General features: G+C 44.9%; 4 protein-coding genes and 1 long non-coding RNA gene across 7 annotated transcripts; 3 read left to right on the top strand and 2 right to left on the bottom strand.

Moving 5' to 3' along the window:
- Positions 1-10867: 10867 nt before the first annotated feature.
- On the bottom strand, positions 10868-13839 carry LOC137504842 (DNA-directed RNA polymerase II subunit RPB1-like). The gene is made up of 2 exons (XM_068233434.1): positions 13772-13839; positions 10868-11681 (listed from the first exon to the last, which is right to left on the bottom strand). The coding sequence occupies exons 1-2, from the start codon at positions 13837-13839 to the stop codon at positions 10868-10870; spliced, it is 882 nt and encodes a 293-aa protein (XP_068089535.1).
- A 3537-nt stretch (positions 13840-17376) lies between these two features.
- LOC137570920 (uncharacterized) lies at positions 17377-38866 on the bottom strand. Its single transcript, XR_011031236.1, has 3 exons — positions 38789-38866; positions 34188-34227; positions 17377-17519 (listed from the first exon to the last, which is right to left on the bottom strand). It is a non-coding gene; the product is annotated as an uncharacterized lncRNA (long non-coding RNA).
- Positions 38867-82721: 43855 nt separating this feature from the next.
- On the top strand, positions 82722-124792 carry BTBD3 (BTB domain containing 3). 3 transcript variants are annotated; one of them, XM_068232484.1, is made up of 5 exons: positions 82722-82777; positions 96465-96726; positions 96898-96988; positions 97940-98058; positions 123528-124792. In XM_068232484.1, exons 2-5 carry the CDS (start codon positions 96581-96583, stop codon positions 124558-124560), a joined length of 1389 nt encoding a protein of 462 aa, XP_068088585.1. In that variant the 5' UTR covers positions 82722-82777; positions 96465-96580; the 3' UTR covers positions 124561-124792. The 3 variants fall into 3 exon arrangements, with proteins under 3 accessions (XP_068088585.1, XP_068088584.1, XP_068088583.1); XM_068232483.1 differs by lacking the exon at positions 82722-82777 and adding an exon at positions 96042-96296; XM_068232482.1 differs by lacking the exon at positions 82722-82777 and having other exon boundaries at positions 96315-96726.
- On the top strand, positions 112062-113922 carry LOC137571073 (uncharacterized). The gene is made up of 2 exons (XM_068279759.1): positions 112062-112677; positions 112771-113922. Exons 1-2 carry the CDS (start codon positions 112615-112617, stop codon positions 113920-113922), a joined length of 1215 nt encoding a protein of 404 aa, XP_068135860.1. The 5' UTR covers positions 112062-112614.
- Positions 113861-117485, top strand: LOC137504282 (uncharacterized). The gene is made up of 2 exons (XM_068232480.1): positions 113861-114742; positions 115097-117485. Exons 1-2 carry the CDS (start codon positions 114478-114480, stop codon positions 117145-117147), a joined length of 2316 nt encoding a protein of 771 aa, XP_068088581.1. The 5' UTR covers positions 113861-114477; the 3' UTR covers positions 117148-117485.
- Positions 124793-144179: the final 19387 nt, after the last annotated feature.

Here is a 144179-nt window from a genome sequence, read left to right as displayed (position 1 = left end):
GCTGGACACCCTGGCATTACCCGAACCCAAGAATTGTTGTGTAGATCTGTCTGGTGGCCATCTCTACAACAAGATTGCAAGGAATTTGTTAAGACCTGTACCGTCTGTGCCAGGAGCAAACCCTCCCGACTGGCTCCAGTTGGAACTTTGCAGTCTCTGCCCTCCCCTCAGGAGCCATGGACACATATTTCCATGGACTTCGTGGGAGAACTTCCAGATTCCAATGGAAAGACTGTCATATGGGTGGTCACAGACAGATTCAGTAAGATGGCCCACTTTGTGCCTTTGAGTGGTTTCCCTACTGCTCAAAAACTAGCAGATCTTTTCATTCAAAATATCTTTAAATTACACAGCATTCCAGAGAATGTTGTCTCAGACAGAGGGGTCCAGTTTGTCTCTAGGTTCTGGCGGGCCTTCTGTAAGGGGATGGGTATGTCGTTGTCCTTTTCATCAGGTTACCATCCACAGACCAACGGCCAGACAGAGAGGACCAATCAATCATTGGAACAGTTCCTGAGATGTTATGTGGCGGACGCCCAACACCAGTGGGCGGAGTTTCTACCATTTGCTGAGTTCGCACATAACAATCTCAGGAATGAGTCCTCTGGTTATGCGCCTTTTCAAATTGTCAATGGGAAATCTCCCAAATTTTCTCCTTTGCCAGTGTCGACCTCTCCATTCCCTGTCCTGGAGGAGTGGCAGGAATCTTTCAAGAGGATTTGGGCTAATGTCGGAGAAAATTTAAAAAAGGCTTTCATCATACAGAAGAGGCAGGCAGATAAGAGACGGTCTGCGGAGTGGGAGTTTAAACCAGGAGACAAGGTTTGGGTATCAACTCGTCATATAGCTCTGAGGCAGCCATCCGCGAAACTGGGGCCCAGGTATATTGGACCATATCCAATTTCCGAAAGGGTTAATCGTGTTACTTACAGAGTCAGGTTACCGCATTCTCTAAAGGTGGGGAAAGCCTTTCATGTGTCACTCCTGAAACCAGCTGTTCAGGTGGACTCCCTCCCGCCTCACCCTGTCATGGTTGATGGTGAGCCTGAATGGGAGGTTGAGGAGATCTTGGACTCCAGACGTGTTCAGGGTTCAGTGCAGTATTTGGTGCATTGGAGAGGGTACGGTCTAGAGGAAAGATCCTGGGTCAAAGCAGGTGATTTACATGCTGATAAACTTAGGAGACGGTTCCATGAGCTCCATCCTGACAGGCCAGGTGGGACGTGTCCGGAGTCCACGCCTAGAGGGAGGGGTACTGTAATGAAAAATCTGCAACGCCGGATGGATTGCGGAAATATGGTCGCATCCAGTCCGGCAAGCGGACCTTCCAACGCGGGATGCGGAAATTCGTCCGCATCCACTGCGCACACCCGTCCGAGCACTCTGCTCCAAACTCACCAACATGCTGTTCACCAGGGTTCTGCCATCTTGCCTCTAGGGGGTGCGGCCGCACGCCAGACACGCCTTTATACTCTTAGAAAGCGTGTCAGCTGACCTGGAGGTCAGCTGACATTTTAGCCTGCTCTGATTGGTTGCTGCCTGGGGTGGAGACTTCTCTCCCAGGCAGTATATAAGGAAGTGCTTTTCAGTCACACTTCGTCTGTGTTTGCGATACCCTGTGTCAGCACTCAGACCTTAGACTAGATCCCAGGTGTTGAAACCAAGGACTTCACACCTAGACTAGGAGATTATTATTGTTATTGATTCTCTGTGTATGATTCTGTGCCTGTCTTGACTTCTCTTCTGCTTCCTGATTCTGTACTCTGCCAGCCCGTACCGTTAACGACTATTGGCTTGGTTCCTGACTATTCTCTCGTCTCACGTCTCTGTACTGTTGCCGCCTGTACTATTGCTGAACCTCTTTCTGTCTGACCTTGCTCCCTTCAGTGGAACGTCTCCCACTGTTGGGTTATTATCTGAGGCTTGCCTCCCTGAGACGCCGGCCCTAGCAGACCGTTACTGCCAGAGGCCGAGATTCCTCCACTGCCACTTTGGGGGATCTCACACACGGGGTTCCCATTCAGAGGTAACCACACCTCTGAGGAATTGGTGGTGGATATTTCCACAACTTTGTGAATATTTACTGCTTTGTTTATTTCCATGTTGATCGTGTGTCCACTGCTTTACATCTACCCGCATTATTAGCAATTCCGCAGATTGCTATATAATCGGGTCTATCCTTGTATTATTGGCGATACTGCGGATCCCCAATAATCAAGGTTCGGGGTGTGACACTGGTCTGAGTAGATCATTTCAGGCACTTACCGTGTTAGTGAGCCTTCCGCTGATTTACCATCAGGAAGATACTGACTATTTCACTCTAACATATCTGCATTAGTGGTGATTCTGTATATCAGATACTTGTGCCTCTTGCTGACACCAATCGTTACACAGCACTGGACTGTTGCTCAGTGGTCCAAAGTACTTTTTGCGGATGAAAGCAACTTTTACATGTCATTCGGAAATCAAGGTGCCAGAGTCTGGAGGAAGACTGGGGAGAGGGAAATGCCAAAATGCCTGAAGTCCAGTGTCAAGTACCCACAGCCAGTGATGGTCTGGTGTGCCATGTCAGCTGCTGGTGTTGGTCCACTGTGTTTTATCAAGGGCAGGGTAAATGCAGCTAGCTATCAGGAGATTTTGGAGCACTTCATGCTTCCATCTGCTGAAAAGCTTTATGGAGATGAAGATTTCATTTTTCAGCACGACCTGGCACCTGCTCACAGTGCCAAAACCACTGGTTAATGGTTTACTGACCATGGTATTACTGTGCTCAATTGGCCTGCCAACTCTCCTGACCTGAACCCCATAGAGAATCTGTGGGATATTGTGAAGAGAAAGTTGAGAGACACAAGACCCAACACTCTGGATGAGCTTAAGGCCGCTATCGAAGCATCCTGGGCCTCCATAACACCTGAGCAGTGCCACAGGCTGATTGCCTCCATGCCACGCCGCATTGAAGCAGTAATTTCTGAAAAAGGATTCCCGACCAAGTATTGAGGGCATAACTGAACATAATTATTTGAAGGTTGACTTTTTTTGTTTTAAAAACACTTTTCTCTTATTGGTCAGATGAAATATGCTAATGTTTTGAGATAGGAAATTTGGGTTTTCATGAGCTGTAAGCCAAAATCATCAATATTAAAACAATAAAAGGTTTGAACTACTTCAGTTGTGTGTATTTGAATCTAAAATATATGAAAGTCTAATGTTTATCAGTACATTACAGAAAATAATGAACTTTATCACAATATGCTAATTTTTGGAGAAGATCCTGTATTTTGATTTGATGCCGTGGGGCAAATATCTCATCATTTGTGTTTTCAGTTTGCTTTGTAAAATATTTTGTAAATCAGTTTCACTCAGGACATAGTGGAGATCCAGGAACTAGTAAAAAAAAATTCTAACTTTAATAGGGTAAGCTTTCTTTTTTACCTCACTGTGAGTTATGTCTAAAGGTGCCCATTAACTGTGCAATTTTTAGAGAACAAAGATTTTCGTAGTGCTTGAAAACAGAGAAGCAGACTGGCCCAGTTGATCCTGAAGGATCTTTACCAGCGGTGTAACAATAGGTGATGCAGAGGTAGCGCCCACGCCAGGGCCCTTGGACCAGAGGGGCCCTCCCTCAACTGCTTTATAAGCTCTTTATTGGTGCTTTGCTGATTATGATCACTTCTATATGTGCTTTGATTATTATTATTATTTATTGTATTTATAAAGCGCCAACATATTACGCAGCGCTGGACACAGAGCCGGATTAAGGCCAAATGGGGCCCTAAGCAAAGTGACAGATTTAGGCCCCCCCCTCCCTCAACCCCCTCCCCCCCCCCCCCCCCCCCCACACACACACACATAATGTCAAAATAGACAATTACCTCACCTCTAAAATGCATGCATCATCCCCTGAGATATAAAATGCAACAAATTCCCCACATTTAAATGCATCTATCAACTAACAATTAATTGCGGCAATTATCTCACCCTAGCCGCCAGCTCCTCAACCACATCAATACTGCCCTGGCTGTGCCTCTCTGGGATCTTAGGAGGTATTTAGCTGCAGCTGGGGAGGAGGAAGGATAGGTAGGTAGGGTAAGTAGTTGTGGAAAACGCTCCAAAAATCGCTAGGCATGATTAGAAAATTGCTAGGCACATGCCTAGGAACATCACATCAAAATGCGCTGAGCGTTTGCGATTACGCTACCGCTTTTTGGTGTGCACTGGCTCTAAGTCTGTGAAGCACCAATATGCTATATACACAATATATATATATATATATATATATATATATATATATATATATATATATATATATATATCCTACCTAATAAAACCTAAGTGTCCAGTGGTTTGCAGCGTCCCTGGTAATTTGTTGTTACTGCGCATGTGCGCAGTAACGTAGAGCTGGAGGAATCAGGGAGGGAGGTTGGTGGGCGGGCAGTTGGGTGCTCAGCGGGTGCGTGCGACGGGTGCACGGCGGGCATGCGCGCACCCTGAGTGACTGGCGGCGGCGTTAAAAAACGACCTAGAGCCCGTTTTTAAATGGGCTTGGGTCTACTAGTGTATATATATATATATATATATATATATATATATATATATATATATATATATATATATATATATATATAATATGTATATGTATATGCATATATCCACATCAATCATGTATATATATATGCATATCTACTGTATATATATATATATATATATATATATATATGCATATCTACTGTATATATATATATATATATATATATATATATATATATATATATATATGATGATATATATATTCCACATCAGTAATGATCAAATAACAACTGCTGCCTATCTTCTCTCTCCTGGACCTAAACACACACACACACTGACCTGCGCCATGTGCGCTCTCACTGAGCGGCTGTCAGACTCTGATTGCCGACTGAGTGAGCGAGGAGGGAGGGCGAGGGCCAATGACGTCAGCAGCAGCTGGCGTGATGACGAGCGCGGGGGGCGCACGCTGATTGGCTGAGGGCTGGACTGGAGTGTAGAGCGTCCGTTTGCCATGGCAACGGCGACGCTCAACCAGCCAGCCTCCATGTTTTTTCTTTTTCGGTAACAGCGGCGGGCAGCGCAGAGCGGGCATGGCAGGGCAGGAAAATAAGATTATTATGCACATTGCTGGTGATCATGGGGCCACTTAGCTACACACAGTGGCAGACGGATTACATGCTTGGGGGCTCAGAGGGGGCCCTTTAGACCCCGAATGGGGCCCCAATCAGGTGCTTGATGTGCCTGGTTGATGGTCTGGCCCGGGCTGGACAATAAATATATACAATGATACAAGGATGACAGACATAACAAGGTTATACAACATAGAACAAAGTTAAACATGCAAATTGTTCAAAATACATGATCATGCGATATGGGCTGGTTAGGTAGGCCCAGTAGTACAAGTACAGGCTGTCATAGGACAGGAGCACATGATCCTGTAGATTACACTAGGGAGTGGAGGACCCTGCCAGAGGCTTACAATCTAAAGGGTGGGGTGGAAACACTAGGTGGGGCTGTTAAATATTCCTTAGAGAGTTATTGTGTGGTAGGAGGTGGGTAGGCCATCATAAAGAGGTGTATTTTGAGGGCTTGCTTGAATGTGTTGAAAGAGGGAGCAAGTCTGATGGGTGGTGGATGGGCATTCCAGAGGGTGGGGACAGCTCTTGAGAAATCCTGCAGGCGGGCATGGGAGTGTGAAATGCGTGGGGTGGTGAGGTGAAGGTCGTTGGAGGAACGGAGGGGGCGACCTGGTGTATACCTGTGAACAAGCTCCGAGATGTAGGTGGGGCAGGTTTTGTGCACAGATTTATACGCCAGGCATAGAATCTTGAAACTTATCCTGAAACGGATAGGGAGCCAGTGCAGGGCTTCACAAAGGGGAGATGTGGATGTGGAGCGGTGCAAAGAATGGATGAGTCTTGCAGCCGCGTTCATCACTGATTGATTAGTTATAGCCATTAATAGACTGTTCTGCTCCCCAGTCTACACCTCTCTGACACTGCAGCTGTCCTTGGCAGGTTTTGGTGCCCCAAACATATCAATTGTTATGTATAAAATGCTTGAGGGGGCCCAATGTAAAACACGCACTGGGGCAAAGAGCTCCCAAGCTACGCTTCTGATCTTTACAGACAGCCTTATACCTTAGGCTGCAGCTACTTTCCAGGGTTTTTTCGGATTATCCTGTCATTTATTTCTGTCATCCTCTGATGAAGTGGTGTATACTGTGAAACGCAGATCGGTCGCATGCTGTGTTTTTTTTTTTGTTTTGTTTTTTTTCTCGCTATTTATTATACTATAAGGATTTGTTAAAACATATCAAAGCGCTATAGCTGAGGTATATACAGTTCAAATGATCCACAGAGTGCGCTATCACCAGGTTTGGCAAACCCTCTAACAGTCAGTATATTATTGTTAAGCACACATCCATATATTTCAAAAGTTCATATGTTCACATATCATCTTACTTTCAGTGGCTTTAAATTGGGATCCTCCACCATAGACACCTGATAGCATACAGACTCAGCAGATGTATTGGCCACTGCTAGACTGGCCAACCTTGCACAAATCCAGGAAGCCTAGGAGCCTCAGGATCCTGGTGCCTTCACAGATGAAAGCCACTGGACTGCTTTTTTCCCACAGAATCTTGCATTTTACCTCAAAAAAGATTCTCTCATAGCGTGATAGCGTATTTACATAAAAAAATCACACTCACGTGTTCCAGTAGTTTTTAAGCGCGCAGAGTATTTCCACAGGCTCTCCTCCGTTGCCAAGTTGGGCAGTGTTTATGTGTCGGCCTCCTGCATTCCGCCTGCCGCTCTGCCTCAACCCGCACCGCCACTCTCCAGGTCCACCATGTACTTCCTGGTATGTCCAAGTCTCCGCCCAATCGATTTCGTCACTCCCTTTTAAGGTAAAATGCAAGACTCTGTGAGGAAAAAAGCAGTCCAGTGGCTTTCATATGTGAAGGCACCAGGATCCTGAGGCTCCTAGGCTTCCTGGATTTGTGCAAGGTTGGCCAGTCTAGCAGTGGCCAATACATCTGGTGAGTCTGTATGCTATCGTGTGTCTATGGTGGAGGATCACAATTTAAAGCCACTAAAAGTAAGATGATATGTGAACATATGAACTTTTGAAATATATAGATGTGCGCTTAACTACAGTGACCAGATTTTTCTGGGTCCAACCTGGGATGGGGGGGGGATTGGAAAAATGGTCGTGGCCGTGACATTGTATGGGTGGAGCGTAACCGTAACCCCAAAGCAGTAAATATAGCCAACTATGACCATTAAATAATAAATGCAGCAACAGTTACCCCAGAGACCAGAAAATAAACACAATGTGGGGAACATTTCAGCAGAAATCAAACGCAATTTGGGCCACATTTCAGCAGATTCGACACTGCGGCCAGTTCATGCAATCGTACGGTGGCCAGAGTCCCGAGGCCGGGACGTCCCGTGGCTAAAAGCAGGACGTTTCCCGGGACCTCATGCAGCCTGGAACAGGGGACCCCGAATCCGGGACCTGTCCCGGGTAAAGCGGGACGTATGGTCACCGTAGCTTAACAATAATATACTGACTATAACGATTTGTGGTTTTCCAATACAGCCTGTACTATCACAAACTTTATGTATGGAATAAACCACCTGATTGTGTGTATCCTGGTATACAGCAACTGGGGTAAGCAAGGCTTATTCTGCTCCATAGGGGTACAGAACTGGCTACTGCAGTTACAACCAGCATAATACTAAAGGGATTATGGACCTGATTCACGTAGTGCTGGTAAAATTGTCATGTGCAATATCGCACAACAATATTACCAGTACTAATACCAGCAGAGTACTGAGGATTGTGCAATTAGCGTGACGCCGTGCTCATGGGAAATATAAGAGTTGCTATGGTAACGCATGTTATGCAAGTAACATAACATGCCTTACCATAGCAACGCTCATATTACCCATGTATCGCGAGTTGCGCTAATTGTACGACGCACAGTGTTTTGCTGTGCGCTGCCTGTACATGGCAGTTTTACGGATGTGACATAAGCCAAGGCCTATGCATCTGCTGAGAAGGGATGTTCATTTGGATTCTGCAGAGTAAAAATTTCCGCATTTGCCAATTCCCGATCAGAATTCGGAAATAGGAAAACGGAAATGAGAATTCTGCCGAAGTCTGATTTACCACAACTCAATTATTTTAGCACAGTCACAGAGCTCTGGAGCATTGGACCAATCAGAGAAAGCAGAATTTTTCTGCAAAAATTGGATTACCATGATAATTTTAGACCGATCACAAGATTCCATTTTTCCGCAAAAATGTTTTGCCACTTTTTTGCATTCTCTAATGCAAAAAAATATATAAATAAAATACTCTTCACAAATCGGGGAAATGGAAAACCAGAAAAACGGATATTTGAAAAACTGAAAATCAGCAAAACTGAAATTGGACAACAAAACAGAAATCGAAAATTTCCAGACTCAGAAAAGGGGCATTTCTGACCATCCCTACTACTGAGTACATCCTGTATCGTTTATGTGATGACATTAGTGATCAGATGTCTGAAGCCTCCTAATTTGTCTCTTCTGGACATAGTTTTAGTAGGAAATATGGTGTAATACAATCAAATATTGAGGTATGATGTGATGATATTTATGGTGTTGTTTAAATGATGTACAATTACCTAATGTTTATTCTTTGAGCACCTTTTCTGTGGGTCGCACACCCACACACGCATTTTTCTTTTCTAGATAATGGCTGTACCATAAAGACACATTCATTTCAGAAGATTAGCGCCACCACACTAATCCAACATTTCCTAGACAGCATAATTGACTTCAGACCACCGTGTGGGAAAACTAGTGACAGCAGTATTTTAACTTAATGGCGTGTTTCTAGATAGTGGAGGCATGTATGTGAAACCTACGCACAAATGAGAATATTCAAGGATGTCCTGATGAGAACTGGAACCAAAATGGAAACTGTAAAGAAAAAGTGTAAAACATAAAGCTTTTGAGGGTCACTAAAGGTGGCCACACATCAGGCAACCTGGCAGCTGATCAACCATCCAATTTGATTATTATAATCGAATCAGATGAAAATTGGTGCCACCAAGTGCCAGATCGACGATGCGACCAATTTCAGGCTGAAACTAGCTGCACTAATCGGTCGGACATGCTGCACTGCAAGATGTCGGGCCATCATGGTCGGTCGGGTGCGTGGTGATAACGGTGGGCAATATCGTGACGAGCGACAAATGTAACAAAATCCTCAATGCTGTCCCCCCAATGCTCAGTGTTCTCCCCGGGGCCCAGTGCACTATACATTACCTGTTCACGGCCGCTGCTGGCTACGAGCTGGCTCTGGGCACTGTCCTCCATTTATACACGTGTCCCTACGTGATTGCATGCGCACACTTGGGCGCGTTAGTGATGTCACACATGCGCCTGCGTTACTTCAGCAACCACATGGGGTTCGTCTATGGATGAAGGACAGATCCAGGAGCCAGCGGCGGCCTGTTAATGTATTGTGCACTGGGCACTGAAGGGGCACACAGAGCATTGAGGGGACAGCATCAGGCCGGCGAGCTGGGGGATGCGGCGTCACAAGGCCGATTCTGGTTCGATCTCAACATGAAATTGATCGGGAATTGGCCTGTGGTGTATGGGCAGGCAACACATCTCTCTCCGATCAGGGAGAGATCGGTCTCTTGGTCAATCTACCCATACATCGTCTGATGTATGGGCAGGTTTCCTAATACATAGGCACACGGTAAACGGTGCATTTAAAACGAGAAAAACAAAAAACAAAACTGAAGATAAAAATGTACATTTGCAGATCACTAGTGGCTGAGTCTTGGACATCCAGCATTCTGGAGGTTCTTCAACTCAACCCCCCCAACCCCTCTTTTGGCAGTTGGCCTGGTCAAGCAGAACCCTATTCACTCTGTTTTTATTACGGATGTATACACAAAGAAGCAGAGGCGTGCACCAATGTCCCATAAGTAAATCTTGCCTTTTAATCCTCCAGATCGATTCCATACAATGGGGTAAACATCAGTGTATACTTGAATATATGTCATACATACTGATTGTGGTGGCGGTGATCCGGTGGGTGCTCAGGGTGTGAAAGGGTCGGCGACGGCCGTTTCGCGTCCACCAGGACGCTTGGTCACGCTGCGTTTCAATGTGGAACGCAGCGTGACCAAGCGTCCTGGTGGACGCGAAACGGCCGTCGCCGACCCTTTCACACCCTGAGCACCCACCGGATCACCGCCACCACAATCAGTATGTATGACATATATTCAAGTATACACTGATGTTTACCCCATTGTATGGAATCGATCTGGAGGATTAAAAGGCAAGATTTACTTATGGGACATTGGTGCACGCCTCTGCTTCTTTGTGTATACTTCTGCTGTTTCCTTCCTTCCATGAAATTTGTCGGAGCACATGTCCCAGCATCCTTCCGATCTCATTACAGGGTTAGTGGAGGCGAAGAGTACCTTACAGCTTCAATTGGTTTCTCCCACGTATTATTTGTATCATTATAGGGAGTGCCACACTACTATCTGCTTCTTGAACTAGAATTTATTACGGATGTATTCACACTGTGTACAGAGTCTGGAGGTCATGCAGGCCGAATGTATACAGCCGAGAAATCTGCTGTATACAATGGCAGAGAAGGGTGGAGGAGATGGACGGAGAACTCTGAACAACGCGCTGGATTGGTAAGAGCATACAGTTAGATGGGAGTGTAGTCAGTCCAGATGGGAGTGTAGTCAGTGTAGATGTGAGAGTAGCTAGGAGTGTAGTCAGTGTAGCAGTGAGTTTAGCTGGGAGTGTAGTCAGTGTAGCAGTGAGTGTAGTGAGTAGCTGGGAGTGCAGTCAGTGTGGATGGCAGTGTCGTCAGTGTAGAGGGCAGTGTCATCAGTGTAGATGGCAGTGTAGTCAGTGTAGATGGCAGTGTAGTAAGTGTAACTGGCAGTGTGGTCAGTGTAGCTGGGAGTGTAGTCAGTGTAACTGGCAGTGTAGTCAGTGTAGCTGTGAGAGTAGTCGGGATTGTATTCAGTGTAGATGGAAGTGTAGATGGAAGTGTTGTCAATGTAGCTGTGAGAGTAGCTGGGATTATAGTCAGTGTAGCTGTGAGAGTAGCTGGGAGGGTAGTCAGTGTAGATGGCAGTGTAGTCAGTGTAGCTGGGAGTGTAGTCAGTGTAGATGGAAGTGTAGTCAGTGTAGCTGGGAGTGTAGTCAGTGTAGCTGGCAGTGTAGTTAGTGTAGCTGTGAGAGTAGCCGGGAGTGTAGTCAGTGTAGATGGCAGTGTAGTCAGTGTAGATGGAAGTGTAGCCAGTGTAGATGGAAGTGTAGTCAGTGTAGCTGGCAGTGTAGTCAGTGTAGCTGTGAGAGTACCCGGGAGTGCAGTCACTGTGGATGGCAGTGTAGTCAATGTAGCTGGGAGTGTAGTCAGTGTAGATGGCAGTATAGTCAGGGTAGATGGAAGTGTAGTCAGTGTAGATGGAAGTGTAATCAGTGTAGCTGGGAGTGTAGTCAGTGTAGATGGCAGTATAGCCAGTGTAGATGGAAGTGTAGTCAGTGTAGATGGAAGTGTAGTCAGTGTAGCTGGCAGTGTAGTCAGTGTAGCTGGCAGTGTAGTCAGTGTAGCTGTAAGAGTAGCCGGGAGTGTAGTCAGTGTAGATAGCAGTGTAGTCAGTGTAGATAGAAGTGTAGTCAGTGTAGATGGAAGTGTAGTCAGTGTAGCTGGCAGTGTAGTCAGTGTAGCTGTGAGAGTAGCCGGGAGTGCAGTCACTGTGGATGGCAGTCTAGTCAGTGTAACTGGGAGTGTAGTCAGTGTAGATGGCAGTAAAGTCAGTGTAGATGGAAGTGTAGTCAGTGTAGCTGTGCGAGTAGCTGGGAGGGCAGTCAGTGTAGCTGGTAGTATAGTCAGTGTAGATGGAAGTGTAGTCAATGTAGTCAAGTAGTCAGTGTAGCTGGCAGTGTAGCTAGGATAAAGACAGTTTGGGGGAGTCCACAATAAGCTCCTGCACTATAGAAGCACCAAGTTTAGTACCTTAGTTCCTTTTTTTCCTGATTTTTGCCCTCTAAACCTAGGTGTGTCTTATATGCTGGAGCATCTTATATATGCCAAAAAATATGTTATATAAAATTAATCTGAATTAAAGGTGGCCATACACTCGTTAGATTAGCAGTAGATAGATCATCAGATAGATTTCTGATCTATCTGATGTGTTTAGGAACATTTTTTACTAGGCACAGATTTCCAATAGATTTCAGTTTAAAATCTATTGAAAATTGATCTGATGGCATTTTTTTGCCATCAGATTTCCATTAGGGCCAATGCAAAATGATAAACAATCTCAACAGATTGACCTAGATTTTCCAGCCTGCCAGATTGATGGAAATCGATCGAAATCAGCCAATTGGTCAATCGATCTGCAATCGATCATCGATCGATCGGCCAAAAATCGGGTTAGTGTATGGGCCCCTTTAGACTTCCTTGTGCCTGATTGGATAGTTCAAGTGAACAAAGTGATATCCCACTGCTCTCCTCAGTTTTATCATCTCAGCCATCACTTAGCTCTCCAGCTCTCCTCCAGCCCACTCCATTATTTTCCTATCACCTGCCTCTTTGCCAACTCTGATCCTGGGAAAAGATTGCCGTTCCTTTCCTCCTCTGAACACCTTAATGCTCTCAGCGCAGTCCTGCGGCTTCTTTTCCGACGCTCATTCTCTGTGTTTTAGTGTCTTGCATGTTGTCTTGAAGAAATTGTGATGATTGTGTTCCAAACCCTGAAGACATCATGCTGTTATCAGTGGGGACCAGCCGCTCACAAGGGCTTAATCAATTCCTTATCCAATATCACATGTTTTGCAGCGTTTGTGTACGTTGTGTGGAAGCAGATATGAACAATAATACATGAATCCTAGATAGACCTCCACCTTCATGGAAGAATGCTTTATAGAAATAAGATATTTCTTGGGAAAGCCATCAAGCTGCCTCCGGCTCAGATGCATACAATGCTTCTCTGCTGCTTGAGTTGTACAGAGTTTTACTATCGCGAAATTCTTAAAATTTAAAAGACACGTAAACACATACAATTAAGAAGTACATTTCTTCCAGAGTAAAATGAGCCATACATTATGTTTCTCTTATGCTGCTGTCACTTACAGTAGGTAGGAGAAATTTCGCTGAACTGACAGGTTTGGGCTAGTCCATCTCTCTATAGGGGATTCTCAGCATGGCCTTTATAAAGACACTCCCTGAAAAAGATTTATACAAAGATGCTGGCCAGCCTCTCTGCTCGCTTCACACTTTTTTGGCAGTTGGACGGAGCAAATGCCATTCGCTAAGTGCTTTTGTAAATAAAGAAAACCCTGAGAAACTCCCCTTGAGGAGGAGATGAGCTACTCCAAAACCTGTCAGTTCTGTCAGATTTCTACATGGGAGAAAAGTAATTTGTGACTGGTTTTACTCTGGGAGAAATATACTTCTTATTTGAATGTGTTTACATGCATTGTAAATTTACATTTTTTTTTTTTTTGCAATAGTGGTCCTTTAATGACATAAATGGGTGTAATATTTTATGATGTTCAGAAACTAGGTTTACACAGTGACACTTGGAGAAGTATCTTAGCATACAGGACAGAGTCGGGCCGAGGAAGAGGCTCGAGAGGCACCAGCCTCAGGGTGCAGAGCCGTGAAGGCACCCAGAGGTGTACCCCCAGTGCCAAACCTTCTCCGGCTGTAGTAAATGCAGAGCTGCAAGCATGGCCGGATTTCTGGCAAGGCCCCATAGGCCATGGCCTAGGGCACCAGATAAACAAGGGGCGGCCTGCAGACAGTGGGCATTATTTGCAAGTGTCCAAACAAATGAAAGGGGTCAGGATAACTGCACTATTAGTACCAGCTGGCATCTGCCTGTGCAGTGCTACAGGCAGCTGCAGTCCGTTAACCAAACGTTTGTGAACAGTGTGTGACTAGCAAAAAGCCAGACCTTGTCCAATGACATAGCAGCAGCTCCAGGCAGTTACAGAAGGCCAGGTCTCACACACTTAGTGTGGGGGATGAAAGGACCAGGGGCAGCACCAGCAAATAGTACAGAATACAGAAAGCAGCCTCTCACAGTCAGGGACGGATCTAGGGGGGGGGGGGGGGGGGGGCAAGCGGGTATCTTGCCCCAGGCGCAGTTTGTTGAATTCTTAAAAAGGCAGCAAAATGAATGGCAATTTAGGCGTCAAAACCTGACCTTTAGGCGCCAAAACCTGACCTTGCCCCAGGCGCAGCTTGGTCTTGATCCATCCCTGCTCACAGTACCCATTTCTTAATTATTGATTGGCTAGCGCTGTTACCCTGGAGACAGCAGTGGGTACAGGACTCACTTTTACGTGTTGCTGACCCCATCCAATGTCCAATTGTGAGCCACTTTTGACTATGTGTGTGTGGTGGACGGCTCCCACCACGCCCATCACCTGTAGATCGCTTGATTGACCAGTTCCTCCGTGTGACATGATTGATTCACTTCACGTTGCCATCGAGACCTCGGCACTAGTCCCAATAGTGGACACCATCGGCTCAAAAATGTTTGGATGGGTGTGTGTGGAGAGAGGTGGTAGGATACGGTTTCGGTTGGGGCGGCTGGTAATAGTCGGCCTTGGGAGGTAAGAAGTACAAATCCGGCCCTGGCTGCAAGTAAAACTTACCTTTCCAGGTTTCCTCGCAGGCTCAGCTACTTCTTCCTAGCGTCAGCTGCAGCCAGCGTCTGTCGTTATGGAACTCATCAGTTCGTGCTACAGTGTTCCTTGATCAGAGATGCTAGCTGCAGCCATGAACTCTGAGTGCTAGGTGGCATTGAGGAGAAGAAGTTGAAGATGCTGGGAGCCTGGAGCGGTGAGTGAAATCTGTTTTCCTAGATGAGGAGAAGCGGGGGGGGCTGCTTATACAAGGGGGGGAGGATCTGTCTTCCTATACAAGGGGGATATCTGCTACCTATACAATGGGGAGCTCTGGCTACATATACTGGGGAGGGAGGGGGATCTGGCAACTAGTGATAGTCATGTCTTGGAAAACTCATGGAGCAGCATGTGTTTTTTTTTTGGGGGGGGGGGGGGGGTGTTGCACTTTAGCATCTGGAGAACTATGTCCCAGTCCCCAATATAGTTGGCGTCTGTACATGATAGACTTTAACTGCACAAGTGATTTTAGTTGCGGGCGGCATCGGTGAAGTAAATTTTAATTGCTAGAAGAGGTAAGACAACATTTTATGCCAAGGAAAACTGGCGTGTTAAAGCGGTATTGTCACCATAAAAAATCAAATTTCAACAGCAACTGGTCTGAGTGTATTAAGTGATAAAGATGCTCATCTTGCATTCAAAACTTTTTTTGCTGTTATGGTTTGGAGTTATCACATACTTTAGGAGCACTGGCCCTAGTGCCAAACAGTGCCAAAAAGTTGAATGCTGGGAGTTCTTTTTATCTATAATATATTCCTCCTCTTCCTTTTATTTCCCTGCCTAGCTGATCACTTGTGTTTACAAGCAAGGCTGAGGTGACTCAGTGATTGGATGTGTAAATAAAAAAAAAGACAGTGCAGTTGTTAGTATACACCTCAGTGGGAGTGTCTGAAGACTCTGGGAGGAGGGCAGCTAATGAATACACAATGAGCAAGAGAAAGGAGGGGGGAAACAAGAGTCAGGGAGGATATGATGTCAGCATTAGCTTGGCAAGATGGCCACTGCCTAGAATTGGATTTTCTGCTTTTCCTTTGTAAAATTCACAGGAATCATTACGTGGATAGCACAATACATCTGTTATGTAAGTAGAACTAGTATTTATCTACTTATATATGTATTTTTTTATTTCTAGGTTAGCATGGGTGTCGCTTGTTCTTTAATGAAGTCCTGTTAAAGGGTAGGTGAAGTGTGTATGGTACATTTAACATAGCCATGTGCTAAATTGGTTAATGTTCTGTTGCCAATATTCTATGGCATCCCTGATGTCTAAACAACCCTCCTCCCCCCCCCCCCCCCTCACACACCTAAAACAAACCCCTTTTCCCCCTTAAATCCTCCTCCCAAGGCAAACCCCCTACCTAAACGCCAATCCAACACAGAACTAGACTGTATGCCTAGTGTGCTGTTTTGTTTTTTAGCGTTTTGAAACTTTGAGTTGAAACTTTGTCTCCTGTTAAATTTGACGCAAAGTAATAAAACAAATAAAAATATATGTATTTCCTTTTAAACAATGCAAATTGCCTGCCTGTCCTGCTTGACTTCTGCCTCTAATACTTTTAGCCATAGCCCCTGAACAAGTATGCAGATCAGATGTTTGACTGGATTTGCCAGATGCTTGTTTCAGGTGGGTGATTCAGACACTACTGATGAATGAAAGATCAGCAGGACTGCTAGGCAACCAGTCTTTTTTTAAAAGGAAATAAATATGGCAGACTCCATATCCCTCTCAGATAAGTAATCCTTTATAGAAACACTGAAGTGTAATATATTATCACATAATAATTATGATATAATGATTTGTATGTGTAGTACAGCTAAGAAATAAAACATTAGGAGCAGAGACAGAAGTCTAATATTGTTTCCAGTATAGGAAGAGCTAAGAAACTCCAGTTGTTATCTATGCAGAAAAGCCATTGAGCTCCACGACTTTCAAAATCGCAGAGAGCTCTGTCTTCTGAAGTTTGTTATCTCAACTGTCAGTCACTGTATTTTCTTTTTCTCTCCAGCGGACAGCTCAATATCTCACTGGCCTGCTCTGTAAAATCATTTAGAATGCTGAGTACTAGTGTGTAAACTGCAAATATTAAAGACTGATGAAATGTTATAAAAAAACACTATATAACTGAAAATAAAAATATGAGAATATTTTCTTTGCTACTAATGTTCTAGTAAATATTCGTACTACACAACCAATTCATTATATCATTTTTTTTTCACTTCAGTGTCTCTTGTAGCATGTATGGATAGGTGCACAGCTGCAGCAAGTGCAGCTACACAAATTCCTCAGAATAGAGGATACAAACAGTTAAGTCCAACTAGCGAAGTCGCAGCTCAAGTCAGGTGAGTATAGATTTTTGCGATCTTTTATTATAGGCCTGTTAAATAAGGATAAGTGCATTTTGATAAGTGCACTTATCATTTAAACACTGCCTGCCAAACATAATACAGTACAGCACGGCAATGTCTGCAAACTACCAGTGAAAAATTAAGTGAACATTTAAACAACTTATCTATGCAAACTAGATTTTACCCATTTGATATAATCAATCATGGTTTTAATCAGGTTTTCTCCACTTTACATTCTTGCAGCAGTGTTCACTTTAATGTGTGTTAATTACATTTGGCATCCTGATGGCACTGGGCTCCTTCTAAAGACTCCGGCACTTGTATAAATCAATGAGCAGACCGCTGGGAGAAGCTCCAACCACTCTGTTCAGCTCACATGACCTCTGGTCTCTTTTACCCCAGTTTCTGCAGAAGGAACCATTTACATATTCTACTAATTAGATGCTACCGCCTATGCGTTGCTTCGCATGCTTAATATAGCCTCTGATTTATAGATAAAAAGAAGCAAGGCTGCACATGCATAGTGTTTAATTAGTAGGCTAAAAGACTGTTTTGAAACTTGTTGTGGCATTAAATCAGCCCGTGTCTGGAAGTAAAGGAAGTATACAGATGCGTACACTCAGTGTGCAAATCCAGACATCTACCTGAACTCAAAACTTCCTCTCTGCTTTATAACATAACAAGCAACAGCATGATAACCTAGGCTGCTTTCACAGTTAGATGTTAGTTAGTTAGTTAGTGCAGCCTGTAACGCAGCCCACCGCACAGCAAAGAAAAATGAATGGGCTGTTCACAGTGCCCACGTTGCATTACATTGTAACGCAGCACGTCAAGTTAAAGTGCTGCGTGCTGTGCGTTATAAGCGGCTACGCCGGGTTAGACTGTTTGCACATGCTCAGTAATGTTGGAGGAGGAGGTCTCCTCTTCTCCTCCTCCGCGGCCAACCACATGGCTAATTACTATTCACTGCACGGTGTGACATGCAGTGTTTACTTCCTGGAGCAGCCGATTGCGACAAGAGTGCGCATCACGGCATCACGGACGCCAGAGTTTGCTGCACAACGCGGCTCAGTCTGACATCCACATCCAACACCACCAGGCGTTGCGTTAGGCGCACGTTATGCGACCTTAAAGTAGCATCTAACGCAACGTCTTATTGGGGAGGAAGCCTGAAAGAAAAAACAATTCTTTGTTACAGCTGATACACATTCTGCAATAAATCTGCAGAGTGTCTACTTCCTGCTTTCCTGTGTTTACCAATTAACTCTCTGTCATGGCAGGCAGTTGACACAGCTGAGGTATCAAAACATAACTTGTATTTAGTCACAGATGAGGAAGAACTAGACAGGCTAAACTCTCTAAATACATACAGAGTGTGTTTCTCTATGCATTCCTTCTAGCCTGTCCTAGAGTTCAGGTCCACTTTATAGTGGACCTGAGACAATAAAGTGAAAGGAATTATACTTACCTGGGGCTTCCTCCAGTCCCATGTAGTCTGTCTGCTCCCTCACCGTCCTCCTGGTCCCCTACATGGGCCCCCAATTATGCTCTTGTGGTCAGGAGCTTACGCAGAGCGCTTCTGGCAATAAGAGCGCAATCGGGGAGTGCTCGCCACCCGGACCCGGGACTGTGTAAGCGCAGCTACCCACAACCAGCTGGATCGCAGGCTCCACAGCAGCACAGCAGAGAGGACCAGACCATAAAAGAGAGAGCTAATGGATTACCAGGGGCTGGAAGAAGAAGAAGTATAAGAAGTATAAATTCTTTTACTTTTATTGTCTCAGGTTTTTTATCGTGGCTGCAAATCTTGGTGGTCATTCCACAACTGTCTCGTAGCCTCCCAGAGTTTAATGCTGGGCATACACGGCTCGTTTCTTCTTATCAATCGAGCCGCTGATGGCTCGATTGATAATTTCTGACAGGTCCGATTGCCCGCTGGATCGATTCCGCGCTCGATATCGCAGAACAATAGAAAAAAACGAAGCGCTGATTAGAAAGCGCCCGTGGGGACGAGCAGGAATCGATCCGCGTGCACGCGTGGATGAGCGGTGACGCGCCGGCATCGAGCCACTGTCTCGATACCGGCGCACTATCTAGCCGTGTATGCCCAGCATACGAGAAATGTCAAATCACAAAATCTAGTCTGCAGGCTTAAATAAACGATGACTCGGGAAAAATTATCTTAACACAAAGCTGAAATTAACCCAACAAAGTTTCACTTACCATGGGCTTCCCGAAGCCCCCTTGTAACTGCCCGGTGCCCTTGCCAGTCCTCGAGTAACATCCGGTCCCCGCCGCGGGTTAGTTTCATTTTCTGTCGTCTGAGAGTCACGGACGCACTTGACGGCGGAAAGGCAAAGAAGAATACGTGTGGCTGTGGGCCGACCCTCAGTCGGCAGAAAACGAAACTAACCCGCGACGGGGAACGGATGACAATCGAGGATCGGCAAGGGCACTGGGCGGCTGCAGGGGGCTTCGGGAAGCCCTTTAAGTCATTACCCTTAATAGGTCTTAATAGGTCTTTTCCGGGAATCTCATTCTTATTTTGGTTACAAAAGTTTAACCTTCCCGGCGGTAATTTCGAGTGTGGCTCAGGGTTAATTAAAAGTGCAAGAAGCGGTAACCCCAAGCCACACTTGGAGAAACCGGTGGGCAGGGTCATGTGCAGAGTATGAAGTAGAAGGGTCAAGACAAGAACATTTATATCACAATTTTCTCCTGGCGGACACAAAGCCCCTCAGGGTCACTGCTACTTAGGACGCTCTCTACGGGTGACCAGAAGCATTAGGGAGCCTTGCCCAAAGACTCCCTGCTGTTTGTACATATTGGCTTGGGCCAAGTATTTTAACCCTGGTCAAAGGCTCTGACCCTACATCAAAGCCAGCACCCTTAACCAGTATGCTATCTAGCTGCAAGCCCATGATGGAATCACGATAGATGTCACTCACACCATACAGACGGATCATCCAGGAGAAGAGGATGAAGACGGGACTCTGCACATTACCCTGCACTCTGCCGCAGGGTAATATGCAGGGGGCAATAGTGCGGTGCGACTGTCCTGCCTCTGGCTCTTATGCCGCAGTGCAATCACACTGCACCATGTGTGAAACTAGCCTGAGGCTCCATTCACAGTTGCCATTGCATTGCATTCCTTGTAGCAGCAGCAACACAACACTATGGATCAGGAAAGCAGCGCCACACGTTATCTGTGCATTGCACCCCAAACAGTGAAGCATTCAGTCAGTGAAAAGTATGCTTCAACATCATTGTTCTTGGGCACATTTGCGGTAACTACCATCAGTGATGAACGAAAATGCTGATATTTTCTATTAATTTTCGCGAACATAATGTGAAATTTCACTTTCGAGTGATAATGCCATCAAAAATCATTTTGTAATACGTTTGTGATTTTTTTTTTTTTTCATTTTCTCCGAAGCGTTGTGCTAAAATGAACGATCTGCAAGCTTTTAGCAAGTTTTTGCTGTAAAATTACAAATTTTCACATTTTTCAGAGTTTTCACTTCGGAAAGAAAAATGTATTTCCTTTGACTATGCAATGTATGCAAATGCAATGTATTTTCGCAAATATTTTCTCAAAATCAAAAATAGCATTTTGGATGTGAAAATTCGCAAGCAATACTGGTTACTATGCTGCACCCCGTTGTACTGCAACCGAGGCTGGATTTATACTTTGTGTGCCTCTAGGCCAAGTGCGTTGGGGCTCCCCTTCCATGTGTAGCAGCCCCCCCTCCCATTCCATGTGCAGCCCCCTCTTCCATGTGTATCATCCATGTACTGTAGCCCCTCCCTTTCATGTACAGCTTCTGTGAGCACCAGTTTCCCTTTTTTCATGTGTTGCTCCCCATTTTAGCATCCTTTTCCATATGTAGCCAGGGCCGGTGCTCCCATAGAGGCAAAGGGGGCATTTGCCCTAGGGCCCCCGACCTCTGCAGAGGCCCTGCGCCCTGCTAAATGCTGCCTGCTCCCCCGCTCGCTCTGCTCCCCGGGGCCCTTGCTAACAAACTGCAGCAGCATTTACTCACCTCCTCCAGCGGACGGCATAGTCCGGGTACTCTTGCCATGTTGTCCTCCACCTCCTCTATGACCCGGCACGTGTTTACAAATAACACGTGCCGGATCATAGAGGAGGTGGAGGACAACATGGTAAGAGTGCCTGGACTGTGCTGTCCGCCGGAAGAGGTGAGTAATTGCTGCTGCAGTTTGTTAGCAAGGGCCCCGGGGAGTAGAGTTAATCGCCGGGAAGGGGGGGAGGGGATGTTCGGGTAGGGGGTCCCCCCATTTAATTTGTCCCAAGGCCCCGGAGCCACTTAAGCCGGCTCTGTATGTAGCAACCCCTCTTTCATGTCCAGGTGTCCCTTTGAGCTCCAGCCGCCCACGGCCCAGGCCTTTGTGACTTTTCCAGAAATCCAGCTCTGACCGCAACGTATCCGGCGCATTGTAAACGCCACAGAGGGGCATGCGGCATAATGGCTGCTCTGAAATGCTGCTTGCCGCACTGCAACACACCACTGTGAACCTAGCCTAAAACGCAGTTAATATGTCATTTTTTCCCCTCTACACTAAAGAGTACGGCACTCAGCTGTGACCGGTAATAGGATGAAAACACTGATCTTCCGACTGTCACCGCGCTTTATAGAAAAATAGACTTTTTAGAGGTAAACGAAAAATCACTCAGAAACCTTTACTTTACCATCCCATTGTGCGAACCCGAGAGCCTTTTCAGCATTTTTCTTTTTTCCCTGAACCAGGCTTCAAACTGAACCATTGATTTTTACAGTGTGTGGGAAGGAAGATTCAGAAATAAAATTGATTATCTTTCAGAGATTATATACAGTGCAGGTGAGCGCAGTTTATTTACTTCAATTTGTCCTTGATTTTGCTGCAAGTGTCGGCGCTGCTGACGGCGTTGCTTTTCTGCTTTATTAAATTGCACAACTTTTAGTTCTTAGGTTGTGCAAGGTCGCGGGAGAGGTGGTGGGCTGCGTGTTCCTGGTCTTTTATTCGCGGAATGAATTATAAGGTGGCTGAAGGTTACACTCATGCATAAAGGTTATGTGACAGATTATGTACATACATTATTATTGTTATTGCTCTTTTTAAATGTCAGCATATTTTACACAGCATTGTGATTGGTAAATAGATCGCCCCGGGGAGCAGGGATAGGGAGAAGGATGGTTTATACGCTGAATGTTGTGCAACAATGAATATATAGCAGAGCAAGATATTTGTTTATAGAACATGCAAAAGGGGAAAAAGGGAAGACATTGTTAAAGTGGACCTGAACTCTTGCACAGGACAGAAAGAAAATATAGAAAAATGCACCCTGTATGTATTTAGAGAGTTTAGCCTGTCTAATCCACATCATCTGTGACTAATCACCACTGTGATTTGATCTCTCACCTGTGTCAGCTCAGGAACCTCCTCTGCCATGGCAGAGCAGCTGATTGCTAAACACACATGACTTAGATCACTAAGACAAATAGCATGTCTTATCAGAGATAACATGGCTTATCAAAGTTAACACGCCTTATCAAAGTAGCATAGAGAACTTATGCCTGCTAATTGGCAATGACGAGGGCTCCACTCGTCCTGCCCTGAGCCCCTGCGGGTTCGTAACGCTTGCTATGTTACTCTGATAATGCGTGTTAACTTTGATAAGGCGTGCTAACTTTGATAAGGCACGCTATTTGTCTTAAGGGGCCCATACACTGGTCGATTTCAGCCATTGATTGATCGATTCTTCAGTCCCATTCGATCGATTTGCGGCCGATTTTTATTGATTTCGATCGATTTGATCTATCTGACAGGATGGAAGATCTAGGTCGATCTGCCAGCAGCAGATCGATGGCCCATAGAGTAGCATTGGATCTAATGGCCCAATAATGCATCTAGATCGATTTCCAAAAGATTCTGGCACAGCAGAGTTAATTCTTAAATCTATTAGAAATCTGTTCCTAGTGTGTGGCACACATCAGATAGATTCCTGTCGGAATGGACTTGACAGGCATCTGCCAGAAATCCATCTGATGGTCGAATCTGCTGCAAATCTATAAGTGTATGGCCACCTTTAGTGAATCAAGCCCAATATGTTAACAAGATGTCTGATTCCATGAAAGCAGGAAGTAGGCACACTGCAGATTTTATTGCAGGATTTGTATGTAACAAAGAAATGCTCAGTAGACCCAGACTGAGCCCGACTCAGCCTGTTACCGGGGCAGATCGCGGTTGAACGTCAGACCGTGGGAGGACGGCGTGGGACTGGATTATGCTGCTGGAGGAAGCCGTGGGTGAGTGACAATTCTTCTTTTTTCAACAGCTCTGGTTTACTTTATAGTGTACCAGGGCTGAGTAAAAATAAAAGATTTATACATACCTGGGGATTCCTCCAGCCCCATCCGCACGGATCGTTCCCACGCTGCCGTCCTCAGCCCTCTCCAGCTCCGGTACTGGGTCCCGTAACTTCAGCCAGTCGCAGCCACTGTGACGCAAGAGAAGTGCTCTCTCTACGTATCTCTCCAGCAGCCGCCAGAGAGATACGTAGAGGGAGCACTACAATTGCGCAGACTGGTTGAAGTTACGGGACCCGGTACAGAAGATAGAGAAGACTGAGGACGGCGGCGTGGGAGCGATCCGTGCGGATGGGGCTGGAGGAAGCCCCAGGTATGTATAAAACTTTATTTTTACTCAGCTCTGGTACACTTTAAGTGTTACCCAGAAGTTTGGTATGTGGCTTGAGAGCTGCACTACCTCTAGATGAAAGACAATAAAGAGCGCTCACAGTAGGCATATGAAAGGGGAGGTACTGCCCTACCAGAAAAGGACACCTGAATTGGTGGGCTGGAAGTTTAAAACAGCCATGCATAGCTTTTGTCCCACTCTCGGTCGGGAACCAGGCAGAGGCAATTCGGAGAATCAGGAGAAGAAGCCAGGAGTCTGTGCAGGAATTCGGATGTGGAGACTGGTTGCGTCCGTCACAAAATCGTCCCTACTGCAAGTAGACGCACCACAGCACGGGTGCATGCTCTTATGGAGGGAGAGTGGCAACTCTGTGCGCATCGGCTACTGTAACTTGGGTACCGAGAACCGCAGTGATCATGTGCTTATATGAGCAGTGTGGCGGTGGTTTGGTAGGTGAAGGAAGGGCAGGTCTGGTGTTTTGTTTAACTTTTAATTGCATATGACAACATGTTTCACAGAGGAACTTCCTCCGTTTCTTCAGGTCAAGCATACAATGTTACAGGAAATCTTCAATACTGAACATCCCTATAACAGGTTTCCATCAACTCAATACTAAATCAGGTAACCCTGATATCCTGCACCCCAAAAATGATACTAGAAATTTAGACAGCGGCAAAGCTACCAAGCCAATCGACCCCAGAACATTCTTTACCCTCCCTTCTTTCCTTTCTCAGCACTGCAGGTATATTAATTACTGTTGGTTTTCGAATTTGGAACATCGTTCCGAATACACCCAAACACCACATTTCAGCACCAATCAGCACTGATCCTGCAGTCAGTATCAGGAGGTGTTCACTTATGTGTGCTACCAGCGCTTTTTCACATGACTCCGATACTTCCTCCTTTTGGCTTTGGAAGGAGGAAGTATCAGTGTTGCGTAAAACGCGTCTTGAAGCGCAAATAAGTGAATTCCCCCTTACCTTGTCTGCAGGCTCAGTGCTGAATGGTGCTGAAGTGTGATGGTTCGGGAGAATTTGGAACAATGCTCGAAATTCGAACACCAATGCGAATAATAATCATGTGATACAGATCATCAAATCCAGCTTTTCAAGGTCAGCCATTGTGTGAGAAAGGTATAAGCGGCGGAAAATGAATGGCTTGTTAATGATAACCACTACTGAAAGCACATATAGAGGTGATCATATATGCTACAACATTTATAAGGAGCTATTTGTGTACCCCTCAGGTCCAGGGACCCTAGTGTAATCACATCCTCTTCATCCCTGATTGCAATACCACTGATCATTACCACTACAGCACCCATAAAATGCTACCGCATTGCCATGAGGAGTGTCCCATGTAAACCCCTCAAGTTCCAGGGCCCTGGTGCAGTCACAAGCAGGGACGGTTCTAGCTACAATGGGGCCCTGGGGCAAAATAAACGTGGTGGCCCCCCCCCTAACAATCACCCCCCAACCTCCTCCTCTGAGTTCCAGGTGTTGGAAGTTCCGTCTGTCTTCTCTCTACTGTTCCTGCTCTGCACTTCCTGCTCCTTACAACAGGCACTAGAGCCCAAACGGAGAAGCAGGAAGTGCAGAGGAGGAGCACTAACGAGGAGACAGATGGACCTGCAACACCTGGAACTCAGAGGAAGTGAGTGTGTGCCTGTCACCACTGCCTCCGGTAGGGGGTGGGGGAGGTTGAGGGAGTGGTGGCAGACATTTGGGGGTCCTTAAGGATGCTGGGGCAATGAAGCAATTGCCCCATTTGCCCATATGTTAGCACCGGCCCTGGTCACAAACTCCACACTCTAATACTACTCCACTGATGCGCGACAATGGAAATACACAAATGCATAACAATGTAATAAAGGTGATATTTTTCTTACACCTAAGCTGTAAAGATTAGCAGTGCAGTGGCCTGAAAACAGAATAGGAATGTCACCTTCACAGGATATGACACATCGGCTTCACAAGTGATAAAACACACACGTAGCAAGCACACTCTATTCTACACAAAACTGCCTCAAAAGACTGAAGAAAAAATGCCATGAAAACATGAAGATGGCAGCATTTATAAAGTTTTCACTGAAATCCAATTAGCGCTTCCAGTGCAAACTTAATGTCTGAGATGCGGAAGCAAACAATCCTTAATATATGAGCTACATATGTTTGTCTCTTCATATGGTAATAAACGGCACAGGCAATACCCTGAAGAATACACATGAAACTGGGGGGTAACAGCAACATACTGCTGATAATAACTTCCTGGGATCCTTCAATTTAATTAAGAATTCCAGGAAAACTCTCACCACAGTTCTGGTTGGGGGAAGATGAAAGCTAAGCTGTGTAGCCTTGGAGCAATCATTTCATGAAGAGAAAAACATAAATTAGTCCCCAGAGGTCCCCATGGCTAACATGCTGCTAGTGCTGCTGTTGGCCAATCAGGAGTTTTTGTACTAGCCTTTTGCACAGCTTTTACATGCGTTCAAAGTATAATTTTGATTAGACTGCACTGTTTGATGAGAGCAGAAGTGCAAAGACACAGCCAAACCTGAGGACACATATAGAGCTTCTTCCACTGCACAGAGCTAGAGAAACAGATAATTAACTTCCATGTTGGGATTGCAGAAGATCAAAACAACAAAGTACAGGTGGCCATACATCTCTTCACTTGGCGGCCATCGACCATCTGATTCGATAATTATTATCGATTCAGTTGAAAATCGGTGCTGCCAAGAGCATACCTGATCAACGAAGCGACCAATTTTGGGCCGAAATTGGTCACATGTATCAATCGGACATACTGCAAGATGTCGGGCCGTCACGGCCGGCTGGATGCGCGGCTGTAACGGCAATCGATATATCGGGATGAGCAACGAACACGACAAAACCCCCAGCGCTGTTCCTCCTAGTGTATTTATACATTAATTGTCCTGTGTTGCCCACCTTGCGGTGCCCTTCTATCTTCAGAATCCCGGGCTTCCTTTAGCACTATACATGCATGTGAAAAAGCGGGGCTCACAAGGGGGGGGGCATATTTATGCACTGAGGGGGGGGCAACGGTGAGGCAGCGGACATGGCCAATTCCCAAGAAATTTTGATGCTGAAATTGATCAGGAATCTCCCGTGATGTATGGGCAGATGACAGATCTCTCTCTAATCAGATTCTATCAGAGAGAGATCTGTCTCTTGGTCAAATCTGCCCATCATCGCTAAATATATGGTCATCTTAAGCAGTTTCTTGCTTAGGGAAAATAATACAGGAACAAAAACAATACAAAATGTTTATTAATTAAGTTTACCACTAAGGGGTTTTCCCCACATGGACCAAAGCAATTTTCACATTTCAGTGCTCCTGCCTTTCATTCGCCAATAATGTTATCACTACTTATCACAACGAAAACTATCTATATCTTATTTTTTTCCCTACCAATTAGGCTTTCTTTGTTGTGGTACTTTTTTACTAGTAATCCTTTTATTCTAAATGCATTTTAATGAGAATAACAAAACATTTTTTAAAAAATCATTCCCAACCATACTCATAGTCTAAAGCTGAATACCCAACAGCAGATGCAGCCAGATAGACCGTGATCGCCGCCGCCGAACGATTGTTTCCCCGATGCATCTGGCTGCATCATTGATCAATGCCCATAGTTTGAAGGAGGACGTAAGGTTTGTGCACAGGCTGAGAGTCTGAAGAAGCAGGGCCAAACTGGGCAACTGCCTAGGGCCCCATAGCTGGCTGATGCCCCTCCCAGGTCTACCCACAAGTGACTTGTGGTCCTCCAGGCCCCTATAGAGTGTTGGCAGTAGAGCAAGTATGTACACGACCCCAAGTTGCTGAGAAGAAGCACGGCTGAAGATTAAAGCACATGGATTGTCCATCTCCCTAGATATGCTAAATTTAAATATTTCCAAATAAGACATGCTGCCATGGCCCAGTTTAAGACTCCCATGGTTAATTTGTCTTCTGGAACTGTGGAAAACTGCCTACTAGCTAAAGATAGTGACAAGCTTATCTCCAAATTCTACTCTTACCTTGTCACATTTAAATGTTCTGCTCGGCTGAACAGATCCAGAGAGCTATGGCATGACTGGGGGGAGGAGATATCTCAGGGAGAGTGGTCTGAATTCGAGGAGACTTATATGAAGACAGTGATATGCTCGCGTGACAAACTAATACAGCTTCGATGGTTCCACCAAATTTATATCACTCCAGTCAAATTATCCAAATTCTCAAGCGGAACAAGCGATGTTTGCTGGAGATGTGGGTGTAGTCCAGGCACGTTCCGTCATATGACATGGGACTGCACGATAATTCAAACTTTCTGGAGTAAAATAACTCTATTTCTGCTAAATTCCTTAAATATTCAGCTTGTACCTTCATATAAGTCTTACCTGTTGGGACTGATTGAAGATCACCCTTTAAATAAATACCAGCGCATTTTAGTTAGACTACTGCTTTTCTATGCTAAAAAAACCATTGCCTTAGAGTGGAAGCTTTCTTCTGAGCCCTCATTTAAAATATGGAAAAGTCTCATTAACAATGCTCTCCCCTTTTACAAACTTACTTGGATTGCTAGGGGATCCCCAAATAAATTCGATAAAGTCTGGAAGGGATGGTTAGACTCTTCTGACTCAACTAGTGAACATTTGGATATCAACCCTCATATTTTAGATATAATTCAATGATATGCTTTCAATGAAAAATGATTAGCTGCGTCCTGCCTCGTACGGCCTCTCACTACAGTATATACATGCCTCTGTTTATGTGCTACTCACCTGTAATTTGTCAATATTCCTCATATATTGTATGTGCCACATGCGTGTACATGGTACACATCTCTTCACTGTCAATGGTTTGTCTGTTGTGTTAACTTGTTTGTTTGAAAAACAATAAAAAGAGTTTAAAAAAAAAAAAAAGCACACGGATTGATGATAGAGCGCACTGGCCAGAGGTTAGTTTGCTCCTCTGCCAATATTCAGCAGGGACCCTGGGAACCACTCTTTACTTGCAAAGAGACCGGAGGGAGGGGGAATTGGGGAAGGCATCACCAGCCGTTACTGGGAACTCGGGCGAACATCAATACTATCGGTGGGGATTATGAGGTACAAAGAGACTACCCAAAGATGCTTTTCTTGTGTTGTGGTTCAGGCGGCCCCTATTTAATTTTTGCCCAGGGCACCATTGTTCCTAGAACCTATCTTACATTCTACACTCTGAAAGCCTTAAAATGAGCAAATCCATATTGTATGTATGGTATATGTTATCACTGAATATAACTAAATGTATTTTGTTCTTGCATTGTTTGCTTTGCTGTGAGTGGACTTTGTCTCTGCAGTCATTGTAAGTTAATGGAGACAGGTGGGTAATGCGCAGTACTGCTTCCGGGTCATGGATGGTCACCCAGGGCCTCGCTTATCCTTTAAGGAGGAACTGTCACAAAAATCTTAAAATTCAAAGCACATACAAATAAGAAGTGAATGTATTCCTAAGTAAAATGAGCCATAAATTACTTCCCTCCTATGTTGCTGGAATTTACAGTAAGTAGTAGAAATCTGACAGAACCAACAGATTTTGGGCTAGTCTATCTCTCCATAGGGCAGGTATGCCAAAATCCTACGAGGGTCGAGATCCTCACACATTTTTGATACCGCTCAAATTAATTGATGGGTCTGAATCAGGAAATGTGTGGTCCATCAGGTAGAACACATTCCTTTCTTTCTCAGTCCATCCTAAACACTCAGTAAATCCCAAAGGATCGGCACCACTCCAAAAATAAGTATGAAAAAAGCTATTTTATTGCATTATATGCATTATTGCAAGTGTAGGCTACAGCAACAGTTTTACCCTGTATGGTGCTCCTCCTGAACTTTGTGTTGTCCATCCTAAACACTGGCATCGATCTGGCCCTCCAGGCCTGGAGCTCGACACATGTGACCTAGGGGATTCTCAGCATAGCCTTTATTCTTTATAAGGACTTGTTTCCACTGTTGCGACGCGATTTCGGCCGCATTCCGACGCTTGTAAAAACGCATGCGGATGCGTTTCCACATGCGTTTTTACCCGCGATTTCGCCTGCGATTTCGCATGGCAGGGTGCCATGCGAAATTAACCATGACACTGCCAGGGCTAAATAAAATTGAAAAAGGTGCGAAATCGCACGCGAAATCGCGGGTAAAAACGCATGTAACAAACGCATGCGTTTTTACTATTAAATACATTAGCGGCGATTCGCACGGATTCCCGACGCAGGCGAAATCGTTGGCTCTTTTGTGCGTTTTTTTCACGCTGAAAAAAACGCACCTCAACAACGCTACAGTGGAAACAGGCCCATCCACTTGTATTACATGTGCGGATCTGCATGCGTTGGACGCATGCAGATTCGCGATAGTGGAAACGAGCCCTAAAGAATAAAGGCTATTTATACAAAGATGCTGAACAGCCTCCCTGCTCACCGTACACTTTTTTTGACAGGTGGATGGAGCAACTGCCATTCACTAAGTGCATTTTAAAAATAAACAAATCCCTATGAATCACCCATGAAGTGATGGGCTAGTCCAAAACCTGTTGGTTCTGTCAGATTTCTACTACCTACTGTAAGTGACAGCAACATAGGAGAAAAGTAATGTATGGCTCATTTTACTCTGGAATAAACATACTTTTTAATTGTATAAGTTTACATATATTTTAAATTTCAAGTTTTTCTCGACATAGGTCCTTTAAGAATAAATCTATAATCCTTATCTTTTTTGTTAACATAGGTCTATATATATACTGTGTATATGTATATATATATATATATATATATATATATATATATATATATATATATATATATATACTGTATATATATACAGGATCTTCTCAAAAAATTAAAGTTAAAGAGACAGAGGTGCTCTGCTTGCTATAACTGAATTGCTGTTGTTTATCCCCTGCTTATTGCCTGAAGAAGTGGGCTGTGCCCGCGAAATGCGTTGCATCTTTGGGGTATTTTCAATAAATGTGTATATCTATATATTTACAGTCCTTGGTGTCTGCTTTAACGGAGGCGTGTCCACCACTTACTCCCAGCAATTTTTTAAAAATGTTATGTACTTTTATCCTTCGGGCGCCTCTGTTCACCTACCAATATATTCTCAAAAAATTAGCATATTGTGATAAAGTTCATTATTTTTTGTAATGTACTGATAAACATTAGACTTTCATATATTTTAGATTCAAATACACACAATTGAAGTAGTTCAAGCCTTTTATTGTTTTAATATTGATGATTTTGGCATACAGCTCATGAAAACCCAAATTTCCTATCTCAAAAAATTTGCATATTTCATCCGACCAATAAAAGAAAAGTGTTTTTAAAACAAAAAAAGTCAACCTTCAAATAATTATGTTCAGTTATGCACTCAATACTTGGTCGGGAATCCTTTTGCAGAAATGACTGCTTCAATGTGGCGTGGCATGGAGGCAATCAGCCTGTGGCACTGCTCAGGTGTTATGGAGGCCCAGGATGCTTCGATAGCGGCCTTAAGCTCATCCAGAGTGTTGGGTCTTGCGTCTCTCAACTTTCTCTTCACAATATCCCACAGATTCTCTATGGGGTTCAGGTCAGGAGAGTTGGCAGGCCAATTGAGCACAGTAATACCATGGTCAGCAAACCATTTACCAGTGGTTTTGGCACTGTGAGCAGGTGCCAGGTCGTGCTGAAACATGAAATCTTCATCTCCATAAAGCTTTTCAGCAGATAGAAGCGTGAACCCACTTTTGAACCAGAAACAGCGGCAGAAGCGCCTGACCTGGGCTACAGAGAAGCAGCACTGGACTGTTGCTCAGTGGTCCAAAGTACTTTTTTTCGGATGAAAGCAATTTTTACATGTCATTCGGAAATCAAGGTGCCAGAGTCTGAAGGAAGACTGGGGAGAGGGAAATGCCAAAATGCCTGAAGTCCAGTGTCAAATACCCACAGTCAGTGATGGTCTGGGGTGCCATGTCAGCTGCTGGTGTTGGTCCACTGTGTTTTATCAAGGGCAGGGTCAATGCGGCTAGCTATCAGGAGATTTTGGAGCACTTCATGCTTCCATCTGCTTAAAAGCTTTATGGAGATGAAGATTTCATTTTTCAGCACGACCTGGCACCTGCTCACAGTGCCAAAACCACTGGTAAATGGTTTACTGACCATGGTATTACTGTGCTCAATTGGCCTGCCAACTCTCCTGACCTGAACCCCATAGAGAATCTGTGGGATATTGTGAAGAGAAAGTTGAGAGATGCAAGATCCATGCATAACTGAACATAATTTTTTGAAGGTTGACTTTTTTTGTTTTAAAAACACTTTTCTTTTATTGGTCGGATGAAATATGCAAATTTTTTGAGATAGGAAATTTGGGTTTTCATGAGCTGTATGCCAAAATCATCAATATTAAAACAATAAAAGGCTTGAACTACTTCAGTTGTGTGTATTTGAATCTAAAATATATGAAAGTCTAATGTTTATCAGTACATTACAGAAAATAATGAACTTTATCACATTATGCTAATTTTTTGAGAAGATCCTGTATATATATATATATATATATATATATATATATATATATATATATATATATATATATATATATATGTATATATATATATATATGTATATATATATATATATATATATATATATATATATATATATATATATATATATTCCTTTGTGCCTACGCTGCTTTGAGGAGCTGCAATGACTATGCACCAGGAAAGGATCACAAAGTAATAAGTACAACCTGGAATGAAACCAATTTCAATTACCGTGGAAACACATTCCTAAGACAAATAATCTTACTACGTGAGGCAATTAATTACAGTTCACTTATTATCGAAAAAAATAACGCACAGCAACATTTGTAAAATGAGATGATGCAATGGGCAGATGGACTTCTAACAAACTGCTGTCAGGATATATACCTTTCATAAACAACAACAACAAAAATAATAATAATAATAGAGATGCTCAATGCATACTCCTTCCTGCAGCACAGCAGCATCTGAATGTCACGACTGGAGATGCAGAAAACCATGAAGAAAAGCGCACATCTAAATACCAGTAAACATGCTGTAGAGCTACGGATATTAATAGATGTACAAAGGAAGGGGTGTAAATGTGTTTTCAAGAAAGGCGATACAAACAAGCTGCTAAAATGCTATATGAGAAAAAAAACTGTAATTTTAGGTCATCCAATTTTAATGTGTTTTTTGTTTGTTGGAAGCAGGAAATTTGGGCGCCTAGATAGGGTTAGGCATCAAGAAGGGGGGTTTTAGGGTTAGGATTCAGGAAAGGAAGTCTTAGGGTTAGGTGTCAGGAAAGGGGTCTTAGGGTTGGGCATCAGGAAGAGGGGTTTTAGGGTTAGGCATTGGAGAAGGGGATCTAAGGGTTGGGCATCAGAAAGGGGGGTTTAGAGTTAGGCACCAGGAAAAGGGTCTTAAAGTTAGGCGTCAGGAAGAGGGGTTTTAGGGTTAGGCGTCAAGAAGGGGAGGTCTTAGAGTTAGGTGTCAGGAAGAGGGGGGTTTAAGGTTAGGAGTCAGGAAGGGGGGTCTTAGGGTTAGACATCAGGAAGGAGAGTTTTATGGTTAGGCGTCAGGAAAAGGGTTTTTAGGGTTAGGCTTTAGGAAAGAGGGTTTTAGGATTATGCATCAGAAAGGGGGTTTTAGGGTTAGACATCAGAGGTGAGAGGGTAATTAGTGAGTGTAAGGTTAGGTTTAGTTGTAGTGAAATATCGGCAATATGTACCAATGTTTTACTATTGTCACTACCACTGTAAATATTTTGTTCATTCTCTTTGTTAAAGACGATATTTTGCAATTATGGCTGCACCCCACACCCTCTTTAATACTTTTATTTTAAAATATTTACTAATCTAGTGGAGATAAATATGAAGAAGCAACACAAAAATCTTTGCCATACAATTTCAGTTCCCCTGCACACTTTTTTCCCTACGCCCTTAGGGGTAGGGAAAAAGTGCAGGGGTGGAATGGTGGTGGCAGGAAGGGTAAGCTCCTGCTTGGGTTATGCGCAAGAGTGAACCTATATACATAACCAAACATACAGCTGTTATAGGGCTCAGGCCCTTCTTGCCAATAGATTTGGATGCCTGGTTTCTCTTCCCTCAGTCTTTATTCATTGTCTTTAGATTACCTTTATGCAGTGACAGACCAATAGAAGTTGCCACTACTAGTGATGAGTGAAAATGCCAGTTTTTTTATGCAAACTTTCATGAAAATATAGAAAAATGTTGGCATTCCTGCAAAATTTTATGCATGTATATATAGGCAGTTTGAAAAACTATTGGCAGTATAAGCTCAAAAATACCACTATAAGCTCATTCTTACCTTGAGACTGTTTGGTTGACCTGATGAAGCGGGTGGATACCTGTGAAATGCGTTGTACAGTGTTTTTTAATAAATTAATTATTTTTGTATCATGTATTAGTCCTCATCTTGGGTTAAGTTTTTTTTTTGCATTTTAACAGTTTTTAATCATTTTATACATGCTTTGTGGCACCTCCCTCCCAGAGTTAAAAAAATGTTTGCATAGGCCAGGGGTCCCCAAACTTTTTCGGTCAAGGGCTGGGTCAATATAGTTCAGACTGCTGGGGGGCCGGAACATTCATAAAATTATGTTAAAAAACATTACATTGTATCTAGGTATTGATTGCCCCCAATCATGCTTGGAGGAGACCTCCCAGCAGCAGCCATTCAGTCATGCGGCACCCGAAACACGTCTTTGTGCACCAGACTGTTAAGCATACTCAGGTGACAAGTTGGGACAGCAGTGTCATCTGATGTAGAATTGGATTGGAAGCCAGCAAATGACTGCTCGCTGGCTTCTACAGTATGTGGATGGGTGGTGCCAGCACTGCTATTCTATATTCTATATTCAATATTTAACCACTTGCCGGCCGCCCACAGCCGATGGGCAGCGGCAAAGTTACCTGCAGAACGGCCGCAATACGCCGAATGGCGGTGGCTCGTTCTGCGCTGTTCTGCCAGGGATCGCGGCAATAGGCTCAGCCCACCCGTGACGTCAACCCGCCGGCCGTTCGGAAGCGCCGGCGGGTTGTTAACCCCCGATCTTCCGCAATACAAACGTATAATACGCTTTGTATTGTATACAAAGCGTATTATACAGACTGCCTCCTGCCCTGGTGGTCCCAGTGATCGAGGGACCACCAGGGCAGGCTGCAGCCCTCCCTGTGTGCACCCAATCACACTGATCTGCCCCCCCCTGCCCTCTGATCGCCCACAGCACTCCTCAGACCCCCCCCCCCCTGCCCACCCCCCAGACCCCTGTTTGCACTCAATCACCCCCCTAATCACCCATCAATCACTCCCTGTCATGATCTGTCAACACTATTTTTTTAGGTTAGGTCCTAACTGCCCCCTGGGGGCTCCCAGACCCCCCCCCCCCCCGTGTATTGTACATCTATTCTTCCCTGTAATCACTCACTGATCACCTGTCAATCACCTGTCAATCGCCCATCAATCACCCCCTGTCACTAACACCCATCAGATCAGACCCTAACCTGCCCCTTGCAGGCACCTGATCACCCCCCACACCCTCAGATCGCCCACACACCCGCCCTCAGATCGCCTCCGAAGTGCATTGTTTACATCTGTTCTCCCCTCTAATCACCCATGAATCACTCCCTGTCACTATCTGTCAATGCTATTTTTTAGGTTAGGTCCTAAACTGCCCCCTGGGGGCTCCTGACCACCCCTCCCCACAACCTCAGATCCTCCCCAGACCCCCCAAGACCCCCCCCCCGTGTACTGTATACATCTATTCTTCCCTGTAATCATGCACTGATCACCTGTCAATCACCCATCAATCACCCCCTGTCACTAACACGCATCAGATCAGACCCTAACCTGCCCCTTGCGGGCACCTGATCACCCGCCCGCACCCTCAGATCGCCCGCAGACTGCCCTCAGATCGCCTCCGAAGTGCATTATTTACATCTGTTCTTCCCTCTTATCACCCACTGAACACCCATCAATCACCCCGTCACCACCTGTCACTGCTACCCATCAGATCAGGCCCTAATCTGCCCCTTGCGGGCACCCAATCACCCGCCCACACCCTCAGAACGCCCTCAGACCCCAGCCCTGATCACCTCGTCAGTGCATTTCTTGCATCTATTCTCCTCTCTATTCATACTCTGATCACCTATCAATCACCCCGTCACCCCCTGTCACCACCTGTCACTGCTACCCATCAGATCAGACCCTAAACTGCCCCTTGCGGGCATCCAAACACACCGCCCACACCCTCACATCACCCTCAGACCCGGCCTGAACACCTCTTCTCCAGTGCATTATTTACATCTGTTCTCCCCTCCATCAATCACCCATCAATAACCCCCTGTCACTGCTACCCATCATACCCATCACATCAGACCCTCATCTGCCCCTTTGCGGGCACCCAATCACCCGCCCACACCCTCGGATCGCTCTCAGACACCCCGCCCCCCCCCCTCCCCCGATCACCTCCCTAGTGCATTGCTTGCATCTATTCCCCCCTCTAATCACACCTTGAGACACCCATCAATCACCTCTTGTCACCACCTGTCACCCCCTAGCACACCTACCCATCAGATCAGGCCCTAATTTGCCCCGTGTGGGCTCCTGATCACTCGGCCAAACCCTCAGATCCTCCTCAGACCCCCTTCCAATCACCTTCCCAGTGCATTGATTGCATCTATTCTCCCCTCTAATCACCCCCTGAGACACCCATCAATCACCTCCTGTCACCCCCTAGCACTCCTATCCATCAGATCAGGCCCTAATCCCTGCGGGCTTCTGATCACCCGGCCAAACCCTCACCCGCCCCACCGCAGTGACAGATTTTTTTTTTCTGATTACTGCTGGTCTCACGACTTAATTGTCGCTGAGACCAACCGTTATGCCACACAATACGCAACCGCCAATCCAAGAAGCTACCATGCCCAGCCTTTTCAGTGGAAACCACTCCAAGTTTCCGAACGTAACATTTTTTGGGGCCTTCTCCTTAACATGGGTCTAGTCAAAAAGAATGTATTGCGATCTTATTGGTCTACGCACCCAATACATCACATGCCCATGTTCTCTGCTGCCATGTCCAGGTCACGATTTGAGAACATCCTGCACTTCCTGCACTTCAGTGCCAATACAACCTGTCATCTAAGAGGCCACCCTGCTTATGACCAGTTCCACAAAATTCGGCCCCTCATAGACCACCTGTCATCAAAATTTGCAGATGCTTATACCCTTGAACAGGCATTTTGAGGCATTTGGTTTCCAGACTACTCCTCACGGTTTTGGGCCCCTAAAATGCCAGGGCAGTATAGGTACCCCACCAAGTGACCCCATTTTAGAAAGAAGACACCCCAAGGTATTCCGTTAGGTGTATGATGAGTTCATAGAAGATTTTATTCACTAACACAAGTTAGTGGAAAATGATACTTTGTGAAAAAAAACAAAAAACAATAAAAATCAATTTCCGCTAACTTGTGACAAAAAATAAAATCTTCTATGAGCTCACCATACACCTAACGGAATACCTTGGGGTGTCTTCTTTCTAAAATGGGGTCACTTGTGGGGTTCCTATACTGCCCTAGCATTTTAGGGGCCGTAAACCGTTAGTATTCTAGAAACCAAATGCCTCAAAATGACCTGTGAATAGGACGTTGGGCCCCTTAGCACACCTAAGCTGCAAAAAAGTGTCACACATGTGGTATCGTCGTACTCAGGAGAAGTAGTATAATGTGTCTTGGAGTGTATTTTTACACATACCCATGCTGGGTGGGAGAAATATCTCTGTAAATGACGATTTTTTGATTTTTTTTACACACAATTGTCCATTTACAGAGATATTTCTCCCACCCAGCATGGGTATGTGTAAAAATACACCCCAAAACACATTATTTTACTTCTCCTGAGTAGGGCAATACCACATATGTGACCCCTTTTTGCAGCCTAGGTGCACTAAGGGGCCCAACGTCCTATGACGTAGGCTTTACAGGCGTGCTTACAATTTAGCACCCCCCAAAATGCCAGGACAGTAAACACACACCACAAATGACCCTATTTTGGAAAGTAGACACCCCAAGGTATTCAGAGAGGGGCATGGTGAGTCCGTGGCAGATTTCTTTTTTTTTTTTTTTGTCACAAGTTAGCAGAAATGGAAACTTTTTTTTTGTTTTATTTTAGTTTCAAAGTGTCATTTTCCGCTAACTTGTGACAAAAAATAAAATCTTACAACAAACACAATTGCTAACTTCCAGTCAGAGCAATATCCTGCCTCTATCTGGCCAGCAGACGCTTGTCAGCCAATCAGGTGCACTGTCATACACCCTTTGCCGGCTGTACCATACCTAGCAGGAATTACATAGATTAGCATTCAGGTGGGAGGCTTCGGTTGGACGCAATCGTGAATTGCGTCGTTTAACAGGGACGCCCCGTGTAGGCACATCTCCCACACGGTCCCCTCCCTAACCACTCACCTGTCAACCGCATCGTAGAACCTGCAAAAAATAAAATTTAAAATCACAAACACTGGTCCACATGACAGCCCAAGGGGCCCCAGGTCTCTCTCACTCACTGGGCCCCCCAAACCACCATGCGACACCTCGAGGGAAGTGCAGGCAAGCCCTGGACCTCTCACCTCCAGGGAACTCACCCCACCACCTCTAAACTGAATGCCAACTGCAACAAACACAATTGCTAACTTCCAGTCAGAGCAATATCCTGCCTCTATCTGGCCAGCAGACGCTTGTCAGCCAATCAGGTGCACTGTCATACACCCTTTGCCTGCTGTACCATACCTAGCAGGAATTACATAGATTAGCATTCAGGTGGGAGGCTTCGGTTGGACGCAATCGTGAATTGCGTCGTTTAACAGGGACGCCCCGTGTAGGCACATCTCCCACACGGTCCCCTCCCTAACCACTCACCTGTCAACCGCATCGTAGAAGCTGCAAAAAATAAAATTTAAAATCACAAACACTGGTCCACATGACAGCCCAGGGGCCCCAGGTCTCTCTCACTCACTGGGGCCCCCAAACCACCATGCGACACCTCGAGGGAAGTGCATGCAAGCCCTGGACCTCTCACCTCCAGGGAACTCACCCCACCACCTCTAAACTGAATGCCAACTGCAACAAACACAATTGCTAACTTCCAGTCAGAGCAATATCCTGCCTCTATCTGGCCAGCAGACGCTTGTCAGCCAATCAGGTGCACTGTCATACACCCTTTGCCTGCTGTACCATACCTAGCAGGAATTACATAGATTAGCATTCAGGTGGGAGGCTTCGGTTGGACGCAATCGTGAATTGCGTCGTTTAACAGGGACGCCCCGTGTAGGCACATCTCCCACACGGTCCCCTCCCTAACCACTCACCTGTCAACCGCATCGTAGAAGCTGCAAAAAATAAAATTTAAAATCACAAACACTGGTCCACATGACAGCCCAGGGGCCCCAGGTCTCTCTCACTCACTGGGGCCCGCAAACCACCATGCGACACCTCGAGGGAAGTGCAGGCAAGCCCTGGACCTCTCACCTCCAGGGTACTCACCCCACCACCTCTAAACTGAATGCCAACTGCAACAAAAACAATTGCTAACTTCCAGTCAGAGCAATATCCTGCCTCTATCTGGCCAGCAGACGCTTGTCAGCCAATCAGGTGCACTGTCATACACGTCTGCTGGCCAGATAGAGGCAGGATATTGCTCTGACTGGAAGTTAGCAATTGTGTTTGTTGCAGTTGGCATTCAGTTTAGAGGTGGTGGGGTGAGTTCCCTGGAGGTGAGAGGTCCAGGGCTTGCCTGCACTTCCCTCGAGGTGTCGCATGGTGGTTTGGGGGCCCCAGTGAGTGAGAGAGACCTGGGGCCCCTGGGCTGTCATGTGGACCAGTGTTTGTGATTTTAAATTTTATTTTTTGCAGCTTCTACGATGCGGTTGACAGGTGAGTGGTTAGGGAGGGGACCGTGTGGGAGATGTGCCTACACGGGCGTCCCTGTTAAACGACGCAATTCACGATTGCGTCCAACCGAAGCCTCCCACCTGAATGCTAATCTATGTAATTCCTGCTAGGTATGGTACAGCAGGCAAAGGGTGTATGACAGTGCACCTGATTGGCTGACAAGCGTCTGCTGGCCAGATAGAGGCAGGATATTGCTCTGACTGGAAGTTAGCAATTGTGTTTGTTGCAGTTGGCATTCAGTTTAGAGGTGGTGGGGTGAGTTCCCTGGAGGTGAGAGGTCCAGGGCTTGCCTGCACTTCCCTCGAGGTGTCGCATGGTGGTTTGGGGGCCCCAGTGAGTGAGAGAGACCTGGGGCTCCTGGGCTGTCATGTGGACCAGTGTTTGTGATTTTAAATTTTATTTTTTGCAGCTTCTACGATGCGGTTGACAGGTGAGTGGTTAGGGAGGGGACCGTGTGGGAGATGTGCCTACACGGGGCGTCCCTGTTAAACGACGCAATTCACGATTGCGTCCAACCGAAGCCTCCCACCTCAATGCTAATCTATGTAATTCCTGCTAGGTATGGTACAGCAGGCAAAGGGTGTATGACAGTGCACCTGATTGGCTGACAAGCGTCTGCTGGCCAGATAGAGGCAGGATATTGCTCTGACTGGAAGTTAGCAATTGTGTTTGTTGCAGTTGGCATTCAGTTTAGAGGTGGTGGGGTGAGTTCCCTGGAGGTGAGAGGTCCAGGGCTTGCCTGCACTTCCTTCGAGGTGTCGCATGGTGGTTTGGGGGCCCCAGTGAGTGAGAGAGACCTGGGGCCCCTGGGCTGTCATGTGGACCAGTGTTTGTGATTTTAAATTTTATTTTTTGCAGCTTCTACGATGCGGTTGACAGGTGAGTGGTTAGGGAGGGGACCGTGTGGGAGATGTGCCTACACGGGGCGTCCCTGTTAAACGACGCAATTCACGATTGCGTCCAACCGAAGCCTCCCACCTCAATGCTAATCTATGTAATTCCTGCTAGGTATGGTACAGCAGGCAAAGGGTGTATGACAGTGCACCTGATTGGCTGACAAGCGTCTGCTGGCCAGATAGAGGCAGGATATTGCTCTGACTGGAAGTTAGCAATTGTGTTTGTTGCAGTTGGCATTCAGTTTAGAGGTGGTGGGGTGAGTTCCCTGGAGGTCAGAGGTCCAGGGCTTGCCTGCACTTCCCTCGAGGTGTCGCATGGTGGTTTGGGGGCCCCAGTGAGTGAGAGAGACCTGGGGCCCCTGGGCTGTCATGTGGACCAGTGTTTGTGATTTTAAATTTTATTTTTTGCAGCTTCTACGATGCGGTTGACAGGTGAGTGGTTAGGGAGGGGACCGTGTGGGAGATGTGCCTACACGGGGCGTCCCTGTTAAACGACGCAATTCACGATTGCGTCCAACCGAAGCCTCCCACCTAAATGCTAATCTATGTAATTCCTGCTAGGTATGGTACAGCAGGCAAAGGGTGTATGACAGTGCACCTGATTGGCTGACAAGCGTCTGCTGGCCAGATAGAGGCAGGATATTGCTCTGACTGGAAGTTAGCAATTGTGTTTGTTGCAGTTGGCATTCAGTTTAGAGGTGGTGGGGTGAGTTCCCTGGAGGTGAGAGGTCCAGGGCTTGCCTGCACTTCCTTCGAGGTGTCGCATGGTGGTTTGGGGGCCCCAGTGAGTGAGAGAGACCTGGGGCCCCTGGGCTGTCATGTGGACCAGTGTTTGTGATTTTAAATTTTATTTTTTGCAGCTTCTACGATGCGGTTGACAGGTGAGTGGTTAGGGAGGGGACCGTGTGGGAGATGTGCCTACACGGGGCGTCCCTGTTAAACGACGCAATTCACGATTGCGTCCAACCGAAGCCTCCCACCTGAATGCTAATCTATGTAATTCCTGCTAGGTATGGTACAGCAGACAAAGGGTGTATGACAGTGCACCTGATTGGCTGACAAGCGTCTGCTGGCCAGATAGAGGCAGGATATTGCTCTGACTGGAAGTTAGCAATTGTGTTTGTTGCAGTTGGCATTCAGTTTAGAGGTGGTGGGGTGAGTTCCCTGGAGGTGAGAGGTCCAGGGCTTGCCTGCACTTCCCTCGAGGTGTCGCATGGTGGTTTGGGGGCCCCAGTGAGTGAGAGAGACCTGGGGCCCCTTGGGCTGTCATGTGGACCAGTGTTTGTGATTTTAAATTTTATTTTTTGCAGGTTCTACGATGCGGTTGACAGGTGAGTGGTTAGGGAGGGGACCGTGTGGGAGATGTGCCTACACGGGGCGTCCCTGTTAAACGACGCAATTCACGATTGCGTCCAACCGAAGCCTCCCACCTGAATGCTAATCTATGTAATTCCTGCTAGGTATGGTACAGCAGGCAAAGGGTGTATGACAGTGCACCTGATTGGCTGACAAGCGTCTGCTGGCCAGATAGAGGCAGGATATTGCTCTGACTGGAAGTTAGCAATTGTGTTTGTTGCAGTTGGCATTCAGTTTAGAGGTGGTGGGGTGAGTTCCCTGGAGGTGAGAGGTCCAGGGCTTGCCTGCACTTCCCTCGAGGTGTCGCATGGTGGTTTGGGGGCCCCAGTGAGTGAGAGAGACCTGGGGCCCCTGGGCTGTCATGTGGACCAGTGTTTGTGATTTTAAATTTTATTTTTTGCAGCTTCTACGATGCGGTTGACAGGTGAGTGGTTAGGGAGGGGACCGTGTGGGAGATGTGCCTACACGGGGCGTCCCTGTTAAACGACGCAATTCACGATTGCGTCCAACCGAAGCCTCCCACCTGAATGCTAATCTATGTAATTCCTGCTAGGTATGGTACAGCAGGCAAAGGGTGTATGACAGTGCACCTGATTGGCTGACAAGCGTCTGCTGGCCAGATAGAGGCAGGATATTGCTCTGACTGGAAGTTAGCAATTGTGTTTGTTGCAGTTGGCATTCAGTTTAGAGGTGGTGGGGTGAGTTCCCTGGAGGTGAGAGGTCCAGGGCTTGCCTGCACTTCCCTCGAGGTGTCGCATGGTGGTTTGGGGGCCCCAGTGAGTGAGAGAGACCTGGGGCCCCTGGGCTGTCATGTGGACCAGTGTTTGTGATTTTAAAAAATAAAATCTTCTATGAACTCACCATGCCTCTCAGTGAATACTTTGGGATGTCTTCTTTCCAAAATGGGGTCATTTGGGGGGTATTTATACTATCCTGGAATATTAGCACCTCATGAAACCTGACAGGTGGTCAAAAAAGTCAGAGATGCTTCAAAATGGGAAAATTCACTTTTGGCACCATAGTTTGTAAACGCTATAACTTTTACCCAAACCAATAAATATACACTTATTGGATTTTTTTTTATCAAAGACATGTAGCAGAATACATTTGGACAAAAATGTATATAGAAATTTTACTTTATTTGAAAAATGTCAGCACAGAAAGTTAAAAAAATCATTTTTTTGACAAAATTCATGTCTTTTTTGATGAATATAATAAAAACTAAAAATCACAGCAGCAATCAAATAGCACCAAAAGAAAGCTGTATTAGCGACAAGAAAAGGAGGGAAAATTCATTTAGATAGTAGGTTGTATGACCGAGCAATAAACCGTGAAAGCTGCAGTGGTCTGAATGGAAAAAAAGGCTCTGGTCCTTAAGGCCCGGTTCACATTAGCGGTGGCCGTCCGGAATCGCCGTGCCGGAGCCGCACCGCTTGCAGAACGGACGGAACGGACGCACGGCATAGCAATGAAAGCCTATGCGTCCGTTCACATGCGTCCGTTCTGCCGGACCGGAGCCGGACCGGATCCGGGCCGGATCCGGACTCCGGCCTCCGTTCCAACATGCGCTATTTTTTGATCCGGCTCCTCCGGCAGCCGTATCCGGGGCGGAGCCGGACTGCACCATCCGGCCAATACAAACCAATGGGAACCGGAGAGCGCACAACACACTGGCTGAGAAATCCGGATGTTCTACCCCACTTCCTATGCGGATTGTTGCGGCGATATTGGATGGGGACACATGGGCAAGCATTTTGGAGTGGAGCAGCACAGCTGGATCCGGATCCGGAGATGTTGGCAGCATGTCGCAGGTGGAGGTGAGTGCTAAACAGCAGAGGGCCTGATTCCACAGGTCCCCCTTCTGCTGACCTCCTAGACCCCAACATTTTTTTTGTTTTTTACGTTACTTTTGCCAAACGGATCCGGATCGCATCCTGATGAACACCTGATGCAACCTGACCGGATCCGGATCGGATCCGGATCAGAACCGTATGGTTCCGATCCGGATCCGGTCCGGATCCGGTCAGGTCATCCGGACCGTTTGGCAAACAACCGCAAGTGTGAACCGGGCCTAAGGGGTAGAAAGACTGTGGTCCTCAAGTGGTTAAAGGTGCAGTGGGCAACATTTATAAGTAATACATTATGTGTTTGGGGGCCAGCGAAAAAGCCTTGGAGGGCAGCATTTGGCCTGCGAGCCTTATTTTGAGGATCACTGGCATAGGCCATTTAGGGAAAATATTGTCACTATAAGCTCAAAAATATGTGCACGATAAGTGTAAAAATATGTACACGGTATATGCAAAAATATATGCAAGGTCTGCTTAACTTATGTGTGTACTTCATGTGAATTATGTGAGCAGTCTATGAAAATTAAGGTGCATGGTCAGTGTGGGGCCTGTGTCCATTCTTTTCTTGCGTGCGTATGGGAGGTGTGTGCATAAAAAATTGCCGATTTTGTGCTGGAATAATATGCTATTTGAGTGTCAGGACACATTAAAAAATGCACAATGAGAAGAAAACTCAAATGAAAATATAGTTTTTTATTGACATTAAATTACAAGATGACTTGAGTATCAATTAAAGGACCTCTGTTGCGAAAATCGTATTATACAAATAAGAAGTACATTTCTTCCAGAGTAAAATGAGCCATAAATTACTTTTCTCCTATGTTGCTGTCACTTACGGTAAGTAGTAGAAATCTGACATTACCAACAGATTTTGGACTAGCCCATCTTCTCATGGGGGGAGGTCCTAGGGTCTCCTTCATTTTTAAAAGCACTTAGTGAATGGCAGTTGCTCTGTCCAACTGCCAAAAAAGTGTGCAGCAAACAGGGAACCTGGCCAGTATCTTTGTATAAATCTTTTTCAGGGAATGAATGTATCAATCTTACCTTCCTGCGGCAAGTCCTGCGGCGTCTCCGGCGGTACTCGCTCACGTAGTGGGACTTCCGCTCTGCTGTCCTCCAGTGGCAGCCCCAGCACCCCAGTGGTGGTGGATCAGCAGTACGTCCAGACGGACGCGTGGGGCAGAGCAGCCTTTATAGGCTGAGGAGGCGTGTTTGATGAGGTGTCAGCTGTGATGTCATCAGCTGACACCTTTTTGCAGGAGATGCTGTCAAATCTGGGGGTGGGCTTATGCTGTGTCTCTTGAGTACTTAAGGCCAGAGCATTCACTTGCTCATCCGCCTTGATACTAATCAGTTCACTGGTTCTTGGCCCCTAGCTAGTGTGAGAATTGAGAGCTACATTTCATATATTGCGCATCAGCACGATATATATGTACTCTAGTCAGTCAGTATTGTATTATTGTAATATTGTATATTGTCTGTGTTCTGACTAGTGGTGCTCAAATACCCCTTTTTAAAATTCGAGTTTGGTCGAATTCGAATAGTAAATTATTCGAGGTCAGTCGAATATTCGAGTCGAATAAATTTTACTATTCGATTCGACCTCGGACTTCGAGCTCACTATTCGAGTCGGTATTCGAGCTCATTATTCGAGCTGACTATTCGAATTGGCCTTAAAAAGCTTCCCAACACTTGTTTTGAGGGTGAATGATGCAAGAAACATATTTTTTTCCAAGTAACAACAGCAAGTGATTATGTGGGGATGTTCCTTTAAAAAAAAAAAAAGGTGAAAAGAGAAGTTGTGTCCAGAATTTTGTTCAGTACTGTATATACTTCTTCTTCTTCTTCTTCTTCTTCTTCTTTATCTTCTATATCTTCTTCTTCATCTTCTTCTTCTTCATCTTCTTCTTCTTCTTCATCTTCTTCATCTTCATCTTCTTCATCTTCATCTTCATCTTCTTCATCTTCATCTTCTTCATCTTCTTCTTCATCTTCTTCATCTTCATCTTCTTCTTCATCTTCTTTATCTTCTTTATCTTCTTTATCTTCTTCATCTTCATCTTCTTCATCTTCTTCTTCATCTTCTTCATCTTCTTCATCTTCATCTTCTTCATCTTCTTCTTCATCTTCTTCATCTTCTTCATCTTCATCTTCTTCATCTTCTTCTTCATCTTCTTCATCTTCTTCATCTTCATCTTCTTCATCTTCTTCTTCATCTTCTTCATCTTCTTCATCTTCATCTTCTTCATCATCTTCTTCATCTTCATCTTCATCTTCTTCATCTTCTTCATCTTCTTCATCTTCATCTTCTTCATCTTCTTCATCTTCATCTTCTTCATCTTCTTCATCTTCTTCTTCATCTTCTTCATCTTCTTCTTCTTCTTCTTCTTCTTCTTCTTCTTCTTCTTCTTCTTGCGGTGATACCAGGGCTGTAAATAAACACAACAGGAGGTCCCAGACAGCGGTCGTGCAGCCCACAGAAAAATTAAACCTTTTTTTGTAATGGTTTCGTAGTTTTGGTTTTACAACCAATTACACAGATATATAGCTATTGTTTGACGTAATAGCTGGTGGCAGAGTGGCAGCAGAAGGTAAATCTGTGTACCCTGGCGGTGGGAAACACAGACAGACAGCAGCAGCAGCAGGAGGAGGAATGGAGGAGTAATTATGTGAGCAGCTATTGTTTGACGTAATAGCTGGTGGCAGTGTGGCAGCAGAAGGTAATTCTGTGTACCCTGGCAGTGGGAAACACAGACAGACAGCAGCAGCAGGAGGAATGGAGGAGTAGTGTGAGTGTGGCAGCAGGTAGGCAGCGTGACATAATAGCCCTGGTACCTAGCGGTGATACCAGGGCTGTAAATAAACACAACAGGAGGTCCCAGACAGCGGTCGTGCAGCCCACATTGTGTCCAATACACAACTGGGACAACACAGTTTTCAACCCGGGCACCTCAGAAAAATTAAACCTTTTTTTGTAATGGTTTTGTAGTTTTGGTTTTACAACCAATTACACAGATATATAGCTATTGTTTGACGTAATAGCTGGTGGCAGAGTGGCAGCAGAAGGTAAATCTGTGTACCCTGGCGGTGGGAAACACAGACAGACAGCAGCAGCAGCAGGAGGAGGAATGGAGGAGTAATTATGTGAGCAGCTATTGTTTGACGTAATAGCTGGTGGCAGTGTGGCAGCAGAAGGTAATTCTGTGTACCCTGGCAGTGGGAAACACAGACAGACAGCAGCAGCAGGAGGAATGGAGGAGTAGTGTGAGTGTGGCAGCAGGTAGGCAGCGTGACATAATAGCCCTGGTACCTAGCGGTGATACCAGGGCTGTAAATAAACACAACAGGAGGTCCCAGACAGCGGTCGTGCAGCCCACATTGTGTCCAATACACAACTGGGACAACACAGTTTTCAACCCGGGCACCTCAGAAAAATTAAACCTTTTTTTTTTTTATGGTTTTTTGGTTTTTGGTTTTACAACCAATTTAGCTATTTTTTGACGTAATAGCTGGTGGCAGAGTGGCAGCAGAAGAAGGTAATTCTGTGTACCCTGGCAGTGGGAAACACAGACAGACAGCAGCAGCAGGAGGAGGAATGGAGGAGTAGGCGAGCAGCTATTGTTTGACGTAATAGCTGGTGGCAGAGTGGCAGCAGAAGGTAAATCATCTGTGTACCCTGGCAGTGGGAAACACAGACAGACAGCAGCAGCAGCAGCAGGAGGAGGTATGAAGGAGCAGTGTGAGTGTGGCAGCAGGTAGGCAGCGTGACATAATAGCCCTGGTACCTAGCGGTGATACCAGGGCTGTAAATAAACACAACAGGAGGTCCCAGACAGCGGTCGTGCAGCCCACATTGTGTCCAATACACAACTGGAACAACACAGTTTTCAACCCGGGCACCTCAGAAAAATTAAACCTTTTTTTTTTTTAATGGTTTGTTTGGTTTTGCAACCAATATAGCTATTGTTTGACGTAATAGCTGGTGGCAGAGTGGCAGCAGAAGAAGGTAATTCTGTGTACCCTGGCAGTGGGAAACACAGACAGACAGCAGAAGGGCAGTACACAGCAGCCCACTGTAGGTGTAAAATGTGTGGCTGCAGGCGACGTAATAGTCAAAGTGAACCAGGCTGGCTTAGTGAGCAGGAGCCAGGAGGTGGTAAAGGGTGGTAAGGCACATTAACGATGGTTCCGGCAGCCAGTTCATGTCCCCCTCTCGCCGACAACAGGGGCCAGGAACTCGCCTTCCACCCACGCCTGGTTCATCTTCAGAAACGTCAGTCTGTCCACAGACTTGTGAGACAGACGTGAGCGTTTCTCGGTGACCACGCCACCAACTGCACTGAAGCAGCGCTCGGACAGCACGCTGGAAGGGGGGCAGGACAGCACTTCCAGGGCGTACTGCGCTAGCTCGCTCCAGATCTCCATGCGCTTGACCCAATACTCCATGGGATCAACAGGGGCATCGCTGTCAAGCCCGCTGTACGACCCCATGTAGTCAGCCACCATGCGGGTCAGGCGCTGGCTGTGACCAGAGGAGGATGCTGCTGCATGCATCTCCTCTCTAGTCACTGCTGCCGGAGCCTCTACAGTCCTGTAGAGCTCGTGGCTGAGAGACAGCAGGTCTGTGGGGCGCTTGCTGCTGCTGGATGCAGGCACCTGCTGCTGCCTCTGTGCTGGCTGCTGGACAGTGGGGGTGGAAGGCTGGGGGAAGGCTTCCTCCAAGCGCTCAACAAGGGCCTGCTGCAAGCTCCTTATTTGTTGCGCTGGGTCTCCTCCTGCAGGCGGCAGGAACTGGCTCAACTTCCCCTTGAGGCGTGGGTCCAACATCATGCTGATCCAGATGTCCTCCCTCTGCTTCATCTGGATCACCCTGGGGTCCCTGCGCAGGCACGTCAGCATGTGCGCTGCCATTGGGAAGAGGCGGGCCACGTCTGCTGGCACATCGACGTCAGTGCTGTCCTCATCCTCCTCCTCTGCCGCCTCATCCTCTCTCCACCCCCGCACCAACTCAGCTGCGCTGTGCTGATCCCCCTCATCAGCAGCCAGGTCAGGGACCTCCACCAAGTCCTCCTCCTCCTCCCCCTCAGAGGTGGACTGCGCAGCTGGTTGCCGCTCCTGCTGGTCCAAGGCTGCCGCTCCCTGTTCCAGCAAAGCATCGAGGGCCCTGTTCAGCAGAGAAACCAGGGGCACCCACTCGCAGACCATAGCATGGTCCCTGCTCACCATGTTTGTGGCCTGCAGGAAGGGAGCCAGCACAAAGCACACCTGCTGCATGTGCCTCCAGTCATCATCGGGGACGATGGACGGGATGTTGCTGGTCTTGTCCCTTCTCTGAGCTGCGGAAACAGTGGCCAGGGCAAGGTACTGTTTGACAGCGTGCCTCTGTTCAACCAGACGCTCCAACATCGCCAGGGTGGAGTTCCAGCGAGTCGGAACGTCAAGGATCAGCCGATGGCGTGGCAGATCCAGCTCCTTTTGCACGTCTTCCAGGCTCGCACAGGCTGCAGCCGAGCGCCGGAAGTGACGCACAACATTCCTTGCCATTTCCAGCAGTTCGCCCATCCCCTGGTAGGTGCGCAGGAACTTCTGCACCACCAGGTTCAGCACGTGGGCAAGACAGGGGATGTGGGTCAGGCTTCCCCTGTCTATGGCAGCAACCAGATTGGCCCCATTGTCGGACACCACCTCTCCGACTCTGAGGCCTCTGGGGGTCAGCCAAATCCTCTCCTGCTCCTGGAGTTTGGCCAACACGTGGGCTGCCGTCAGCTTGGTCTTGCCAAGGCTGACCAAGTGCAGCAGCGCTTGGCAGTGGCGGGCCTTCACGCTGCTGCTGAGGCGGGGGGTTTGGCCAGGTGTGGCGGAGGATGGCAGAGGATCGGAGGAACCCGCTGCAGTTCCCCTGACCCTGCGGGGTGGCACCACCCACTGTGTTGCTGCTGCTGCTGCTGTGCCCGCTGCTGCTCTCCCATCCTCACCCCCTTCCACCAAGCTGACCCAGTGGACAGTGAAGGACAGGTAGCGGCCTGTCCCGAAGCGGCTGCTCCAGGAGTCCATGGTGACGTGGACCCTTTCACCAACCGCGTGCTCCAGCCCTCGCTCCACATTGGCCATCACAAAGCGGTGCAGTGCAGGAATGGCCTTGCGGGCGAAGAAGTGTCTGCTGGGGAGCTGCCAGTCTGGGGCTGCGCAAGCAAGCAGCGCCCGCATGTCGCTCCCCTCCTGCACGAGCGTGTACGGCAGGAGTTGGGAGCACATGGCCCGTGCCAGCAAGCCGTTCAGCTGCCGCACGCGACGGCTGCTGGGAGGCAGAACCCTAACCACCCCCTGGAAGGACTCGCTCAAAAGGCTCTGGCGTGGCCTTTTGCTGACACGGGAATCAGCAGACACAGCGGAGGAGGCCACTGAGGACTGGCTGCCAGAACAGGCCTCAGTGTCGGCGGCAGGAGTTGCAGAGGGGGGAGGAGCAGTGCGTTTCCGCACTCCTGCTGGTGCTGCTGGAGGAGCAGGAGGGCGGGTGGCTGCTGTTGCTGCTGCTGCTGCTGAAGGCTGTGCAGTGATGGGTGTGGTGCCACTGCCAGCACCAGATGCCTTCAGCCTCTGGAACTCCTCATGCTGGTGGAAATGTTTAGCCGCAAGGTGGTTGATGAGCGAGCTGGTGCTGAACTTTAAGGGGTCTGCACCTCTGCTCAACTTCCGCTGACAGTGGTTGCAAGTGGCGTACTTGCTGTACACAGTGGGCATGGTGAAAAAGCGCCAGATTGGTGACAGAAACATCCCCCTACGGCATGGAAGCGCTGCTGCCTGTCTCCCTGTGGTGGTTGGGGGGGGGGGCTTGGGTGCGGCTGGTGGTGGTACTGGCTGATGCTGCTGCTGCTGCTGCTGAGCCTGAGACACCAGCAGGCTGTGGGACGCTGCCAATGCTTGCAATGATGCGCCTCCTTGCAAGGCCCACAAGCGCATCCTCCTCCTCCTCCGAGCTGCTGAGGACGACATCCCCTGGAGGTGGTGGCACCCAGTCTCTGTCTGTCACCGGGTCATCACCATCATCCTCCCCCTCCTGAAACATGTCCTGCTGGGATGATGACCCCCCAAACTCCTCTCCTGATGCATGGATGGGCTGCTTGACTGTCGCCACAGTCTTGCTGTCCAATCCCTCATCCCCCAAAGTGCCCATCAGCATCTCCTCCTCAAAATCGCCAACAACAGCAGACAATTGACTCATCATGCCTGGGGTCAAAAGAGTGCTGAATGACAGGTCGGCGACTGACGGTGAACTGGCCTCCTCCCCAGACCCTGCTGGGCGGCTGCTGCGAACAGGGGTGGTGGTGGTGGTGGTGAGGGTGGAGGCCTCGGATGCAGAGCTGATGGCGGGCTGCTCATCCTCCGTCATGAGTTGCACCACAGTGTCTGCATCCTTTTCCTCAATGGGACGTTTCCGACCCGGCTAGAGGAAAATCGGAGCAGGTGCTACACGCTGCTGCTGCTGTGTCTCTGCAGCGTGAGTTGCAGATGCTCCTGCTGGGCGGCGCCCAAGGCGTCCACGGCCAGTGGCTATGGGAGGAATGTTAGCCACTGACGCTGCTGCTGCTGCGGAACTGTGCATGGTGGCGCGCCCGCGGCCGCGGCTTGCCACAATGCTGCTCCCTCTCCTCCTGATTCCCTTGCTGCCCTTCCCCTTGCCCAAACCGCGCTGGCTGCCACTTCCAGACATCTTCAATGTTTTGGGCGTATAGACAAAACTTTTTTAAAAGGGCGGATGAAAAGTGGGGTACTTTAATGGAGTGGGTTGGTTGGTGAGGTGACTGAGTGAGTGTCCCCTAGTACAGTAAGTAAGTAGTAACAGTCAGGAAGTACAACTAGCAGTTACAATAATCAGTAGTAATCACAAGTAAATTTAGTGTGTGTACACTCAGACAGTGAGTGCACGCAGGCAGGAGCTAGTAGCCTATGAACACAGTGACTGAGTGTCCTAGACTCCTAGTACAGTAAGAGTAAGTAGTAACACCAGTAAGTAGAACTAACTAATTACAATAATCAATCAGCGATCAGAAGGAAATGGAGTGTGGGTGTGTGTACACTCAGACAGTGAGTGCACGCAGGCAGGAGCTAGTAGCCTATGAACACAGTGACTGAGTGTCCTAGACTCCTAGTACAGTAAGAGTAAGTAGAACTAACTAATTACAATAATCAATCAGCGATCAGAAGGAAATGGAGTGTGGGTGTGTGTACACTCAGACAGTGAGTGCACGCAGGCAGGAGCTAGTAGCCTATGAACACAGTGACTGAGTGTCCTAGACTCCTAGTACAGTAAGAGTAAGTAGTAACAGTAAGTAGAACTAACTAATTACAATAATCAATCAGCGATCAGAAGGAAATGGAGTGTGGGTGTGTGTACACTCAGACAGTGAGTGCACGCAGGCAGGAGCTAGTAGCCTATGAACACAGTGACTGAGTGTCCTAGACTCCTAGTACAGTAAGAGTAAGTAGTAACAGTAAGTAGAACTAACTAATTACAATAATCAATCAGCGATCAGAAGGAAATGGAGTGTGGGTGTGTGTACACTCAGACAGTGAGTGCACGCAGGCAGGAGCTAGTAGCCTATGAACACAGTGACTGAGTGTCCTAGACTCCTAGTACAGTAAGAGTAAGTAGTAACACCAGTAAGTAGAACTAACTAATTACAATAATCAATCAGCGATCAGAAGGAAATGGAGTGTGGGTGTGTGTACACTCAGACAGTGAGTGCACGCACGCAGGAGCTAGTAGCCTATGAACACAGTGACTGAGTGTCCTAGACTCCTAGTACAGTAAGAGTAAGTAATAACAGTAAGTAGAACTAACTAATTACAATAATCAATCAGCGATCAGAAGGAAATGGAGTGTGGGTGTGTGTACACTCAGACAGTGAGTGCACGCACGCAGGAGCTAGTAGCCTATGAACACAGTGACTGAGTGTCCTAGACTCCTAGTACAGTAAGAGTAAGTAGTAACACCAGTAAGTAGAACTAACTAATTACAATAATCAATCAGCGATCAGAAGGAAATGGAGTGTGGGTGTGTGTACACTCAGACAGTGAGTGCACGCACGCAGGAGCTAGTAGCCTATGAACACAGTGACTGAGTGTCCTAGACTCCTAGTACAGTAAGAGTAAGTAATAACAGTAAGTAGAACTAACTAATTACAATAATCAATCAGCGATCAGAAGGAAATAGAGTGTGTGTTGTGTGTGTACACTCAGACAGTGAGTGCGCACACGCAGGAGCTAGTAGCCTATATGAACAGTGACAGTGAGTGTCCCTACGGGTACAGTAAGAGTAAGTAGTAAGTAAGTACAACTAACAATAATCAATCAGTAATCAGAAGGAAATAGAGTGTGTGTACACACAGACAGTGAGTGAGTGCACACACGCAGGAGCTAGCTAGTAGCCTATAAACAGTGACAGTCAGTGAGTGTCCTACTCCTAGTACAGTATAACTACAATACTATTAGTAAAGGACAGCAGAAATACTGGTATAGATGAGAGAAATAAACAGAGGACAGCTGCCCACAGAGGCAAGGCCCCCCTGAGGCCTAAACCTGTAAGCTTGCAGCAGCTGCCTGCAGTTCTCTAATGTAACACACAAGCTACTAACTAAAATACAATGTCTATCTAACTAACAACAATATAGGTGTATATGGCAGGTGTAGGTGAGCAAAAACGCTAGGTAAATGACCACAATAGAGCACTTGCTAAGCCAAAGCACAAAGGAGCAACTCTCTCTCTGTACAAGTATCAGGCAAGGACGGAGAAACGTAACATGGCGGCCGCTATTTATAGGGTAGGGGCTGGCCAGGGTCCCCCTCTGTGATTGGCTGCCGTCAGAGGGCCTGGGAGCCCTCTGATTGGCTCTAAGGACATCAATCTGGGCTATGACGCTATTCGAGCTCGGTACCGAGCTCGAATAGCGCCGGGTTGCTCGAATAGCTCGAATAGTGAATGGGCTATTCGAGTGTACTCGGATAGCCCATTCGAATAGCTCCAGCTATTCGGAGCTCGAATACCGAGCTCGAATAGCTGAAAAAGAGCTCGAATATTCGAGCTACTCGAATATTCGAGCTCTGCTGAGCACCACTAGTTCTGACCTTTGCCTGCTTCCTGATTACGAATTTGCCTAGCCCTTCTGTACTACTGTCATCTGATCTCTGTGTATGACTCGGCTTGTCCCTGACTTTGATTCTGTTTGCTCCTTCCAATACGACTGACATCTGACTTACGTGTATGACTCCGCCTGTTAATTAACTACGATTTTGCCTGACCCTTCTGTACTACTGCCATCTGATCTCACGCGTATGACCTCGGCTTGTCTCTGACTATGCTTTCTCTACAGTCTTCTGACTTGCACTTGTTATGCTAACTCTCTTCACGTATCAGCGTGATAATGTCTTTATGAAGAATAAAGGTCATGCTGAGAATCCCCTATGGAGAGATGGACTAACCCAAAATCTGTCGGTAATGTCAGATTACTAATACTTACTGTAACTTGACAGCAACATAGGAGAGAAGTAATGTATGGCTCATTTTTGGAGAAATGTACTTCTTATTTGCATGTGTTTAAATTTTAAGATTTTCGCGACAGTTCCGCTTTAAACATGAAATTTCACTTCTGTGCTTTGTGAATCTCAATGACTTAATTTTACTTAATGATTTTAGTAAGAAAAAAACAACAAAGTCACAGCTGTCAGTTTAATTATAGATTTTATTTTCTACAAGACAGTGGAGGCACAATAAGAGGTTGTTTTTTAATAAAGAAAAATGGGTCAATTGAAACGACAAAAAAACTTGGCTACAAACTTTAGTAAAACTTCAAGACGTCCTTCACATCCTCTGTAGTTTATAACCCAGCCATCCATGAACAGCCGGAGACAGAACGTAGTAGCACTGCGGTAAATGAGTACGAGTGACTGAAACACTATTCATTTCCTTGGAGGTTTGCGGAGTTGAGAAAGTAAACTTCCACTCTTTATTTGTAATACCCTGAAGATGACACTTCTAAATTGAATTTCAGCATTTGCTAGAATCCACGTAGCACAGTTTGAAGCAGAATTAGCCATACGGAATGTAAAATATCAGTTTAAAGGCACCACAAACCAAGAGAGCTCTACAGCAGAGACCAAGATGAATATGAATGTATCAATGAATGCAACAATGGGTATCTCCCTAAACCTGTAACAAAGAAAAAAATGCCTGTAAAATGTAGCTATTATCTATTCTATAAAATCAAAATTTGAAAGTAGAAATGTGTAGTGAACCTGTAAGGAAAAAAAACCATTAAAGAGACTCTGAAGTCTCAAAAAAGCTTCTTTTTATTTAACCAGTTCAGCCTATCTGGACGAACTTACTCGTCCAGATAGGCTCTGCTGCTGGCGCATGGTGCGCGCGATCGGGTGCGCTCCCACGCACGCTCCCGCCGCCCACTGCTAGCCCCCGATCAGTGAATGGGAATATAATTCCCATTCACCGATCTAAGTCCCCCGGAGAAATACCGACGTTTTCTATTCAGAGAGCGCAGTATTTCTGCCCGGAAAAAAGTTTCCCAGCCTCTTTGTAGTTCCTGGATGCGAGATTGTTCGCATCCAGGACTTTTTTGACTGTGGCCATCTTGTGGCCATATAGTAAACTGCACCCACATACATATTTTATTAAGCAATTATATTATTTTACATGTAAAATTAGCTGCTTCCCTCCCACACCAAAAATTACCCAAATACATTTTTTAACCGGTTCAGCACAGCAGTCTGAAAATCTCATGCATCCGAGCAACGTTCACCTCCCATTCAATCGCCTATAACTTTATTGCTACTTATCACAATGAATTGATCTATATCTTTTTTTTTCCGCCACTAATTAGGCTTTCTTTGGGTGCTACATTTTGCTAAGAATTATTTTTTTCTAAATCTATTTTAACAGGAAGATTAAGAAAGAAATGAAAAAAATTCATTATTTCTCAGTTTTTGGCCATTATAGTTTGAAATTAATATACGCTACCGTAATTAAAACTCATGTATTTTATTTGCCCATCTGTCCCGGTTATTACACCGTTTAAATGATGTCCCTATCACAATTTATGGTGCCGATATTTCATTTAGAAATAAAGGTGCATTTTTTCAATTTGCGTCCATCACTATTTATAAGCTTATAGTTTTAAATAATATAATAACATATTCTCTTGACATTCATATTTAAAAAGTTCTGACCCTTGGGTAACTATTTATGTAGTTTTTGTTTTTTTTTAATTGTATTTTTTATTTTTATTTTTAATAAAAAAAAGTGTATGTGGGTAATTTTTGGTGTGGGTGGGAAACTGTTAATTTTAAATGTAAAATAATATTTTTTTTTTTTATTAAAAATGTATGTTGGTGCAGTTTACTATTTGGTCACAAGATGGCCACAGTGAAAAAAGTCCTGGATGCGAACGATCTCGCATCCAGGAACTATAATGCTGGGGAGATGTTTCCTGGGGGCAGAAATACCGCGCTCTCTGGAGAGAAAGCGTCGGTATTTCTGCGGGGAAGATAGATCGGTGAATAGGAATTATATTCCCATTCACTGATCGGGGGGCTAGCGGCGGCCAGCGGGAGCGCGCGCGGGGGCGCGCCCGATCGCGCGCACCAGCAGGCGGCAGCAGCAGCAGTGCCTATCTGGACGAGGAAGCTCGTCCAGATAGGCCGAACTGGTTATCAAAAAAAAAAAATACAATAAAAAAAACCAAAAAGAACATAAATAGTTACCCAAGGGTCTGAACTTTTTAAATATGCATGTCAACAGAGTATGTTATTATATTATTTTAAATTATAAGCTTATAAATAGTGACGGACGCAAATTGAAAAAATGCACCTTCATTTCTAAATAAAATATCCTATACTATCGTAAAATTTAAAGTACATGTAAACATATACAAATAAGAAGTACATTTTTCCTGGAGTAAAATGAGACCTAAATTACTTTCCTCCTATGTTGCTGTCACTTACAGTAAGTAGTAGAAATCTGACAGAACCAACAGGTTTTGGACTAGCCTATCTCCTGATGGGTGGCACTCGGGGTTTTCTTTATTTTCAAAAGCACTTAGTGAATGGCAGTTGCTCCTTCCAACCGCCAAAGAAGTGTGTGGTGAGTCGATGAGCAGGGAGGATGGCTAGCATATTTGTATAGATCTTTTTCAGGGAATGTTTTTATAAGGAATAAAGACCATGCTGAGAATCCCCTATGAAGAGATGGACTAGCCCAAAACCTGTCGGTAATGTCAGATTTCTACTACTTGATGTAAGTGACAGCAACATAGGAGAAAGGTAGTTTATGGCTTATTTTACTCTGCAATAAATGTACTTTTATTTGTATGTGTTTACATATATTTTAAATTTTATACTTTTTCGCGATAGTGGTCCTTTAACCACTTAACCTCCTGGGCGATAATCCCGAGCTGAGCTCGGGGTATGTCGCGCAGGAGGAGTTCTCAGGCCCTGGTGAGCCGATTTGCGTAATTTTTTTTGTTACACGCAGCTAGCACTTTGCTAGCTGCGTGTAACTTCCGATCGCCGCCGATCCGCCGCTACCCGCCGTGCCGCGCAGCCCCCCCTCCCCGACCCCTTGCACAGCCTGGCCAATCAGTGCTGAGTGGTGGATCGGGACTCCCTCTGATGTCACGACGTCCATGACGTCGGTGACGTCATGCCGCCCCGTCGCCATGGCGACCGGGGAAGCCCAGCAGGAAATCCCGTTTTGAACGGCATTTCCTGCTTACTCTGATCGCCGAAGGTGATCGGAGTGGGTGGGGGGATGCCGCTGCGCAGCGGCGATCATGTAGCGAGCCCAGGGCTCGCTACATGATATACAAAATATTTTTTTTTTTTTAAAAGTGCTGCGCCCCCTCCTGGGCCCAGAGGGTTAAGGACCAGGGGTGTTTTTTCTGATCTGTGCTGCGTGGGCTATTCAGCCCACAGCACAGATCGTGTGTCAGCCAGGGCGACCAGACTTCCCCCCCTTTTTCCCCACTAGGGGGATGTCCTGCCGGGGGGGTCTGATCGCCGCCGGCTAGTTGTGGTTAGCGGGGGCTTCTCAAAGCCCCCCTCCGCAGCATTTTCCGCGCTCCCCTTCTTTACCTCCCTCCCCTCCTTTATCAGCAGCGCCGTATTGATGTAATCAGCGGGGATTTCTTCCCCGCGTGTTTACATTAGGCGTGCGAGCCGCGATCGGCAGCTCGCACACTGTTCACGGAGGCACCCTCCGTGAACTGACATGGAAAGGCTGCTCGTACAAGCGGCCGTTTCCATGTAATACCACTAACGACCCGCCGAGGCGGTCGTTAAGTGGTTAAAGGATACATGAGCGAAAAATAAAAAATACTAATCTACTTACCTGAGGCTTCCTCCAGCCCCTTGATGTCTCTGTGTTACTCGTCGCAGCTCTGCTGGCAGCCACTCTTCATGCGGTCTCCTTCATAGCGGCTGCTGACTCAGCCAGGTAGGCAGCTTCTGCTGGGATCCTTTTCTTCTTCGCTCCTGTGTATGAAGAAGCAAGGCCACATTGAGCAAGGGCACTGACTGCCTATCTTGTGCCTGCGCAGTGCAGCTATGCTCGTACAGTACATGGACATAAGTGCGGCCCTGCACCCTTGTTGAACATGTTCAGAGGGTCCCAGTGCAAGAAAGGTAACCTCGAGGAGATAGGAGAAGCTTCTGGATTATCCTGAGTTAAGTATTTGACTTTTTCTACAGATTTTTCTTCAACCATCCTTTAAACTCTTCCCACCATCTATCTAACCCTAACTTCCCACTCCCAAATTTTTTCTGCTTCCTGATGTAAAGCCTTAAAGAGAAACTTTAGCAAAAAGGGGAAAAAATAAATCAATACATGTCATCCTGTTTACTTCTGGCAGACAAGAAAAAAACGAGACAGCGCCAACTGTCATTTATAACCACACCCCCTAACAATGCGATAGGCTAAAAGTTTTTTTCTTTTGTATAGATCTACATATGTGCAGAGGAAGATACTGGTTGATTTGCAGTTGGAATCAGCTGTTATTTCCCACAATGCAACAAGGTTCACAGAAAACTGTCAGGACTTAGGTCCTGACATCACACTGTGGGAGGGGTTTCACCACAATATAAGCCCTACAGACCTCCCTGATGATCTATTCAAGAAAAGGTAAATATGTCTCATAGGGGTATCAGCTACTGATTGGGATGAAGTTCAATCCTTGGTTACAGTTCCTCTTTAAGGCCTCTTGCACACTGCAAGCGATTCCGATCCAGATTCCACTTTTTAATCAGTTTTTACATCCGATTCAGATTCTGATTTGCAGTTTGCTCCCTGCACACTGCAAATCGGAATCTGAATCGGATGTAAAAACTGATTAAAAAGCGGAATCGGAATCGGAATCGCGTGCAGTGTGCAAGAGGCCTAAAACTGAAACACTAGCAGCTGAAAATAAACACCCAGCACCCGATCCCCAAGGGCTGAAAAGAAACGTCCCTTTCCCTGGGCCACTAACCCTGACTGATACATGTTTTGGGGTCGTCTTCTGGTTGAGCTTCCAGCGTGCAAACCATATCCTTTAGCTATGGTTTTGAGTTTTGCTATTGGGCTCCAAATCCCGAATGTACCTGCTTTGGGTCACAGTGCTATAACTGCTTGTCAGTACTGCTCCTGTAGAGTACAGTATAAAGGCTTTGCATGCTATGCATGGGTATAAACGCTACAAGCCTTGCTTTATGGGAAGCTTACATTGACAGCCTTACTGAAGTAGTGGAGGCATTTTTTTCTTTTACAGATTGTGTTTCACCAGGGTTGATAGGTAGCATATTTTTTTGCTTCCATTACTGGATTTCACCGTCAGGCATACTTTGTGTTTTTCACGTATGTATATTTGTTTTGCACATGACACTTCCCTACAATATGTTTTCTACTGTTCTCATGTTTCTGCATTTTCCATGTTTTATTTGATGGTTGTATCTTGGTGGTGACATTACATTTTTTGGAAGATGGTTCACAGTTAGCTGGAAAATTATTCTCGTCATCAGTCACTACATATAACTATAACTATACTATTGATTATTGTACTACATTTTATTAAATTAGATTTCACTGTTCACAAATACAGTATAGGGAAGCAGTGGCGTAGCTAAGGAGCTGCAAGTTTTACATTGGGCCCCCCAAGCACTCTATACATAACAATTGATAGGGCACACCAAAACCTGTCAAGGACAACCACAGTATCAGAACAGTGCAAGAAGTGAATGTGGAGCAGTTTGTTAATGATCACCACTATTCTAAGTATCTATAGCAGTGATTATTACCAGCACAGGAACAATAGAGAGCTAATACTACAGTTGATGGAGGTCCCCTCTGGCCCAAGGGCCCCGATCCAGTCGCTACCTCCCTGCACCCCCTATTGCTACGCCCCTGTAGGGAAGCAAAGCTTAATATGGAGAAATCCTCTGCCTTGCTAAATGTCATCATTCTGACATTTTGGAAACTTTTTCTTGTGAGCTGTAATAAGGATCTGTGAGACTTTTAGCCATGCATATAATTACTGTAATATTGACAAGTTCTGCATGCTACGATGTTCAGCGCTGTCCATACCAGAGTGTAGCTGATAGCTGGCTTTGACCGACGATAACCCCTTGATAATTGGCCACAATCAAATACTTCTGACTGGCAGACACTGCTTTGCTTGTCCTCTTTTTTTTGCATCATTTAGATAAAAATCAACCAGAAAACTAACTAAAAAGAAGAAAACAGCAGGTCAGACTCTTTCAGCAGTGAATTAAGGACCTGCACTTGGAACACCCACCAATTTCAACCACTTTCAAAAAGCTTTTAGGCCATGATATGTACCCTGATAAACCGGTATGTAATTTTAAAGTGTTTAAGAGCATTTGGACACCTTTTAGTTACCTGTTAGCTGTTTTGTCTGTTTGCTTTAAAGCCAGCGCAGTACATTACATATTCATATTCGGGGCCACTTAAGAAACCGCTAGTGTTAATGCGTTGCCCTGTATCCAGTTTTGTCAGTAGAACAACATCAATTACTGTACCTGTTGTCATTGTCAAGACATGCACCTTATTTGTCTGTTTTGTCAAAGAAACAAAGAAGGCGTCTTGTAATTCTCTTTTATTATTCAGAATAACAATGCATAATAACATGTTACAACGCGTACAAAAAGTATTCAGGCAAATAAAATGAAGTGGCTCGAAAAATATTTATTGTTTTGTATCATATTCCTGAAACAGAATTATTTGTGAGCATCACCTTGATAATGCATCATTCAGGACAGTAAGTGAACACACATCCATGCATACATCCAGAACCACTGCTTAATGCAGGGCCAGTTTCATGAAAAATGTGGTCTGGGCAAAAAATTACTATGGGGCCCCCTACATAATACTTTCTAATAGTATTAGTTGGCTTTTCTGCCTTCAAAAATGTATACATACCCAGGGCCTGATCGCTCCCTTGCCACCGTCCTCTGCCGCCTGCAGCCTCTGCAAATTGCCCCAGAAATTCCTCCGGGCCGGAGCATTCTGCGCAGGCATGGCCTGGCCACGCACGTGCCCCCATTGAGCTCCTGTGGCCAGAAGTGTTTTGCAGAAACTGGATGACTTACCAGGGCCAGTTGTGGAGGCTGCAGGCAGCGGAGGATGGCAGCGAGGGAGCGATTGAGCCAGAGGGGGCTAAAGGAAGCCCCAGGTATGTATAAAAAAAAAATTATTTTGCCCATCTCAGGTACACTTTAAATTTGGATCGGTGACTACAAATTAACCACTTTTTCCTCTGCTACAGTATATCTACGTCATCTGTGGCACCCTCCAAGCCACCATGACGTAGATATACTGATTCAGTTGCAGCCCTGCTGTGCACGATCGGGTGCAGAACATGTTCCCTTGTAACCAATTAGTGACCCCCCCGCGGATGAACAATCACCGCTGTAGCAAACAGAGGTGATCCTTCATCTCTCCCCCTGCGCGCCAGATCGATAAAAAAATGCCCCTGCAAGGATAATATCTCACCTTACCTGGTTCCTGCGATCATCCTGCTGCCCCAGCCTCCATTCACCACGCTGCACTCAGCCCTGTGATGCCGAATATCCGGGTCTCGGCTTGATGACGTCATCAAGCCGGGACCCGGGTGTTCGGTATCACAGGGCTGAGTGCAGCGCGGTGAATGGAGGCTGGGGCAGCAGGATGATCGCAGGAACCAGGTAAGGTGAGATATTTTCCTTGCAGAGGCATTTTTTTATCGATCTGGCCATGGAGGGGTCAGAGTGGTAAGGGAGGGGGGCACATCTGGCTACCCATAATGGAGGGGGGCAGACATCTGAAAGGGGGGGTTGAAATGTATGTTGGAGCACATCTAGGTAACTGGAGGTGGGGAATTAATAAAGGGGGGTACATCTGATGGTCCTGGAGGGCCATAACCTTATACTGGGGGCACATTTGGCTATAATGGGGAGGGGGTACTAATCCTGGGGGCACATCTGGCTACAATGGGGAACATTTATCCTGGGGACACATCTTGCTATAATGATGGTCCCTATTCCGGGGGTTGCATCTGTCTATCTATATGGGGGGCTAGCAAATACGGGGGAAAGATCTGGCTATACTGGGGGGCTGATATTGGGGGACACATCTGGCTATACTGGGGGGGCTGATACTGGGGACACACCTGGCTATCTATCCTTGGGGGAAGTAATACTGGTGGCATGTTTGTTATCTACTGTAGCATTTTTTATTTTTTACTAGAATTGGTGAAACCTGAGGATTAATGCAGTTTTTCACTTTTCCCCCTCTTTTTCCCATGCATTAAAATGCATAGATTTTTTTTTTCTTGGGTCAAAATACTCCCCTGTGAAAGTCTAGTATGTCCTGAAAAAAAATATACCTAGATCATTTAGGTGTCGTGAGTAGGGATAAAGTTATGGCTGTTTAAACAGGGACATGGATAAAGCGAAAAAACTTCTCTGGTCCATAAGGGGACAAGAAGGTCTGGATGCAAAGTGGTTAAGTTACACTGAAGTTATATACTCTGCGTATGAACTCCCCACAGAGCTGCTGTAAATCCACTGAGAATGTTGTGCACATAGAATGCAGAGGTGTTGTTTTTCACTCATGAATGGGAACACATATTCCCATTCACCAAAGTGCCTGTGATCAATGATCATCAGCTTCAGTGAGATGCCGGTGGTCATTGACAAAGTGAAAGTAGAACCACACACACACAACTTCCTGTGTACTGATCACACAGTACACAGAAATAAAGTGGAGGGACAGCTAGTGGCCAAAAATTAATCAATCTGCCATTAATCCCCCTTACCCTACCCCCCCCCCCCCATAGTTACCATAGTTGTAAAAAATAAAAGTGACATTTAAATAAAAATACAAAATAGTTACCATAGGGGCTCAACTTTTTTATTATGTATGTCATGAGGGCATTTTACTATTATTTTTGCAAATAAGTGATTGTAATTAGTGATATAGTGTAAATGAACACAACTAAAAAAAATATACCTTTATTTCACCTTTATTTCCAAGTAAAATATTGATGCCATACATTGTACTAGGGGCATAGTTTAAATGTTGTAATAGCCAGGACAAATGAGCTAAAATGGGTTTAACCACAGACGCACATTTTATTTTAAAACAATAATGGTTGAAAACTGAGAAATAATTAATGTTTTCCATTTTTTTGGACCACCCAAAGAAAGCTAAACTAAAACAATATATAGATCATTGCAGTGTAATAAGTAGTGATAAAGTTATTGAATGAATGGGAGGAGCGCTGAAATGTGAAAATTGCTTTGGTCTATAACCGGGAACACCACCTGTAGTGGTCAAATGGTTAAGTGGTCGCTGTGCCCCTTTCCATCTGCCTGATAGCAGTATTAGGTGGCTTTCATACTTTCATCCCCCAGAATTTTTGCCCCTTGATAACAATAAAGAGTAAGCACAGCAGAGCGTAATATCTCAAGTGTGCGCTCCCTCTTGTTTCATCCTCAACAAACCCAGCCTCCTGTATCTCCTCACTGACCCCTCTTCTCTGTTCCCTGCAGGCATGGAGACTTGACAGCAGACTGAGGAAGGAAGGAAGGAAGAGGAGTGCGCTGGATGGACAGATTAGATATCACGGTCTGTCCTGTGTGCCACCATTGTGATGGTGACACCTGGTCTGTGCCACACTCTCCGCACCACCATAGGGATGCCATTGATGGGGGGAAGGTTGAGATGTCCATTGACCCTTGGTATGTGTTGAGTTTAGCAATGCTGCCTATGAATTTATGGCACATATTGATTTTACAAAGACATATAATCCAATGGATGTTTCAAGCTGTACTGACCTTCATCAGTGCAACGTTTGATTATGTTAGGGTTCCATTTAAAGGTTCAATTGATGAAGGTGTTACAGATCATAATAATAATAATTGCAGTATTTGTATAGCGCCTTTCTCCTGTCGGACTCAAAGCGTTTGCGAGGCAGCCACTAGAGCGCACTCGATAGGCAGTAGCAGTGTTAAGGAGACTTGCCCAAGAAACTCCTTACTGAATAGGTGCTGGCTTACTAAACAGACAGAGCCGAGATTTGAACCCAGGTCCCTTAACCATTACACTATCCAGCCACTGCTAGTTAATTCATGGAAAACCAGAACCATAAGGATTTTTTGTAGAGGACCTAGCTTGCTAAAACAAAAAAAAGCAAGTTATACCAAGTACAAATTTGCCTTCCTAAAACAGAAAGTATTTGCAAAAATTCAGCTTCACATGATCAAGAATTTACCTCCGTACAGTATCATTTCATCGAGTAAAAAAGCCTGAAACGGCTGTCTGCAAGTTGGATTAAATGGTTCTGAAAAGTAAAGAAATGATTCCTATTTCTCCTTTGGGGAGGTATGCCATGCTGTTCATATCGTGCTGGCAATACCGTGATGATGTTTGGGAAAAGAAAGCGCCATGACAACATGTATGAGCTGCTTCCATGTAATCCAGCCAGAGCTGGATCATCCACAAGGCAAACCTATGCAATTGCCTAGGGCCTTCAGTAAGTCTAGAGGCCTAGTGGATGCTAACCCCTGCCACATCTTAGTAAAAAAGCCAGGTGGCCATCAGCTGTGGGCCTAAACTGCTATCTTGCCTAGGGCCCCATTTCATCTAAAAGTGTACACCAGGCAGCATGTAAGATGATGAGATAAACATGTGTATTTACAGTGCGAAAAAACATATTAATCACCAAGCTGTTTTACTTGTTTTATTTTGCTGCCTAAAAGAGTTAATTTTTAGGCATGGAAGTGACAGCTTCTCTCTTGTGGGGAATACAGTAAACATCACTGGAAAGCAAATTACAGTTTTCCTGACAGAATATAACTTCTAAAGGCAGAGGGAGATAGGAAACAGTCAATAGTTCATGTATTTTCATTTAGGGACACTTAATAGGCTGCCATCGAGCAGAAACAACAAAACATTCATTCTACTTTTTAAATGTTTACAGAGACTCTGTAGAAAATGTTCAGCCTTATTTCTTCTCTCCTATAAGTTCCTATACCTGTTCTTATGTGTTCTGTCTTACTGCAGCCTTTTCTAGTTGCACTGACTGTAATATATCTAATCTTCTTTTCTTTGTCAAACTTTGTTGACCCAGAGAGGAATGCACTGCCTCTGCTGTAATAGGGAGAAGTTATGCAAGTCCGGTGTGTCACCATTCTGATGGTGACACCTGGTCTGTGCCACACTCCCCGCACCACCAGGGGGGAGGTTGGGATGTCCGTTGACCCGCGCAGTCCGAGCCTCCTGCAGGCTCTGTGTGTGTGCTTTGTTTATTAGTTACAGACAGGGTCTCTGCTCTCAATTTCAGCTTGTCTGAGGGGGGAGGGAGCTGCCCATGCTGAGAAACTGTGAGAATACCTGACTGGAGTTCAGATAATTCACTATGTAATAAAAACTTGTAGTATACTGTCTGTTACATGATATATATACTGTATATACACAAACATCACTTCCTGGTTAGCGGCCATGTTTTATGATTGTAAACCCTGCCTAAAACTGGCAAATAAAAGCCAGGATAGCAGTGGGGAGCGGCAGAAATGGCTAAGAGGGATCCAGGAGATCACAGTGAATCGATTGGTATGTTTTTTATTGTACAAATCGGACAGTACAGATTCTCTTTAAATATAAATTAAAATAATGGGATTTCTAAAAAAAAAATAATCTAAAGGAGTAGGAGGATAAATACAATTGTTTATCTAATCAGTTTATTTTCAAGTGTGTGTGTGTGTGTGTGTGTGTGTGTGTGCGTGCCTACTGTATATTAATTCTATACAGTGCATTTCCCATTTCCGTATCTTTGCCAACCTGCTATTCTTTAATCAGGATCTCCAGATATGTTTTACACCATGCTTAAGAAAAGAGGTCTCGTTCCACTTGTGGCTAATGAGTTATTTTAAATAATCTAATATTTAGCGCAATGGGGGAAATGAGGTGGCCAGAGTAATAATTAGGCACAGCTGCTTCAATAGATGCTGCTCTTTCTAATATGCTTCTATAACAAAACAAAAACACAGATAACGCACAAGCGGGGGCTTTGTGATGCTAAATCTGTTATTCACTAGCATGTAATTATACATACAGCCTAACAATTTTGTATGCTGAAGTATTTAAATCTTAAATTACAGTTTTCCTTCAGTCGATTACCGAGACTTACACAATACAAGGAAAATGAGAATCTTGTCCATTTACCAACCTGTATTATTTCCAGAACTACACATAGTGACAGTCGTTCCCTGTATTACTCCTACAGGAGAAAAGAAAGGTTTCCGTTCAAGGAAAATGTACGAAAAAGGAAAGTTTAATAACCGGAAAAAAATACAAAAAAAGTATTTTAGGTATTTTAAAATTATCATCTATTTTTGTAATAGTCAATTTGTTGGAAGAAGCTGTTTTTTTTTTCACGGAGGTACCGTGAAATGTTAATGCAGGAATGTTAAACTGTGTACACACTTTAGATTTGTATTGGTCCAACTATTGTTTATGATTGTTTCCGGCAAAAATCTAAAGTGACTGCGGTGTCTGGTATCATTGTTATGTTTGGTGTAAACTATGCAATTTACTGTCAGATAGATTTTCCAATCACTTCTATACAAAATTGATCAGAAAAACTACCGGAAATCAGATCGCACCTGCTGGAAATAATTGATTCGACCCGTTTATCTGACGGGAATTTGCATGGTGTGTACCATCTGCCATGCTGGATCACTAATGAGCAATTCTGTTTCTGTCCTTGTGCCTCTCGTTAGTAGCCCCCCCCTCCCCCCCACTATTAAACAGAACAGTTGAGAGCCAAGCAGTATGTCTAAACAATGATAAACAGTCATCTGATAGGATCCCAAATGACCACTATCATGAAAAAAGTAGGCAGTTAAAATCTGACAGAACCGACAGGTTTTGGACCAGTCCATCTCCTCATGGCGGATTCTCAAGGTTTTCTTTGTTTTCAACAGCATTTCCTAAGCAGCTGATTAACTGCCAACATAGGCCTCAATTCAATAAGATCATGCTGGAGATAAGGCAAAAGAAAACTTACCTCCTTACCTCCACACAGTGAGAGAGTTATCTTATCTCTTCATTCCTTACGTTACCTCCACTGTAGGTAATTTACCTCCTCTGTAGTTATTTTCACACGCAGTTAATTAACAGCCTGTCTTTAACTCTGGAGTTATTTTAAGGATTGGAGAGTTAACTTAAAGACAGAAGAGTTAACTTTAGGTTTGCCTGAATACTACATGCCTTATCACCATGGTAACAACTCTAGAAACATTATTAAAGACAGGCGATAAATTTAGTGAATTGAGGCCATTTGTAAGATACCAGCCAGCCTCCCTACTCACTTGCACACTATTTTGTCAGTTAGACTTTGCAACTGCTATTCAGGAAATGCTGTTGAAAACAAAGAAAATGCTGATAATCCCCCATGAGGAGATGGACTAGCCCAAAACTTATCAGTTCTGTCAGATTTTAACTGCCTCCCTTTTTTTGCGATAGTGGTCCTTTAAAGAGGAACTGTCGCGAAAATCTTAAAATTTAAAACACATACAATTAAGAAGTTCATTTCTTCCAGAGTAAAATGAGCCATAAATTACATTTTTCCTATGTTGCTGTCACTTAACAGTAAGTTATAGAAATCTGACATTACCGACAGATTTTGTCCATCTCTCCATAGGGGATTCTCAGCATGGCCTTTATTCTTTATAAAGACATTCCCTGAAAAAGATTTATATAAAGAAGCTGGCCAGCCTCCATGTTCGCTGCACACTTTTTTGGCAGTTGGACAGAGCAACTGCCATTCACTAAGTGCTTTTAAAAATATAAAAAAAAAACCTGAGAACCCCCCCCCCCCCATAAGAAGATGGGCTAGTCCAAAATCTGTCTGTAATGTCAGGTTTCTACTACTTACTGTAAGTGACAGCATCATAGGAGAAAAGTAATTTATGGCTCATTTTACTTTGGAAAAACGTACTTTTCATTTGTATTTGCTCACATGTACTTAAAATTGTAAGATTTTCGTGAAATAGGTCCTTTAAGTATGTACATAGTTTCGATTTTGGTCCCACAAGTACAGGACTTTTTACAAACCTCTCCCCTTCTCTGGAACTCCCTTCCACAACACATTTGCCACTCTCCAATTCTTGAGCACGCCTTTAAAATTCCCAGTTTCAGCCCAGGGTATAATAATGAACTTAGAGCATGCCCTAATCAAGGTCTACCTCTTGGAGAATGTGGTCCTTGTGTTTCCTCCACCTATCCCTTTAGATTGGAAGCGTACAAGGGCAATTGTTTCTTGTAACTGCTGTATATTTCTTGAACTGTTTGGTGGTTGGCAGTTGTAGTATTTGTATTGTACTTTGCTGTTAAGCAAACCTTTGACTTTACAAGGAGAAAAACTCACATACTTACCTTGGTAGAAGCAAGCCTCTGGATCCTCCTCAGGACCACCAATCCTGAGAACACCGGGACCCTATGGAAGTATGTGGCCATGCTCTCATCTGTGAACGAGCACGCCCGCACTGCAGTAGCACGGCAGAAAAAGCCGAGACCAATCATCTCTGCTACTGTGCATTGTGCAAGCATCCTGCGCAGTACAGCTGCACGTGTTCAGGGACAGGAGCACCGCTGCACGCAGGACATTTCAGAGTTGCTACGACTTGGAGAGGGAATAGTATTTTACGCCACAGTGGCATAATGCTTCTCACTCCACTAAAACAAACAAAAAAATCTACACAATGAACGTTAAAAGTAGACCAGAGTGTAGTGCTTATTTGGTGAGGGGAAAGGTTGAGGTGGAAGCTACAACAGTCTATGCTTCTGAAGCTCCATCACAACTGGCAGAAGCACTGCCCTGGCTATGGGAAGCAGAGTTAGCAGTGGTTGGGTGCTGGAGTTGTTGCGGTGGATAAGTTGGCAGCGGTTGTGCAACAAAACTCTAGTTAATGGGGGCCTTTTAGCCTCAGCTTCATAGTAGCTGAACTGTGGGGATCGGCAAGGAATCCAGATAGTGTCTGTGGATAGCGGCGGAGGGAAGTCTAGCCTTAGGCATAGGTGTGGGGGTGTTAGGTGAAGGGTTCATAGGAAAGTAGGTTAGGGCAGGCGATAGTATAGTCAGTATTATATATCAGTAATGTTACTGATATATTGCTATCACCACCTTCCAGCACCCAAAAAAAGTGTGTCTCAATTCCATGTATGCGTGGGAAGCGGAGAGAGAACACAGAGGGTTGTATGGTCAAGGAGGGGGCACTTCTTTGTATTTATGGGGTGGGGTGGACATTGGCTCTTAAAGAGAACACGAGACAAAAGGAGAAAAGAATGGATACTCACCTGGGGCTTCCTCCAGCTCCATGTACTCCGTGGTCTCCCTTGCCTTCATCCTAGGTGGCTCTATTCATCTGCATTAGTTGGGCTGCACTGGGCTGTGCATGCGCCTCCATTGTGCTTCTATCTCTCTAGAGAGCGATGGGAGCGTGATGGGAAGCCAGGCCGTGCATGCGCAGTACAGCACAACTGAGCCGACTGGAGCCTTTTACTGGAGGAGTTTGCCGACAAACGGATCCACCCAGGAGACGGTGAGTGAGCCCAAAGAGTACATGCAGCTAGAAGAACCCCAGGTAGGTATTAATTATTTTTTTCCTTTTGGTTCAGTTTCTCTTTAAAGAGAATCTGTACTCTAATATTCTTACAAGAAAAAGCATACTATTCTATTCATTATTTTCTCCTGTGCCCCTCTGTGCTGTTTCTGCCACTCTCTGCTGCAATCCTGGCTTGTAATTAACAGTTTTAGGCAGTGTTTACAAACAAACTAACCGGCTTCTAATAGGCTCAGCTAAGCATAGTGTGTGTCATTCAGAGTATGCAGGGGGCCTGCAGAGGGTGTGTATCGCTTCTACCAATCACAAGCAGCCCTGCACATTCCACACAATCAAGCTTTAGCCAGACAAACAGGACAGAGGAAAGATACATTGATTTATTACAGAGACAGTGCAGTTAGGAAAGACTGCAGTAAGCCAGAGCAGATTAGAACAGGCATAGGAACTTATAGGATAGAAGAACTAAGGCTGAAAAATTTGTTACAGAGTCTCTTTAAATGAATAAACACAGAAAGAGCAATGTGTTCTCTTTTATTGAAAGAGGAGGGGGACAGGCAAGTGGGATTGGGATGGGCAGAACTAAGCAGCTGATTGCCATTCACATTTAGGGATGACAGATCATAGCACAGCTGTACAGATGGTTGATTTTTTAGAGATGATTATGAACGTTCATCTTTGATGATTCTCTAATTATGAATATCTAGCATTTGCACAAGGGCTTTAGTCTATTCAGTTCTACATCAACTGGCAACAAGTGGTAAAAATACAAGATCATATTAAGATGATAAAAAAACTGTTTTTTAAGTGTTGAATATAAAAATTAAACTAAAAGAAATATAACACTACAGTTCCTCTAATGGCTGGCCAGTTGAGGATGCAGAATCTTCAATCTTTAAGCAGCTGCAGTTAAACAAATAAAAATGTAAGATGCATTAAAAGGGAAATAACAACTCTGGATCCTAGCATAATACTGCACTCGTTTAGCTCTCTAGTAAGGCCACATCTGGAATATGGAATTCAATTCTGGGCACCACATTACAGGAGGGATATTGCAGTTTTAGAGCAGGTGCAGAGATGAGCAGCAAAATTGATTAAAGGGATGGAAGGTCTCACTTATCAGGAAAGGATAGATAAACTGGGCCTATTTAACCACTTCAGGATCACAGTTTTTTTCCCTTAAAAACCAAAACAATTTTCACATTTCAGCGCTCCTCCCATTCATTCACCGATAACTTTATTGTTACTTATCACACGGAAATGATCTATATACTGTTTTTTTTTTTACCCCAAGTTAGGCTTTCTTTGCGTGGTACTTTTTGCTAAGAATTATTTGATTTTATATGGATTGTAAAGAGAATAATAAGAAAAAAAAGGGGAAAAAATCATTATTTCTCAGTTTTCAGCCATTAAAGGGAAGGTTCAGGGAGGGTGGAGGAAAAATAAAAATCAATTTCCACTTACCTGGGGCTTCCTCCAGCCCGTGGCAGGCAGGAGGTGCCCTCGCCGCCGCTCCGCAGGCTCCCGGTGGTCTCCGGTGGCCGACCCGACCTGGCCAGGCCGGCTGCCAGGTCGGGCTCTTCTGCGCTCCAAGTCCTGGTACTTCTGCGTCCCACGCCGGCGCTCTGACGTCATCGGACGTCCGCCGGGCTGTACTGCGCATGCGCAGAACTGCGCATGCGCAGTACAGCCCGGCGGACGTCCGATGACGTCAGAGCGCCGGCGTGGGACACAGAAGTACCAGGACTTGGAGCGCAGAAGAGCCCGACCTGGCAGCCGGCCTGGCCAGGTCGGGTCGGCCACCGGAAGCCTGCGGAGCGGCGGCGAGGGCACCTCCTGCCTGCCACGGGCTGGAGGAAGCCCCAGGTAAGTGGAAATTGATTTTTATTTTTCCTCCACCATCCCTGAACCTTTCCTTTAAAGTTTTCAAATAAAATGTGCTTCGATACATAAAACCCACGTGTTTTATTTGCCAGTTTGTCACGGTTATTACAACGTTTAAATTGTGTCCCTAGTACAATGGCGATAATATTTTATTTGGAAATGAAGGTGTATTTTTTCAGTTTAGTGAATTTTAACATTATATCCCTGCAAGAAGTTTGAAAAATTAACAGTAATATACGCTCATGACATACATATTTAAAAGTCTCTAAGGTAACTTTTTATGTATTTTTTTTTAAATGATGTAATTTTTTTTTTCTTTTTTGTAACAAGGGTTTATTTTGTTAACTATGGGGCAGGGATGGAAGGAGTTAAAAAATAATAAAATAAAATAATTATTATTGTTCTAGGTAAAAGTGTATTTGGGTGCATTTTTACTTTTTTAAACTGTGTTCTATTACTAGAAACAGGGAAGTGTCCAGGTTATTTTGACTGCGCAGATTTCCTCCGGGCACTCTGATTTCCTCCCACACCCCAAAAACATACACATAAGTTAATTGGCTCCCCCCTTATTGGCCCTATACTACAATACATACACTACATGCTACATACATAGACTAGATTGTGAGCCCCACTGAGGGACAGTTAGTGGCAAGAAAATATACTCTGTACAGCACTGCATAATATGTCCGTGCTGTATAAATACATTAATGAATAAATACATTTCTTTAGGAAAGGGTTATTTACAATAAGAAAGATTAAAATGTGGAATGTACTGCCAGAGGAATTAGTTATGGCAAATTCTATATCTGCATTAAAAGTGTAGAAGAGATGGTACACTGGCGCTTATTATACTTACCTGGGGCATCCTCTAGCCCCATGAACACCGTGGCCTCTCTCACCGTCCTCTTCAGCCCCTCCGTTCTGGTGCTACAACTCCCAGTAATCCGGTCAGTTGCTGCCATTTGTGGGCTTCTGCGCATGCGTGGCTCGGCCAAGCTCGCTCCCCCGCCCCCCACTCTCATCCCCTGGAGCAGTCTGCGCCTGCACAGTACTTCTGCAAAAGTGCAGAACACTCCAGGGGACAGGAGAGCATCGAGGGGTGAGCCGCGCATGGGCAAAAGGCAGCGACTGCCCGGATTACTAGGAGTTATAGCGGCATAACGGAGAGGCCGAGGAGGAAGACGAGGGAGGTCATGTTGCTTATGGGGCTGGAGGAAGCCCCAGGTAAGTATAAATAAGGGCTAGTGAACCATCTCAAGTTCACTTTAAAGGGGGCTAAGAAGCTTTCCTTGCATTGAAAGACATCCATGGCTATAATTACTACGTAATTCCTGGCTATGTTGATCCAGAGATTTTATCTAACTGCCAGTAGAGAAGGAATTTTTTCCATTTTAGGGCTAATTGGACCATGCCTTGTAAGAGTGTTTCACCTCCCTCTGGATCAACAGATATGTGAGGATGCAGGCGTGTGTTGTACCATATTTTCTGGTAGACCTGTCTTTTTTTGAACCCAAATAACTTTGTAACTAAGTAACATATTGTCATTAGAGTGAGAAAAGCGAGAAAATATAAAGGCCAAAACTCCCCTGAGACTGTCACTGTCATCAGTGCTTGTCCTGATATAAGCTGCTGCTTCACAACCATAAAACACACACACACACAAAGAGAAGGAAAAAAAGCATGTTTATTTTATCACTAAGAAAAAATGCTGAACTATTCTTTTTCTTCCTCCATTAAGCCCATCTTCTTACCGGCTCATCAATCAATCTCCCACTTGTCACACTGTTGCTATAATTTTCCTCTTTAATACACAATGTACATTAAAATGCTAGATATGTGCCCGGTCTTATTTATCAAAAACAAATTAAGTTTCTAAATTTACCATTTAATAAAAAAATCTGCTGTGCTTGTTAACATCTCACAATATAATTAGGTGAACCGTCAAATTAATAAGAAAAAAAACATTCTCCCAATGGCATACTGTGCATTAGTCATAGTCAATCAAAGCACAGGAAGTACTGTTAACTGCGAATGGATACTCTATAATAAGGCCTGCTTTCCACAGAAGGGTTAAGGTGGTGATCTCCCCATTTGTGAGTTGCTCCCATGCACCTGCGCCTTCTAGCGCTCGGAGCAGGATTTGAAAACACATAACGTGAAGAAAAGGAAATCCAGGAGCACTCATCATAAAACTCCAATACTTTAATGTAATCTTCATAAAAATGCTTATAGCAATCAAACAATGATAAAAAAAAAATGTTCACAATACTTATCGGACACAGGCAGCAAATGAAGGTGCAGAGGATGGTCGACTATCATTTCGCCCAGTGGGCTTTCTCAAGACCCTATAATAGAGAAACATATGCACGCTGAATGTTACAACTAGGAATAAAAGAATATTGAGAAGTATCAGCCAGAGAGTGAAACAAACAGGAGGAGAAGACTGCTGCAACAGGCAGTAACAGGCAACTATAACTACTTCCTATGCTTGATATAAAGCAAACAGAGGCGCCAACAGGATAAAATATACTAAAATTCTTAAAATTGCTAATGAGGCAGTGGTGGACTTACCTCCCGGAAGCAGACACTAGAACTGTCAGTTTCAAAACAGATGTAAACTGCTGCCATGTACTCCTTTTTTATTGCCTGATGAAGCGGGGTTAAACCTGCGAAACGCTATGCGACTTTGTTTTGGAGTATGCAAATAAATTTACATCTGTTTTGAAACTGACAGTTCTAGTGTCTGCTTCCGGGAGGTAAGTCCACCACTGCCTTAGCAATTTTAAGAATTTTAGTATATTTTATCCTGTTGGCGCCTCTGTTTGCTTTATATCATAATCACGTCCACCCGGGTGGAGGGGTGACACACACCCTTTTTCTTCCTGATCTACAGAGAGCGACTTCTTAATCCTGAGTTGGGACATGTCTAATCTCCCCACCTGCCTTTACAGTGGTTACCTTGGAGGTAAACTCGGTTTGTGACTATATTTCTACTTACCTTCATAATTCTTCTTTGCCAGTACATGACACTATTTTGGGCTCTTGGTGTCCCCTTCTGTACTTCCTATGCTTTCCTGCTCTACTCTGCAGGGAGTGGGAAGATGGCACTACTGGAAGGGGTGAACGTACCTACACTGGATAAAGGGCGGAATGACAGCCCCACTGCAGTCCATCATGAATGCGGCAGCCAGAATTATCCACTGCTCCCATCGCTCCACCACGGCAGATCCCCTCCTAGAATCCCTCCACTGGCTTCCTATCCAGTCCAGAATCAGATTCAAGATACTGTGTCTGACCTACAAATCTGTCCACAAAACCTGTCCAACCTACATTTCCGATCTTACTCAGAGGTACACACCTAGCCGCTCACTCCGCTTTTCCAATGAACTTCGCCTAACCGCCCCCCGCATCACCCAGTCCCATGCACGCCTCCAGGACTTCTCAAGAGCTGCTCCAACACTATGGAACTCCCTACCTCCACCCATTAGGGCAGCCCCCTCCTTCAACATCTTCAAGAAAGCCCTCAAAACTCACCTTTTCACTCTGGCCTACTACCCCTCACAAGTGCTCTAAACCTACAGCTGAACTCTGGTCCCCTGCCATTCGTGTCCTTACCTCTCCCTCTAGATTGTAAGCCTTTGGGCAGGGTCCTCCTCCTTTTGTTTTCTACCTGATCTGGCACCTCCATTACTGTGCACCCATGCTATGCATCTGAGTGAACCTAACTTGCCTAATCTCCATGCTCCCATCCAGTGACTAAGCATTACCTTGTACTAATACTGTGCTGTGTGATCTGGTTTTCTTGTATTCCTGTATTGTCATATTGCTGTATGTCACCCCTAAATATTGTCTGTAACCTAAATTAATGTTCAGCGCTGCGTAATATGTTGGCGCTTTATAAATACAATAAATAAATAAATAAATGACAATCCTAGGGGAACATAGCCTGGAGGAAGAATTAGCTACAAGGAAGTCACAAATGTTCATTGATATCCAGACTGAAAGAGCGTATATAATAAAAACAATAAAAATTATTTAGAAAAAGGAGTTATGGCCCTTTTCCATCGCCCGTGAATGTGATGACATTTTCCGATCACCCTAATTTGATTAACATGGTAATCGCAGTGTTGCTTTTCCACTGGAGCGCTTCGATGTTTGGACAGTCGCAAAAGCGTTCGCACTCTGGCCATGTTAGGCCTCGTTCACATCTGCTGCGCTGAAAAACGTGTTAAAGCGCATGGTAAAAAACGCATGCGCTTGTGCGCGCTTTAGTCCGCGTTTCTATGCGTTGCGCTGCGCTTCTTTAAAGCACGTTTTGCTTACTGTACCAGCAGCAGTTGTCAATAAAACTTTGTTTTTGTATGTAAATGTATTTTTTTCTCCAATTAGGGGTAAAAAACGCATGCGCTTCTATGCGCTTGCACGCGCTTCTATGCGCTAAAAAAGCGGACCCATTCACTTGCATTGCTGTGCGCTTTACAGCTCAGCGCACAGAAATGCATGCAACACTACGTTTTTGTAACGCTGCTAAGCGCAGCGCATAGATGTGAACCAGCTACATTTAGTTACATGGAAAAATTAATACCTTGCTGATCGCACAGGGCAGTGCGCTGTGGAAAGCGCACAGAAACGTCCCTGATGTGAACGAGGCCTTTAGTCTATGAAATAGCTGCTGTAAATCACCGTGATTTTCGGTGTTAGCGTAGTTAACAGTGAATTACCCCATGCTTTTTCTTGAGGCAGATGGTACAGGTGCTTATTTCTTCTCTCTCTCTCTGCTTTCACTATGGATGGAAATATAAAATGATTCCCGGAAACAAATGGTAAAAACTGAACACAGAATAAACAAGCATTGCATCCTGTCAGTGCTACATCGCATCCACTAGTGACAAAATATTCTCAGTTGGCTCAATCATTAAAGCAGAACTGTACCGATCCACATAACACGCTGTTCAACAAATCATCCCCTGGAGTGAATATCAGTCTCAACACCACGAACAAATGCTTTCCTAGTCTAGTATTGCATCAGTGCCAGCATTGTCTGTGTTGACGCTCCATGATTAGCTGATGTCAAACACATCTCTTTCAAGTCCATGCCACAGATACTGTATTATATATGGTTGGCTGCTTTCATTACTGCGCAAGCACTGGCCTGGTGGCACGCGTCCGTGATTGCGCTCCAGTAGCCAGGAGCGCTCTGTGCATGTGGGCTACATAAAGACTCTTAGTGCGCATGCTCAGAGCGCTCCTGGCCACAGGAACATAATGAAGGATGCATGCTTCCGGGCCAGTGCCAGTACTATCCGACTTGGCAGACTTTCAAGGACTTTTTCATAGGAACGGAGGAGGACAGCAGAGGTTTGGGGGAAAAAAAAAAACAGCCGCAAGTCTGGTCCAAGGGGGGTGGAGCGATCACCCGCCTAGAGGAATTATATCTGATCAGGTAAATATTTAAGCCAGAGGAGCTCCCCTCCTTAACCACTCTAGGGGTTTTTACCCTACAGACAAGAGCAGTCAGTGCTCCTTCCTTTTATTCGGCAATAACTTTGCAACATATAAATCTATACCGTTTTTTTTTTGCCACTAATTAGTACATTTTGCTAAGAATTTTTTTATTCTAAATGCATTTTTATGGGAAAAATAAAAAAAATGGAAACCATTCATTATTTCTCAGTTTTTGGCCATTATAGTTTTAAAATAAAATGTTCTCCTGTGGATAAAACCCACACATTTTATTTGCCCATTTGTACCAATTATTATACCATTTAAATGATGTCCCTATCACAATGTATGGCGACAATATATTATTGGGAAATATAGGTGTAATTTTTCTGTCTTTTTTTTTTTTTTGTCCAGTCCATAACTACAAGCCCCTATGTAGTAAAGTAATAGTAATATACCCTTATAAAATAGGGCTGGTGCACACCAGAGCGGTTCTGAAGCGTTTTTTAAAACGCTTGCAGGGGAAAACCGCTTGGCTAATGAAAGTGAATGGGATGGTTCGTTTTTTCCACAAACACAAACTCAGGGGCTGCAGCATTTTTTAGATTTCTGAGGCGTTCCTGCCTCAATGTTAAAGTATAGGAAAGTGGAAAAAAGCTGAAAAACGCTAGATGAGAGCGGTTTTCCAGGGTTTTTTTTACAGAAGCTGTTCAGTAACAGCTTTACTGTAACAATATTTGTAATCTGCTACATAAAACGCTCCAGAAAATGCTTGGCATGTTTAGAAAACGTCTCTAAACATGCCTAGAATCACTCTGAAATCTGCTTCAAAAACCTCTAGCGTTTTGAGGACCTGCAGCTAGATGTTCTTGGTGTGCACTAGGCCATATAGATTAAAAAGCTAAGTTCCTAAGGCAACTATTTTTGTATCTTTTTAAGACTCTTATTTACAAGTGTGTTTTTTTTTTGGGGGGGGGGGGGCTTTGGAAGTGGAGGGCATTAACTTTATCAATATTTAATTATAAGTGTATGTATGTGTGATTTTACTTTTTGGCCACTAGAATACTCTCATGTTTTGCAAAAACTGCGAATACTCTCATGTTTTGCAGGAAGTGTTCACAATTTTTTTTTTCCTTTTTAGCTTCTGACGGCTTCCTGTTTTATGAATGGACATGGTCCCTGATCGGGGTCATTTCCATTTATTCCAGGCATTGTGATTGGGTTGAGGACCACTCGGTCCTCTTCCCCAATCACAGATCGTGGTGCTCCGACCGGTAACGGAGGCGGAAGGGAGGGCGTGCACACATGCACAGCGGTGGCGGAAGCGACGAAAACATCCTGGAGCCGTTAACAGGCTCCAACAGGACATTTAATGCGTCAGCTTGTCAGTAAGTGGTTAAAGTGTACCTGAGACGAGGGTTAATAAAAGTTTTATACATACCTGGGGCCTCCTCCAGCCATCCCCAACGCAGATGACTCGCTCTTTGCGGTCTACAGTACCTAGATCCTCCAGTAGCAGCAAAGTTCTCCACGGCCAGCCGGCGCAGTGTGGCCAAATGCGTTACCCGCCACGCCTGTGGCTAGAAGCATTCAGCAGAGCGGGTGCACGCTGCAAGGCCGCGCATGAGCAGTACGGCCGACGGGCTGCGGAGAGCGGGGCTGCTACCAAACGATCTAAGTTTTGGACCACGATGAGGAAGCAATCTGTGCGGAAGGTGCTGGATGAAGCCCTAGGTATGCATAAAACTTTTATTAACCCTCGTTAAGGGGAGCTGGAAGAAACCCCAGGTATGTATAAAACTTTTATTAACCCTTGTCTCAGATTCACTTTAACACATAGCAATTTTGGTGACGATATCATATATGGAGGCTTTGCTATTAACAGCTAACGTCGTCAAGAAATGATGCATAACTGCAATCATTACGGTTCCTAATGACAGGTTACAAACAAGATTTTTTACCATTTTGAAATTTTGCATTATGATTTGCAAAGCACAATTATGATTATACGACATTTGTGCTCATTACTAGTGTTAAATTACACTGAAGAGAAAATAAACAATGGCATTTACAGAAATGATCCTAAATAAGACTTTCCTGGAATCCCATATTCTCATTTGGGTTTTAAAGAAAACCTGTAAATAAGTTTTCCCTGATTCTCCTAGACCCCTCCACTGCTGCTCAGGACCTTTTCCACTTCATAGCCATGCTCCTGTCCATGCACTAGCATGGGTGTCTGGTCCACACCTGCGTAGTGACAGGAGCAGATTTGTGCTACTTTTCGGGAGCGGACCACACTTGTGCAATCGCAGGGGGGCCCAGAGCTGTGGGGGGTCCAAACAACTAACCTTCCCTTCCTCCGATACAGAGGACGATACTTCAGATCAGGTGTTTTTGTGGCTACGCTTGTTATGGGTGTGAAGATCATAATAGCTACACTTATTTTATGACCGTTGTGAGATGGGTCCTAAGGTCATGAAGGGCACCAATGGGAGGCAAGGGAATAGTGTGAACATTGGAGGGGCACCATCAAAGTTTCGCTGGGGAGGGCCCTATGAATTGTAGTTATGCCACTGGTTCCATGTAAACATAGAATAGTTAGTTCCTGGCTTAGGCTCAGTCCACACTTGTCCAGTTCCAGATCGGATCCATATCAAACGGTTCCGTTTTTCTGAAAAACTGATCCGTTTGACATTAGTCTTATCTGGATGTAGGACACGTTCCGCGTCCGTGCGTCGATACGTAAGCACCGGGTGCTCACCTGTCTCGCCGCCACCGCTCGTCCCGCTGCTCAGTCCCTTCCACAGTCTGGAGGCCAGCAGAAGCATGGCTCATCATAGGCTGCAACAGGCCAATTCTGCCTAGCAACAGGGAGAATTTTTATTGGTTCAACATGAACCAATTAGAATTCTCTCTGTTGCTGAGGATTCCCATTGGTCTGTTGCAGCCCCATGGAGAATCCCCATGCTTCTGTCAGCCTCTGGGCTCTTCAAAATGGGCAGAGCGGCGGTAATGGACAGCGGGACGGGAGTATGACGTCACAACAGCGACGGGATGTGGCTGAAATGGGCAACGGGGGATGCAGCGACTACCCTAGTGAGAGCAGACAGTGTACGTTCTTATAGGCTTTTATTGGACACGTTTTCCCGTCCAGTCGAAGAAAAAAAAGTGTCAAATTTGGACTATACGTTATGTTTTCTTTCCGTGCCACACAGATCCGAGTGCGATCCGTGTTTCTGCACGAGTGGAAGCGGATCCTGCGTTTTTTGCAGAGCTTTAAAAATGTATTCCACGGATACGTTTTTAAAAAACAAGTGTGAACCAGCCCTTACACTGCATTAAAAATGACATCTACACACATTCAATAGCCATTTAAAACACCATGAAAGGGAGAAGAAACAAAACAGTAGTTCACAATTGTCATTAACCATTTCCGGACCAACGCAGTTGAAATCTACGGCCTGCATGTGGCAACGCAGATCTGACAGGACGTAGATTTCAACAATCGTCGCAGCGCTGTCCTATTGTTCTCTCCCTGCCGCAATACACTCGCTCTGCCATCTCTATGATGGCAGAGCTCTGTGAGTCAGCCAGGAGCCGTTTTAATTGGCTTCTGACCCTGTCATCACTGTAAGCCAATCCCATTGGCTTGCATGGATTGACAGGGTCAGGAGCCAATGAAAGGCTCCTGACCAGCGCACAGCGCTCTGCTGTCATAGAGACAACAGAGAGAGAAACCTGTGGCGATGGGCGAGCGGTGTGATCGGCATCGGGACTGTGCTGAGATCTGTTGGTAAGCGCCGTTTTGTGCCACTTTGCTGTACCCAGCAGTCTCTGGTCCTTATTCAGGTGGCTGAATAGTTTACCTATTAACCTCCCTGGCGGTAAGCCCGTACTGAGCACGGGCTATGCCGCCGGGAGGCACGCTCAGGCCCCGCTGGGCCGATTTGCATAATTTTTTTTTTTGCTGCACGCAGCTAGCACTTTGCTAGCTGCGTGCAGTGCCCGATCGCCGCCGCTACCCGCCGATCCGCCGCTGTACGCGTCGCCGCAGCCGCCCCCCCCCCAGACCCCGTGCGCTGCCTGTCCAATCAGTGCCAGGCAGCGCTGTGGGGTGGATCGGAGTCCCCTTTGACGTCACGACGTCGGTGACGTCATCCCGCCCTGTCGCTGGGGGAAGCCCTCCAGGAGATCCCGTTCTTTGAACCTGATCTCCGATCGCCGGCGGCGATCGGAGGGGCTGGGGGGATGCCGCTGACCTCGTCTCGCTACATGAAAAAAAATAATAATTAAAAAACGTATTTGCTGCCCCCTGGCGGATTTTGACAAACCGCCAGGAGGGTTAATGGCTCTGCCTCTGACACAGGAGACCAGGGTTTGAATCTCAGCTCTTCCTATTCAGTAGGCCAGCACCTTTTCAGTAGGAGACCTTGGGCATGACTTCCTAACAATGCTACTGCCTATAGTGTGTCCTAATGGCTGCAGCTCTGGCACTTTGAGTCTGCCAGGAGAAAAGTGCAATATAAATCTTCTGTGTCTTGTCTTGCCGTAGGCCCAGTTCACACGTGACCTAAGCATGATTCCTGCAAACCACCAGCATTTTGAAAAAACTCTAGTCCTATTGTAGTCTATGGCAGTGTCTATGGCAAATGCGTTACCTGCAGGGGTTTATTAGCATGTATAGAACCGTTAATCGCTCCCAAAATGCTACTTTGTCCAGTGATTTTTCTGCGTTTATCGCTGAAAATTCACACCTGCAAAATGCTAATCGCTAGCGTTTAGCGATTCCTAGTGTGAACGGGTTATAAAGGTCAGAGACAGTTGGTACCGAACAGGTTAAAGGCAGAACCTTCCATCTCCTTAGGTAAGGTATCTGACTTTTTTTTTAGTTCCCATTCATTTTAAAGTGTCCCTATTTCTAATCTCAAAAATTTAGGTGGTGTATGTATCATCATGATACATGCAGAAGATCGAAGCAGAATGAGGCAATTGACTGCGGCAGAGGATGGGGCAGATCTGGGGCTACCGTACTACCAGCACAACTGCACTTCTCTGCTATAGCATACTGGAGCATGGGAGTCTGGGAGAAGGAGAGAGGCAACTACTACCAGGGGGAGCTCCTTCAACTTGTCACCCCTCCCTGCTATCCTATGCAAAGACCGCGCCGTACAGCCGCTAGGAGCGCTCAGCCAATCGACGCTCTGCTTTCGGGCGTCATGAGCCCATAGCAGACAGAGAGTGCGCTGCGATTGGACCGAGAGAGGCGGGTGTGGCTTGCTGCAGGGATGTTTGTCTGGAATCCCGAGTGCCGTTTCCGGTGCGCAGGATCCTGCTGAACTCCGGGAGGCTGTCACCGGCTGCGGGCGGCAGAGGTAGGTGACCGGAAGCAGCAGGTTCTGTATAGATGTAGTAATAGGTGGCGGATATCCTAGCCCCTCTTGTTGTGTACATTCACTACTGGAGTGTTACGTGTGACAGGCGCTGCTCACTCTGGCTACTGGTATTTCAGCCACCCATGAACTTCGCCTGACAAAGTTTGAAGAGTTGCAACTCCTATCCAGTTCCCAGCCCACCACCCCGAGTGTGCCCCCAGCCCACCACCCCGAGTGTGCCCCCAGCCCACCACCCCGAGTGTGCCCCCAGCCCACCACCCCGAGTCTGCCCCCAGCCCACTACCGAGTCTGCCCCCAACCCAGAACCCACCAGTGGCGTACCAATAGGCGGTGCAGAAGTAGCGACCGCATCGGGTTCCTTGGGCCAGAAGGGACCTCCCTCAACTGCAGTATTAGCTCTCTATTGGTCCTGTGCTGGTAATAATCACTTCTATAAATACTTTGAATAGTGGTAATCATTAACAAACTGCTCCCCATCCCCTTCTTGCAACTCTGACACTTAAGTTGCCATTGGCAGATTTTGGTGCGCCGTATCAATTGTTATGTATAGAGTGCTTGCATCAGGGCCCACAGCTCCTTAGCTATGCTACTGCAACCCACTACCCTGAGTCTGCCCCCAACCCACTACCCTGAGTCTCCCTTTAAAGAGCTCCCTCCTCTCAACCTATCATCTGCTTCTACCCTGCCCCTAATTATTATTATTTTTTAATATTTATACAGGGCCAACATTTTCTGCAGTGATGTACATAGTCTTGTCACAAACTGTCCTTCAGAGGGGCACACCCTTTAATCACTACCATTGTAATGTAGGGTGATTTTTTGGGGGGGGGGGGGGGGGATATGAGAGGAAACCTGAGTGGCTGGAGAAAACCCACACAGACACAAAGAGAACCTACTAACTCCATGCAGATAGTGCTGGGATTTGAACCAATGACACAGCACTGCAAGGCAAGAGTGCTGTCTGCCACTGTGCTGCCCATCTGGCTAGCCCTCCAGACTTCTGGGCGCTAGTCTACTTGAGGGGACTTAGCAGAAAACCTCATGGAGAACAGCTCTCTAATTCTTATTGGCCAAGTAGTGTAGGCTAGTTTACTACAACCTATCTAAAACCTAGCAGTTTGAGAGGGTCCTGTGTGTCCACCCAATCATGTTAGCAGGATTTCCCTGCTGGGTCCCCTAAAGTTGGTCCTCTGCCACTCTGCTCCACTGCACAGGACAGGCACCATCATGTAAATTTGAGTCCTGGCAGAAGCATCAGTGCGGCCGCACACAATACAATAAAATTATCCAATCTTACAGCAATTCAATATGAACGATAGATTGTACAGAAAAATCGAAAGTTTTATTTTTAATCTTTCAAAAAATCTCAATGAATTTCCTGTTTTTTTTGTTTTGTTTTTTTACATACAAGTTGATTGGGAGTGGTGGATTTTTTTCTGATAACATTTTATGAAAATTGAGTGGTGCATGGTAGATCGTCAATTCCTTTCTGTTTAGACACAAGCAAATGTTTCTACATTTGTAAATGTTTCTACATTTGCAATTTTTTTTTTTTCATAATTGAGGGAAAATTGAACGTGTGTAGTATGTTGGATAGATTTTTCCAATGTTACAATCAATCAGAAAAAAATGATTGTAATTTATGAATTGAAAAGAAATTTGAAAAAGGGTATGGTGTGTAGCCTTTAGGCTCTGGTTGGATGGCAACAGACCAATGGGAAGCGTCCTTCCCCAGGAAGGATTCTTATTCGTTCACTGACTGGCCTGTTGCAATCCATTGGGAGCCAAGAACAAGGTAGGGTAGAGCAAGAATGTGTGCAGAAAACAGTGTAGTGTGAACGGACACCATCCATTCCTTTTAGCTTTCATTGATTCCCTTGTACAGAAAATAAACGCGCGGTTTGTGATTGTGCGTTGTGATTCTAGGAACGATTGAAACAGATGAAAATAACATAGGATCTATTGACATGTCCGTCCCTGCATACTGTGAAGCAGACACAATTAGGAGGAATTGTAGTGAAAATAACAGAGTAGATTTGCTTTTTTTTTTTGCAATATTAATTTATAGATTACTGTATTTAGTCAGTGTTTGCCCATCGTAAAATCTTTCCTCTCCCTGATTTATATTCTGAAAATGTGTCACTGGTGGTTATATCTGTAGACCTGCCAGGTGATCTCTACAGAATTTTCGTTACTGAGAGTTCTATGCACAGAGGGAGATATTGCTTGCTTGGCAGTTGGAAAAAAAACAGTAATTTCCCACAGTGCAACGAAGTTCACAGACAGCAAACTGTCAGGACCATGGTTATGACCAGGGCTGTGGAGTCGGAGTCATGGAGTCGGGCAATTTTGGGTGCCTGGAGTCGGAGTCGGGAAAAAATGCACCGACTCCGAATCCGACTCCTAATGAATTTGTAACTGTAGTTAAAATAGAAAATATGATAAAATGTTCTATTTCTCAGATAATAGTCATTAAAAATAATGCATATACAGTAATAGCTGTGCTTAGTCCACAAAAATGAAATAAACCAAAATTAGTTACTTGTGCTGCTTCAATAAAGCAGTCCCTGTATTTTCAAGGTCAGATATACATATCTGATTGTGACTGTATATATAATGTGTGCACAGGAATCTCTTATATATACTAAATAACATCTATGCTGTAAGAATAATGCCTGATGTGTAGCTGTGTCACTAATAGAGATGGTCAACGAGATGGAAATAATTCTGCATTGATGCTGATTTATGCAAATGTATGCACTCCCTTTGCTGATGAAATCAAATAATTTGATATGTTGTTAAAATTTTGTTTTGGTGACTACAAATTAAAGGGTAACTGAGACGGATGAAAAGTAAAGTTTTATACATCCCTGGGGCTTCCTCCAGCCCCCTTCAGGCTAATCAGTCCCTCGCTGTCCTCCACCACCCGGATCTTCTGATATGAGTCGTGGTAATTCAGCCAGTCAGCGCTGTCCGGCCGCATGCCGCTCCCACAGCCAGGAACATTCTGCACCTGCGCAATAGTGCTGCACAGGTGTAGTATGCTCCTGGCGGCGGAGTGTGTGCATGCGCACTACGCCCGACTGGCTCAAGTACCTGGACTCAAAGCAGAAGATCCAGGTGGTGGAGGAGGACAACGAAGGACTGATTATCCTGAAGGCGGCTGGAGGAAGCCCCAGGTATGTATAAAACGTTAATTTCATCTGTCTCAGGTTTACTTTGTTACACAGTAGTACTATACTCTACATATGCACTCCCCACAGAGCTGCAGGGAATTCACTGAGAATGCTGTCCACATTGAACACAGAGGTGTTGTCTGTTTACAATCTCCTCATTCCACTGCAGAGTACCTGCACATCATTCTTACATGTACCCACACTTACATTGCCTAGGGCCTGATAGATGTTCTTTGTTCCGGTTTGTACCTTTTACAAGTACTCTTACCAAGGAACAAAATGCACAATTCCACTGCGCTCAATCAGTCACTGTCTCCACTCGTCACCAATGAGTGCTGCTCCAATAGATACTCAGGGATCAAAGTACAAAAGCTGGTAAAACACAGGAACAAAAAGAAGAGAGGAGCGCTCTCTGGTGTATTAACTTTTTAATTGTACTGCTAACCGCAAGGCAATAAAATCACACTTACAATGTGCATATAAAATCAGAGCTTGTCACATAGCTATAGTACGTCACCGCGTTCTGATGTAACCTCAACCGCTTGGCTTGCCTCCGCACTATGGCCAGTACTGCGGGGAATCCTGGGATTAAGAAGCGCCGGCGGGATCTGGAACACGGTAGACTCGGCAGCTGCAATAGACGCAGGGCAGCTGCCGAGTCTACCGTGTTCCAGATCCCGCCGGCGCTTCTTAATCCCAGGATTCCCCGCAGTACTGGCCATAGTGCGGAGGCAAGCCAAGCGGTTGAGGTTACATCAGAACGCGGTGACGTACTATAGCTATGTGACAAGCTCTGATTTTATATGCACATTGTAAGTGTGATTTTATTGCCTTGCGGTTAGCAGTACAATTAAAAAGTTAATACACCAGAGAGCGCTCCTCTCTTCTTTTTGACTCTTACCAAGGACTAGTTTTAGTCTAAAGGGAATAAATATAGTAGTCTTCATATCCTTCTCACTTCAGTTGTCTTGTAAAATTCCTAAGCGTTGGCAGTTAAAGGGATACTGTAGGGGGGTCAGGGGAAAATGAGCTGAACTTACCCGGGGCTTCTAATGGTCCCCCGCAGACATCCTGTGCCTGCGCAGCCACTCACCGATGCTCCGGCCCCGCCTCCTGTTCACTTCTGGAATTTCTGACTTTAAAGTCAGAAAACCACTGCGCCTGCCCGATATGGTCACTTTTTAAAGTGAACTGAGCTTTAAGTATTAAATTGTGTCTTGGATAGTAAGTCCTCTGTTATAACTTTTTGTAACTATGAAAAAAAGAAATTACTGCAAATAGTAGGACTTCCTTCGATCCTTAGTACCTGAAATGGAACTTGTTTTAGAAGAGACTTCAAGGAGGAATAGCAGATAGTAAAATAACAGTAGCTGCCCAGAAAGATCAACACACAAAGCGATAATGAGAGCCGACATTGAGTACTTTCCCATGGCCAGCTATCAGAGTTCTTGTTTTATATTCCCACAAGGAGGAGGATAAAATGTAATTGCCTGTTAGTTTCTATGGCAACTTCCCATATTGCTACAGCAATTTGTCAACTTCCCAGTGTCCTTTTTCACTTTTGTTATAAATAGAGCCCTGAGGAACTATGACAGCAGAGGTTTAGTGATCACGATCTTAGACCTTATAGCTGAGTTGTTATTTTCTATTGAAGTACAGATTGTTACTCTAAACTTATGATTTTGATACCAGAAATGGCTTTAGGGGCACTGTGTACTCTAAATGAAGCCACACGGACCTCCACTCAGAAGCCAAAGCATAGCAGGGCTTAGGGACTATCTTTACAGGACACATAATGAAACCCTCCAAACGTATACTGAGTCGATTGTATATCGACCATTTCTACAACAGTTGAATTTCTTCCCTGCAAATGCCAGATTTCAGGGAACAGATTATAAGAATGTCCTTTCTTAATAGCCATTGGACAAGGGGTTGCTTCATCATAGCATCAGGCCTCTAGGTATGGAGGGCACATGGGGCATGCATTCATCTGACTCAGCAGAGTATAGAGGGACACTACATATCTACACTGTGCTTTATTACCTTTAAAGCAGAGCCAGCAGGAGGACCACTATCCTGAAATATTTCATATATTTTAAAGGGAACCTAAACAGAAGGATATGGACGACACCAGGAGAACCGGGGGGGGGGGGGGGGCAGAGGATGACACAAGGGGGTCAGGATGAAATCAGGACACAAGGGGGGCAGAGGACGACACCAGGAGGACACTGGGGACAGAGAACTACACAAGGGGGACAGAGGATGACACCAGGGAAGGGGGGGGGGGGGGTAGAGGACACCAGGGAGAGACTAAAGGTACAAGGACACACAAGGTACAGGGAGACACGGGCAAACAAAAGGTACTAGGGGGACACGTAACAAGGTATAAAGGGTACATAATAATCGGGGGTGGCAAGATTCAAAAGATGCCCCTGCACCATGGACATACCAGATTTAGTATATATTTTTTTTCCTGGGTACCTAGGTGTGTCTGAGGCCTGGAACCCACTAGAAAGCGCAAAAAGCTATCGCAATCGCTAGCGATTTGTGAAAGCGTTTTGGGAGAGATTTCCCTGCTCCTATACAATTCATTCGAATGGTAACGCTCCCAATATGCTGCATGTCCTACAATTGCAATTTTCTTATTCGCAATCGCTGTAGTGGAATCTGTCCCATCCATTTACATTGGCAGAGCGTTTTGGGAAATAGCTAGCGTTTGAAAGCCTTCCCTAAACGCTCATAAAATACGCTCTAGTGCGTTCCAGGCCTTATGATCAGGAGCATCTTATGGTCCCAAAAAAATAAGGTAATCTGGAGTGTAGGGACTGTACAATATCACATTTCCATGAAATCCTTAAAAGTACACAAAAACTGTCATTGGATAAGGTTGTGGTGATCTAACTGATTACAAAGATTCTGTTATAGTGAAAATTTTTACTTACAGTACAGTACTTTTTAAATATTTTTTTCTATAAATGTTTTTGGATTCTGGAATGAATCTGTGTTTTCTTTAATTCTTATGGGGAAATATGCTCACAGACCAAGGTTCTATTGTACTTTTATTCAAGCAGACACAAACCAAAGTTTCAAGACATGGATGTCCCTTCTTTGGGGCAAACAGGTCTGTCACGTATATATGTTGTTAATCAAAGAAAAGTACCTTTGCCAATCCACTCACCTTCAAGCGATGTGATCAATCTGGTGGCCGCAACACTATGGCTATCATTCATAAAGGACCAGTCGGTAGTGCGGGAAAACACCGTTCTTCTCCGCAACCGGTACTTAAGACTTCTGGGTGAGCATTCATAAAGAAGTTGCCTGTTGCGATACAAGTGCGGAGGTTTTCTGGAGGAAGCTGGCGGTAGCGTGGCGGAAGACATGCGGAAACATAAAAGCTGCCCGATTCCCTCCGTGCGCTCCTCTGTCTGATGCTGCTTGGGAGGTCCGTCCCATTCATTTACACGTAATGCGCCCGCCTATCGCTACTGTCGAGCAAGCGGTATTTTCCTTCCGCATACCGCTTGCTCTAATCTTTATGAATGGACGTGTTTGTTACTTTTTCTAGATAAATCTAGAAAAACTCCGCACAAGGCGGAAATGTATCACTCTGCTCGGTAGTGTTATTTTTTCATGCGGAAAGAGCCTTTATGAATGCTGACTTTGCCGAGTGGTCGGTAAAGTCAGCTGTTTTATGCATTTCCGCATGCGGAAATGCTTTATGAATGATAGCCATTGTCATGTGGCCACCGCATTCATCACATCGCTTGCTGGCAAGTGGATTGGTAAAGGTGCCTTTCTTTGATCAGCAATAGATATATTTGGCAGACATGTAAGCCCTGAAAAGTTATCTTGTGTCTGCTTGAATAAAGCATTCTATTCAAAGCACACCTGGAATGAGGGGGATATGGAGGCTGTCATATTTATTTCCTTTTATACAATGCAAATCGCCCGATTGTCCAGCTGATGCTCTTGCTCTAATACTTTTAAACATACACTCTGAACAAGCATGCCGATCAGGTGTTTCTGCATTAGCTGCATGCTTGTATCAGGTGTGTGATTCAGACACAACTACAACCAAATAGATCAGCACGTTTGCCCGGAAACTGGTATTGTTTAAAAGCAAATAAATGGCAGCCTTCATATGCCTCTCTGTTCAGGTGTCCTTTAAAGGAAATGAAAGAAATCAGGTGAAGTAATAACGGATTTATGTAAGTTACCTGGGGCTTCCTCCAGCCTCTGGAAGTTTGTGTGTCCCTTGCCACAGCTCAGCTCTCGTTGGGTCACCCGGGGGCCCCTCGGCGAGGGACACAAAAGCTTCCAGGGGCTGGTGGAAGGTAAGAAAATCTGTTTATTACTTCGCCTGAAGTTTCCTTTACCCTCTTTCGGAGGTAGCTAATTGAAATCTATGGGCTGTTTGGGACCTGTTGTCCCTGCCAGGGCGGAAATTTCAAGTTCCGCACCGCTCTCCCGCCACATTGGCTCACAGGGTCAGGAGTCAATGAAATCGGCTCCTGACTGGCTGACGGAGCTCTGCTGTCACACTGTTGGCGGGTGGGCTTCAGCAACGGGTGAGCGGCGAGAGTGATGAGTCCAAGCGGCAGGACGTCTGTGAGCCCCGTTTTTTTTGTACCAGCAGTCTCTGATCTTTAAAGGGAACCAGAGAGGAACGGGGGGTTGAAAAAAGAAAATGATTTTATACATACCTGGGGCTTCTTCCAGCTCCATAAGCCTGAATCGCTCCCACGCCGCCGTCCTTCGCTTCCTGGATCCGCCGGTACCGGGCCCGTCACTTCCGGCGGACGCGGCCAATTGTCCGCATCACAGGGGCTCCCTCCATACATGTACGCATGCGGCAGCGCAGTAAGCAGCCACATGCGTATCTGTATGGAGAGAGAGAGCACCCTGTAATGCGGAGAATTGGCCGCGTCCACCGGCCGACTTGCCGACTCACGGCAATGACGGGACCCGGTGGCGGCGGATCCAGGCAGCAGAGGACGGCGGCGTGGGAGCGATCCGTGCGTATGGGGCTGGAGGAAGCCCCAGGTATGTATATTGAATCCTCTCTGGTTCCCTTTAAGGGGCCAGAGGCTGTTGGTACTCAAGTGGTTAAGAGGGTGTCTTTCTGCATTGTTTATGGATTGTAAGGGGGGAAAAAAGCTTGTTATGAATCACACTGAAAATTTTGGTTTGAGCAGTCTGCTTTCTGTTATTTGGCATATACAATGGTGTGTGGGGTGAACCTGATTGCTTACTTCTTGCCTGCAGTCTGCACTCTGTGTTGCTCTAGTTTTCAGTACAGACAAAGCATGAAATAATGGGTGGCATTAATCTGAGTAGTGTAATGTGATTGCATTGTGACATTGACTCTAGTGATCTCTTTACCAAGAATGGTCTGTATGATACAGGCCAAATTGTGCTACTTTAATGAGTTATGCACATCATGTACCAGCAGAAGGTTCTCAGAAAAACCTGAAAAATGTTCCAGCAAAATAAAAATTGGCTGCATCATACTGAGTATTTGCATATATTATAGTGTGATGGAAAGCAAAGTCACTGAAAGTGTTGGTTAACCACTTTAAACCCCTCCATTGAGGGGTAAAAATGGGGCACGTGGGGACGTGTGTGGTCCACCGTGCGTGCGCATTTCATCAAAAAATGTGCACAAATAGTACATTTAAAAACATCCATCTTGCCTTTAAAGGATACCAGAGCTAAAATCAATATGAGAAACTGGGGGGGAGGGGGGGGGCAGGCATGTATCCCCTGTTCTCCATTCTGCCCCTCTGCTGCCTGTAAATGCCCTCCAGCACCCTCTTCTAGGCTGCCAGAGTCAGGCATCACTGTGCATGCGTCCTACAGTGTGGCCCGGTGCGCTGTGTACATGATGTCATTGTGATGTCATGCGCAGAGCACGCGCTGTAGGATGCAGGCAGCCGGGCGAGTGTAGGCACAGTGATGCCCCGACTCCAGCGACCCAGAAATGGGTGCTGGAGGGTATTTACAGGCAGCGGAAGGGCAAAATGGAGAAGGGGGGGGGGGGAGCGGTGAGCATCAGGACAGCTCACCATACTTGCCAGCTCCCCCAATTTCTTGGCTCTGGCATCCTTTTAAGTGTATAAGGTGGCCACACACCATACAAATTTGAGAAGTATTATCAGATTTTCTGATTGATCGTCATATTTGAAAAATCTTACCAATGTATCACGCATGTTCAGTTGTGAAAAAAAGATTGAAAACTGAAAGAATTGCTTGGGTCTCTAAATCAGGAAATAGATCATTTGTTCTACACCATTCAATTTTCTTAAAAATTGATTAGAAAAACCTGGTGCGCCCAAACGACTTATGAGGGCTGTGGAGTCTTAGCAATTTTGGGTACCTGACGTCGTAGTTGTACAAATGCACCAACTCTTAACCACCCTGGTGGTATTGACGAGCTCAGCTCGTCCAGGAAAAACTTGCTGAAAGCGGTATTGACGAGCTGAGCTCGTCAATACCGCCAGGGAGATTTCTTGTTTCTCTGCCCCGCCGGCTGCACTTTTCCCTCATCAGAGGGATTCCCCAGGATGGCTGGGATGCCTGTCAGCACGCTGTGGGTAGCGATCTGTGCTACCCACAGCATACAGAACTAGCATCCAGCCACCCTGGGGAATCCCTGTGCAGCCATCGGAGCAGAGAATGTGCTCAGCAGCATGCGGGATTCCCCTTCTGTGCTGCGGGTGGCTGGTGCGGGGATCCCCTCTGTGGGGGGGGCGGGGGGTGTCCCCTGCTGTGCTGCGGGTGGCTGGTGCGGGGATCCCCTCTGTGCGGGGGGAGGGTGTCCCCTTCTGTGCTGGCTGGTAGTGGCCGGTACCGGCGGGGATCCTCTCTGTGGGGAGGGGGGGGAGGGGGCATCCCCGTAATGTGCGTGCGGGTGACCCTGTAGTGTGTGTGTGGGGGGGGCGGGTATCCCCCCTATGGGGCTGGTCTTGGCCGGTCGGGGACACCCCCTTCTGTGCGGGGGGGGGAGGTGGGTGTCCCCTTCTATGAGAGCTGTGGGTGGCCTTTCCCTCCTCCCTCTCTGTCCCCCGTGCCCCCCTCACCCCCCGATCCTGTGTCCCCCCCCCCCCCCCCCCCATCCCGTGTCTCCCCCCCTGTCAGTCAGAAGCCCTGCTTTACTCACCTGAGGGCTTTCTCCTGCGCTGGCCGAGATGCACACCCTCCATCTCCATCGCCGAAGTCCCGGTCTCTGTAATTACAGTACGCGCCTTGGTGACGTCACCAAGCCGCGTACAGTAATTACAGAGAACACGAGACTTCGCGATGGAGGAGGAAGTGTGCCGCTTCCGCCGCAGGAGCAAGCCCTCAGGTGAGTAGATCAGGGCTTCTGACGGGGGAGACACGGGATTGGGGGGGCGAGGGCACGGGGGATCGGAAGGGATGGGGGGAAGAGGAGGGAGAGGCCACCCACAGCCCTCATAGATGGGGACACCCACCTCCCCCCCCACAACAGAAGGGGGTGTCCCCGACAGACCATGACTAGCCCCCATAGAAGGGGATATCCCCCACACACACAGAAGGGCCACCCAGCCACCTGCATGCACAGTATGGGGATCCCCCCCCCCCCCCCCCACAGAGGGGATCCCCACCGGCCACTACCAGCCAGCACAGAAGGGGAGCCCCCCCACAGAAGGGACACCCGGCCAGAGTCAGGGGGCATCGGGGGCAATGGGGGGGGGGCAGAGGCACCCGCAAACCTGGCTCCCTATACATATGACTCCCTACACCTGGCTGCACATCTGTCTCCTATACACCTGGCTGCACATCTGTCTCCTATACACCTGGCTACACATCTGTCTTCTATACACCTGGCAAACATCTTGCTCCCTATATACCTGGCAAAACATCTGGCTAAACTATTCCTGGCTAATACATCTGGCTAACTACACCTGGCTGCACATCTGGCTAACTATACCTGGCTATACATCTGGCTAACTACACCTGGCTGCACATCTGGCTAACTATACCTGGCTATACATCTGGGTCTTATACTCACCATTGGCATGCTGATCCCTCGTCGCGTACCTCTGATAGCTTCCCCGGTGCCTTCTTCCATGTCCCTTGGTAGATTTTGCTTCTCCCTTGGAGATCACATGTCCCCCGTCGATCGGCGTTGATGGAACCAGTGTCACACAGCATCATCAAAATCTCGCAGCAAACACTTTTTTTTTTAAATTTAATTCAATACAATAACCTGTATTGAATTCAATACAAAAAAAAAAAGATTGCAAAAAAAAAATTGGTTGAAAATTATGGGAAATTAATTGAACCACTTTTTGCACGGAAATCCTGGGGAAATAGAACGCCAGGGTGGCTACTAAATAAATATAAACTGTAAGTAAGAGTACTGTAACCCCAGAAAACCCCCCGCAGATGTCCTGTGCCCTCGCCAGGACAAAACGATCGGGCGATAGGATGTCTGAGGGGGGCTCTTAGAAGCCCCAGATAAGTTAAACTTTTTTTTTTTTTCCTGTGGGTTACAGTACTCCTTAAAAGAAATAAATATGATAAAATGTTCTATTTCTCAGGTAAGTCATCATAAATGAACTAATGTATTTTCAGAAATATCCGTGTTTAGAGCAGGATTGTCAAACTCAAATACAAAGTGGGCCGAAATTGAGCTCTGAGACCAAGTCATGGGCCCACTTCAATGTCTAGTGGCCACCTCTCTCTCTCTTTTGTAAAGTTCACTGGTGTCTAATAGCCCCCTCCCTCCTCTACAGTTCCCTGGTGTCTAGAGCCCCCCTTATTCCCTTATACAGTTCCCTGGTACCTAGTGGCCCCCCTCCCTCTCCTTTACAGTTTCCTGGTACCTACGCTTTCCCTCTCCCCATATGGCTTCCCTGGTGATCTAGGGCTTAGCCTCCAATATAGCTTCTTTGGTGGTCCTAAGTGGGCCAAACATAATGAAAAGTGGGGAAACCACCTGAGGGTCAAATCGGATGGCTCTGAGGGCCAGATTTGGCCCACCGGATGGGGTTTGACATGTATGGTTTAGAGCAACTGATATAGTGACTATAGCGTAAAATGACTCTTAGGACCCTTTTACACTTCATCAGCTTCTCTCAGTTATAACTGAAAGGAAACAAGCTTGCCAATACACTTACAAAAAAGCTTTTGGAGGTCCCTGGTTCCCTTTAATGAAAATCTGTATGTAGACTAGGTGATGCTTTATTGTGCTGTTGGCTCAGTCAGTTTTTTTTATGAGATTATCCCTGCACACGTTACATGAGATGCTGTGCTGGTGACCACCAGGGGATAAGGTGGCTCATAATAAATGCATTAAACAGTTAACGATGATAGCCCATGATTCATTGTGAGTGCTAGTGCTCTCCTGAGACTGATTGTATTGGAGAGATGGAGCCTGGGAAGCAAGTTTAGTACTAATGCATAAGCAGCAGGTTAATCAGGGTTATCTGTGCTCGGATTTCACAAAAGGGAATGCTACTGTGGGGTCGGAATGACAACGTGACATTTTCTGTCTCTGCTGCTTCTTTCTCACTTTTTTCTTCTTGTACAAAAGCACACATGCCTAGCGCTGCCACTGGCCTAATTAGCACAGTTTAGTAATTTGGAACTCCTGTCAGAGACCATTATGTTAGCAGGAAAGAGCTTGGATTAAGTGAAAGGCAGTGACCTCATCTCCTTTTTTACAAGGCAGAGGGATTCAGTACTAAAACCTGAAGACTGAGGCTGACTCTCGTCTATTAGCTTGTATAAGCCTGCTGCTTTCAAAATTGTAATTTTACCAGCACAGCACAGTTAGTTCACATCTTGCATCGTACTGTGTTGCAGTTTTGCCTAGTTTATGCTGCCTATAGAGGCTCATCACTGACGAGGCTTTAAATCAGCACCTGCCGTGTATCATTTCCCCTTTAACGGAGAGACGATGTATATTGCTAACACTTGCTGTGATGCTTGGTCCAATCATTATCTGTGGCTTCAGCTATTGGCTCAGAGCTATTGACTGCCTGACACCATCTGCAAAGCTGCAATCTCTACTCTTTTTCAGATCCTCTTCAGCACACGACTTGAGTCAGCCAGCGGACCTTCTCTCTGCTTTAAGCAGAATCCGATCTTGTTAACCTAATTTACAATAAGTGATGCAGACAGCTCCACGCACTCTCTCCTTCCCTTTGCCGCACATGATTAGGTGGCCCAGCTGCACTCCTTTCTGAAGGGAAACCAAATCGGAAGTCATGTTCGGAATATATTTATTGCATCAAGTGCTGGATCAAACTTGAAGATGTTTTTTTTGTTTGGAAATTCTGAGAATCGAAATAAAGGTCAGCTCGCCTCTTCCAAAGCTGTGGTTTAGCACTTGCTCTGCAAGCTTTTGCAGACTTGCCTTGTTCTACTTTAGCTGCTCGGCTGCATGAACTAAGATAAAATACTGATGGTAGATGCCAAAGGGAAGAACATGAAATGTCTCACTTTTTTCTTGATGCTTCCAGAAACCGTCAAGAACCGGTCCAAAAAAGGCCCGAAAAAAGCAAGTTCCGGAAGCAGCAGCAAGTTGCCCCCAGTTTGCTATGAAATCATTACCTTAAAAAACAGAAAAAAGAAGAAGATGGCTGCTGAGATCTTTCCGACGAATAAGAAGCCAGCCAACACCAGTTCCAGTGCTGCACAGCAATACCACCAGCAGAATCTCAACAACAACAACACTATCCCTTCCCCGAACTGGCAGGGACTCTACGGCACCATCCGAGAAAGGTGAGTACCCCTTGGAAATGTTGCCTTTCTGTATGCAGGCTGTAAACTTCACACCTCGTTTGTACCATTACCTCGCTGTGAAAAGCTGTGTGTTATGACCCCACTGTTGTATAGCTGATCAGTGTCACTTTCTATGCCGAAAAGTGTCCCATTTGATATTTCCCTCTTTAGAAATTCTGTGATGTTCAACAATGACTTGATGGCAGATGTGCATTTTGTGGTGGGACCTTCTGGAGGGACCCAACGCTTACCTGGACATAAAGTAAGCATGTTTGTTCTCTGTTGGGGTTAAACATTCTCTTTTTTTTAGTCCTCTATCTTTTTAACCCTACATTTTCTGCCACTAACTAAATTATATTTGCAGTTTTTGTTAAACATGTCCAGATGTTTAGAAAGGCAGTGTAATGATTGTGCAGGATTCAGTAACCTCTAGCAACCACTTATAAGCTCCCAAACGGTCTTCTTACAGAGGGATGCATTCTTATTTCTGTGGGCGACTGCCTACAGCACTTTGTAGAGCTTCATTAGCACTGTATGTAACTGGTGCAATGAGTCTCTAATTCATTAAACTAACTCTCTACTCTGGGCATAATTTATCAAGACTGAAAAGTGGAGATGTTGCCAAGAACAACCACTCCTCTTGGCTTTCCCACTAAATGACCCTAGACTGTATAGCAGGGATATTAGACTGTAAGTGGTGTGTGTGGGGGGTTGGGGGTTGCTTAGAGTACGAGCTCCTTTGAGGCACAGGTATTGTTCCAAAGTGTTCACTGTAATTTGTGAAGTGCTACAAAAAAAAGTCAGGAGTGTATCAGTGCAAAATAAGAGAAGCAATGTTCCTAAGCAATTTCTCTGAGCAATTACTGCAGTTTTCCAGTGGTTTATGCTCTTGATAAGTGAAGTCCTGTGTATATTTATATTTATGCTGTAGGTTTGTGCTGGAGAGCATTAGACTGTAGGTTCTTTTGAGTGAAGGGACTGATGTTAGTGGTTCAATATTCTTCATAATATACCATATTATATGTTCATTCTGTACAAAATACTAATAGTAAGCTCTTTGGGAAGGGGCTCTGCACTTTGGGCTGATAGATGCAGTTATGCAGTATAGTTTCTGTGGTCTGTCAGTGCCTAGAATGACAGAGCAATATAAACAGACTTGTAATAAATGAGACCTGTATGTGTAACTGTGCCTATGCTTTTTGTTTGTTGCCAGTATGTTTTAGCTGTCGGGAGCTCCGTATTCCACGCTATGTTTTATGGAGAGCTTGCCGAGGACAAGGAGGAAATCCGTATACCAGATGTTGAACCCGCTGCTTTCCTCGCCATGCTGAAGTAAGCATTATCCCTGCATTATAATCATTTGTCTAGTTACGTGAATGCTAGCTGCAGCTTTCATCTAACAGAATGTCGCTTGTGCTGATCTCAGTGGGAGGCTGTATTGTTGTCTGTGGCAAAATTCTTCTTATTTTTTTAAGACGTTAGGATGGAACTTGGTCATCATTTTGTTCTGTTATAGTAATGAATCTAATGGTGTATTCCCTACACAGAGAAAAGAGAAGTTTATGTATAAATAGTCCAAATGATTTGATAAAGCCTAACTCTGATGTTCTGCTAGGAAGCTGGTTAGCGAAGTACAAGACATAAATAAGCATTTTTCAGAGGACACCAAATGGATTATATGATCTACACTGTTTGGCCACTAAGATCTCTTTCCCATCATGGGGATGATTTGTCAAGACAAGTGCAAAAGTAGAGCTGTCAACCTAAGCATCCAATAAGGTTTCAGCTGATAAGAGTAATAAGGAATCTGATTGGTTGCTCTTGGCAACAGCTTTTTAATTCTGCACTGATCTTGAACAATCTACCCTTATGGTTTTTGCAGGATAGATGACAACTGATTTGGTCTAAGAATTAGGATTACCACAGTCACACATTTCAGTGATCACCTAAAGTGTGATTTACATAATCTGCCCAAAATCCTGTACTGCAAATCAGGAATGCTGTGACTATGCAGATTGATGGGTAATGATTGTTACACATCTTTGTATGTATAAGGATTGTAAACTTCTATCTGCCAGTTTCTAGTACAGTAGAATCTCGTTATAGTGAGCTCTGTATCCAGTTCCTGACCATGCACCTGTATAACAAATCCTGATATAGTAAGCTACTTTGCCAGGTCCCTTTGGAGTTTACATAGTTATTTGGGTTTAAAAAAAAGACATAAGTCCATCAAGTTCAACCAGAAAACAAAGTACAACACAAGCCTGCTCCCTCACATATCCCTGTTGATCCAAAGGAAGGCAAAAAACCCTTACAAGGCATGGTCCAATTAGCCCCAAAAGGGAAAAAAATTCCTTCCCGACTCCAGATGGCAATCAGATAAAATCCCTGGATCAACACCACTGGGCATTACCTAGTAATCATAGCCATGGATGGTCTTTCAATGCAAGGATATCATCTAAACTAGAATTTGCCATAACTACTTTCTGTGGCAATGCATTCCACATCTTGATCACCTTTAACTGTAAAGAACCCTTTCCTAAATAAGTGGCTAAAATGTTTTTCCTCCATGCATGATAAAGGGATTCTACTGTAATATGTTGGTATGCTCAATGAGATGCACATAATTGTTTATATAAATATTTACGCAGCTTGAAAATGGACCAATGAAATGTTTTGGTCAATTTTCAAGCTGGGTATATTTACATTGGCATTACATATTAGCATATAAATTTGGATAAACTCGGAAATGACCATCGCTAATGATGAATAAATTGGTAGCATAATTTGCAGTAAGTTGTCTTTATACCCCTGAAGCCAGGCTTGCCTATAGCTTTATATTTTACAGAGCCACAACAACCCAGCATGCAGACAGCCTGTTTCGGACTTCAATTCTATGAACTTCACACGCGAACTTCAGAACTCAGAATAGGATGTAGTGTTGATACAGATGTTGGAAAATAATGGTTGATAGGAAATTAGTAAAGCCCAATTCCATATAATTGGAAAATATAGTTTTGAATAAGGTGGAATAAATGGGTTAGAAACCCTTTTTTTTTTTTTTTTTTTTTTTTTTTTTTTTTTTTTTTTTTGTCTGTGTCCCCATTGAAGAAATTTTCCCCAGTAAAGTTCCTCAACCAGCTTGGAGCCCAACTGGCTATTTGTGACTGGTTCTCTTTGAAGCAAATGTGAACTGAGCTTAAAGGGAACTTAAACTGAGAAGGATATGGATTTTTCCTTTTAGAATAATACTAGTTGCCAGACTCTCCTGCTGATCCTGTGTCTCTAATACTTTTAGGTGTTTCAGGTGTGTGATTCATCCACTTATGCAGCAAAGAGATCAACAGAACTTCCAGGCACCTGGTATTGTTTAGAAGGAAACATCCATATCCCTCTCAGTTAAGGTTCCCTTTAAGTAAAAAAAAAGTTAGATACTTGGCTATGTAGAGGGAAGACTCTAAATCCCATAGAGGCTTCCCAGTCTTCACTCTGTCCCCTTGGTCCACAGCTGTCCCCCTTTTAACCACAGCAATTTTCACATTTTACACTCCTCCAATTCATTCCTCAAAACATGTTATCACTACTTTTCACTGCTCAATGATCTATATATTGTTTTTTGTTGTTGTCAATTTGTGGCAAAAAAAAAAAAAAACATTTACCTGGGGCTTCTATCGGCCCCCTGCAGCTGTAATGTCCCACACCATCATCCTATGTTTCTCGCCGCTGGCACCGGTCTTTTATTCATCTAATGACTAGTAAAGCTCGCTCACGTCTCGGAGAAATTAATGCGCAGGCGCAGTATGAGGTTTTCTTGTACTGTGCCTGCGAAGTAAGCCCCCGATGACGCCGCAGTTGATCATTTGGATCCATTGTACCGGGACCGGCGGCGGGAACGGGTGATCAGAGGAGGACGGCGTGGGACATGACCGCTATAGGGGGCTGATAGAAGCCCCGGGTAAGTTTCAGGTGTTGGGTGTTTTTTTTGGGGGGGTGGGGGTTCTGCTCCACAGAACTCCTTTTAAAGGGAATAAGAAAATTAAAAAGTGGGGGGAAAAAATATTTCTCAATTTTCAACCATTATAGTTTATAAAAAAAAAGTGGTACTGTAGAGAAATATTTTATTTACTCGTTTGTCTTAGTTATTACAACATTTAAATGTCCCTAGTACAATATATGATTTTGGGGGAAATGAAGGTGTATTTTTATCTGTTTTGTGTTTCTTTATACTATAATTAACCACTTTAGGATCCTTGGTACGCGTATCTATGCCCCTTTAAACCTCACGTGCGGATCAGGGGGGTAGATATGCGTACTGCTGCCTTACCGTCACGTTCACGATCCCCGCGCTGTTTTCCATCGATCTATCGTTGTAGCCCCCTACATCTGTGATCAGGACGTGAGAATCTTTAGATTTTCAATCCCGATCACCGTTCCCGTGTCTTCGGAGAGCTTGAAAATGTCATGCAAGCTCTTCGACCGACACTTCCGTGTTCTATTAACAGAAACACGAAACATGGTCTCAGGAGCACCATCTTGTGGTCAAAAAGTAAAAATACACCAAATTATACCAGTAACCAGTATACTGTTTTACATGCAAAGTTTATTATGTATTTTTTTTTAATTATTACATTTAACCCCTTCCAACCCTGCCCTACAGTTACAGAAATAAAATACTTTAAAAAAAAAATGAAAAAAATGACAATTTTTTTTTATATAAATAGTTACCTTAGGGACTTTTCTAATATGGATTTCATGAAAGTATACTACAGTTAATTTTGCAAAAAAAAGTCTTGTAATAAGTGAAATAGTATTAAAAATCCCAAAACGGAAAAATGCTCCTTTATTTCCAGATAAAATATTATCACCATACATTGTACTAGGGATACAATTTAAATGTTGTAATACCTGGGACAAATGGGCAAATAAAACACGTGGGTTTTATGTATCGAAGCACGTTTTATTTTAAAACTATAATGGCTGAAAACTGAAATCTATTTTTTTTTTTCCTTATTATTCCCTTTACAGTGCATATAAAATAAAATAATTCATAGCAAAAACTACCACCCAAAGAAATCCTACTTTGTGGCGAAAAAACAAGATATAGATCATTTCAGTGTGATAAGTAACAATAAAGTTATCGCTGAATGAAAGGGAGGAGCGCTGCAAGTTGTTTTGGTTTTTAAAGAGAACCCGAGGTGTGTTTAAATAATTTTATCTGCATACAGAGGCTTGATCTGCCTATACAGCCTAGCCTCTGTTGCTATCCCAAACCCCCCTAAGGTCCCCCTGCACTCTGCAATCCCCCATAAATCACAGCCATGCTGTGATGCTGTGTTTACATCTGTAGTGTCAGTCTTGGCTGCTCCCCGCCTCCTGCATAGCTCCGGTCCCTGCCCCATCCCTTCCCTCCAATCAGCAGGGAGGAAAGGGATGCAGGCAAGGACCGGAGTTCTGCAAGAGGCGGGGAGAGCAGCAGACTCACTATAGAGATAAACACAGCCAGCTCTGACAAGCTGTTTGTCAGCAGCATGGCTGTGATTTATGAGGGATTGCAGAGTGCAGGGGGACCTTAGGGAGGTTTGGGATAGCAACAGAGGCTGGGCTGTATAGGCAGATCCAGCCTCTGTATGCAGATAACATTCTTCAAACCCACCTCGGGTTCTCTTTAAGGGAAAAACCCTGTGATCCTGAAGTGGTTAATAATTCCAAACCCTTATTTGCAAAAATAACAGTAATCTACCCTCCTAAAAAAAAATAAAAAAAAATTAAAAGCTGAGCCTCAAAGGTAACTGTAAATTTTTTTTAGTTTTTTTTGTAGCTATGGGGAGGGGCTGGGTTAAAAACGGGATTGTGGTTTTTTATGCATTTGAAATGTATTTTTGCTTTTTTGCCACTAGATGTCCCCACACTATCCTGTGTAGTGAACAGTAAGTAGGAAGTAATGTGTAAGCAGAAAGTAATGTTTTGTGGATTACCACAAGCGTCTCGCTGATGCCAGTCATCATTCACTATGGGCACTTTGGTTGGCTTTGGGAACACATTTTCCAATTGACCGATCACTGACTGGTGGCGATCGTGCATGCAGAGCAAAACCAAACAGAGCTTATCTACACCACTGATCTGCAGTGAAGTTTACAGGGGTATAGATAAGCATAACACAGATCCGAAACTGGTTAAATTCTGCTCCTTCAGGACTCCTTGGAAGGCTTCCAAAGTGTGTCCCCGACACCAGTGATAAAAATCTGCTGAATTTGTGACACCGGTGTCAGGCTTGTTACCCTGCAAACCATGATGGGAGCTGACTAGAGAGCAGTAGTCCATTTTATGTGAGTCAGAACTCAGTAGCTCTACTCATAAACTACTGTTGGGACTAAGTCGTCAAAACGCTAGAGGTTTTGGGAGCAGAGAGCCAATATTTGCTGCGTGCACACCGAGCGGATTTTGTATGGGATCCGCCGGCCGCATCCACATCAGCATCCGCGTGGCTAATGTATCTCTATGGGCTGGTGCACACCGGCGGTTTGAGGTTTTAAGCAAACCGCAAACGTGCAGCAAGAGGCACGTTTGCGGCTTGCTAAAAACCTCAAACTGCCGCTGTGCCCCAGCCCATAGAGATACATTAGCCACGCGGATTTTTAGGCGGATTCGGCTGGCGGATCCGCCCGCTGTGCACTGGGCCTCAGAGTATAGAGCAGCATGAGAATTCCATACTATTCCTAACTAGAAGCAGATGCTAATAGATCATAGTAAGTGTGATACTTTTTTACATGCCTGGACTAGTTACTGTTCTTTCGTCTCCCACACAGAGAAATGATGACCTATTACATTTTTCATCGCTATCCAGCTCTCATTAGTGTCCCAATATCACACAAAAGTTTTGTATGGCTTTTGATTGGCTCCCAGGAGAGCTTCCATTGCACCAGATAAAACACTGGCTTAAAGAGAACCCGAGGCGGGGTTCTGACAATGAAATCTGCATACAGAGGCTGGGTCTGCCTGTACTGCTCAGCCTCTGTTGCTATTTCAATCCCCCCTAAGTTCCCCCTGCGCTCTGCAATCCCCCATAAATCAAAGCCCCGCTGTGCGGGCTGTGTTTACCTCTGTATTGTCAGTCTCTGCTCTCCCCCCGTCTCCTACATAGCTCCGGTCCCCGCCTGCGTCCCTTCCCTCCAATCAGCGGGGAGGGAAGGGACGCGGGCGGGGACCGGAGCTATGCAGGAGGCGGGGGAGCAGCAGATTGACAGTACATAGGTAAACACAGCCCGCTGCGACACGCTGCGTGTCAGCAGCACGGCTGTGATTTATGGGTGATCACAGGGGGGGGGGGGGCTTAGGGGGGATCTGGATAGCAACAGAGGCGGGCTGTATAGGCAGACCCAGCCTCTGTATGCGGATTTCATTGTCAGAACCCCACATCGGGTTCTCTTTAATAACCCTCGTAATAAAGAAAAAAGAACGGGCAAGTTCTAAATAGGATTGGAAGTACCGTATATTTTCACGTTTTCTCTCATCGTGGCACTTCAGATACTGTTTAACCACTTTGCTGCCCGGGTACAATATATCTACGCTCCTTTGGACTTCACTTCCCTGCCCGGAGCGTAGATATACGCACCCGCTGCCGCCGCTGTCCGCGCTCGCACTCTCGCGATCGTGCACGCCGCCGCCCGCTCGCCCGGAGATCAATGAACGGGAAAATCCATTCCCGTTCGTTGATCTCTGCCCCCGCAATGATCGGCATGCTTCTACGAGAAGCAGCGCGATCATTGTGAAAAAACTCAGTTTCCCAGCCTCCCTTCCTGCAAGCGTCCTTCCGACGCTTGCAGGACGCCTAAAAAAAAAAAATGTGGCCATCTTGTGGCCAAAAAGTAATACTACACCCAAACATTTTTTTTCACATACAAATACATTATTTTTACTATTCATTTTAACTAATTAACGCCCACACTCCCCAATTGTTACCAATATTTTTATTTTATTTTTGAAATATTAAAATAAATAAAAAAAAAATTTCAATTAAAAAAAACTTAAATAGTTACCTTAGGGTTTGAAATCTTTAAATATTTATATCAAGAGGGTATAACACTGTTACTTTATAAATTATGGGCTTGTAATTAGGGATAGACACAAAACTGAAAAAAATGCACCTTTATTTGCAAATAAAATATTGGCGCCAAACATTGTGATAGGGACATAATTTAAACGGTGTAATAACTGGGACAAATGGGCATATAGTTACATGGATTTTAATTATAGTAGCATGCATTATTTAAAAACTATAATGGCGGAAAACTGAAAAAAAAAATTTTTCCCAAATGTTTTCCTATTAAAACACATTTAGAATAAAATAATTCTTGGCATAATGTCCCACCTAAAGAAAGCCTAAATGGTGGTGAAAAAAGCAAGATATAGTTCATTTCATTGCGATAAGTAATGATAAAGTTATAGGCGAATGAATGTAAGGAGCGCTGAAAGGAGAAAATTGCTCAGATGCTGAAGGGGTAAGACCCCTCAGTTGTGAAGTGGTTAAACCTTAGGTTCACTTTTACAAATGGGAAGGGGGGGGGGGGGCTTGGGCTTGTGTCTAGGTAGTATTTCTGCTAGAAAGAAGGAATAAAGCTGATTGGCTCAGTTTAGAGGGTGACCGCAGCAGGATCGTTGTGCAGTACCACATATATACCTGAACGTCTCATACAATCATTGAGGGGTGGGCAGCTTGTGTCTGGCATTCACCCTGCAGTGTGTCAACCCTCCTTCCACCACTTCTTCTCCCACTACATCAAAACCTTAGAAGGAACTCGAGGTGAGAGGGATGTGGAGACTGACCTATTTATTTCCTTTTTAACAATACCAGTTGCCTGGCAGTCCTGATCCTGTGTCCCTAATACTTTTTCCCATAGACCCTGAACAAGCATGTAGCAGATCAGGTACTAGGACTTGGCTGACTCAGGTTTTACTGGATTAGCCATATGCTTGTTCCAGGGTTTTGACTAAGACACTACTTATGCCACAAGATCAACAGGGCTGCCAGGCAACTGGCATTGTTTACAGGGAAATAAACATGGCAGCCTCCATATCACTCTCACCTCGGGTTCCCTTTAACCTGGCAGGGGAAGGATACAAGCAAAGGCGGCCTTGCAACATGCACCTCCCATGTGAGTAAAGCCCAAGACATTAACTTTTGTTGTTTAGGGCAGACGATAAATATTTCCCAGAGCGTCCCTGGGACAGCACCCCTCCTCTGAGACTTGTCTCCCCTCCCAATTCTGGACAGGAAGCTATTAAACAAACAAATTTGCATAATGGACAGCAGTACATGTATAAATACAAGCCACTTACAATGATCCTCAGTTGTTTTTCCTGTCCCGGACAGGAGCGGATGGAGGGGTCTCTGTGCTCCCATGTCAGGTGGCAGGTGCAGCGTGTGGGGCAGGCAATGACGGGCTGAGCAGGGGACTCAGTGTGCTATGCGCCCAGCGTGGTGGAGGCTTCTCCTTGGAGTGCAGAAGTTTTATGGACGGCAGAGCGCTAACCGGAAGTTCCGGCGGAAGCGCGATGACGTCATGTGCAGGCGTCCCACATGACTGGTCACATGATCAGGCCTGATTGCAGGCCCGCAGCGGTGATCATTACGGCGATTGGCTGCTGGACACAGAGGCAGCTGCTGGCAATTAAGGAGGAGGAGGGTAAGATTTAAAAAAGATCTGTTGTTTGTCCATGACTCAATGCTGTTTGGTGGATCATGGAGGACGCCGCAGGCCTTTCCTCACTGCAATCTGCAGGGACTGGCTCTGAACCCTCTCTGGTGAGACATTGTTTGTGTCTTTTCTGCGGAATATGCTGTTTAAGTTACACTGAGGGGACTGATAGTTTTTTTCTTATCTATATATTTCAGCCTAAACTTCCAAAAGCTGACAAAGATAAGGAAAAGGATAAATCATCTCAGTCCACTCTGAGTAAACACTCATCATCCTCCAAAGAAAGGCGATGTGCTATCTGCAATAATCGCATATCCTCATCTGCTCCTTCATCTAAGAAATTATGTCAGTATTGTACAGATAAAATTGTCAAGGATGAATCCCCAGTAGTTTTCAAAGACTTAATGGGATGGATGCGCTCGGAGATGTCTTCAGCCATAAAAGAAATTAAGGATTCTGCTATAGCATCATCCTCATCAGCGGTAGCAGATCCTATGGAAGACATCCCACCTTTGGAGGGCACTTCCCCTATGGAGGGCACTTCGGCTATTCCTGATGTCACTGTCCCTATACCTTCCCTATCTATTCCTAAGAGAAAGAGGGGAGAGGATTCAGAGGAGTCAGAAAATTCTGGGGAGGAGGGTGAAATATCTTCCTTTGAAGAGATTTCCGCTGAGGATACATCTGATAGACCAGACAAAGGGCAGAAATTTGCTTTTTCTCCGGACCTAATGAAGAATCTGTTATCTGATATGCATACGGCTATGGGTATTACAGTTGAACAGAGGACTTTGACACCCTTGGATCAGATGTACGAAGGTTTGTCAGATCCCCAGTCCAGTTTTATCCCAGTTCATTCTTCTCTAAAAAATATGATTAAGAAGGAGTGGGATGAACCTGAAAAGAGAGCCTTTTGGCCTCGGTCATTAAATCGTAGATACCCGTTTTGTGCGGAGGACCAGAAATTCTGGGGTACATCTCCCAAGCTTGACCCATCTTTTTCCAGGGTGTCAAAGAAAACAGATTTGCAGTTCGAAAATTTTGGAAACTTAAAGGATCCAATTGACAAAAAAGCGGATAATCTCCTCAGAAGAGCATGGGAGTCCTCATCACTAACTTTTAAACCTGCAGTAGCTTCAACAGCAGTGGGTAGGTCCCTGAAATACTGGTTGATGGAAACACAGGACAAGATTGCTTCTGGTGTTCCTAGGGAGGAGATATTGAAGGACTTTCCAAAACTATTCAATTCCACCAATTATCTCACTGATGCAGCAGATGATACGGTGAAGTTGACAGCCAGGACCACTGCCTTAGTAAATTCTGCTAGACGTGGTATATGGGTAAAGACGTGGCAGGGAGATAACTCTTCCCGCTCTAAATTATGTAGTCTACCTTGTGAGGGGGAATTTCTTTTTGGCTCTAAGTTAGAGCAGACTTTGGAAAGAACTGCTGATGCTAAAAAGAATTTTCCTGTTAAAAGGAGGACCTTTCCACCCAAACGCTCCTTTCGTTCCTCTAAACCTGAACAAGACCCCAAGACTTCATCGAGAAAGAGATGGGGTCCAAGTAGGCCTCAGAAAGCCAAATCAAATTTTGCCCATACCTCCCAGCAAAATAAACAATGACGTCAGGATCCCGGTGGGGGGAAGACTGGCCCATTTTTACGAGCAGTGGCTCCTTCTTCCTCAAAATCTCTGGTTACAGAAAATTGTGTTAGAAGGGTATGCCATAGAATTTCAGTATCCCCCCCCTCGAAGGTTCTGGGTAAATCAAAGACCAAAGACAGAGATTCAAGCAAGGGCATTACAAAACGAAGTGACTATGTTACTACAAAAAAGAGTTATCAGAGAAGTCCCATCATGCCAGAGGGGTCAGGGATATTATTCACCGGTCTTTCTTGTAAAAAAGCCTCAGGGGGAGTTCCGCTTCATCCTCAATCTGAAAGGGTTGAACAAGGCCGTAAAATATCGAAGATTCAGGATGGACAATATCACCTCTGTTATAAGTCTGTTACAGAAGGATTGCTTCCTGGCATCATTGGATCTCAAGGGCGCCTATCTACACATCCCGATAGAGCTACGGTCTCAGCAGTTCCTAAGGTTTGCCATCAGCATTCAGGAAGAGGTAAGGCACTTCCAGTTTAACGCTTTACCTTTTGGATTAGCCTCGGCTCCTTGGTTGTTCACGAAGGTCATGTCCGAGGTCTTAGCTGTTTTGAGGAAAAGATCTATTAATGTTTTGGCCTACCTGGATGATCTTTTGTTTTGGGGTGACTCAGTAAATTCCTTGAAAATCCAGATTAATTCAGCTCTGGAGTTGCTCCAATCTCTAGGATGGCTTATTAACTGGTCTAAATCATCTATTCAACCTAAACAGACTATGGAATATTTAGGTTTTGTTATTTCTACTTGTGATGAGAAAGTGTTTTTGCCTCAGAGAAAGATAACTGCTATTCTTAATACTGTTCTTTCTTTTCAGACCACAGGTGCCATTACGCTAAGAAGGGCTATGTCAGTTCTAGGTCTTCTAACCTCCTCCTTCCCCGCAGTCCAGTGGGGACAACTCCATTCAAGAATACTGCAAAATTGGATCCTAAAGAATTGGAACAGAAAGGTGACGTCCTTAGAAAGAAGATTGCTAATTCCTTTCAGAGTAAAGGCAGCTCTCAGCTGGTGGCAGAATCCAGTTCGTCTGTCAGAAGGTCGACCGTGGTTTTCTCCAGTCGAAAAGATCATGACAACAGACGCCAGCTCCTGGGGATGGGGGGCTCATATAGACTCACTACCAGCACAGGGTCAGTGGTCCACTTTGATGAAAGGAAGATCGTCAAACAGCAGAGAGTTACAGGCAGTATGGATGGGCCTACTTCACTTTTGCAATTACATCAGCCACTGTCATGTTCTAGTACGTTCAGACAACGCCAGTGTAGTGGCATACATCAACAGGCAAGGAGGAACGAAAAGTCATCTTTTATGGTCTCAGACCTCAAAAATCCTATTGTGGGCGGAGAAAAATCTAAAATCCATCAGAGCAGTGCATCTGAGGGGTGTAAACAATTATCTTGCGGATTACCTAAGCAGATCGGCTCTAAAGCAGGACGAGTGGACCCTGAATTCGGAGGTTTTCCAGGAGATCTGCATGACATGGACACATCCAGAAGTGGATCTATTTGCAAGGAGGAGCAACGCAAGGTGTCAACTCTTTTGTTCCCTATGGCCCCAGGACAGGCCATGGGCGATAGATGCCTTTTCGATAGATTGGAGCATCAGACTAATGTATGCTTTTCCCCCTCTATCCCAGATCCCGAAGGTTCTCAGCAAGATTTGTCGAGACAAGGCTCGATTAATTCTGATAGTTCCATTTTGGCCGAAAAGACCGTGGTTCAGTCTATTACAGAGGTTATCGATCAGTCCTCCGTTGCTTTTACCTCAACGTCCGGATCTATTGCAGCAGGGGCCAGTTTTTCATCCAAATCTTCAGCAGATGCGTCTCTCTGCATGGAACCTGAGTGGAACATTTTGAAGTCTAAGGGGTTTTCAGATGGTCTTTCGGAAACCTTGATTCAAAGTCGAAAGAAAGTGACAAGAGTAATTTATCAGAAGGCCTGGCGAGTCTATAATAGCTGGTGTTTGGAGAGATCTATGAATGTTTATTCATCAACATCAGTTTTAGAATTCCTGCAGGCAGGGTTTGAAAAAGGACTGAGTATTAGTACATTAAAAGTTCAGACAGCGGCAATCAGTGTTTTCCTACAAAGAAGGTTAGCCCAGGAGGAGTTCATTCTTCGTTTTTTTCAGGCAATTAAGAGGTTACGTCCAGTGTTGGTTCCGAGAACCCCGTCTTGGGATTTAAACATAGTCTTACAGGCTATGTGTGGTCCTCCCTTTGAACCAATTGACCAAGTTTCGGAAAAATTGTTATCCTTGAAGATGGCATTTCTTCTTGCAATTACTTCGGCAAGAAGGGTAGGAGAGTTACAGGCTTTGTCAATTAAACCTCCCTACTGTATTATTTCAGAGGACAAGGTTACTTTGAGGCCAGATATTGCCTTCCTTCCAAAAGTAGTCTCAACTTTTCACAGAACTCAGGAGATATTTCTTCCTTCATTTTGTGAGAAACAGTCTAATGAGAAAGAGAAACAGCTTCATTGTCTGGATGTCAGAAGGTGTCTACTTCAATACTTGGAGAGGTCTAAATCATGGAGGAAGACAGATGCTTTGTTCATCCTGTTTGCTGGAAAGAATAGGGGGCTCCGTGCATCAAAGCCAACTATTGCTAGATGGATAAGACAGGCTATTCTAATGGCATATCAATCACAGGGTAAGGTCCTTCCAACATCTGTCAAAGCTCATTCTACAAGAAGTGTCGCAACCTCATGGGCAGAGAGGGCTGGAGCTTCCATCGAGCAGATTTGTAGAGCGGCTACCTGGTCCAGCCAGAACACATTTGTAAAACATTACAGACTAAATTTATTATCAAGTGGTGATCTAGCCTTTGGTAGAAAAGTTCTACAGGCAGTAGTCCCACCCTAATGAGAATCTTGTTTATCGTCTCAGAGGAGGGGTGCTGTCCCAGGGACGCTCTGGGAAAGACCACACTTACCTTCGGTAAGGTCTTTTCCAGTAGTCCAGGGGACAGCACCCCTACTTCCCACCCTATGTGGGAAACTATTAAGAAGAAATTTTGCAAGCATCGTATGGTGAGTCCGGGTCATCTTTGTTATTACTGAGGATCATTGTAAGTGGCTTGTATTTATACATGTACTGCTGTCCATTATGCAAATTTGTTTGTTTAATAGCTTCCTGTCCAGAATTGGGAGGGGAGACAAGTCTCAGAGGAGGGGTGCTGTCCCCTGGACTACTGGAAAAGACCTTACCGAAGGTAAGTGTGGTCTTTCTTGGCTGGGAATCAATGTAATGAAGCTGAGGGCAGCTCTCTATACATTGAAAGGAAAGTGCAGTGAAATGATGCATGAAACTAGATCCATGAGCACGGAGCATGCAGAGAGGAAGCCAGCGATGGGCTGCAGTTCAAAGTGTGAGACTTCTGCAATACAAATCAGCTGTCACTTCAAGTGTGAAAGTAGCTGAGAAGGGGGGGGGGGAGTGACGGAAATCCCTGCATAATCTCCCAGCATCATTGTTTTCTCTCACCACAGTGATTGTCATGGAGTAGGCAGGACTTTGCTGTGCTTGTGAAGAATTGCTGCTGCGAGTTTGGTTATTGTTTCTTTTTTTCCCACATACTTTTTTATGGAATTATTTTTTTAGTCCTGCTTGATAAAAATCATTTAATAAGGCATGCGAGTGCCACAGTGTCCTTTCACAGGCCGTCAGGCTTCTGCTCTCTGGAGTGGTCCGTGAAAGGTGATTTGTGACTGATTGTTTAGATCAGTGACCTGGAAAGTGGGTATGTGAGAGAGTCTAACTAAACCAACAACAGCAAAAATATGGCAGCTGTAATTGCTGAATCATATTTTAGGGTACTTCAAGGGCAACTATCAAAGTCAATTGAAATTCTAAATGCCACATATATTTCTAGTAATTACTAGCAATGCAAAATAAAGGTGTTTTTCCCAGAACGTCTCAGGACAGCAACCCTGAGACATGTCTCCCTCCACATTCACTGGACAGGAACTAGATTAAACAATTTGCATAATTAGGTAGGCAGGGCACACACATGTATATATATATCGTTATGTCCTTACCCCCTCAGTTGTTTTCCTGTCCAGCAGGATGCTAGATGTAGGGGGTAAGGCTGGCCACCCATGTGAGTCCACAGGAGCCGCGGCTGGTGTGATCCCCTTTGTCGGCGCTGGCTAGTTGTCTCAGCGCGGGGTCATGCTACACGCACTGGCCTCTCCCCCTGTGCTGTGTTCGGAGGACAAGCGGCGTCTGAATCCGGAAGTTGCCCGCCCCAGGGTCACGTGACTGGCGCCTCACGTGACCGGAAGTCGGAAAGCCGGAAGCAGGAAGTTCCTGACCCGGCGTGCGTTCCAGCGGCCATTGCAGCATGGAAGTCAGCGTCTGCTGACACATCACACTCAGCTGCAGGGGATTGCCTGGAGGAACGCTAAGGGGATTACTACAGCAGGTAGGAATTAACGTTTGCATAATGCAAGAAGGGTTGGGCATTAAGCAATTATTTAAATCAGCTATTAAGCTGATGTCCTAGTCTCACTTTGTGTTTGACTATGGAGGCTGCCGGTGGATCTTCCTCCCAGGGCTCTGAGGAGACAAGTTCCGTACCCTCTCTGGTATGTAACATTGTGGTAATTGTTTACATATCCCTTAGGAGGGTTATTAGGCTTGGCTGAGCTAATGGCTGGTATTTATTTGTTTTATTACAGCCTAAAATGGAAAGATCAGATTCCAAATCTGGGTCAAGACAAGACAAAGCTGATAAGCCTGACAAGCCTGATAAACCTGATAAAACTGACAAGACTACACCACATGCTGGTTCTAAAGCAACACATAAATCGGGGAAAAAATGTGCTATATGTGGAAATTATATGTCATCCTCTTCAAAAGTATTATGCCAAGATTGTACTAAAAAGGTGGTTAGAGAAGAAACCCCCACTATGTTAAAGGAATTAAAAGGATGGATTAGATCTGAAATTTCGTCTGCTGTGCAGACTATCAAGGTTCCAGAGGTTGCAGTATCTAATGTACAAATGCCTTCAGTGCCTGCAGCAGTCTCTGCAGCCCCGGCAGTATCAGATATCCCAGGTCCTTCAGGTTCAGTTCCCATAGGGGACCCTACTTTAAAAAGGAAAAGGAAAGATGACGATTCTGAAGATTCAGAAATGTCAGAAGGGGAATTGGATATTTCATCTCTGGAAGAGATACCCTCAGAGACTGAAAAATCTGCTGAAAAAACTGTAAAGAATCAGAAATTTGCTTTTTCCACTGACTTTATGAAGGAGTTATTGGCAGCCATGCATGAAGCCATGGGTATTACTATAGAGCAAAAGACTTTATCTCCATTAGATCAGATGTATGAAACATTGTCAGAACCCCAAGTGACTTTCATCCCAGTGCATAGTAGTCTTAAGGGGATTATCAGGAAAGAGTGGGATAATCCAGATAGGAGGGCTTTCTGGCCTAAATCACTAAATAAAAGATATCCTTATAGCCCTGAAGACCAAAGGTTTTGGGGGACTGCACCCAAACTAGACCCATCTCTTTCTAAAGTATCCAGGAGATCAGATCTTCAATTCGAAGATTTTGGTAGTTTAAAAGACCCTATCGATAAGAAAATGGACAATATTTTGCGGAGGGCATGGGAAGCAGCATCTTTAAATTTCAAACCCTCTATTGCATCTACAGCGGTAGCAAGATCTTTAAAAATTTGGTTAGTAGAAGTCCAGTCTCAGATAGCCTCAGGGGTATCTAGGGAGGAACTTTTGAATTTTTTCCCAAAAAAATTTTACATGCAACAAACTATCTATCAGATGCAGCTGATGATTCAGTCAGACTCACAGCAAGAACCACAGCCCTAGTTAATTCTGCCAGAAGAGGAATCTGGGTGAAAACATGGCAGGGAGATACCTCATCTAAATCAAAATTGTGTAGTATTCCATGTGAAGGGGGCTTGTTATTTGGAACCAAGTTAGAAGAAACACTTGAGAGGTCCGCTGATAAAAAGAAAAATTTCCCATATAAAAGAAAGATTTTCCGCCCTAACCGTTCCTTTCGTGTTTCAGGGAAAAGCGAACAGGAAAACAAGGGGAACCAGAGAAGAAGATGGATTCCCAACAAGTCCCAGCGTTCCAAACCCAGTACTCCATATACCTCTACAGGTCAACCAACAAAACAATGACGCCAGAATTCCAGTGGGGGGCAGACTAGCTCATTTTTTTCGAACAGTGGCAGTTAAAGTTCGAAAACAAGTGGTTACTGAACATTATTCTCCAGGGGTACAAGATAGAGTTTATAGCCCCACCACCATCTCAATTCTGGGTGACCCCTTCCCCAAGAGCTCCAGTTCAGGCCCAGGCCCTCCAGTCAGAAGTAAGCTTACTATTGGAAAAAAGGGTTATACGGAGAGTCCCAAAATGTCAAGAAACACTGGGGTTTTACTCCCCAGTCTTTCTAATAAAGAAACCTCAAGGGAGTTACAGGTTCATCTTAAACCTAAAAAGGCTAAACACCGCAGTAAGATACAGAAAGTTTCGGATGGACAACATCCGCTCAGTATTGAACCTACTACAAGACAGCTCCTATCTGACATCATTGGATCTAAAAGATGCGTATTTGCATGTGCCGATTCATCTGGAATCACAACAGTTCCTGAGATTTGCGGTGGTGTTAGAAGGAGAGGTAAGACACTTTCAGTTTGTCGCCCTTCCCTTTGGGTTATCATCGGCTCCATGGCTATTCACAAAAATCATGGCAGAAGTCTTGGCAGGGCTTAGGCTTCAGTCTGTTCAAGTAATATCTTACCTGGATGATTTACTTATCTGGGGACCTTCTGTTGAGTTAGTGGGATCCCAGACTCAGTCCACCATAGACTTCCTTCAGACATTGGGGTGGTTAATTAATTGGGAAAAATCGTCCTTTCAGCCTCTCCAAAAGATGGAATTTTTGGGGTTTGAGATATGTACTACAAATAAGAGACTTTTTCTACCTGACAAAAAATCTTCCTTGTTGTTAAAGTCTGTTTTCTCTTTTCAGAGTCTGAAAACAATATCCTTGAGGAAAGCGATGGCCTTATTGGGCACAATAACCTCATCTTTCCCTGCAATACAGTGGGGTCAACTCCACTCCAGAAGTCTCCAGAGTTGGATCCTATCAAAGTGGGACAAGCATCTCTCCTCCCTGGACAAGAGAGTGATGATTCCTTGGAGTGTCAAGCAGTCACTACTGTGGTGGATGGAGCCACAACATCTGTCAACAGGGAATCTTTGGGAGTTTCCAACCCAGTACATCATAACAACGGATGCGAGCTCTTGGGGATGGGGAGCGCATCTGGACTCTCTGACAGCTCAGGGACAATGGTCAAGCCGGATCAGCAACAGGTCTTCGAACAGCAGAGAGCTGCAAGCAGTCTGGGAAGCCATACTAGCATTCAAGATACAGATATGGAAAACCCACGTGACGATACGTACAGACAACAGTACAGTGGTGGCATACATAAATCACCAGGGAGGCACAAGAAGCAAGTCACTGCAACAGCAGGCATCAAGGATTCTGCATTGGGCAGAGCGCAGTCTCAAGTCTATAAAAGCGGTTCACCTGAAGGGGACACTAAATTGCCTAGCAGATTACCTGAGCAGATGCAGTCTGTCCCAGGACGAATGGAGTCTCAACGACCGGGTGTTTCATCAGTTGACAGAACACTGGATTGTTCCTCAAGTGGACTTATTCGCCAGAAAGAGCAATGCGAAATGCCGGATGTTTTGCTCTCTTTGTCCCCAAGACGAACCATGGGTAGTAGATGCCTTCTCGATCAGCTGGAGCCATCACAGAATGTACATTTTTCCGCCTCTACATTTGATTTCCAGAGTACTGAACAAAATCTATCGAGACCAGGCGGAAGCAATCTTGATTGTCCCGTTTTGGCCAAAAAGACCGTGGTTTGCTCTGCTACAACGATTAGCTACGGATCATCTGATCCTTCCAGATCAAGAGGACCTGTTAACTCAGGGACCAGCGGTGCATCCCAATCTGAGCCTTCTTCATCTTTCAGCATGGAGCCTGAATGGCGAATACTGAAAAGTAAGGGATTTTCTAATAGGTTATCGGAAACACTGTTACAAAGCAGGAAGAAGGTGACGCGCCAAATATACTCTAAAGCCTGGAGGGTATACAACAATTGGTGTGAGGCGAATTCTAGAGATACTGGTCATTCCAATTCAGTTTTAGAATTTCTTCAAGATGGATTCCAGAAAGGTCTAAGTAGTAGTACATTGAAGGTACAAGTTTCAGCATTAACAGTCTTTCTTGACAGAAAATTGGCAGAGGAAGAAGATATCATCAGATTCTTCAAAGCACTCAGGAGGATTCGACCTACAATCCATAGTAGAGTGCCATCTTGGGATCTGAACACTGTGCTACAGGGGCTATGTGAGCCACCCTTTGAACCATTAGTGGATAGTTCTGATAAACTTTTAACTATCAAAACTGCTTTTCTTCTAGCAATAACGTCAGCCAGAAGAGTGGGGGAATTGCAGGCATTGTCAATTCTCGAACCATATTGTGTTATAAGTGACGACAGAATTACACTTCGTCTAGATACCTCCTTCCTACCTAAGGTTGTTTCGAAATTCCACAGATCTCAAGAAATTTTTCTGCCTTCCTTTTGTAATAACCCTTCCAATCAGAAGGAACAGAAGTTACATTGCCTAGATGTTAGAAGATGTGTTCTGGAGTATCTTCAGCGCACTAAGTCCTGGAGGACTTCCAATGCATTATTAGTATTATTTGCCGGAAAGTTCAGGGGTAAACAGGCCTCAAAATCAACCATAGCCAGATGGATCAAGCAGGCTATATCTCTATCTTATGCTCAACAAGGCAAACAGCTGACTTCGGCGGTCAGGGCTCATTCTACCAGAGCAGTATCAACTTCCTGGGCAGAGAGGGCAGGAGCATCAGTTGAGCAAATTTGCAAGGCAGCCACCTGGTCAAGTCAGAACACCTTTGTGAGACATTATAGGCTAGATGTATTGTCTAGTGCCGACTTAACGTTCGGCAGAAAAGTGTTGCAGGCTGTAATCCCTCCCTAAATATAATTTCTTGTTTTTCATCTCAGGGTTGCTGTCCTGAGACGTTCTGGGAAAGCCCAAAATTACTTACGGTAATTTCTTTTCCAGAAGTCGGAAGGACAGCACCCTTACTACCCACCGCTATTCTTATTAAAAGTTATTGGAAGCATCATTATGTGCGGAGTCTTTTTTATTAACTGAGGGGGTAAGGACATAACGATATATATATACATGTGTGTGCCCTGCCTACCTAATTATGCAAATTGTTTAATCTAGTTCCTGTCCAGTGAATGTGGAGGGAGACATGTCTCAGGGTTGCTGTCCTTCCGACTTCTGGAAAAGAAATTACCGTAAGTAATTTTGGGCTTTTTCACCATTTCATAACTTATGTGAAGAAAATGACATTTACAGAGAACAGTTTTATCTGTGGACATTATTATGGAGGACTGTACCCAGCACATCCAGCATACAGAGACAGTCCTTACTGGCTGTAATCCTGTGCTTGGAATCTCTTCAGAACGGCAGAAAGCAGAGGTATACCATGTGAATAGTGTGTAAATAACTCCTCTCTGCTTCATGCTGTTCTAAAGTAAATGCAGTCAGAAGGTAACAGTCAGGAAGAACGCCTTCTGAATGGTGGGTGTAAGCGCATACATGAAAAAAGGGCGCAGGAGGTTACCACTAGTAGAATCTCGCTTCAATTAGCGATATTCTACTGCTGGGTCCCGACAGTAGAAAATCAGTAATGTTTACCGATATTTTACTATGGCTAAACCTAACCCTACTCTCACACAGAACCCTCCCTCTACCGATGCTTAACCCTAACCCTAGCACCCCCCGGTGGTGACCAACCCTAAGGGGGATGAAGCTCAGATTTTATCTGTGATCTAAAAGCATTAAACACAGCATAAAAAGAATAACTAAAACCATTTGACTTGTTTTCCAAGGTACTGCAGGGCCTTTTCCAGCCAGAGTTGTCAGATGGTGTTGGTGGAAGTGTACTGCACTATGTACACCAGAAAACCTTCACCCCTTTATTTGCTCAATAGTTAGTTAGACGTCAGTCTGACAATTTTTGTCCTGCAGACAGAAACAATCAGCCAACTCCGACTCCTCAGTTTATGAAACCTCTGACTCCAGGTACCCAAAATTGCCCCGACTCCGCGACTCCAACTATGCAGCCCTGGAAACAATATCAATTAGCTTGAGTGAGGTGTAAATATGCATTCAAATTGTCTTACACACAGTGCCGTAGCTAGACATTATGGGGCCGCATAGCAAAAACTTTCATGGGGCCATAAAATGTAGGCATTCTTTAGAAATGCCACCTACCTCTACCCTATAGATATGAATTAACTGGGAGATTTGCATTCTCATGTGATGTACACTGCATGTAGTCTATGGGCACTTAGATAAAATCACAGGATAGAGGAACACAAGAAATTTAGTGAATACATAAAGTACCACCTGGGCTCCCTCTGCTCCAGGGCTCCATAGCAGCTGCTATGACTATTGCTACGCCCGTGCTTACACAGTTCTTATATTTGTTTTTTAGCTTGATTGCAGATTCTCAATAACATAAATGGAAGTGGGACAATTGTCAGTTAATAGTACTCAGTCCACACCACTTCTCCACACAAACTCATGTTTTTTTTCTCTGTAACAGAAGTAAGCTGATTACAACTTTTACACAATGGCCAAAGCAGGTAGGCAAAGCTAGTTTTGTGGTTTTACCGCTGTCCCCTCCGTCAGGTGAAGGGATTTGATCAGAGTCGCATGTCACTGACATATCAAATTAAGTGAACTAACCTTTTAAGAAGGCTGTGGCCTTTTCAAGCAGTCCATAACAACCAAACAAACGTCACATTGTAGGAGTTTGTCGCAGTGAAAGATGATTGATGCTTGCTGTAGGTTACAACTGTGTCCACACTGGTCAGTTTGTCAGATACAGAAAGATGGGAAACACTCTTCACTGGACAACACATTATTCATGCTTAGAGATCAGCATTTACTGGACATTTCAAAGCCAAGGACCTGCTTGTGACTTAACCTCACCTAAGGGACATTTTTTAATGTTTTTGCTTAACCCATTTGCGTTCCGTCGTTTTCACTTGAGAAATGTTCACCTCCCATTCATTAGCCTATAACTTTATCACTACTCATCACAATGAACTGATCTATATCTTGTTTTTTCCGCCACCAATTAGGCTTTCTTTGGGGGGTACATTTTGCTAAGAGCCACTTTACTGTAAATGTATTTTAACAGGCAGAATAAGAAAAAACGGAAAAAATTCATTATTTCTCAGTTTTCAGCCATTATAGTTTTAAAATAATACATGCCTCCATAATTAAAACTCGCGTATTGTATTTGCCCATATGTCCCGGTTATTACACCGTTAAAATTATGTCCCTATCACAATGTATGGCGACAATATTTTATTTGGAAATAAAGGTGCATTTTTTCCGTTTTGCATCTATCACTATTTACAAGTTTAAAATAAAAAAATATAGAAGTATTTCATCTTTACATTGATATTTAAAGTTTAGACCCTTAGGTAAATATTTACATGTTTGTTTTTTATTGTAATGTGTTTTTTTTGTTTTTTTTTTATATTAAACATTTTATTTGGGTAGTTTTGGGAGTGTGGGATGTAAACATGTGATTTATAATGTAAATGTGTGTTTGAATTTTATTTTTTTTACTTTTTAGTTGTAGTTTTACTTTTTGGCCACAAGATGGCGGCCATGAGTTTGTTTACATGTCGTCACTCTAAGCGTAACACACGCTTAGAGCGACGCATGGGGTACGTTACAGCCAGAAAAAGCGAAGCTTCCGAGAGAAGCTGTCGCTTTTTCAGCCGGGGAGAGGAATCAGTGATCGGGCACCATAGCCCGATACACTGATTGCCTGGCTAACGAACCACGGGCCGGGAGCGCGCGTGCACGCGCGCGATCGGCCGTGGTAGCGCGCATGGTTTCTGGACGTAGTTTCTACGTCCAGGAACCAAAATAGGTTAAAGAGAAACTCCGACCAAGAATTGAACTTTATCCCAATTAGTAGCTGATACCCCCTTTTACATGAGAAATCTATTCCTTTTCACAAACAGACCATCATGGGGTGCTGTATGGCTGATATTGTGGTGAAACCCCTCCCACAAAGAAATTCTGAGTACGTACATTTTTACTGCCAACAGTAAAAATGTCACCATGACTGATATTGTGGTGAAACCTCTCCCACAAGAAACTCTGAGGACCATGGTCCTGGCAGTTTCCTGTCTGTGAACCCCGTTGCATTGTGGGAAATAGCTTTTTACCGCTGTTTCCAACTTCCAAAAAAGCAAGCAGCAGCTACATCACCTGCCAGCAGTAAAAATGTCCCCATGTGATAAATGTCAGAATGTAAATCAGGGATTTATAAGATTTTACAATGGGCAAACACTGACTAAATCATTTATACATAATTATTGTAAAAATGAAGGACTTTTTTTATTACATTATTTTCACTGGAGTTCCTCTTTAAGTCAAAAATCATTCATTACAACCTTTACAGTGACCCTGAAGTTAAATGGGACAATATAAATGACAAAGGCTACATTAAGTGAACTACATGTCTAACTCTTCAAGCCCTGTTCCAGATGTGGTTAGAAAATGCTGGGTGTTTATTGCTGTCTGTAACTTTACTGGGGATATTTCCTTTCACTTCCTGTTGCCAGGTTACTTTCTCGGAGCATTAAAGCGGACCTGAACTCAGAACTTTCCTCTCTGCTCTATAAGATACACAACAGCATAATAACCTTTAAAGAAAAACATTTTTGTTACAGCTAATATAAATCTGCAGTGTGTCTACTTCCTGCTTTCATGGAAGCAGACCTATTGTTAACATCCTGTGTTTAACAATTGGCTCTCTGTCAGGGCAACCAGCTGACACAGCTGAGGGATCTAATTATACTCGTGATTAGTCACAGATGAGGGCGAATTAGACAGGCTAAACTCTCTAAGTACATGTCGGATGCATTTCTATACATTTTCCTTCTGTCCTGTGCAGGAGTTCAGGTCCACTTTAAAGGGAACCCTAACTGAGTGGGATATGGGTGTTTCCTTTTAAACAACACCACTTGCTTGGCAGTCCTGCTGATCTCTGTAGCTGCAGTAGTGGCTGAATCGCACACCTGAAACAAGCATGCAGCTAATCCAGTCTGACTTCAGTCAGAACACCTGATCTGCATGCTTGTTCAGGGGCTGTGACTAGAAGTATTAGAGACACAGGATCAGTAGGAGAGTCGGGAAACTGGTATTATTTTAAAAGGAAAAATCCATTAGCTTCTCAGTTTAGGTTCCCTTTAATATGAAGACTGTGGTAGTCATGAGGGAAGTAGTGAGTGAGACAGCAATAAAACCAGTTGTGAATTGCTAGTGATCCTCACTGTGCAGCCATAGATGTGTTAAAGTGGATCCGAGGAACGTTTACTCATTGCATAATTGTGTTCTTTTCCTATTTATAGGGCATTCCTCAAGCCAAATACTTTTTGTTTTTGTTTTAATACTCTTAATTCCCTATAAACTTAATAAACCACGCCCACAGGTTTTCAGAGAGCCTTGACAGTAGCAAGGGCTCATGGGAGCTCGGTCTGGGCAGGACGAGGGAGGAGGAGGGGGGATTAGGTTTTTTTGCACAAGATACAGATAAGCTTGCCTCTGTGTAATGTTTACAAACATGGCTGCTGTCATTGTATCACAGGAAGAAATAATCATTTTCTATTAAAGCTGTTTGCAGCTAGATTTGCTGTGTAAACTATCTAAACTTTAGATAAGATATATAGACAAGTTACTTGTTATAGTTAGTTTTTCATCTCGGATCTGCTTTAATCCTCTTACAACGCTAGCAACAATTGCTTTCTTTTTCCCTGGAATTGAGCTTTTGGCAGTTAGGGATTGGAGCACTCGCAAGTAAAATTTAGACTAATGGTGGTTTTGCCCTTGAGTGGTGTTGGTCTGTAGGAGCCTTGGACAGAAATGTAAATCACTGGGGCTGTCGGTGTCATTTTTAGCCAGCACCAGGATGTACTGGTATAGTCAGTTACATTAGAATGTAGCTTATTTTTTGAATTTCATTTAATACTTACTTCACATCTACTTTAAACCATGACTGTGTTAGACATGACCTCACAGGGAGTGGGATATTGAGGCTGCCATGTTTACTTTTTAAACTATGCCATTTGACTGGTTTACTGGGAAAGTGAAAAACAAAAAGGAGCAGGGACACCGGGGCCCGAATATAGTGTAGCATGTGGCATTAATAGGCAAGTACATAATGAATGAAAGAAATGGGTACTCACAAACCAAGGTTACTCAGAAAAGCAACCACTATAAGGACATGTGCGTATATATACGGTCCCCACTCAGCCTTGTAGGGTTCTCAAGGATCAAGGTGGTCGCTTTCCAAGTAAGATGCTTGGTTGTCCTGCTGAGCTTTCTGGCTTAGGTGCAGTCTGAATGTACACCTGAAACGAGCAGACATTGGTCAGAGCACCTGAGGTGCATCCTGACTCTGGATCAGTGGCATGAAGCAGTGCTCCGTAGCATCATTAGAACATTTACCCCATTTTAACAACTCTGTAGTCCAAGTACTTTCCCATCATGGGTAACATCTCAAGTACCCTAGATGCTTGCATAGTTTTTAAAAGTATTAAAAATTGTATAAATGCCTTTTACTCATTTCTTGATACCGTTAACAATAAATACTTACTTCAGTTAACAATAAATACTTACTTCAATTTATTTAAATAGGATTTCTGGCAGGGAAGCCAGGCAACGTTATTTTAAAAATAAACATGGCAGTCTCCACATCCTATTAGTACAGGTCACTGCTGTTTGTCCACCAATATGTATCCAAAACATAACTGGATGTGAAATTTGGTATGTTTGATGTGGCGGTTGGTCTAGTGCTCCTCCAATCCATATATGGTAAACCATATTGATGTCATCTTCAGTCTGAGTTAAAAAAGGATGGACATTCTAGCTGAAAGAGAAGCCACATGTGATTGTATTGTGGGTAGCTTCTCACTCACCCCTCCTTCCCCATCCACCAGAATCCCCACCTACTGACTACAAGCTTCTTTAGTAGACAGGAGATGACATCATTATAGTTTGACCACCATGGATTGGAGTGACACTAGATCAAAATGGCGAGGTATCTCTATCTGGAAAACATTGGTAGGAGATCTAGTTAATTTAGTTTATGTACATTATACATAGATACCATACGTTATAGGCAAGTACAGTTGTCTTTTAAGCCAAGCTGTGAGTTTTTATTCTCTGGACAGCCAGTAAATCTACATGCAGACCTTTTGAATGCAGATGCAATATTTCAACCCATTTTCTTTTATTTTTTCCCCCTACAGATATTTGTATTGTGACGAGATAGATTTGGCTGCTGATACTGTCCTGGCAACTCTCTATGCTGCTAAAAAATATATCGTCCCTCATCTCGCCAAAGCATGTGTTAACTTCCTAGAGACCAGCTTAAGTGCAAAGAATGCCTGTGTTCTGCTGTCTCAAAGCTGCTTGTTTGAAGAACCTGATCTGACCCAGAGGTGCTGGGAAGTGATTGATGCACAAGCAGAACTAGCTTTGAAAAGCGAAGGCTTTTGCGACATTGACTTTCAGACGCTTGAAAGTATCCTTAAAAGAGAGACTTTAAACGCCAAAGAAATTGTGGTCTTTGAGGCTGCTCTTTGTTGGGCCGAAGTAGAATGTCAACGTCAAGACTTGTCTCCCTCAATAGAGAACAAGAGGAAGGTCTTGGGGAAAGCGCTCTACCTAATTCGTATCCCAACAATGGCTCTGGATGACTTTGCCAATGGTGCTGCTCAATCTGGAGTCTTGACCCTAAATGAGACCAATGACATCTTTCTCTGGTATACAGCTGCTAAGAAACCAGATCTGGAGTTTGTAAGCAAACCCAGAAAGGGTCTCGTGCCTCAGAGGTGTCATCGCTTTCAGTCCTGTGCTTACCGCAGCAATCAGTGGCGGTACCGGGGCCGGTGCGACAGCATACAGTTCGCTGTGGATAAGAGAGTTTTCATTGCAGGCTTCGGCCTGTACGGATCCAGCTGTGGATCAGCAGAATACAGCGCAAAGATTGAACTGAAACGCCAGGGGGTCATCTTGGGACAGAATCTAAGCAAATACTTTTCAGATGGATCCAGCAATACTTTCCCAGTCTGGTTTGAGTATCCAGTGCAGATTGAGCCGGATACCTTTTACACTGCCAGCGTGGTTTTGGACGGCAATGAACTGAGTTACTTTGGACAGGAGGGGATGACCGAAGTTCAGTGTGGAAAAGTAACTGTACAGTTTCAGTGTTCCTCAGACAGCACAAATGGCACGGGGGTTCAAGGAGGACAGATTCCCGAGCTTATTTTCTATGCCTGATATCATTTTTAAAGAGTCTTGACGGACAGATCATGCATTTCTCGGTATGGAAGCATACAGAATGTGATTTGTGTATATAAAAATGTATCAGTTAGAATGCCCTGTACATTTAGATAACTTTAGCTGTTTAGTAGATATATTACTCTGTACAGTAATACTGTAAATGTTGGCACTTTCTAAAATAGTTTCTAAACAAAGAAGTTCATTAATGGAAATCCTGCTTAATATAGAATTTAAAAAAAAGATATTTTGCTAAATGCCATAAAATGCAATTTAACTACATAGAGTTTATATTAGATGCAGCTTTTTATCTTAAGCCGCTTAAAAGCCCAATCAAGGTTAAAGAGAACCCGAGGTGGGATTTAATTATGTTACTGGGGCACAGAGGCTGGTTGTGCACACTAAGACCAGCCTCCGTTGCCCCATGGTGTGCCTCCAGGACCCCCCTGTGCGCCGCTATACCCCCCGCAGTGCTGGCGACACGAAGCGTGTCGCCAGCACAATGTTTACCTATGCGCTGTCAGTCAGCGCCGCTCCCCCGCCTCCTCCGCATCGGCGCTACCCGCCCGTGTCCCTTCCCTCCCGCTGATGGGAGGGAAGTGACGCGGGCGGGTAGCGCCAATGCGGAGGAGGCGGGGGAGCGGCGCTGACTGACAGCGCATAGGTAAACATTGTGCTGGCGACACGCTGCGTGTCGCCAGCACTGCGGGGGGTATAGCGGCGTGCAGGGGGGTCCTGGAGGCACACCATGGGGCAACGGAGGCTGGTCTTAGTGTGCACAACCAGCCTCTGTGCCCCAGTAACATAATTAAATCCCACCTCGGGTTCTCTTTTAACATTTTGAGGTTATTCAAGGCAATACATAGATCAGAAATGTGCAGTACATAGCAACTAGTCAGATTACAGCTTATTGAGCTAGATGTAGTGAAAGAGGTATTCTGATTGGTTGGTATGCATGTTGGACATTTCTGTTTTGAAGTAGCATATTTCAATAGCGTACTGTAAAAATAGATTAAATTGGTTATTGAGCACCAACCCAACTATCTATACTCACACTGCCTCATATCATGGTCTCCAAAGCCAAGTCCAGAAAGTGGTCTGGTGGGGTTTGGGGCACACCAGCAGCCATTGGGTCCAAGTTGTCCAATTTTTGGCAAACCCACTGAGGCTTGGGAAAGCCCTGCCTTACCAAAGGGGTAGCACAGCCTTACCTGCATATTAATTTTAAAGAAAATCTGTAATTAAAAATACCCTACCTGGGAGATACTTGCTTACTTTGGGAGGGGGAAGCCTCTGGATCTCAACAAGACTTCCCCCGTCCTCCTCTGTCCCTCTGTGGTGGTGCTTTAAGTCCCTGAAAACAGGGAGGTAAAAATTTACCTTCCTCGGCTCCAGCGAAGGTGTAGGAGGGCTTTCCGGTGGGCTCAGGCGGAAATAACTGAGCCCGATCAGGTCCGCTCTACTGCGCAGGCACGAGTCTAGCCTTACTACACCTCCGCTGAAGCTGAGGAAGGTAAATGTTGCAAGAGTTACTGCTCTGCTGCTGACCTATCTCTCCCGAGGTATGTATCCCCGGGTGACTTTTTTTTTGATTAGTGTCCCTTTTAAGTACACTATAGATATACTATATTCATAGAGCTTTCTTAGTATAATCATGTAATTGTGCAGACTTCCTTATGAAGAATCTATAACTGCCCACCTGTGTACTTGAGGATGACTCTGGTGGTGTTGAACAATTTTCTGACGATTGACAACTGCTTCCCTTTAAAATGCCTGACCTCCTAACGAGCACTTTCTCTGCACGCTTCCACAGGCATAATGGCTCCGTCTAGCCAAGCTCTGTATTTAAAGAGAATGTCATTTTACAGCTTTTAGTTGATATCGTCGCGCCTGCTCAGGCACTTTTAAGAAACCGTAAGTGCTAAAAGCAGACTTTGGATTATGGCGTTATGCAAACCTTTATGGTTGGTTCCAGTAAATGGGACTGATACTCCAAAGAGGGAGAAAATTTCACCTTGCCTATTTTCACTTCAAGGATTCAAGAAAAATGTCTACATGACTGAATATTTGAAGTGAAAAGAGACAGAAATGAAAAATGTCTTAGTAAAACCTCAGCCCTACGCAGCAAACGTCTAACGATAAGTCTGATTCAGTCATTGCTTCAGACTTCTCTAGTCAAGTGCTAAGAATGTAAAAAAATGGCATATTCCACGGACAACTAAATGATTAAAGTAAAAGCACTGCTCTTACGTTTCCTTCAGTAAATGTTCCTTAAGATGGCCATTAGCTATACAAATTCCTTGTATGATCGTTTTTTTTTTCTTATCGTTAGATTAGATCGGAAAGATTGGTCGTGCCTGCTAACGGCCGATAAATTCAATCAGATTAATGGAAATTATACGTTTTTAAAATAGATCCCATCGATCTGATCAGATTGGTTAGTGGGTTTTGGTTGGGCTGCGGTACAAAAATTGCTTTGACTCCACAGGGCTGGGATTTCGGCCATTAGTGGGCAAGACCGATTGTTTCAAATCGATCATAACGAAAGATGGAACAATAGATCATCTATGGGATTGTATTGTTAATGGCCACCTTAAGTCATACAAGATGGAGAGCAGTTCTCTTCGGTCTACACTGCCATTGACAGATGTGGCAGGATTCACGCACACATAGCATAGAAAATGTATTCAAGCCCATCATTTCCTAGCAGGGGAGAGGAATGGGAATCTGCATCTCCATCCTCTACTATGGAAGTAGGCAGAGAGAGGCTAAAGTGTGTGCCCCGTTTAGTTCTGTTGCCTGTGTGAACTGGCCCTGTGTGTGATCATCAGGATGACATCACCAATCTCCTCTTCAGAAAGATATAGGGGGCATAATTTGTTCACAAGAAACTCTGCACAGTTTTAGTTATCAAAACAGTGATTTGTTCATATGTCCTGCTAATTCTATTTCTCAACATTCACAGAAGTGCATGTGTAAGCTTCCATGAGATATTTTAAACTTTTCTGAGCAGAGTTTAACCCTCAGTTTCAGGCTGTAGAGAAGCTAATACAAGGTAGCCTGCTGTACACTTTAGCAGATCACTGACAGGAAGTTGGTTGTTTGCCACAAATCTCTACCTAAGATTTACAGCTCATTAAACATTTTCACCTGTCATAAACACCTGCTATTGTTTTCGATGTCTGAAAATGTCACTATTGGCCCCTCCTATCAAAGTCTGCTTTGGTTGTTGGTTATCTTTTTGGTATTCTAATTCAGAGGGCACATTAACTTAAGAAAAGGGACAATTACAAAATGACTGGCTGTAATTCTCTGACAGGAAGTGGGTTCCTCCGGCTACCGTGTATGAGCAGTTTTCCGACAGATACTTTTCTCCACATGTCCTAAACGGCCAGATGAGTTAACTGCTTCCATCCAAAATTGGCCTTGATTATGATAGGAAGATGAGCCTATGACTATGGTAAGAATTAGATTGTGAGCTCCTCTGAGGGATATTTAATTGACAGAATTCAGTTTAAAGATACTAGACAGCCATAAGTACACATTAGTTCGATTCCCCCTTGAGTAAGGACTTGCCAGGTCTTCAGCTTTCAAGTCTCGCAGCGGCTTCTGGTACGTAGACCCGCCCCCTTGCAGACAAGTGCAGTGGTGATTCCGTGGCACTCTGTATCTATGAGCAGAGAGTACCATGGCAGTTGTCTGCAAGGGGCTGAGCGATGTTCCAGAACCTGGGGCTCAGGGGGAGACCCGGAAAGATGTGATTTTACCCGAAGGGGATCCGTATAATATGTAATTATGGCTGTATAGTCTCTCTAACCTGAACTTGACAAGAGTTCTTTATTCTATATTCTATTTAACAGTTTTATACTTGACTACCAAAAGCTAAAAAGAAATGGATAAACTATTGATTAGGAAGATTTTTGTCTTCGGAACTCTTTTGGACATTTGTACCTAAAGGACAACAAATTTGAATGTTGGTTTAATAAACAGCCTGTTAAGCTGTTTTATTGGCAGCTGACGTGACAATAGACGAAACCCACAGAACAAGAAAATGAATGTTATTGGTAGGAGATATGTGCTTCAATTCATAAAGCATTAGCGCATGCGGTAATGCTGAAAACAGCTGACTTTACCAAGCACTTAGGAAAATGTCAATTCATCAAAGCAGTTCCCGCATGAAAAGCTGAAATTACCGAGCAGTGAGCTAAATTACCGACTTGTGCTGTAAATATCTCAACACATGTCAGTAAATATCAATTCATCAATGTTACAGCATTCGGTAACACATTTGGTGATTACCTCCAACTCTCCTCTGTTGGTAACTAGCTTCGAATGCCTTCTGTGTGGATGTCCCTATGACTGACAGGAGAAGGGAGCAAATAGAAAGAGTCCCTGTCTCCTGCAAGTTCCACTGATAGGTTGTGCAGGCTTCTTGGGTAGAAGGAGCTTTTAAACCACCCAGGCAGAGAACAGAGAGAAAATGACAAAAGAGGTTTTCCAGGCACCCTTCGGTAGTGACGCCCTTTGAGTGCTGGATTGAATTTGCAGAGATGCTATTGGGAGCTGCTTGGGGAATTGACCTAAGCAGGGCATGTGTAATGTTTCTTGGCAGTTCATCTAAGCTGTAGCAAGTGAATAGCATGTTAAAACTAATGGGACAGATTAGGAGCAGATTCAGAGTAAGCAGCAGCAGTAAAACATTCACATCTAAAGGGATGTTGGGGATGCCTCGTTTCTATTGTATAGCCCTCGCTGCAGGGAACAGCGTAACAACACAGACACTTCGGTAACTTACCGGACATCCACCACACCTGTGAAAATATTGAGGAATTAGCACACACACAAGTCTACAATACCAAATGCGGTATTCTAACGACTTGGTGTTTGTTATCAAACAGCCTTTGATGAACTGAAGCCATGGTTTGGATTGTTTTAAGGACAAGCCTATTAAAGCTTTGATCAAACTCCCTTCTGCTGTACAGAACCCTGACGGGAACAGAAAAGGGCAGCTTTTGATGAAGTTTCAAAACTGATTGATTGAATATAAGGGAAGCATTCATTGCAATAACTGATGTAGATTGGGGGTAGTTTTATCTAATGCTTCATAAAGATCACAGCTCTAAAGTAAGTTTGTCTACAGACTCTGCTCAGAGAATGACTTGCTTACAACTGAAGCTCTGTTAAGAGTTGCATGATCAGTTGAGCAGCCAGTGGAAACATGGAGGGGAAGGACCATTACCTCCAAAAATCAGAAGCTCATTGTTTAGTAATTTCAGAAATGAACTTGCTTATCTCCAAATATGGCAAGGTTGATAGCTTGCATTACAATAAGAAGCACATGCATAGTATGCAGCCGTTAAGAGCAACAAATACAAATTCGGATTTGCCCAGGAAGAGAAACCTGGAAGAAAAGAGAAACTGGAAGAGAAACCAAACTGTTCAGCATGCTAATTGGATTGGAGCAGCAATTCCCAAATCCGATTAGCCTGTTCCAAGAAAACCATACAGACACATCCAACAAATAAATATCCATATAAAATGAACATTAACGGCTCTAGAAGAAATCAGAGGATCTTAACGGCTCTAGCCTGTTCCAAAGTTCTAGATCTCGTTGAACCAGAATATTAGTCTGTCTTCGATCTTCGCTTGTACGTAGAGACCTTTGATGCTAGTGGCACATCTGTTAGACACATGGCACATGATGTAGGAGCTTTTGGTTGGTGGGATGAGTAGAAGTAGCTTGGGTGTCAGTCGAAATCTCACCGGATCGTTAGGTGAGGTTGGTGAGGTCTGGGCTGCTTTCATGCATGCTACCTTCATGTCCGGGAGTCCTCATCAGCGGTCCGGGCTGAGTACAATGCAGGGTGTGTGTATATAACTAATCTGGCTTGTAGTTCATACTCCTCTGCCCTTGTACATCGCAGGCCTCCAGTGCAGCCAATAATGCATCTGGTGGGTGGCTTTTTTTTTTCTCCTGGTGCGAGGCTTGGCTGCAGCAGCTCCTTGAGTTGGAGGAACTGTTGGCCAATTTCTGGCTTTCACCGCACAGCACCCATGATAAGTATAGTTATTTCATCATGTTAAAAGAACTGACAGATTGCTTGCTTGCAACAAGACAGACTTGTCACTAGTAAAGAGTGTATGAATTAGTATTGCAGAACGTGGGAGAACTGGCATGTCTTTCCCCTCCCCACCTCTACATCCCAGGGGGAATTGAGAAGTTATGATTTACAAATTTGTTTCTGCAGTAAATTCTGGTGGCTTCTCAACCTGCCATCACTCGATTCAGAATGAGGCAGATGAAGTGCTTTTTTTAATTTTGTAATTTTTATGTAATTTTTTTTTTTTTGAGCACACTAATATGGTGGTAAATGTGCTTCTACGCTGTGCTGATGCTTTTACCTTCCTCTGCAATACAGGTAGTCCCCAATTTACGAACGCCCGACTTACGAACGACAAGGATTCTGTGTTTCCATGGAAACAAGTTAAAAAAAAATGTTCAAATTGGACTTGTAGTTGTTGAGAAGATCGATTTTTAAAAAATTCAAAGAAAAAATGGCTTTTAAACTTGTGTAAGCCGTTACAGGGGGAAGAGGTGACAAAGAGGGAGACACTGGAGCAACAGGGGAGGTACAGGGGACAGAGAGGGCACAATGTTCCGACTTAAGAACAGATTCAGGTTAAGAACGAATCTACAGTCCCTATCTCGTTCGTTAACCGGGGACTACCTGTATGTACCCTTTTTGTTGAATGTTGGCTATTGTTTTCAGACCAGAAATACATGTCTGGACCAGCAATAGTTCATCTGAATATCCTGGCAAAGCCTTTTTATCTATTTGCTAATTTGTGACTGGTAGCCTGTGTTGGTTTACTATTTCCTGGAATACCACAGAACACTCCAAATTGCTTGGTCATACAAGCCTTTGTGGGTTTTACTGATGTCTGGTTACCCTTGTTACCCTGGTGAAGACATCTTCTCCACACTACAATTCTAGCTGTGACTGCCAGGGCTCAGAAGTAAACCTCATGGTTCCTAATTGAAATGTGCATCCTTTGTACATTTCTGTGGTAAATCCATTTTTATGATCAAAACACTACAGGGTCATTAAATAAAATGTGTGTAACTATAGATTCATAGTTCCCAAGAGCTGTGGGGTATTTCCCATCAGGTTTGTGCTGTGGACCACATTAAAGATCTTGCCATTATAATGTCTATGTGGTCCAGTTCACATACAGACTGCCTTGTATATGAAAGTCCAGGTCTTCCAATCTGGCCTTTTCAATGCAACAGGCTACTAAAGACTAAGGCACCTATACGTGCTGACTGTCAGTATATGGTTCTGAAATGTACCAGAGTTGTGGTCTTGCTAAACCACATCCCTTACTTTCAAGTTCTACTGCCTTGATCTTAAACTGAAAGGCTCAGAGCTAGGTTATTCGTGCTGGAGAAGCTTCTGAACTGACTTACTGCAGGAGTTACCATTTTTGCAAGCCCAGAAATATGTACAAGTTATATTTATTCAAGTAATTAGATGCCCAGCCCTCTCAAATGTGCTAACTTTTTTTCCCCATAAATGTATTCATGTCAGGCAGATTTGATTTATACTCTGAAATGTATTAGTGATGTTGGCATCTTTACTGCTGGCAAGGGGAATCACTGTGGAATGTTGTTTTTTCCCCTTTTGAAGTGTGCAGGGATGACACACGATGTCTGGGGTAGAAGGCTGCGTGACATCATGGCCTAAGCTGAGCTTCACTGGGAGGGTAATGTAGCATACCAATATATAGACATGAGGAGCATTTCTGAAGCTTAAACCAAAATAATTATGTTAAACATGGGTATCCTGAAAAGTTGTTTTACTTTCTAATATACAGTATGTCATTACAGTTCCTCTTTGTCAGCTGTAATTTTGGGACACTTGGCATATTTGTGACCAAATTACCTACAGATCCAGTGAGATTTCACTCAACCAATCTGCAGTAGCTGTGGTTGCTTCTAAGCTTTCTCTTTAACTGGAACGTTTGGCTGTTCTGCTACTTAAAGAGACACTGAAGCGAAAAAAAAAAAATATGATATAATGAATTGGTTGTGTACTATGAATAATTACTAGAAGATTAGCAGCTAAGAAAATATCCTCATACTTTTATTTTCAGGTATATAGTGTTTTTTCTAACATTGCATTATTCTATAATATGTGCAGATTACACAACACTCAGCATTCAAAATGATTCTTTCAGAGCAGTCTGTGAAGTAATGAACTCTCCACTGGCAGAGGAAAAGTAAACAGTTCAATTACAGTTGAGATAATAAAAGTCAGATAACAGCCCTCTCCACGACTAACTTGGTCGGAGAGCTTAATAGCTTTTTTTGCATAGAGATAACAACTGGAGTTTCTCAACTCTTCCTGTACTGGAAACAATTACACTGATGTATCTGATCTTAATGTTTTATTTCTTAGCTGTACTACACATACAAATCATAATATCATAATTTTTTTTTCGCTTCAGTGTCTCTTTAAAGGATATCTGAGACCATAACCAATGTGTAATGGAGTACATACTTTTATTACTAATGGCATCCTTTTGGTAGGCTGTGTCCTCTGTTCCCCCCCTCTCTCCCTCCATAAGTCCCTTTTAGTAGGCACCCAATTAGTCAGGAGCTTTTAGCTGGAAGTAATGACCCCTGTGCATGCGCACATTCGTGCTGACAGCGCTGTCCGCTCTCGCAGCTCTCCTCCTGCCTTGCATTCGCTCATGACTATGGGGAGCCTACTGTACATGCGCGAGGGCCATTGCTTTCTGTTAAGATGTCTTGACTAGTACCAGTCAGAGTTTACTTGTGAGACCTATAATGGACAAAAGGAGATGGATGGGGGGAATGGAGGACATAGCCTGTCAAAGGATGCAATTACTAATGAAAGTATGTACTCCATTACACATCTACATTTTTTTTTTCTTTTGGTCTTGCATGTCACAGGAAAATGTGGTTGTCCATCTTAAATAGCCTGTGGTCCCCTTCAGTTTTCTCTTTGGTTACTTAGATCACATTCTCCTCTGCATCAATTTTTTTTTTTTACAAATCTCTCCGCTATCTATACTGATGTTTAGAACCATTTAAAATGAGAATACACTATACACTTTGCACTTTATACTCTTTTCAGAAACATTAAAACTAATCCTTTTGCGAAGTATCACTTGGGTTTAGTAGTCATGAATATTTTGTATCTTTTTGTGCCTACGTTTTGAAGTTTAACTTCACCAATTTCAGTGGCATTCTTCTTACTGTGTGATAAGTGCTTGTCTGTATTTGCAACAAGCTGATAGTAACATTTACGAGGCTATGAATTCTTTAGTAGATATGCTGATGCCATTGTGTTTCCACTCCTCTTTAATGCAGTGTATTGTATTGTTGATCTGGTATATAAAATGTTAACCAAGTAAAATTGATTTATTGTAGAAGGTAACACTGCTTGTTTCCCAACAAATTACAAATCTCAAACATTTTTTGTTTTAACTTATTTTTTTTAATAAAGTGACATTTTATACTATGATGTGTTCTTTGCTTTTTCTGAAATATGCATGTTAACCAAGCACCGCTTTTTAGTTTCCTGGTTTCTACCGGTTACTAATAGCTATAGGAGCTGTCATGTCCCTCCTCCCCTTCTAGTTGCCCATTATTTACTTAGGAGAAGATGTGAAGATAGTGTATTCTTCCGTAAGATTCCTCCAATCTGCTTACGGAGGCGGGGAGGGAAGGGACAGAGGCGGGGAGCTGCGCTATACAGGCAGCGGTGACTGACAGTCAAAGGTAAATAACAGGCTAGCGACAATCTGCATGTCGCTAGCCTGGCGCTTTTTTAAATTGGGGCCAGCAGAGCCTGGGGGGAGCCTGGAGGCACACTGTGAGGACACAGAGGTTGGGCTTTGTATGCAGAACATTCCTCTGTGTCCTAATATACTTTCACAAACCCTATATATACTTTCACAAGTCTCTTTAACAGGACTGGACTTCCGTATTTCTCCTAAATTCTCTGGTAAACGGATTATCGCCCTCCCCAGGTCACACTTCATAGGCTGCTGCAGTAGAGAAGGTAAATGACTGGTAAACAATGACCATAATGCTGCTTAGAAACGAAGTAGGACGTTCCTAATGCCAGATCATTTGTGCTGAAGGTTTCCTCACACATTTCATTATGTTAATGTCCAGTAATTTGTAATGGAAGACATACTATCAGAAGCAGTTTTATTCACTAAACACAACTTGGTCATGCATGGAATTAGTTTTGGAACATACAGGGCACAAGTAGGAAGTAAGACAACACATATTGACATATTGACAACAGCAGATTGACAATAAGCAGATAACAATGACTGCAGCGCAGGGTGCTATCAACAAAACATTTGTAAAGCAATTTTCTCCCTGATGACCCAAAGCACATCTAACTGTAACTGCAGCCTAAGGGGGAAAAGGGGGGGGGGAGGGCATGGAGAGAGTTTAAGAGCTCTACAGAAGAAGGGAGAAAGGCGTTCCTATGCCTTGAGGTCCTGCTGGCGATGGCTAGTGTTGGGCGAACACCTAGATGTTCGGGTTCGCGAACGTTCGCCGAACATCGCCGCGATGTTCGGGTGTTCGCGCCGAACTCCGAACATAATGGAAGTCAATGGGGACCCGAACTTTCGTGCTTTGTAAAGCTTCCTTACATGCTACATACCCCAAATTAGCAGGGTATGTGCACCTTGGGAGTGGGTACAAGAGGAAAAAAAATTTGAAAAAGAGCTTATAGTTTTTGAGAAAATTGATTGTAAAGTTTCAAAGGAAAAACTGTCTTTTAAATGTGGAAAATGACATGTTTCTTTGCACAGGTAACATGCTTTTTGTCGCCATGCAGTCATAAATGTAATACAGAGAAGAGGTTCCAGGAAAAGGGACCGGTAACGGTAACCCAGCAGCAGCAGCACACGTGATGGAACAGGAGCAGGCGCAGGAGGAGAAGGCCATGCTTTTTGAGACACAACAACCCAGGCCTTGCATGAGGACAAGAAGCGTGCGGATAGCATGCTTTTTACCGCCATGCAGTCATAAATGTAATAAAGATAAGAGGTTCAATAAACAGGGACCGGGCGTCAACGCTAACCCAGCAGCAGCAGACGTGATGGAACAGGAGGAGGCGCAGGAGGAGAAGGCCACGCTTTAAGGTGCAACTCAGGCCTTGCATGAGGACAAAAAAATGTGTGCGCAAAGCAATGCAATGAGTAGTTTTCAGGACACAATGGGCTATTCGGAGGAGCTATTCCCACCCCCACAATCTTCTACCTGTGAAAGGTCAATGGAACAGCCACAAATGTTGTGCCCGGATTCACAACCTTTTTCTGTGGAAAATGCACCTCGCACTGAAATGCAAGGCGAGGCCGAGGATGAACATGATGTCAACAACTCAACATGACGCAAAATGGGGGCGGAACAGAAAGCTGCTTTTAATGTTTTGAAGGCCTTAATTGCCTCCGGTGGCCAGTTAGATGCATCATTCATCACACCCAAATCCCAGAGCAATGTGTGCAGGAATTTGAATCTCAGGAGGTGTACCGAGATCATCTGGACAAGTGAAAAGTGACCAGTGACAAAGTGACAGTGACAATTGACAAATGACAAAGTGAGAAGTGACAAAATGACAAAGTGACCAGTGACAACTGACAAAGTGACCAGTGACAAAGTGACAACTGAGAGGTTGTTCTGGGGAGCTCCACTGCACTCAGTCGCATATGAGGAGAGGTCTCGTCGGGACTGCTGATCCTCCTCAGCTTGCTCAAAGCCTTGAGGGTTCCTGAAGATCCTCTGCTTGGAGTTCGCCGGGGTTCAGCTTGGTGTCGGGCTTCTGAAGGACTCACCAAGAGATGCAGGAGCGCTTCAATCTAGCGCACCATCGCTCGCTGGGTGATGTCCCTGCCTACGCGCTGGAATTCTACGCTGCACATGCTAGCACGCTTTTGCGCAGTGCCGAGGCGCATTCCAGCAGCTAGTAGCTACCAAGCTTCTGTGGATCTGATTGGGCCACCATGTTGGATCTCTGCCAAGTCCTCCAAAATTTTGAGCAATCCACGTTGCGTGACTGAGCAGTGACAACTCTACAGTCAGCATTACAATACCACTGCTGTGTTTACTGAAGAAATCAATGTTGAAGATGGAAACCGCTGGCATGATGCAAGTGGGGGATTCTGAAGATGAAAACGATCAGCGTGATGATACCAACATCAGGCGACCTGCCTCAGGAAACGCTGGTCCCAGCTATGACAAAGAACAGGACGAGGAACAGCTGGAGTTGGAGCAGGAATTGGATGCCCCCACTGCCGAGGGACAGAGCGGTGCACGTTGGACTTCCACAATTTAGCGGGAAAGGACAGCAGAAGAGGAAGAAAGTGATGCTGGTGACGAATATGGTGCATCACAACAATCACAACGCTTACAAGAACATGAAGATAGAGGAGTCTGGCAGGACTCTCTGGCACACATGGCTCAATTCATGCTAGACTGCATTGAACGCGGCCCGCGCATTATTCACTATTCATTATTATTCATTATTCTGGAATCTGGACAACACCAATTACTGGGTTTATACCCAGTTTATACAAACACAATGTTAAAAAACTGATTGAAGAAAGTGTCAGACAGGTCAAAAATGGAACAATTCCAGCAGGCCCTTGAGGATGGAGACTTTAGAGAGGAGATTGACATCCTCCTCCTTCTCTAGCCAGTTGTACGCCGACAGACTGACTTCAGCAAACCCAGGAGGGCAGCAAAGAACACAAGCTGCTGCTAGTGCCCAAAAGGGAATGGTATTGGCAGTGTCCTTGGAGTGGGAACATTTTCTGACACCCATGCAGCAGCCCACAGAACAGCAATCGGGCAGTTCCACGTCCTCCAACACCAATCGCCTAGAGAAGATGGTCAAGGTCCAGGACTACATGTCAGATGGCGTAGCTGTGTTGAACAATCCATCTGCAGACAGACGGTGAGTGTGACAGGCAGCACAGAAGGACCATGGCAACTCACTCATAGTACCACAGTTTGATAGTGCTGCCCAAAAAATTATATGGATCCGTGGACCCGGGCACTGCGGGCAGTACTGGGAAGTGGGAACGCAGATTTTAGTACCTAAACACACGATACAACATGTTTTCCGGGGTCGGACTCTGAGGCACATACAGATGGTCCCGATCATAATCCTCATCATACAACTCTTCTCCTGAGTCTGACCCACCCACCACCTCTGCCACCCCAACATCCCCAGACACAGACCCCTCATCGTCCTCAACATTAACTTGGGATGCTGGCCTGAGCCCGACCTCCTCCTCCACATCAGGCCCCATCATCTCCTCAATGGCAGCCCTCATTAATCGTTCTGGCGACGGACCGATGGACACAACATTCTCCTCCGGAGAGGGCTGCTGCTGACCACTGGCTGCTGGGGTGGATGTTATAGCTTGCGTGGGGCGTTGGCTGTTGCTGTTGTTGGGAGTGCTGCTCACAGCGGAGGTCTCTGAGGAACTCATGGTGAGCTCATATAGTGGTTGGCGGTGTGTGGAGTATTACTGATCCCAGCAATATACACACTGACTGGCAGAGTACGCAATGCTATATAGTCTGGCTGAGCCGTGTACACAGAGTGGCAGTACACACAATGCTATATAGTCTGGCTGAGCGGTGTACACAGTGGCAGTACACACAATGCTATATAGTCTGGCTGAGCCGTGTACACAGAGTGGAAGTACACACAATGCTATATAGTCAGGCTGAGCCGTGTACACAGAGTGGCAGTAAACACAATGCTATATATAGCGTGGCTGAGCGAGGTGCACAGTGGCAGTACACACAATGCTATATAGTCAGGCTAAGCCGTGTACACAGAGTGTCAGAAAACACAATGCTATATATAGCGTGGCTGAGCGAGGTGCACAGTGGCAGTACACACAATGCTATATAGTCTGGCTGAGCCGTGTACACAGAGTGGCAGTAAACACAATGCTATATATAGCGTGGCTGAGCGAGGTACACAGTGGCAGTACACACAATGCTATATAGTCAGGCTGAGCCGTGTACACAGAGTGTCAGTAAACAATGGTATATAGTCTGGCTGAGCGGTGTACACAGAGTGGCAGTAAACACAATGCTATATATAGCGTGGCTGAGCGAGGTGCACAGTGGCAGTACACACAATGCTATATAGTCAGGCTAAGCCGTGTACACAGAGTGTCAGAAAACACAATGCTGTATATAGCGTGGCTGAGCGAGGTGCACAGTGGCAGTACACACAATGCTATATAGTCTGGCTGAGCTGTGTACACAGAGTGGCAGTAAACACAATGCTATATATAGCGTGGCTGAGCGAGGTGCACAGTGGCAGTACACACAATGCTATATAGTCAGGCTAAGCCGTGTACACAGAGTGTCAGAAAACACAATGCTATATATAGCGTGGCTGAGCGAGGTGCACAGTGGCAGTACACACAATGCTATATAGTCTGGCTGAGCCGTGTACACAGAGTGGCAGTAAACACAATGCTATATATAGCGTGGCTGAGCGAGGTACACAGTGGCAGTACACACAATGCTATATAGTCAGGCAGAGCCGTGTACACAGAGTGTCAGTAAACAATGGTATATAGTCTGGCTGAGCGGTGTACACAGAGTGGCAGTAAACACAATGCTATATATAGCGTGGCTGAGCGAGGTGCACAGTGGCAGTACACACAATGCTATATAGTCAGGCTAAGCCGTGTACACAGTGTCAGAAAACACAATGCTGTATATAGCGTGGCTGAGCGAGGTGCACAGTGGCAGTACACACAATGCTATATAGTCTGGCTGAGCCGTGTACACAGAGTGGCAGTAAACACAATGCTATATATAGCGTGGCTGAGCGAGGTACACAGTGGCAGTACACCCAATGCTATATAGTCAGGCTAAGCCGTGTACACAGAGTGTCAGAAAACACAATGCTATATATAGCGTGGCTGAGCGAGGTACACAGTGGCAGTAAACAATGCTATATATAGTGTGGCTGAGCGAGCGGTGTACTACTGTTCCCAGCAGCGACACACAATGACTGGGGGGGACCCTGGCTAGCGTGGCTGGAGAGCGAACTACCCTGCCTGCCTACCCAAAGCTAAACCCACAGAGAAATGGCGGAGATATGACGTGGTTTGGGTATTTATTTACCCGAACCACGTGACCGTTCGGCCAATCAGAGCGCGTTCGGGCCCGAACCACGTGACCCGTTCGGCCAATCACAGCGCTAGCCGAACGTTCGGGGAACGTTCGGCCATGCGCTCTTAGTTCGGCCATGTGGCCGAACGGTTTGGCCGAGCACCGTCAGGTGTTCGGCCGAACTCGAACATCACCCGAACAGGGTGATGTTCTGCAGAACCCGAACAGTGGCGAACACTGTTCACCCAACACTAGCGATGGCCCGGAACTTCTAGCCTGTTGGGAGCCAACTGAAGAAATGATGGCCTTGGGGTTGAGGGAGCGTTTGCAATCTTCATTACTCTGGAGTACAGTCTGGTGTTGTGAAGGATGTCCAGTGGGGGAATGGGTATTCCCAATTATCCTCTCCGCTGATCTGATCAGTGAAGTGAAAGGAAAACTTGTTTGGGTGAGCTATAAAGGTCGATTCTGGCAAGTCAGGTCATCTGCTGCGCAGAGAGTGATCTGAGCGCTGCCCTAAACTGTGATGTTAACGGCCATAGCAGCGTTTCCTGGATAGCCGGACCCCAAATTACAATATTGCCTAGTGCAGGAAGAGCTTTTCCCTGCAGTGGCCGGAACATGTACGCCAGTTTTTTAAACTTCTGCTGTCCGGTACAGGCAAAAATACTTAATTTTATATTTTAGGCCTGCTTGAAAGAAAACAATGTTTGACTCCAGATCCTCTTCGAAACAACCTTAAACCCCAATTTTGAAAGTGATCTTGTAGTGGATTCCGGCATACAGAATAGATGCTAAGACTGCATATTTTACCGATCTGTTAATAATGAAACCCCCAGAGACCAGTTTAACAAACCTCACTGCACCCGACACAGAACCATTCCAGCCCTTAGTACCTCAGGTTCATCAGACTGAGAGTGGTTGTGGACAAGTGTGGCCTTACCGTGTATATGAGTACAGTCCATGTTGGCCCAGTAAAACAAATCACTTGTGCATGGAGGACAAAATCTTGGGTTCCTTTGTTCTACTGGGACTACATGAATGGTCCTCATGCATGCGCACTTCGGATACACTCGACCACACTTGCACGCAAAAGAAACATTCGACCCATCGCTGGATCAGTACAGTGTATGAGGATACGTAAAGCCTCTGGACTATCCAGAAGGTTCACACTACTGAGGTAATTTTCATTATTCTGGATTTCTTTAAAACTATACACAACAAGGAAAGCCATCCATAAGGCAATCCCAAAATAAGGTATCAGAAATGTGCTATTTCAAAATTACAATAATGTATATCTTTATTAAACATGGATGAGTCCCATAAAAACAGTGACAGCAAAGCACAGCAGCTCATATCATAGGTATCTAGACAATGTATAACAATCAATCATACAGAGGCATCAGGTAACAAAATGATGTACAATTGGAAAGATAAACATCGCTGCACAAACACCAAAAGATGGCCAATGGACAGCTATAAGTAGGTATGTATACACATAGAGGGCCCTCACTGAGACAAAGATGAAAGTACAGCGATAGAATCCTCAAAAAGGACAGGATAGTAAACTCTTATCACAGACGTTATGGGTGTCGCCGCTGGCTGTACCATCCCTCACATGTATCGCAACAACCGTTGCTTCTTCAGAGGATAATGGATTTAAAAAACATTCCCCGTATAAATGGAGAGTTCCCGCCGTCCTAACCTGTAAGACGTGGCCACGTCATACTGACGCAATAGAGCACATCTTTAAAACTAATCTACATGACAGTAATTGCTACTAGTATAGTATTCCTCCAATTATGCTTTATTCATTAGATGTAAAAAGTATTTCATATTGTGCATGAATGCCAGGATTGTTAAAGGCTTTGCAGCATTTTCATAAAATAAATGTGAGCGAAAGGTATTGCTGGGTAGGATGCTGAGGTCTGCGCTGAACATAAAGGAGATTACCAGCTACAGTGTCTCCTAATTATGAGTCTAAACTGCAGATCAATGGGAAGCCATGGGGACATTTGTCAAGACTTCTGCTGCTCACAATCCATAAAAGCACATACAGCAGGGCATGTATAGCTATAGATAAACAGGCTTACCTTGTGGCTTTCTTTCACCTCTCTGAGTTACAGATTACCCAGCAAGCTCATGGTGAGCCAGAACTCCTAGGAGTGTGGTAGGGGCTGAAAGAGATCAAAAAGCCTTCTTACTAAAATGCTATGTTAAGCAGAATTTTGCCTTCTCAAAACAGAATGTATTGGTGATTATTTAGGTTGGAGTGAGCATTTCAGGTGTCCCACAGTGCATCACTGCTGAATATGCAAATCATCCCTTTGTTATCCCTGATAGCTAGCGGTCATGCCAAAAATGCTGCTGCAAAGGTCAACTATTACAGCATGAATATGCCAAGCATAAAAAGTTGGCAGTATACCGATACCATGTTATAGCTTGCATGGGAGGGACCTACAATGTGGGAACAGGTAAACATAAAGGATAACCCTGACTCAGCATTCCAGATTTAGTACCTGCCTCAGTTTATAATTAAACACTAAGTAGTTCTGTTCTGAAGCTCAGTATCAGTGTTAGCGGGAAGTCTGACAAGAGCAGCCTATTAGTGATTTATGAGAGGTTCTGTGAGGAAAGAATGCCAAGGCCGTATCTTTAGAAAGGGCATAATCAATAATGCAGGTGCATTCTATAATTCATTAGTGCCCTAAATGAAGGTATTTTGGGGGAAAATGTACTGTTTGTCCAAAGAAATTCTCCATGTATTTCTATAGATTTGGAAAATGTGTATGTGTGTGCAGTGTTTCTCAACATTTCATTGGTATGTACCCTTTTTAAAACCCTGTACTAACAAAGTACCCCCTAGCACACTAAACATTATCACAAGTACCCCTTAACAAATATATATTTACTGGCAGTACATTATAATTGGTCTTAAACAATTTCCAAGCATTTACTATTGCTTTTAAATAGCTGTAACACTAATTTAGTTTTTTTTTTAATAAGATGTATCATTTTCTACAACTCTAAATTTTGTTGTTCATGTTTAAGTATATGAAGCCCGAGTACCCCCTGCAATCATCAGAAGTACCCCCTGGGGTACACGCACCACATGTTGAGAACCTAGGTGTTAGAGCACAAGGGTCAATCATACTATCCCAGGGAGAAAAACACAGAAGTAAATACTTGTTCTACTTGCATAACATGTATTGTACTGTCCACATTTTGATTTCAGTGACATTTATATAGTAAAGAGAACTATTTCAGACATGTTTCATCTTTACAGCCCCTGACTGAAGCCAACCCTGATGTCATTTCCTCTCTTACTCTTTTTTTCCCCCTCCTCTGCCTAAAATGGTGTATGCTTTGCCAGCCCTCCTCCCCATTGAGCTCTATACTAGGAACTGCACTGTCCTATCTAGTTTGCTTTGTAAACACAAGTGAGCAAACATAGATTGGATTTCAGCAGCTTTGGCAGAGGGGTGAGGTGATTAAGCTTCTATTTTTCTTCTTAACCTCGTGTCACACAATCTCCTTGAACTGCCCTCAGCCAATCAGCAAGAAGCAGGAATGTGGGAAAGGAAAAAGGGGAGATAAGCTTTTTAGCTTCTCTCTCTCTGGCAATGTACGAGAAAAGAGCCAGGGGGGACTGAGATAAGATTCATTACAGCAGACACATTTATGAAATTTGTACTTACCTGGGGCTTCCGCCAGCCCACCTAAGGCCGCGAGTTCCCCTTGCGTCCTCTTGGCTCCTCTCCCGGTCCCGCTGGTGGCTCTGTTACTGAGGAATTTTGGGCTGAAAGTCACCCGTACACTTCCTGGATGGCCACGCTCTGCCTCATCACGCCGCATATGCGTGGCCCTCCAGGAAGTGTACGGACGACTTTAAGCCCGAAAGTAGCCGGTAACTGAGCCACCAGCCAGACCAGGAGAGGAGCCAGAAGGTTGCCTGGGAACCTCGTGGCCTACGGTGAGCTAGAGGATGCCCTAGATAAGTACCAATTTCATTTTTTATGACTGTTCAGGGTCCCTTTAAGCCTTGTACATAGCTCAAACTTAAGTTGCTTCAAAAGATTCTTAATTAAATAACAGTAACAGGTAGGCATGGTTTTTCAGTAATCATGAACAACTAGTCTGCAGTTCTCCAATACAGTTAACAAGAACACGATGTGGGAGGAGTCTTGGAGGTGCGTCGATGACGCTGGCACTCAGATACTCCTCTCTGGTATGACGTGCGGTCCCACCAACAGGGATTCCGGATGCGTGCGCTCCATACGACGGAAGTTGATACACTGGCCACACGTATCGCCGCCATTGCTTTTCCGCTTGATGCAATTGGCAGACTGGAGTGAGGCGGCGACCCGGATGTTCCTCTTTGTTTAGAATGGAGACAGGTCAGTTTTTATATTTTTAA

Source organism: Hyperolius riggenbachi, chromosome 4 (assembly GCF_040937935.1).
Source record: "Hyperolius riggenbachi isolate aHypRig1 chromosome 4, aHypRig1.pri, whole genome shotgun sequence".
In the NCBI taxonomy this organism is placed as follows: Eukaryota; Metazoa; Chordata; class Amphibia; order Anura; family Hyperoliidae; genus Hyperolius; species Hyperolius riggenbachi.
Note: the sequence above shows the minus strand (reverse complement) of the source record. Positions and strands in the feature narration are given on the sequence as shown.

Bases quoted from the DNA above. Each gene is read 5' to 3' on its own strand.
- LOC137504842 (XM_068233434.1), bottom strand. From the start codon at position 13,839: ATGGCCTATGGGGCCTTGCCAGAAATCCGGCCATGCTTGCAGCTCTGC. The intron at 11,682-13,771 runs GTTTGGCACTGG...CTACTCTTACAG, and splicing joins ATTTACTACAGCCGGAGAAG to CTACACTGACTACACTGCCA.
- BTBD3 (XM_068232482.1), top strand. From the start codon at position 96,407: ATGGTAGATGCCAAAGGGAAGAACATGAAATGTCTCACTTTTTTCTTG. The intron at 96,989-97,939 runs GTAAGCATGTTT...GTTTGTTGCCAG, and splicing joins AACGCTTACCTGGACATAAA to TATGTTTTAGCTGTCGGGAG. The intron at 98,059-123,527 runs GTAAGCATTATC...TTCCCCCTACAG, and splicing joins GCTTTCCTCGCCATGCTGAA to ATATTTGTATTGTGACGAGA.
- LOC137571073 (XM_068279759.1), top strand. From the start codon at position 112,615: ATGGAGGCTGCCGGTGGATCTTCCTCCCAGGGCTCTGAGGAGACAAGT. The intron at 112,678-112,770 runs GTATGTAACATT...GTTTTATTACAG, and splicing joins CAAGTTCCGTACCCTCTCTG to CCTAAAATGGAAAGATCAGA.
- LOC137504282 (XM_068232480.1), top strand. From the start codon at position 114,478: ATGTCAAGAAACACTGGGGTTTTACTCCCCAGTCTTTCTAATAAAGAA. The intron at 114,743-115,096 runs GTAAGACACTTT...TTCTCTTTTCAG, and splicing joins CGGTGGTGTTAGAAGGAGAG to AGTCTGAAAACAATATCCTT.